The sequence below is a fragment of the Topomyia yanbarensis genome, chromosome 3 (assembly GCF_030247195.1).
Source record: "Topomyia yanbarensis strain Yona2022 chromosome 3, ASM3024719v1, whole genome shotgun sequence".
NCBI classification, from domain to species: domain Eukaryota; kingdom Metazoa; phylum Arthropoda; class Insecta; order Diptera; family Culicidae; genus Topomyia; species Topomyia yanbarensis.
In genome coordinates this window covers 316,552,377-316,696,555 of record NC_080672.1, presented here as the reverse complement: position 1 = coordinate 316,696,555, position 144,179 = coordinate 316,552,377, and the positions used below count along the sequence as shown (strand labels likewise).

At 38.3% G+C, this 144,179-nt stretch overlaps 4 protein-coding genes and 1 long non-coding RNA gene across 6 annotated transcripts; 2 read left to right on the top strand and 3 right to left on the bottom strand.

Annotated features, from left to right (window-relative positions):
* The first annotated feature begins 160 nt into the window (after positions 1 to 160).
* LOC131690667 (HMG box-containing protein 4) lies at positions 161 to 3,052 on the top strand. Its single transcript, XM_058976593.1, has 4 exons — positions 161 to 534; positions 604 to 767; positions 827 to 1,648; positions 1,711 to 3,052. The coding sequence occupies exons 1-4, from the start codon at positions 510 to 512 to the stop codon at positions 1,885 to 1,887; spliced, it is 1,188 nt and encodes a 395-aa protein (XP_058832576.1). The 5' UTR covers positions 161 to 509; the 3' UTR covers positions 1,888 to 3,052.
* Positions 3,004 to 4,634, bottom strand: LOC131690668 (uncharacterized). The gene is made up of 3 exons (XM_058976594.1): positions 4,393 to 4,634; positions 3,480 to 4,224; positions 3,004 to 3,421 (listed from the first exon to the last, which is right to left on the bottom strand). Exons 2-3 carry the CDS (start codon positions 4,214 to 4,216, stop codon positions 3,103 to 3,105), a joined length of 1,056 nt encoding a protein of 351 aa, XP_058832577.1. The 5' UTR covers positions 4,217 to 4,224; positions 4,393 to 4,634; the 3' UTR covers positions 3,004 to 3,102.
* A 6,638-nt stretch (positions 4,635 to 11,272) lies between these two features.
* LOC131690786 (pre-mRNA-processing factor 6) lies at positions 11,273 to 14,434 on the bottom strand. The gene is made up of 4 exons (XM_058976796.1): positions 14,210 to 14,434; positions 14,093 to 14,152; positions 11,623 to 14,035; positions 11,273 to 11,559 (listed from the first exon to the last, which is right to left on the bottom strand). The coding sequence occupies exons 1-4, from the start codon at positions 14,305 to 14,307 to the stop codon at positions 11,335 to 11,337; spliced, it is 2,796 nt and encodes a 931-aa protein (XP_058832779.1). The 5' UTR covers positions 14,308 to 14,434; the 3' UTR covers positions 11,273 to 11,334.
* A 14,317-nt stretch (positions 14,435 to 28,751) lies between these two features.
* Positions 28,752 to 125,449, top strand: LOC131694047 (multidrug resistance protein homolog 49). 2 transcript variants are annotated; one of them, XM_058982402.1, is made up of 11 exons: positions 28,752 to 29,185; positions 101,907 to 102,136; positions 102,207 to 102,400; positions 120,831 to 121,076; positions 121,144 to 121,315; positions 121,374 to 122,033; positions 122,097 to 122,933; positions 122,996 to 123,708; positions 123,769 to 123,931; positions 124,009 to 124,203; positions 124,265 to 125,449. In XM_058982402.1, the coding sequence occupies exons 2-11, from the start codon at positions 101,936 to 101,938 to the stop codon at positions 124,814 to 124,816; spliced, it is 3,933 nt and encodes a 1,310-aa protein (XP_058838385.1). In that variant the 5' UTR covers positions 28,752 to 29,185; positions 101,907 to 101,935; the 3' UTR covers positions 124,817 to 125,449. The 2 variants fall into 2 exon arrangements, with proteins under 2 accessions (XP_058838385.1, XP_058838384.1); XM_058982401.1 differs by lacking the exon at positions 28,752 to 29,185 and adding an exon at positions 85,608 to 86,024.
* Positions 125,450 to 133,778: 8,329 nt separating this feature from the next.
* Positions 133,779 to 139,560, bottom strand: LOC131691276 (uncharacterized). The gene is made up of 7 exons (XR_009305749.1): positions 139,470 to 139,560; positions 139,299 to 139,409; positions 138,934 to 139,222; positions 137,485 to 137,837; positions 136,344 to 137,422; positions 135,849 to 136,199; positions 133,779 to 133,842 (listed from the first exon to the last, which is right to left on the bottom strand). It is a non-coding gene; the product is annotated as an uncharacterized LOC131691276 (long non-coding RNA).
* Positions 139,561 to 144,179: the final 4,619 nt, after the last annotated feature.

Sequence of the window (144,179 nt, the reverse complement as noted above, 5' to 3'; positions counted from 1 at the left end):
GAGTGCTCCGAACTCAAATTTTGGGTAGTTTTGATGAGCGTGTATGCATTCTTGTAACTTATTTTCTTATTTTTTTCAAGTTAAAGACAATCCACGCATTAATCTGATCATTATTTTTGAAATCTGGATCAGACAAACAAACCAAGGGAAAACTACCGATATTTTCTTATTTTTACCGAAAACTATCGATTTTTTTCATTTTGGGCTCAGTCTACACCAACATTCTTTTTTGAGTTGGATTTGGTCTGAAATTTTATGTCAACACTACATTTTTGGGACAAAACACGACCTACCGATAACCAGCGATAAACTGTTAGTGAGTTTTCCGATATAAGGAATTCTATCTGGCTACCCTGATTGTTAGCGGGTTGAGATAAAATCAATAAACAAACATTCTTCAAAAAAATGTATCATTTTCCCGGGAAGTAGTATACTGTAAATTCATACATTAAATTTAAGTTTGGTCTTTCCTTGTATGAAGTCGTCGTTTGCATCCGTAATCATTTGAAATGGAGCACACCCCAAAAGTTCATGGTAAGTCACAAGATTTAACTCAGTATTTTCGTAATTAATTGCGGCTCATCCCACTCTTCGTAAACACAGCCGAATTGGAAGTAACTGGAGTTTCACGTAGCGGACGGGTCTGTAAGAAATCATCTAAGCTTGTGGACTTCCAGTCGCCGGACGACCTAAGCGATGCAAAACAAAAGAAGGCTCAAAAGCTCAAAACACCCAACACATCCGGATCCGGTCTGGAATATTTAGCGGTAATTTATAGCAATCATGTTTGGGTTGATTTTAAACAGGTTTTATAAAACATTTCTAGGATGTCATAAAAGCAGAACACGATTCCGATGCGGCTTTAGATGATAACGAGATGATTTCTGATTCTGAAGATGATGGAAGCGATTCTCCCATGGACTCGGACGATGACGATGTAATGGACATTGAGGATATGGAAGGAACTCAAGAGGAAGACGAAAAAAGTGACAGTGAGTTGCTCGTAGAGTTAGCCCCGAAGCGCAGTTTGTACATGTCAGAAAAGTCGTCAAAATTCAAAAAGATGCTGAAAGATGGAAAGGTTGTCACAGGAAAAACTCAAAGAAAAGATAAAGGCAAACGTCGTTTCACTGCATACATGCTTTGGGCCAAGGAGGCGCGTAAGCAAATGCTCTCCAATCCGGATCTAGATTTTGGTTCCATTTCTAAACGTCTCGGCGAAATGTGGACCAATGTTCCGAGTAACCAGAAGCACAACTGGAAACGTCGTGCGAAGCGGATAGCCAACAAGTTCAAGCAAGGTAACGAGAAAGCGCTTGACGCACCATTCGTGAAACGTTACTTGCACTTAGAGCAATCAGGGTCTAGCCCAACGGTTGGCGTCACCACCTCCGGCACCCCTACTACGATGACTTCTACTCCTAACGCAGCTGTCTCGCGAGGAAAGAAGGCACAACAGAAGGGAACCCCGCTTACGATCGACTCTAAATCAACAGTTGTAACCAGTGCCCATCTATCCCCAGACTCGCCAACAAAAGGTAGCGGTCACATGAAACTTCCCGGCTGCCAACCTACTGATGTGGCAGCTCACTTAAAGCTGCTCGGCGATAGTTTAACCATCATCGGCGAGCGTCTCAAGGAACACGAGGTTGATCATCATCGATTATTGCAAAAGTGGAACGAATCATAATTGCCATATTCTTTTTCTAGGGACAAATAGCTGTTTCTGGAAGCCTTTCTGTCTTGTTGGATAGTTTGCTTTGCTCATTGGGCCCGTTGATGTGTTTAACGGTACACATCCCTGGTTTGCAAGCGGATGCAGAGCATTTGAAAGATGTCTTTCAAAACACTTTGGATAACATAGCTTACGTTATGCCCGGATTGTAAAAAAAAACAAAGCTAACAAATAGATATATTCTAAGAAAAACTGATATGAACAAAACTGCCCATAAAAGCATAAGAGTCCCATATGGATTTTTGTCGAAAATGAGTGATCTGTTGGATTGTATTCTGTATCATCACTGAATCACAATGCACAAATAAGATTATCAGGTTTGTTTAGAAAATATCGAAAAAATTACCAAAACACTGTTGTCCCATCCATAAGGCTCAATGCAAACGTAAATCTTGAACAGCGTTTTTCTCGGCTTGCTGTTTTTCGATATGGGACTCTTATGCTTTTATGGGCAGAAAACCTATAACTAAATTAGTTATAGAATTTGCGTTTCGACTTCGTCTCATCAGAATCCGACTCTAACTTAGTGACAGGACTAAGCTAGCGCCGGATTGACGCTAGATCCAAAAAACGGATATAATTTGTATTTCTGAGCAAACCCCTAGTCAAGCGTGATGTCCCGCAAGAAAAGGAGTCCATTTTAAGATAATGAAATCAAAACATTTGGTTTGGCTTAGCCAGCCAATACAAGATGCACTATGCTATACTGCCATGATACGCATAACTGTCCCATCTGCATAGGAAACCCATAGCAAATGGGACTGTTATGCGGATCACGGTAGTATATTTCTCCTTAGTGGAGAACAATGTTGGTAAAAAACTATATTTCTCCATTAAAGAGATAATTGTTTAAAACCATCTTTGCGCGTGACTATAACTAAATTAGTTATGGAATAAGGGCTCATTTTCTTGCGGAACATGTGCTTGACTAGAGGTTTGCTCAGCAACACAATAATTGTCTCCGTTTTTTGTAACTAGCGTCAATCCGGCACTAGCTTAGTCCTGTCACTAAGTTAGTGTCGGATTCTGATGAGACGAAGTCGAAACGCAAATTCCATAACTAATTTGATTCATGATTACAGTTGTACCAATAAGTTTTTCATTTCTGTCTTGATCAATCTTTATTCAACATTCATAGTAGCGTAGTACAAACTTCATTATCTTTAACATGCAGTCATCAGTCCATATTGCTAATACAGCTTAGCACGAAACGAAAACCAGCTTCCATTGCTCTTTTACCGCAGGTAAGTAAAAAAATAAATGTATATGATTCAGTTGATTTAAAAAAATTGGAATATATAGCTTTTTGAACTTTTTTCCTACTTGTACTTAAGCCCTGGTAGAATGATAAGTATGTAGCTCAATTTTCAAACAGTTGAAACTTTGTCCAACAGACTGCGGATGAGAGCGGTACAGTCGTTGATATCTTCGCAGTCAGAGGTCATTGCTTTCATTTGTTGCTGAAACTTATTCAATCGCTCCTGGCCCAATCCTGTCTGTCCGTGCTTCAGTGCGCTGCTAGCGTGGTATGCTAATATTTTAAAGCAGTGTCTTCGAACGGCGTTGTGAGGTGGATTGTCCCAAATGGGTGTAGCTCGTGCGTAGGTCCAGGCCATCATGACATAATCAAGTAAGGCGTCCCAGTGTTTTGAGGTATGCAGTGTTTGGCTGTGATCGATGAGCATTCTGGAAAATAACAAGAGATTACACTTTGTTCGATCTACCGAATAGTACTAATTAATACTTCTTGAACGAAACAAGATGAGTCGCAGCTCGTGCATACGCTGGACTGTCCGTTTTGCTAACTAAACGTGTTGCTGGCAAACTTTTGGAAATGTTCTTTTTCAGATAGCTCAGTTGTTCCTCCAGCGGTGTAATATCTGGTATCGGCAAATCGCAGCGAATTGCTTCCTCTAGCCGAGGGTTTCCTCGTACCGAACCAGTGATAATTGAAATCAGTTGATCGTGGCTCAAGCCCTTGAGCAGAGTTTCCAACGGAACATCATATTTGTTTCGATTTATCGATCCTTCGTCAAAACGCATCTTTTTAGCGCTGGGAGAGTTTTTAGTCGAAGGACTGCGTTTAGTAGAAGGCGACGCATAACTTTCTACAGCAGACGTCGATGCTTCCGAAAGTTCCTGCATTAGAGATCGTTTCCGAGGTGAACTTCTGAGCGTCATTGCCGTAAGACTCTTCGTTGGTGTTTTGTTTGGCGACAGATGAAAGAATTTTTCCGGACTCCAGATGATGGGGACACGACGTCGGCCTCGCTGTTGAATTACGGCTTCTTCGGGGGACATACGCGGGGATAGATAACTGTCCGGAATGTTAGCCGCAGAATTATCGATCAGTCTTGGGTCCAAAGCGTTTCTCCCGTTTACCATCAACGGAGTATCGACCCGTTGCTGTGGTTGAAAGCCCATTCTCGCCGGGATTTCTGCGAGAATTGGGCGAGTCCGTGGGATGCCTAGGTTAGCCATTCTATGCGCTTGTTGAAATGAGAGTTTAGGTGAGGGTTATTGATTCGAATTTTTTTTGAAAAAGTATTTCACAGGTTACCGTACGAGCAATAAATCACAATATAATTATTTTTGGCCTGTCTCTTGAAGTTGTAATTTATTAGCTTACGATACCCTGTTGGTTACATTTTGTATACCTTGTCAGGTCAAGGAAGACCGTTTCCTATATGACCGACCTTCCTGCCGTGATAATGGTTATTCGTTTTGTTTGAAGCGTTTTAATTTACACAAAATTTCACATCACAAGAACAAAAATAACGTTTATGGAAAATATATTATTTTTCCAGATTCATCAACATTCAACAGAAATTTACGCGTATGCCAACGGTTGCGATGTTTACATATTCGTTTTCCCGCTCGAACTGCTTATTTTTGGTAAATTTGTAAACTTCAAAGAGAATAGTGAAAGAGACGCAGAGTGAAAATCAGTCAAAACGGCAACACTCCCTTTACGATGATTTCAACACTAGAATTTGGCAACCATTTCCAAAGGCAGCACTTTAAATGACGCCTATTATATTTTGAAAACAAACCTTTTGTCGATCGTTGGATTTGTTTATCAAACGATGTGCATTTTGAAACAAAGAGATGAAATAATTCTAAAGCTTGTTTTTACTCATACATAGACTCTAGAATGCACCTTACAATCACGATTGCACTAAATTCTGACGAAAATTCAAATTTCTTTTTTGATAGATTTACAATACTTATCTCCTCCAACTCAGGCATGAGTAATGTTTATTTACATTGCACGATTGGTCTGCTCAATAAGGTATTTTTGGCTTCACACTATTCGTCTCTTTCCCTATTCTCTTTGGTAAACTTATACACGCTCCCAGTCAAATTTATCCGAAATTCTGACAAATTTTGCCGGTTCATATAGAACAACTCATTCCGAATCTGAATCGGTTGTGTCATTCGAGTTGGAATTCAGTCAGAGATTAGTCCAAATTCTGGCTAATTTGATTGGATGCGTCAACATGCACGCTCATTTAAAACTACTCAAAATTTAAATTCCAATTCAAGCATAATTTTTGAAAACAGCGAAACTCCCATTCGACTCAAACCGAGAAAAAGCCCAGTGAGCAAATTTTCTGGCAGAGACCGCTCTGCTAGATTTCTGTAAGTCTTGGTTTGGCAGCCCTGTCAGATTTCTGCGCGTATCCTGTCGGGTTAGTTGAGCTAGGGCGAACTCGGTTTCGCTCGCGTTTTCTGGCAAATTTTGACAGGAACCGAGCAAAACCATGGCATAACTCGGACATAAACTGTGCAAAGATCCTGGCAATTCCTACTTGGTAGAATTTAGCTCGAATTGAGCAAAACATCTGACAAAGATGTGGCAGGAAGCGTGCAGAGATCTTGGCCGTACATTTCTGACTGGATTCCGGATAAAAGTGAGCAGCATCGGTTGGTTTAACCGCTTCTGTCAGAAACGGTTGTTGCATTTGAGCGAATTCGTTGCCAGAATTCTCGCACAAATCGCGCAAAATGCTCGCAGAAACTCTGCCAGCATCAATTTCGCTTTGCTCAACTTTTGCTAACTCTCTGCTTGCCACGCTGACCGGGAGGCGAAGATATTCTCGAAGGGGCCATGCATAAATGACGTAGCATTTTGGGGGGGGGGGAGAGGGGTATACTAAATTTGTAACGAAGTGTGACGAGGGAGAGGGTAGGGTCAGCAGTAGCGCAACGTAGCATTAAGATTTTTTTACGGGAATTAAAACCCATTGATTGAAAAAACAATTTGATGTTCCTCCATTCTCAAGAGAAATAAATTTTAATTTCACACAAGTTACTTTTCATGAAATTTTTAATGTGCTAAGTTTGCGTTTATGCGGATTTAACTTGCTACATTAGTTAGCTAATCTTGCTAACTAGTAGACTTAGTTTGTTAGCTGAATTAAGGTTTCTCTTCGGATTCAACCAAACAAAAATTAGTAATTTTGTTGAATGTATGCTTCTTAGAATCATGGGCAGCTGCAGCATCGTGAACTGAGAGATCTTTCGTTAATGTTCCATGACATATAAAATTCAAAACAAAATTATTACCGCGATATTTGTCATGAAATGGGCTTATTTTGTTCGCACTTTGCTATTAAAATGAAAATGTAGAAGACGCTAGTTAGAGAACCTACAAAGCCTAACTGTTCGTATGTGCTAGTCCGTATAGATTTTGGTTTGCTGAAACGAAACAAAGAAGCAAAATAATTGCGATTAGTATCGTAGTTATAATAAATAAGTAAACGATTTCTCATCTGTTATTTATTCCCTTGTTCGTAGTCCTTCTTCCTGTTCCTGATCTGTTTGGGCCACTGGCTTTCCGTTTCCTTGGCCGTCACGCTCGAGCCGCACATATTGTAGCAAGAGAAACAAATGAAAAGACAAAAAAATGAAAATAAATGGACGTCTGCTATCTGTGCCTAAATTGATGTTGCTTCTCAGTTTTGCACGACCCAGGGGGAACTTGGCCTTGATCTCAATGCTCTGTCGCAGATGTTGCGTGATATTTGTTATGGAATATTCTTTGTTTGGGGGCCATTCATAAACAATGTTGTTCGTTTTTATCCTTGATCCGCTGATACGTCTAAAATTCATTTTAGTTTTTATCTCGTTACGTGACGCTCTTCCCCTATTGTCAATATTCGATATCACCGGGCCGGCGGAACACCTATTTCCCGAGTGGGTAGTAAGATTCGAAATGATTTCTCCTCGTACTGACGAAAGTTCAGATATGGCTTTTTGATAACAGACCACGCAATTGCGCATTGCGGTATTAAACTCATATTACCGCAAAGGTAGTAAACGGTGGAATGACGATGTAGGATAATTCGGTCGATTAGTATTAGTATCGAGTCAAACCAGCCGGAGTTCTGGCGGATTTCTACCCAAATTCAGGCCGGAATCTGCACCAATTTTGGCAGAAATAGGCGGAATTACGGATTTTTTATAGGGTAACTTGGATAGTGAAAGAAAAATTTTGGGCAGTTTTACGATCCGGCCTAGTTTCCGGATCCGACACAGCTCCCGATCTGGGCCAGTTCCCAAATTTGGACATCCCGGATCTGGATCAGTTTCCGGATCTGGACTAGTTCCCGATCCGGACCAGTTTCCGGGTCCGGACAAGTTCCCGAATCTGGACCAATACCCGGTAATGAACCAGCCCCTAGATCTAGCCCATCCCCTTTTCCCCTCACCAGGTTAGGACTTGAACCAGGCCCAGATTTGGTGCTTAGATACAGACAAGAGTCTGGATCCGGACTCTCGGATCGGATACGTGGTTCCAAAATATATGTGTTGCTTTCCGTACATGACGGGAAGGACTGTTAATGTTTTGTGCAGTCGCTACCTTGCTGTTGATGTTCGTAATAAAAAAAAATCAATTTAACTACGACCGAAATACCCCACCACTATTCCGAGTCGGCTTTTTTCTGACTGTGCTTTGAAGCTAGCTGAGTGTGAGTCGATATGGGTATCTCCGGCGACCAACATCCTTTCAAGTTTAGTGGAGATCGATTTGAATATTTCTCCGATGGCAAAAATAATACCAATAAGCCTCATTTTCGATACAAATTATATCTAAAACAACCGGCCCCCGGATGGTCTACTTCCGGACCAAAGACAAGCCATTTAACGTCATCGATAAATCGCGTGATCTAACTAAACAACACTCGACCGTGTACGAAAAAGTATTTTGTCTGCGCACCCGATTGGGAAGTAGAGATTGATGGTGTAGTCTCCGAGATGGGCCTTGATTGCGAAATAGGGGATGGCTCCTTCCAGATCCCTTTGTTTCAGTCAGTGTAAATTCTGATATGCAAACAATTGTGTTCAGTAAAAATCGAGGAGTATTAGAAAACTTATTTTCCGTCAGCCTCATTTCGAGCCTTTCGCCGGATTTGTTCTTCCAAAATTTGTTCTTTTGAACGGGGCTCGTCTACTTGTTCGCCTTTTTGTAACCCGGGGCATGAACTGAAGAACCAATTGTAGAAATAAGGCATGGTGTGGAAAATGCGGAGAGGATCAAGACATTGGCTCCTGGTCTCGGAAAGTCCACATGGGACATCCAAAACATCAAGTGTCTCTATATTTCAGTCATTTTATTTTTCTAGGTTCACTTCCGACGTAGATCTTCCTCAAGTTTAGCATTATTCGCCATGGCCGAAAACAATATTGAGGAGCGTTTTGGGGATCAAAACGTGCTATTATTTAAATCGGATTGGCCTTTGCTTGGTACGAGGTATTGAAGTTGTCGCTTGTTAAATCCGAATCATAGGCAAAGATTTATTGATTTTCTTTCCATATACATCGCACCTCAACTGGTTCGAGAAGATTTCAACTTCCACCGCATGCCATGGGGTTGTCTTCATGCTGATAACCGATCTATCTTACCGCATGATATTCGCGACAATTTCAGTATGACCATCTTGAATACAGTGGAAATGATACGAGTGCCTACCAGCGTGGCCAAGTGCGTTAGATTTATCGTCGAACTCTAGCTCATTAGTGTGCCCATTGATTGAAAGAGCTACGCGTCCACTATATCCGAAACAATCGAATCAAAATGAGAAATTCCTCCTGGGAGCAGTGTGCAACGTTCTGACTGACTTGTTTTTCTACACTTAGATTAAAGGTCAGACGAAACGAATACCTGGCGCGAACAATCGTGGACGGTTTCCCACTTCGTTGTGGGCAGAGAGTGCTCAGAATTGTATGCGAAAAGATCCTATGAGGAATTTTTGAACGTCAGATTGCCCAAATTTTTCCGAATATACGCGACGTTAGAAACGCAAATAAAAAACTTGATGCAAACTGAAAAACGCGGTTATAGGCACCGGTTCGTCAACGGATTAACGAGAGAAACAATATTTCGTCTAGCAGCTGGGCTCTCGTCGTGTACTCAATTCGACCTTTGATCGGAATACACAGAACTAAGAATTCTTTATCTGCGACAACATTACTCCACGTAAATTCACATTCAAATGATAGACGTTTCGCGATGAAATTAAAATAATGTATATAAACGTAATAATTGTTCTTCAAACACACAAATTTATCTGACAGAAAAAATACTCGCGCTAAGCATTTTCCCCACGTAACTTATAGTTTTATATTTACCTACGACCATGTCTACATCGTTACAGTTTCAAGTAGGCGCTTCGATCGATGGAGCATGGAAAGCACTCTTAATTTTCTCGGAGAGAATATGGGAGCCTAGATTATTTATATTGAAATCGTTTCGGATTACCTAATACAAATATTAGTTTGAGTTCATTCACATTGATCTATGCTGGCTAATAAGAAAAGTGACACTTAGATTGGAATGGTAATGAGAAGGCGGACACTTAGGCATTGGAAGGTAATATTTGTGAAACATCGCGCAGCTTTAACGAATTTTTCAGTTAGATTTATAGTTAGAAAACGCTAAAAAATTGGCAAATTTTGTGGGATAATGGAAATTTGGGAATCCCAAAGGCATCAACCAACCTTGGTTAAAAAGATGGATGAACGTCGTGACTTTCTTCGGGTAGCATTTCGGGTCATGTCCAATCATTATACGTTGAATGCGCATCTCCGGCGTATTGGGGTCGTAAAGAGCGTTCTCTGCGCTTGCGATGACGGCTATCGCGACATTAAACATGTTGTCTGGACGTGCGCCTAGTGTTCTACAAACCAAAAAAATAATTTTTTACCGTTGAGGTATTTAGAAACTTACCACAATCTAACAAACCGTAATTGACGAAATGACGAAATATATAACCGTGTTTTGTTTAATTTTACATGAAAGATGAACTTTCCAAGCACTGTGCCATAAAATTACACATTTTAAACAAACGCCATATGTGGAGTAAAATTACGTGACTCGCAAAATTCAACATGTTAAATTAAAATCAAATGTAAAACTATTTCATTTTTGATGCTCGTATAGTCATGGTCAAGCGACTTAAATTTACACGATTTTTTCTAGTTGTGTAGTGCCAGATCTGCGTTAAACGAATCCCTTCGGCCTGGTTCTAGTCCGTAGTCATATGTTGGCTATTCTCCAAATTCATTTATATCTACTCTTTTGGTTGACTTACTAACAGGTACCTGCAAATGTGATCCCAAGAGTTCCAAGCGGATCCAAGGAGGCCAATTGGCCAATCGGTTCAAGATGTCCTGATAGTGATCTTCCGTTTGCCACGAAGCTACAAGTTTCATTTCTTTTTTTCCTTGTCATTTTTCTCTGATTGTTCTCTGAAGCGGTCTCTGCTACTGATGTTGAGATCAACAATCTTTTGCCTTCCTTATACAAAGTCTACTAATTGTCTAGTGATTGTTTCTTCTTGCTTCAATTTTCAATTAAATGATTATTCATGTTAAAAAATTACAAATTGTTTATATTGTCCTTAAAAATATTTCTAGTCTGAATAACATAGTATATTAATATTTTTTGTCTATCGATCTGAACTCATTGTTTTAAGATGTAGATGTGTCAAAATGTATTTTCATGAGTATGAATATAATAAATAATTCCAAATTTCAAACTAATCCTGATTATTCCCAAGAAATTTAAATTGTAAAGCAAAGAAATTTGTACCTGAATAAAAATATGCAATTGTTTTACATCGAGGATTTCCAACGCAAGAAGTTTGTGCGAAAAAATATATACGTTGTTAATCTCAGGTTTTAATTTGTTCCAAACTTTCGAGTGGTTAATTCCCTCCTCGGTAATTTTCGAGTGGGTAATACTACCCATACCACCCACGCATTCCGACGGCCTTGCGATATCATTTATGAAGGGTCCCCTGGTGATATATTTAGAGCAGACAATCCAATGAAAAAAAGGATTGACATGATTTTGGCGCACTCTTGGCGCCTTGTGTCACATCTTCATGTTTGTTATACATACTAAGAATACCAAAGCATGTGATGTGATGACCGCAAGATTAGAGAAGCAATTCCTCCCCTTCCCTCCCAATCCATGGAATTTTGTCTTTAAAATAATGTGGCATTAGACACCCTGTACAAGGCAAACTGTTCCGCCGTTTTAATAATTACTATTTATTGAACAGTAATTTATCAACTTCCCAGAACTAGAACTATATTGGCGTAGGCAGTATTTTCACCACTGCCTTCAGTACTTCGTCTGTTTTGAAGCACCAGTTTGCAATGTTCTTGCTGACACGGCACCATTCCTCTCCATGTTTTGGTTCAGCCGCAACACACCGTTCCAGTAGGTCATTTTGCTGCTGTTCAGTACCGTGCTGTGATTCGAATTTGTAGAAATAGGCCCAAGCGTCTCCAAAATCTGGATCAATTTTAATCTGTCGAAAGACAAAACATGGATTAATTATCTAATTAATACTCCTCGCTCGACTATATCTTACCGTTCTATTGAACCAATCACGACACTTTTGAACTTTCCGTTCGCTCCAGAAAAGTTTGGAAACTGCCAACAGTACATGCGGATCATGCTCACATTTCTTCAGAGCATCCACGGACTTGGACTTCCGTTGTGGTCGAGCTTCTAAGAAAATTGCCTCCGACCACAGCTCGCCGGCATTTGGACAGTCCTGCAATGCTCTAGCCATCAGTGTATTTGCCATATCTTTGAGACCACCACGTATCTCGATTCGTATAGCAGCTAACCAAAGAATTGAGTTCTTGGGATTTTTCAAGCGACCTCGCTCTAGTACAGAACGTGCTTTGGTCAGAAGATTTCTTCGTTCTTCTAAACTCGACAGCAACAACCAAAGCGGAATCGAGTTGGGGCATTTTTTCAAACCTGAGTTGTAAGTTTCAACTGCTTGTTCAAACAGTTTCTTCTGTTCCTCGATCTGCCCCTTCATCATCCATAATTTGGCGTAATCTGGAAAAACTTTCACGGCGTCCTCCAATAAACTAAGAGCCTCTTCCAATTTGTTGAGGGCCCATTCAAGCTTAGCAGACTTCATCATAACTCTTGGAGTAGGAGCCGAAGCTCTCGCTTTTGCCAGAAGTCGGCGCGCTCGTTCATATTCGGCGTTTTCAGATTCCAACTTTACTGCAGCCAACCAAATGTCTTCCGAATTAGGATTCGCTTGAAAAGCAAGGGATAAAATGCCACGAGCTGCTGGCACATCGCCGGCCAACCATTTGGATTTGGCACCCATTAACCAAAGAACCTCCGATTTTGGACAATGGGCAACTGCTTTTTGTAGTATTGCTTCTAAACTCTCACGAGTTCCGTGATTTTTTTCGAAGTAAGCTGCCCGTAACCAAATGCTCTTTTTGGAAGGAAACTCAGAAAGAGCAAAGTTATAGACGGCTCGAGCACATTCGAAGGCCCCTTCCTTTGCGCAGTGATCTGCATCATCAATCCAAGTTTGTTTTCGATCTTCCTCGTCAATGCCAGCTCCAATGACACATTTAATGATAGCCTGGCAACATTTGATGGCACCGGCCTTTTCTGCTTCCATGGCCTCTTGAAGCCACTGATCTCGGTTGATTTCAACGCCGTTAGCACTAAGTGAAGTCATTGCTCGGTCAATGATCTTTTCCACCATATGAATATTTCCGTTTGCTTCCTCCAACTTAGCAGCGGTTGTCCAGATCTGTCGATCCGTTGGAATATTCTCTCGAGCTTTATTCAGCACTTTTCGAGCATTTTCGTAGGTTTCTAATCGGGCTAAAGCAAGCCAAAGTTCAACACTTGTGTTGCAGCATTCTACAGCTCTCGAGAGTAGAATTTTAGCATCTTCTGGATTTTCCATCTCTACAGCAGCCTTCCACAATCGCACAGAATTCGGGATATGCTCCAAGGCTTTACGAAACACACGTCTTTTTGCTTTTGCTTCGGTTTCCAAGTCAGCAGCCTTGATCCATATTCTAACTGAAGTAGGAATATGCCTAGCAGCTTGAGCAATTACTCCTTTTGCCGTATCTGGAGGCTGCAAACGTGCTGCCTCCAACCAAAGATCTTCACTTAGTGGATTGACTTCGCAACCACGCATTATTAAGTTACGAGCCATTTGCACCTTACCAGTGACTTCTTCCAGACGGGCACTAGCAATCCATGCTGGTGGATGATTAGGATTTGTCTCTCGAACACTTTTGAGCAGCAATCTGGCTTTCTTAATGTCATTGATGTCCCCACCGTAGGTTGGGATCATACTCTGAAGATCAGTCAAATAACCCTTTGGATCCACAACCGTCTGACCTGCTACAGAATCTGAAACCTGTGACAGCTTTACGTTCATTAGCGTATTCCTGGCTTGACCAATTTTTCTTAAATCTAAGTCACCGCTGGGAGTAAGCATCCCGGGTGTTGCACTACCAGGAATCATCGATGCCAATCCCGAACGAGCGTCGATCGTACTAGTTGTTTCTCCTCCCAAATTCCTGGACAGAACACTATCCGGCAATGGAGTAAACTTTTCCGCTCGTGGATTCCGTTGCTTTTTGTTACGGCTATCTCCGACCTCCGGTAGATTAGCCCATTCGTCCTCAGACACAGTGATTAAATTACGCTTCAAATCAGAAAACTGCTGCTGTATTTTCGGTCGCTCTTGACGATATCGTTCCAAATCTTCTTTCAACCTCTTTTCACGATACTCTTTACGTTTTTCGTCCATACGTTTATCGATGCTCTCGTAGATGGCATCTGCTTCCGCGTCATCTTTATCGTACGGGTCCTTAGAGAACAACGAACCGCTGTAACCACTAAACTCATCATAGTTGGAGTCATTCAGATCCTCGTCGTCCTCCTCTTCTTCTTCCTTCTTCTTGCGCTTGGCCGCTGGCGGCGCGTGTCGGTCATCACTGAGAAGTTGACCGAAATTAGTGAATGTTTTTGAGTATGATTTAAGAGTTACTTACGACACATCATTAGCATCCCGCGCAGGACCAATATCGGAACGGGTAGTGAAACCTGTGGCACTGTGCAAGAGTGAAAATTAATAATTATAACATGAATACTTCAAAAATAAAACTTACCCTCGACCTACACCGGCGACATAGCCAAGTGGTGCAGGAACACCGAGAAAATGTTTCTTGCTTTTGCTACCTAAGGAAGTTGCCGGTATATGAGCCATTTTATTCTTATCGTTGAATGCGCACTTATTTTCCAGCACAGGAACACTAAAACGTTATAAAACAGACGGAATTATCCCAAAAGTTTCCCGAACAAATCAAAACAACGATAGTGGCATTGATTGATGATGCAAAATTGCAAATAAATTTTTGACAGTAAACCGTATAGAATCCATCTCTTCGAGAGTGCTCAACGGTAACACCCAGTTAAGCTCAGTCGGAAATTAACCGGAATTCTGACTAGTTCCAGCTCGTACTCCGGCTCGTGACACAACCGATTCTTACTAGAATCGGTTGTGTCGCTGGAGCCGGAATACGTACTGGAACCAGCCTTAATTCCGGTTCATTTCCGGCTGAGCTTCACCCCAGTGAGCAAATTTTCTGGCAGAGACCGCTCTGCTAGATTTCTGTAAGACTTGGTTTGGCAGCAGGGTTACCATATTCACAGATTTTTCTGTAATGTCACAGATTTTTTCGATTTTTTCACGATTTTTGATCACAGATTCTTTTTTACAGATGACAGATTTTTGGCATTATGTTGAAAATTGCACAAATTTTCACAGATTTTTGGAAATATTGTTATTTATCACAGATTTTTTGAAAATTAATCACAGATTTTCACAGATTTTTGTCCTGTTTTAGTCATCACCAGCGATGCCAGATTTACAGACATGTCTGTATTTTACAGACTTTTGATGTCTCCTACAGACGTAGCCACCCTCTAAGAACGGTTGGTTTCAAAATTGTCCAACGAAGGACGTTCGTTGGGCCAATTTGGACAACGTCCAAATAACCGTTCAACAAACGTCCATCGCTGGACCCGTGTTGAACGATTTTGAAACAATTTTTTGGACGTCTCAGTGGGCAGAGATCTACAGACTTTTAAAACGGTAATAGTGTTTAGTAAAATTGCACCAGAATAACTGTTTTCGAATACGAGTGATTCCTTCACAATAGAATTCTACTTTCAATCTATTTTTAAAGTAAAATTTTAGTGTAACTAGGATTTACACAACCATCTACAGACTTTTACAGACATTTTAGTTATTCTTCTACAGACATTTCAAAAAAAACATGTGGCATCGCTGGTCATCACAGATGGTAAAAAGATTTTTTTGATCGAAACACAGATTTCAATGTGGCATCCCTGTTTGGCAGCCCTGTCAGATTTCTGCGCCCCATACAAAGTTGTGACAAAATTATAAAAATTGGTTTATGTGGCTAAAAATTGGGTTTTTAACTAATTTTGGGTCTGCTATCAGTTTTGAAATTCCATAAATCTTTTTTTGACTACTTTTATGTAAACCCATTTGAAGGCGTTGGTCGTTAAAGGGTTAATATACACGTTAATAATAATAGACTTTTCTTCGGCTCATGTACGTACACGCCGCATGACACAAATACTACATCACAAGCTGGTGGAAAATAATAAACAAAGACGGCAAAAGTAAATGGGATTGTTTTCACCCAGGAAACTTCATTAGTGTTCGTGAGACCGGTCGCAAAGAACTCAATAGTCAATAACATCGGATAGCAGAAATGGTTGCCAAAACTAGTAAAAATTGCTAATTTTTCAGTAACATGATGTCGAGTAGGCAACCAATTATATTCATGAGCTACAGGGCGTCTCCATATAAGTATTTTCAAAAACAGAATATTTACTTATCATCCGACGTTTCGGCTACATGTATTGCGCCTTTCTCAAGGAATTAAGCTAGTTACCGTGTTATTGACGATAACACGGTAACTAGCTTAATTCCTTGAGAAAGGCGCAATACATGTAGCCGAAACGTCGGATGATAAGTAAATATTCCGTTTGTTAAATAGTTCAAAGACTGGAAGCCGAACATAACCCCTATAAAAAGAATTCCACCAACAGTCGTTAGTTTTCTCACAAATTCAAAAACATAGATATAACAACTTCGGCGCAAAAATGCGCAAGATGAGGCCTATATATCTTGAAACTACACTAAATTTGGAGACAGATTCATGATAACTGACCCATGGGAGACCATCTAAAAATTGGAATAGGTATAAAGATAAACTACTGAAACGACATTAAATTTTTCAATTGTTTTTCCTTAATACAGAACAAAGGTAAATCATTTCTGTACAAAAAGCTCATATCTATAGTATAGTATATTCATTCTTCTTTCCAAAAAACTTAAAACTACTTCAATCGACCATGTAACTCTTGAGATATCGCCATTTGAAGTTTGAAGGTGCGAACAATTCTATGGAAACGAATTGCATAGAAATCATCGATATCACTTGCTTTAACGACATGTGAAAAATTCATTTTTCATCCGATGATCGTAAAATTTTGAGATACTTTTGTTCGAACCAAGAGAAAAATAAAATAAATATTTTAGAAAGAATTACAAGACATTGATTTCGCTCGCGTTTTCTGTCAAATTTTGACAGGAACCGAGCAAAACCATGGCATAAACTGTGCAAAGATCCTGACAATTCCTACCTGGTAAAATTTAGCACGAATCGAGCAAAACATCTGACAAAAATGTGGCAGGAAGCGTGCAGAGATCTTGACCGTACATTTCTGGCTGGATTCTGGATAAAAGTGAGCAGCATCGGTTGATTTAACCGCTTCTGTCAGAAATGGTTTATGCATTTGAGCAAATTCGTTGCCAGAATTCTCACACAAATCGCGCAAAATGCTCGCAGAAACTCTGTCAGCATCAATTTCGCTTTGCTCAACTTTTGCTAACTTTCTGCTTGCCACGCTGACCGCCCTCTAAGAACGGTTGGTTTCAAAATCGTCCAATGAAGGACGTTCGTTGGACCAATTTGGACAACGTCCAAATAACCGTTCAACGAACGTCCATCGTTGGACCCGTGTTGAACGATTTTGAAACAATTTTTTGGACGTCTCAGTGGGCGGGACTGGGCATACAAACTGAGAAACAAAAATGTGCATAGTTAGCAAAGTCCTTATAATATAATTTTACTGTAGGAACTCTAAACAACACATGACTGTTTTGTCGATTATTAGAGAGTTTTCGCAAAATTCTGTAGCTCGTACTCTCAAATGCAAATGTCCGTTTGACAGTACGAGCACAGAGAACAGACATCCATGATCGAACAAAAATATTTAAAAAACGTGTGTAAGCATTTGAATTAATATACGATAAACACTATCGCTGCCACACCAACCTATCCCAACTATCCGTCAAATCCATTCCGGAACCGGATCAAAATCCTGAATGGATTCAGTATGGAATATTGCTCAAAGAAAACAACAGATTCCGGCTCTATCGGTTCATGCATTTGAGCTGGAATTCATACTGGAAGTCCGAACCGGTTCCGGACTAGATTGTTGTCTCTTTCTTCCTCCTTCGTGGCATCCTAAGTGAATTGCGCCGTTGCTTGGCGTCGAGATGATTCGCAGTGCCCCGGTCAGCGTGGCAAGCAGAAAGTTAGCAAAAGTTGAGCAAAGCGAAATTGGGTCATTAAATGAGAAAAAAACTCTTTTTATTACATACATCGATAAAGCTGATTTTTGTAATTGCAACAATTTATTTTTCCAACTCAGGAAACGTGAAAACAAAATATAAATTTAGAATAAAGAAATATGTTGACAGTCCGGATTTGACACTATCAGAAGGATTTGACATTTCGAATTTCACGACAAATGATGCCCTGTCAGAAAATATGAACACATGTTTTCCCGGTTTTCCGCAGGGTTATTTTTATTTGACATAAACACCATACAATGAATATAGTTTTTTTCATTTTGGGTGTTGTCTTGATAGGCCAGATGTAAACAACCGCAGTTTTCCTATATATGGTTGCCAAGTTTATATAAGATTTATTTTAAAAAACAAAAAAATCGTTTTTTACGTATTATGACGAATTTTTTTTAAATAATGTTGTATTATGTATATTGGACCCAAAATTTATCGAATGGTATGGAAAACTGTATATAGCTTAATGACCCAATTGATGCTGGCAGAGTTTCTGCGAGCATTTTGCGCGATTTGTGCGAGAATTCTGGCAACGAATTCGCTCAAATGCAACAACCGTTGCTGGCAGAAGCGGATAAACCAACCAGTGCTGCTCACTTTTATCCAGAATCGAACCAGAAATGTACGGCCAAGATCTCTGCACGCTTCCTGCCACATCTTTATCAGATGTTTTGCTCGATTCGTGCTAAATTCTGTCAGGTAGGAATTGCCAGCATCTTTGCACAGTTTATGTCCAAGTTATGCCAGGGTTTAGCTCGGTTCCTGTCAAAATTTGCCAGAAAACGCGAGCGAAACCGAGTTCGCCCTAGCTCAACTAACCCGACAGGATACGCGCAGAAATCTGACAGGGCTGCCAAACCAAGACTTACAGAAATCTCGCAGAGCGGTCTCTGCCAAAGAGAATAGGGAAAGAGACGAATAGTGTGAAGCCAAAAATACCTTATTGAGCAGACCAATCGTGCAATGTAAATAAACATTACTCATGTCTGAGTTGGAGGAGATAAGTATTGTACATCTATCAAAAAAGAAATTTGATTTTCGTCAGAATTTAGTTCAATCGTGATTGTGTAAGAGTATATGTATGAGTAAAAACAAGCTTTAGAATTATTTCATCTCTTTGTTTCGAAATGCACATCGTTTGATAAACAAATCCAACGATTGACATAACGTTTGTTTTCAGAATATAATAGGAGTCATTTAAAGTGCTGCCTGTGGAAGCGGTTGCCAAAATTCTAGTGTTGAAATCATCATAAAGAGAGTGTTGCCCATTTGACTGATTTTCACTCTTCGTCTCTTTCACTATTCTCTTTGGTCTCTGCCAGAAAATTTGCTCACTGGGGCAGTGTGTCTGGTTGGTTAAAGAACGTTCTGGTCGGAGAATAATCTCGTTCGTGAATCATCTTCAAGAAACTTCTGGAATCTTTTTTGTTTATTATAAAAGAGGCTTAAGCGAAAGCACGACATCAGTTTTGCTTGAAATCATGGCGAATTAACTTAAAAAGCATCGAATAGAAATGTACAGTAATAAAACTATGAATTTCGCTGTGACAGTACAGTAATTTTACAATAATTTACAGTGAATTCTACTGTTATGCTACAATACAAAAACAATAAACTTTGACGTTTCTACAGTAAATTTCAATGTAAAATCGACTTTTACAGTATAAAAGGGGGGTGGTTATGTGTCTTAACACTAAAAAAATCGATTTTTTTCCATACATTTTTCTCACGTAAACAGTAAAATTTAATGTGAATTTACTGTATCGGTTTTTTGTTGAACAATAAAATTGATTGTTACTTGAAATTTTATTGTAAATCTATTGCGAGAACTCTGCGTCAAACAATTGTGAAATAGTAATAACTATAATATTTATTGTTTTATGATTGTTTGTAGGGTAAATACTATTGTAAAATTCTACTCGGGCATAGTTTTAAAGCATATCCAACTTGTCAATTTTTTATATAGTCAATTTTTTTTTCAACCGTATGGTTCATACTGCCACGACACCGCGCTATCACAGAGAACAGACGTCCATCTCCAGCATTCAGCTTGTGTAAAATCTCTAACGGTTTCGAAGGTAGTTGGGAAATCCAAACCAGGTGCGCTACTGTCGTCATGTTTTTTGTGGCTGAGTTCGACAGAATTGACAGCGGTTATTCCTCTACCCAGTCAAACTAGTCCGGAACCGGTTCGGACTTCCACCATAAATTCCAGCTTCAACAAACCCACTGAGACGTCCAAAAAATTGTTTCAAAATCGTTCAACACGGGCCCAACGATGGACATTCGTTGAACGGTTATTTGGACGTTGTCCAAATTGGTCCAACGAACGTCCTTCATTGGTCGATTTTGAAACCAACCGTTCTTAGAGGGAATGCATCAACCGATTGAGACGGAATCGGTTGTTTTCTTTGAGCAAGTTTCCGTACTGAATCCATTCAGGATTTCGAACCGGTTCCGGAATGGATTTGACGGATAGTTGGGATAGGTTGGTGTGGCGGCGCTAGTGTTTATCGTATAATAATTCAAATGTTTACACACGTTTTTCAAATATTTTTGTTCGATCATGGATGTCTGTACTCTGTGGCGCTATTGTAAGTACATATGTAGATTTTAATTCCTTGTTTTGAATGTTGATGTTTTTTTACAATTTTATTTTAGTACAAAGTGATTTATCCTATTTTATTTTACTGTATTTTTTCAGCAGTGTGATCTGAATTTTTCAAATGGCATATTTTGCGACATCGCACACTTCGAGACACAGGACCTCGATTTCATAGGACACAAAACTAAAAATATTAGTGTCTTTCTGAAGGTCAAACAATAGCTTCTGTGAGCCCACTATTCAGTTCAAACGAATCTACTGTAAGAGCCATTAAAAAAACCTATTTTAATCCACCTAGCGGTGCAATTGTGCCTTTCTCAATCATGAATCACGAGAATGTGTGCGTTGTTTATATTCATTAAAAGCTTTTAAATGCATATATTACATTTTATTATTATACATCACATGACAACTATATACAGGAAAATAAATCATTATTCGAGTTCTAAAATTTTGAAAAAGAAAAAACAGCCACGGTAATATTGAACTGAAAAAAGGTGCAAAATCGGCAAAGTCCCAAAAAGTCGATTTTTATAAAAAAAAATTTTCGAGATAACATAAAATCTCGACGTTTCATGCATTTTAAAGATGTTTGGCATCAAAAATACGAATTCGATTTCTGAAATTTCATGGGGTCCCCCCTTTGAGAAAAAATTTGAGTTCCGGCTTATATGGGAATTTCATATGTGACCGGACGATTTAGTCTATATTTCCGGACCCATATAAGCGATCCGTACGAAATTTTATAAACATCTGTGGGGATATTATAGCTATCATTTGTGACCAAGTTTGTGAAAATCGGCCTAACCATTTCCGGGAAACTGATGCGAGTTCGTAAATTTTGAAAGATGGCCGCTTTTCCCGGGTACTTCCGGAACCGTCAATGGTGGTCAATGTAGTCAACGAAAGTTTGGTTGGCCGTCGGTGACCTAGAACAGCAAATTTAAGTTGTTTGAGAGATATTATAGCGAAATTTTTACCTTTTTTGCTTTCATCGGAGTATCGGTTTGAATCACAATTTGCTATGTGATCGCACGCCACAACCTGTAACTCCGGAACCGGAAGTCGGATCGGGATGAAATTAAATATCCATTTACGGGGACGCAATACCTTTCATTTGAGGCCAAGTTTAGTCGAATCGGTCTAGCCATCTCCGAGAAACCGATGTGACTGTTATTCTGAATTTAGATACTTCCGCCGGGGCTTCCGGAACCGAGGATGGTGGCCAATGTGGCCAAATAGACTTTGAATGGATGTTAGTGACCTAATACTACAAATCGAAGCAGTTGTGGTCATATTTTGGAAAATTTTTCACCTTTATACATTCATTGCAGAATTTATTAAAATCGATATTTTCTGCGTGTTCGTACTTATCACCCTGTAATTCCGGAACCGGAAGTCGGATCCATTAGAAATTCAATAGCAGCCTATGGGAACGTTGCACCTTTCATTTGAGACTAAGTTTGTCAAAATCGGTTCAGCCATCTCTGAGAAAAATGAGTGACATTTTTGGTCACATACACACACACATACACACACACATACATACATACATACATACATACACACACAGACATTTGCCGAACTCGACGAACTGAATCGAATGGTATATGTCACTCGGCCCTCCGGGCCTCCGTTAAAATGTCGGTTTTCAGAGCAATTGCAATACCTTTCTATTGAGAAAGGCAAAAACGAGGCGCAGATATCGCAGACAGTTGTTGATGGCGGCGACGTTTCTGCAAAAGTTTCTTCATATGCAAGGGATCCTAGAATGGGTAAGATGGAAATAGGATTGTTGTTGTGGATTGAGGATCATTCTCAGAAGGGGATTCGTCTAGATGGTAAGCTTATTAAAGAAAAAGCATTGCAAATGTATGGCTTTCTGCTACAGGAGGAGCCAAGCATAAGCTCCAGCTCAAAAAGTTTTACCGCGAGCAAAGGGTGGTTTTACCGCTTCATTTAGAAGAACTCTATCCGCAACGTAAAACTAAAAGGAGAGAGTGCTTCAGGCGACATCGAGGCTGCAAACGCTTTCAAATTGAAATTGTTGCGGGTAATTGAGGATGGTGCTTATCACGCCGATCAAATATTTAAAGCAGATGAATCAGGACTTTTTTGGAAGAAGATACCGGGTCGGACTTACATTACTAAGTCTGAGCAGTCCGTGGATTCAAAGTTGCAAAAGATCGCATTACTCTGTTATTCTGCAGTAATGCATCTGGTGATAAATTGCTAAAAACCTCTTCTGATTTATAGATCAGCACAACCACGCGCCTTGAAAAACTTAAATGCAGATGACTTTCCAGTACATTGGACATCCAACAGAAAGGCTTGGATGACGAAGGAGTTGTTTGAACAATGGTTCAAACAACAATTCATAACTGAGGTTAAAGATTATCTTGAAGAGAAAAGACTGCCATTTAACGTTCTTTTACTGATTGATAACGCACCAGGGCATTTAGAATTACATCATGCCAATGTAAAGATTATGTTTTTACCTCCAAATACAACGTCGTTAATCCAACCCCTGGACCAGGGCATTATAGCCACTTTCAAAAAGCATTACATTAAACACACTTTTCCGTTTATACTGGAGCAGCTCGACCAGAAGAAGTCTGAATCTCTTCCAACTGCATGGAAAAAGTTCACAATGAAGGAATACTTGATTTTTATTGGTGCCGCATTGTCTGAAATGAAAAAATCAACGTTAAACGCATGCTGGCGACCACTTTGGCCCGACTGTGTTGCCTCAGATAATACGATCGAAGAAATACTTTTGTGGGCTCATGCACTAGGAGGGGAAGGGTTTGAAGACATGACCAGTAAAGATATCGGCGAGCTACTAACCGACACAATAATAGAGAACAATGAATTACTGGAAAGTCTACAGGAATCAGTTGGTTCTATACCAGAAGACGATTTAGAACTTACTTCCGATCGTATTGTTGAAGGATTAAATATTGCAGATAAACTATCAGAACATTTTTTAAAACACGATCCAAACATTCCAAGGGCCATATCGTTTAAAAACGATCTTGTTATGTCATGGCGTCATTACTAGCCGTGATCATAACTATAGCTTTTTTCGTATCAGAAACACCAATCGTGCAACGTCTGAATGATAGTGTGAATAAGTAAACGTCAGATACGAGGCAACAGTGAAATACCGCGTAGCCAGTTACCAATACGTTTTAGGCAATTGACTTTTATGTATTTTATGTTGGGTAAATTTATAATCCAATCAGTTTGGTACTCGTTAAGTGACCTCCGCCGTGAGCGGTTGGTTCTATAGTCTTACCACAGACTAACAGACATAACACTATGAGGGAATTCCCTTAAAAATATCGATCCGGCAATTTTCCCAGAACACTAGCTCCACCTTTTATTCACGGTGCCAAACACGTATTTGCTGGTGGGTTACCCCTCAGGCTTGGGAACAATTTTTCACTAGTGGTCTATCCCCCATATGCTTGTTCATATGTCAGTGGCGCCATAATTTCAAAAGCGGCCACAGTCACAACTACAAATATATTCAAAATGACCGTTAAAGTGTGCGAAGCATTATTTTCGAGTGTTACGTCTGTTAGTCTGTGGTCTTACTTCGAATTGATTGCTCTAATCTCCTACAATATGTGGATTTCAATATTCAACCTCGTAGTCTTCGATTTCATCCCTTTTTAAGAATACCTTATGCCAGGACCAATTATGGGTATAATGAGCCATTTGCTAGTATGTGTCGTCTATTCAATCGTTGTTCTAATGTCTTTGATTTTCACTTGTCCCGAGATGTTGTAAAGCGATTGTTCCATAATACCCTGTCATATCGATAATAATCTCAGTGTTAGTTTGTAAGCGTAAATATTGTACTCGTAGTATTAGTTATAGTGAATCGTTTATATGTATCATTTGGATGTTTGTAATCTGTTGGTACAAAAGATGAGGAGGTTTTATGCCTGCTGGAGAGCGAGATTGAAAGGATTTCAGCTCCAGCGGGCTTTTCCCTGCTCCCAAATAAAACAAATAAAACAAAACAAATAATAAATAAAAAGAGAATTTTGTTTTCTAATTTGCCAATCAATATCTGTAGTTCGTGGTAATTTCATGCTTTATCACAAAATTGCTTGTTTCCTGGTGAGATCGACAAGCACCTAAAACGAGCGATAGGAAAGCGAACCTTTGGGTCACAATACGATTAAAAGCGAGCTGGGTAATACAATGTAGGGCCACCAGACGAAACAGATCTCAACTATTGTATTTTGCGTTTCAAGAAATTACTCGATGAACAAAAAAATCTGGATGATGACGAAGGCTTTATTAAATTTCCGGCTAAGCGTAAGCGTTCAGCTGTTAGTTACGATAGTGATTAATGTATTTTCGTGAATTTTTAACTTTTTTTTGTTTTTAAGTTGCCATTGAAATAAAAAATACTTGAATTAAATTGAAAAAAAACCTTTTTAATCCACCTAGTGGTGCAATTGTGCCTATCTCATTTGTCCCAAATTCGATTCAATGGCTGGTTATGTTCAATATAATGGTAGAAATGTCTATTACATATTCAGTACGCTTTACACCTATGTACAATCGACAGACACGAACTAGAGTAGCTATGTGTCGACGCTGAAATACTTGAAATCAGCGGCAGATTCAGGAGGAGGGCCCGGAAGGTCCGGACCCGTCGAAAATTTTCGTCTTTGTTAGCAAATTTTAGATTAGTTTCAATTTTAAAGTAATTTCAAACTCAAAATCATTTCAAACCAAATTTATCACTGCTTTTTTAGTAAATGCGATTATTGCGTATGAAGTAATGCATTCATTTCAAAATCAAAATTTCAGACCCACTAAGAAATTTTATTCTTGATCCACCTCTGCTTGGAACAAAAATATATAGTATTTAATTAATTTAATCAGCATTAGCTCAATGTTGTCTTTCGGCTAACTTATTTTGTCATGCGGGAAAAGGGGATGAAAAACCCACAACCGAACCACCCCCAGCCTATTTTGGTATGCCTAGTGGGTGAAGATGATTGGGACGAGAGAGGGGTGGGTCTGAGGAGGGTGGATGAGGTGGTCGTCTGCATGAGATCTGAGGGGGGCTTGATGGGTGGTTTTATGGAAGCGTGATGTGTAATGTGAGGAGAGGGGGTAAATCCCCGACCGCAAACCCCTAGCTAAGCCCCAGTTAAAATAGCATAATTCACGAAAAAATATAAAAGTAATAACAAGGTTTTCTTTATTCTGGAGATTTCAACCTTGAGCTCATTTTTTCGGGTTAAAAACAGCTATGTTTTGCTGCATACAATTGCATACCTTCGTGTAACTTTAATGAGATAAAACACCATGCGAGATGTTTATTCCTTACAAGTGCAGAATTTTTTCCTCCTTTTTCATTTGAGTGAACAGTTTTGATTCAAAAACATTGCAAGCCTATGCAAATTCCCAAATGGGATAATTTTGGACAATACCAAATTTTTTGTGCATAAGGACACAAGACCTTACATAAAGTATGGTTTTTGTTTTAGTGTTTCGGATTCTCCTCGTCAGTAACTAGCACCAACTGGGTGTCTAGTTAGACGATGTATCTAAACTAGTACCCAAATTAGCACTAGTTAGACACTAAAATCCAAAAAGTCACACGTTTTGCGTGAACACTAAACAACTGGCTTATGCCGAGTGATGTCTCGATAGTAAGCACAGAAGTTCTGTTTGCCGACGAGGAATATGAACCGAAACTGTCTTTTGGTTTAGAAACCAAACGCCTGGAACTATGCAAATTCCGAGATGGGATAATTTTGGACAATACCAAATTTTTTGTCAGTTGTTTTGTGTTGTTTAGTGGTCACGCAAGACGTGTGACTTTTTGGATTTTAGTGTCTAAATAGTGCTAATTTGGGTAGTAGTTTAGAAACATCGTCTAACTAGACACCCAGTTGGTGCTAGTTACTGACGAGGAGAATCCGAAACACTAAAACAAAAACCATACTTTATTGCAAGCCTGTTTGATGTATTACCAAAACAATTGCATCCAAATGTTGAAAAATGAAGTAAAATAAGGAACAAACATTAAGTTAAAACAGTATCGGCATTAGGGTACTGATGCTTTGATAATACCGTTTTTGTTTCGGTAACTCGTCACAGTACACGAAAAAACTCTCACTCGTATCAGACAGTTTCCGTAGTGATCTCTTTGATGGCCTCAAGAATATAATCATTGTTCTAAATAGTATGGGAGATAATCAATTTAGAATCACAAATGCATCATTCTTTCTTTCATGAGCCGTTCTTCAAGGCACATATTTTTTAGCCATTTCGGATTTTTTTATCGCCCGAAAATCGGTCCTAAAATCAATCAAAACAAAATCTAAACAAAATCCAGCTATCTATTCTCAATGTGTACGTTTCGAAAGTTCTATACTTTGGAATGCCAATAACGGTACCGGCCACGTCCTCTCAGTCATCAGCGAAGGAAAGAAATGTTAGTGTAACAAACATAGTTATGGAGACCGCGCGCGGGTTTTTTATGTCAATTACTAGAACAAGATTTAAGACAGTAAGAAGCAAAGAAACAAATTTAATGTAAAGCAACTATGTGCCCATAAAAATGAGCAAATGCAAGAAATAAGGACTCCTGGTTTAGTAAACTTTCACGTAAAAAATCGAGCTATGTTTTTATACTCATGACGAAATATGTTTAACATGACTATATTAATAATATAGTATATGTACTACTCCAAAGTATATGAAAGTAATCAATACAATAGAAACAATTATTATTATTGATCGTTGATTTAATGGACTAAAATAAGCCCATGAATATGACAAAAATACATTCGTTCTTCGTGCTGATATAACTGCCGCAAATTCGACTCTTCTCGCGAATTGCCAATTATCAATCCTCATAAATGATTATACAGTTATCATTCGACTCAAACAAGACCATACGTATTCCCTACGCACACTAAGCACCCAGTGGATTGGTTTCATAGTTGGTCAAATAAACACCGTACAAACAAAGAAATTAGTTTGCTCAGTCAAAGGAAATGTCAGCTCGATTGGCATCAACCGACGGATACGTGTTTCTTTACAATACCATCAAATCAAAGATCATTTAAAATTACATACGATAAAATATATGCGATTCTGAATATAGTCAAATGAAGATTGTTTAGTTGTTTGCAATAAAATAAGATCGGCAAAAATTAGTTGCATAACTAAAGGTGTTCAATACAAATAGCTGACTACCGCCAATCAATCAAGGTCTAAGCAAAATGGTGCTAAATTTGAGCGAAATTGGAACTTTTGCTCATGAAAAAATACTTTTTACCTTTTTTGTGTATTTTATATATGCAAATTTTTATTTTTGGAAATGGTAGAGTTCAAGCACAAGCGCGAAGGATTCAAGCACACTTTTTGATTTTTAGAAATGCACGATTTTTTATTAAAAAAAACCTTTTTTTTATTAAATTTTTATTTGAATCATTGTTGTGCTCAAACTATGCTAAGTTTCGAGTTTTAACGTTTTCTACATACTAAAACATATACATATGTATTTTTCATATAAAACTTCAATAGATTTGGTGTAAGTGTTAATATGGCCCAATGTTGCTTAAATCTTGCACAAAATATTTTTTGATATTTTGATTGAGTTTAGCGCTGCTGAATTTGGTATTTTCGTACAAGTAATTGCCACCCTAATAGAGACGAACACATTCTGTGAAGTAACATATTTTATTTTGATCTTGTATTACAGGTTACTCTGTTGGAGATACAAACCATTTTATCTCGCACTGTTATACTTATCATCGCAGGCCAAACTCTATAAAAATCATTGTACCGAACGAATAGAAATGAGTGGCGTGCTGTCGCTTATTACTGATAACAGTGATACCTTACTCACAAACTTTTAGTTGAATTTCACAACGTGTTGCTATTGAACATGAGTAGCTGGATCCACATCCAAACATTACGCACATTACGATGATGTGATTGAAGCTTGTTTTGCTTTCTTCGGATTGCATTTTAATGGTTTACTACAGAAACAACGGTGAAATAAAGAATGCCCTCAAGCTAAATCCTTACCGACCGCGTGGTGCCTTCTATGCAGAGTAAACAATGCTCTCCCAGCCACCTTTGCCTCATGTTGTGAAGGGACGGTGCCAGTCGCGCGGCAGTTGAAGAGCATAGCACAAAATTTTTCTCCCATAGAATGCATGCGGAAAACATGCTTCTTCGTAAGTGATGCATTACTGCACGGGAGCGGAGCGAGAAAAGATCTCCCAGCCCACCAGAATAACCTTACACTTGAAATGCATAAAACTGCTAGAATTGCTCCGCCAGAGATTCAGTGTAATGCGGCATTTCGCTAGATCAACAGCTGATTCAGTGCCCTTCCTTCCTGTTCGCCCTTTGCTTTCGTTACTGCGTGACCCGCCGTATTGGCTATAGTGGCAGTGATTTTCTCGACTTTATTGCTGTTATTAGCGAATGCTTGAGGGCTATTCTTTTCCATACCATGCATACTTTTAGATGAAAACAAACTTGTAAAATAACTAATCCACCGATTGCTCAGTAAAGTGTGTCCTGCCGGATAGACTTGTGGTGCCTACGTTTTCAAGTGCAACGAAAACAAAGATTTTTTAGTTTGCTGAAGATTATTTACAATTTGAATGTGATAGATAAAATCGTAATGGTTATGAGCTTATGATTTTACAGTGTGTCAACAAAACTCAGAATATGATGCATATCAATTGATATTTTGAATTACACTAATATCAGAATCATACAAATATAATAGAGGTGAGTGCCTTATTTTGTGTATTCAGACATTGGAAACTGAATTCGAATTAATATTACTGATTCTGCTTAGGTGATTAAAAGTACATATTGTAGAGAACAGATACATGCTAGTATTGAGCTTATGGTAAAAACAGCCTCACATCCTTTATAGGCATGATTATGAAAAAAGGGAAGGAGACATGCCACGCTGGTATTGCACAATATCGTCTGCTACGCTATGGCAGATAGCCAGCTATTTTTGCTAAAAATGAAAACCAAACTTTGACAGCTGGTAGCGTAAGCATTTTTTAATATTGAGGGTGTGAGTAGGTCGCAATGTTTATTATTATCAATATTAAAATGTTATGAAATGGTTAGCAAAACATAATCTAAAAAAAATATGATCCCAATTTTTATATAAAGCATTATTTTAATTTTTTTTCCCTTTTTTATTTCGACTATGTTAGTCACATTTTCTTTTTTACGTTTTAACGACATTCAATTAGCTAGAGATTACTGGGTAGGGAAAGTTATGAAACTTAGAGCCATAGTACTCAAGTGAGAGCAAGAATGTGAAGTAAACAGATCGGAAAACTAGAAGTGGCAGGTCATTGCCGGTTGTCACGGTAAAGATAGATACGTCTACCTTTATCAAGGACACATGATAGTGAACTCGAGTGATTCGTAGTTATTCTGCCTAAGCTCGACCCTCATTATCAGAAGGCAAAAATTAAGCCCGCACGATATTAAGCCTGTTCTAATGACCCTGCCACTTCTAGTTTTCCGATCTGTTTACTTCACATCCTTGCTCTCACTTGAGTACTATGGCTCTAAGTTTCATAACTTTCCCTACCCAGTAATTTCTAGCTAATTGAATGTCGTTAAAACGTAAAAAAGCATTATTTTAATCTATGAAATAGACGATTACACGGTGATACTGTGATTTTGAACTTTTCAAGAGACCTAGTATAAGTTGTAGGTCTCTTCAGATGCAATACAAAGAATTATTTGAAAGATGCTTTATTCCCCTAAAATTTTGATTTATAGCAAAAAACCTTTTTTGGTACCTCCGGCACTAAAAATTAGCTATCCTGTCATTTTTCAATCGATTTGAAATTTTTTGACTTTTCCGGAGGAAATAAAAATAGACCATTTCAATACCGTGTTTTATAAGAAATATTGTGCGTTTTTAAGATAATTATAATAGCCATTTTTGTCTAATTAACGCCAATTTGGTGCTGGTTTCGACTTATCTAACTAGAATTAAGTTGGTGTTAGTTACTGACGAGGAGCATCCGAAACACTAAAAAAACCATACTTACCATAAACACTAAAAAAACATAAACCATAATAGCCGACAACGAATGCGGTACCAGGACGTTACTTTTAACGGGTCATTTTACTTTCATAAATTCGCAAACAAAATAAGTAAAATGAAAATCCCGTTATGCACATGTTATACAATTAATCTGGTTCTACGAATCGTTATAAAACTGTGTTTATAGCAGCATATATGATGATATGTGAAATGTTTACCCAGTTTGCCCCGAGTATCAAACCATCAGCAGAAACTTAAACGTCAATAAACCAACATAATCTCTGTCACTTCACACAACGCTACTGGTCACTGCACAGTGACGTCATGCATTAAATGTGACAGGTGGTGGTCCTGTTGATTATATTTTGAACTTAGAGATTATTCGTATTCTCAAAATGATATATTGGGAAACTTTTGAAATATATTGGGAATCATGTTTTTGGAAGTATAGATGCACTCTAGAACGCCTTACAATTAAATTGTGCTATTCCCTATTGTGTGGAAATGTATATGAAAGATCCTATAAATGAACTAATTATTTGTTTATCAATTACTTCTAGTGTTCTTTGAATCGGTAAGTAGTTCTGCGGTAAAATTTCTTGGGAATTGACTATTAGCACTAAGCTTATGTTAATGGAATTTAAATTTGTTAAGTCCAAACTGTAAACAAAAGGACAATCACTTGTCAAATACGTGAGGTTAAGGCATTTCACACAATGGTCAACAACCAGTACTACTTAGGGATGTATTTTTTACTCGATTAGCGCAAATAATCGATTAATTTCTGCAATAATCGAAAAATCAGTATTCGATTAGAAGCTTTCGGTATAATCGAGTAAATCGATTAGCTGATATCAATTAATCAACAACATAGTTCATGAATGGTATGTGCTAACGCTAAATATGAAAACCACAGAACAAAAAATGCAAGCGACTCAAAATATCAAAATTGACCCCGAGACATTTTTTTTGGTTGACAAACTAAGATTTACAACTTAATCGATTTAATTCGATTAGCTTGGTCGATTACTCGAATCAATTAATCAAGCTCTCGAAAATTGCTCGATTACCGGATAATCGATTATTTGCAAAAATCAGACACCACTAAGTACTAATCAAATCGTCAATCGCACCCACACTACCGCTTGCCAGAAGTAAACTAACCAAATAGCATTTCTATGTACACTCCAGTTACTGGTCTTTCAATTATGAGGTTTGTTCCAGTACACGGAAGTCACTCCGGAGTAAACAGGAGCAAAAAATCTTTGCTTCTTTTTACTCCGGTTTGCTACCTGAAGAAGGAAAAGGAGAAGAAGAGAGTACAGGAACGATTTTCTCCGGAGTACTTCCAGTTTCTCCTGGTACTGGAACAGACCTATGGGTTGCCTTCTCAAATAAATTCACCGCGGCGCGCTCCAGCCCGGTCAGCGTGGCGGCAAGCAGAAAGTTAGCAAAAGTTCAGCAAAGCGAAATTGATGCTGGCAGAGTTTCTGCGAGCATTTTGCGTGATTTGTGCGAGAATTCTGGCAACGAATTCGCTCAAATGCAACAACCTTTTCTGACAGAAGCGGTTAAACCAACCGATGCTGCTCACTTTTATCCAGAATCCAGTCAGAAATATACGGCCAACATCTCTGCATGTTTCCTGCCACATCTTTGTCAGATGTTTAACTCGATTCGTGCTAAATTCTATCAGGTAGGAATTGCCAGGATCTTTGCACAGTTTATGTCCGAGTTATGCCAGGGTTTTGCTCAGTTACTGTCAAAATTTGCCAGAAAACGCGAGCGAAACCGAGTTCGCCCTAGCTCAACTACACTCTTTTCTTCTGCTGTGATTCTTATGCATTTTCATCCATATACTTCTAGTAAGCATTCAATGAGTGGATAGACCGAATATGAATAGTATGCTATCGATGCACAAATAAAATTCTGCGTGTAACCCGACAGGATACGCGCAGAAATCTGACAGGGCTGCCAAACCAAGACTTACAGAAATCTAGCAGAGCGCTCTCGGCCAGAAAATTTGCTCAGTGGGCCAGAGTGCACTGCAGTGGGTGTATTGTATATGCTGGAGTCCAGTGTATACACCCACCGCAGTGCACTCTCCCAGTGAGCAAATTTTCTGGCAGAGACCGCTCTGCGAGATTTCTGTAAGTCTTGGTTTGGCAGCCCTGTCAGATTTCTGCGCGTATCCTGTTGGGTTAGTTGAGCTAGGGTGAACTCGGTTTCGCTCGCGTTTTCTGGCAAATTTTGACAGGAACCGAGCTAAACCCTGGCATAACTCGGACATAAACTGTGCAAAGATCCTGGCAATTCCTACCTGGTCAAATTTTGCACGAATCGAGCAAAACATCTGACAAAGATGTGGCAGGAAGCGTGCAGAGATCTTGGTCGTACATTTCTGGCTCGATTCTGGATAAAAGTGAGCAGCATCGGTTGGTTTAACCGCTTCTGTCAGAAACGGTTGTTGCATTTGAGCAAATTCGTTGCCAGAATTCTCGCATGAATCGCGCAAAATGCTCGCAGAAGCTCTGCCAGCATCAATTTCGCTTTGCTAAACTTTTGCTAACTTTCTGCTTGCCACGCTGACCGGGAGCTGGAGCGCGCTGTGGTGAATTTATTTGAGAGCGCCACACATTAAATTGAAAGAGCAAGAGAGCGGGGTCTTTTTCACCCAACTACCCCACCGCCAGCGAACACTTGAAACATTTCTCGAGTACTTATTCAAATGGACGTAAGTAACAATGAGAGATTCTCTTTCAGGTCTTTCTCTTCTGTTCATTACTCGGCCATTTCAACATTTACTACTCTACTCTTTGCATAATATTGTAGTAAAAACCGTCGGCTTTCGATATGTACTGGAAAATTAGTACAAAGTGTTGTAATGACGTCGTAATAAACGAAAGAGAAAGTAAACAAAGAGAGGCTCTCAATGTTACTTACGTCCATTTGAAAAAGTACTCGAGATTTGTTTATTTCTAGACCAACATGTGAAAAGGGCGGAAGTCCAAATGAGAGTCTCTCTGTGTTTACCTTCTCTTTCGATTATTATGGCGTCAACATAAAACTTTCCAACATTGTTTCAATAAATATTGAAAGACTCTGATGCCGTCTAGCATATTATGCAAAGAGTTAAGGAGCAAACGCAGAAGCGACCGAGTTATTGACGGAAGAGAGAGTAAACAAAGAGAGTCTCTCATTTGGACTTCCGCCCTTTTCTCATGTTGGTCTAGATTTAGTTCCGAAAGAGAGAGCGTTCTGTTTTTTTTTGTATGCAACTGGCGCACCTGTACATCATTGAAATGATGCCTGACAGCAGTCATGGAATATATTGCCTCGAGCTGACGAAACGTAGCAACTACTACGAGGTCAGAAAGCAAACTGACGATTTTTTTCTTATGTGCCGCTTTTATAGTGCGTTTCGGTTCATTGGGTGATAAAGCAGGTATATCAGGTATAATTTTCAAATGTCCTCACATTTCATAAAAAAATGTCTTCTTGTCTTCAACGGCTAGGATTGAGCCTCTGCCAGAAATCAGTCAGACATCCAAAAAAGTTTGTCTTTAAAATGAAAAACACGCCTTGACAACATTTCAAATGTCTTCGAAATGAAGACAAATCTTCAAATCTGGCATCTCTGTGGTAAAGGGGCAGTACTAGCAACGCTCTCTACTTGGGTGAATTGTACCACTTTCACAAAATGCATTATTATCGTTATTTATAGTAAAAGTACATTTTGCAGAATCAAATACAATATTCGCACATATTTCCTATCAGATAGTGCAAAAATATATCGATTTCGAACAGTACAACGGAAGTTTTTTGCATTTGAAAACTGGAAAAATATCTCAGCAGAAATTTTGAAACGGGACCCTTACGTTAGAAAAATTCTACTTCAAAAAACTCCAAGCCCGTCTACATATTCAGAAACGGACAATCGGCCAAAAAGCAAATTATCTTTGTTGGAGTGCTGAGAACTTAAAAGATTTTTGAAACATTAAATTTTACTTACGGAAAAAGGCCTTTACTTCCGGATCTGTTTCTGCGAGCACGTCTAACACGTTTTTCATTATCCTTGTAAAAATTTTATATTACTAGGCTGCTTATAATTTTCATATATTTAAACACCAGCGGATTTTTCTATACATTTCTATTAAATGCAAAATGGCGATATTTGACAAGCGTGTTTCCTAATAAAGCGTTCAGTAAAGGTCAGGGCAGGAAATATTCGAACCGAACCTATGTTCGAATACTTTCGAAGCGCGAAGCTTTGCGTTACTGGTTCGTATTCACAAGCTTCGCATCACAATCGCTTACCATCGTAATTGCGGACATTTGGGCGATACTTTAGCATGCTCTTCGGCGAGGACAAATGAAGCTTCTTGTTCATTTCATTGATGTTCGGAAAGATATGTAAAAGCTTTTGCGTAGTTTTCGACGAACACGAGCTAAGCTCTTGGTTCGTGTGATCGATATTTTTGAAACAGTTACACGGAGCTTCGAAGCGATGTTCGCGAACACAGAAAAAAGATTATCTCGAAGTATTTCAGAATCGCGAACACCGAAGGATTATATCAATTTAGCATCGCGAGGGCCATCGCTAACATGTTCGCCGGACGATATTAGTTTTCTTTATTCAAATACCTACCTACTAGTTATGCAAAAAAAGGATATTCTAGACAGAGGCCTTGTATTAAGGGTGGAATAGGTGAAAAATAATTGTGACAATGTGTAGCTTATGGATGCTGGGGTTAACTGAAAAACGACGTAACAAGTTTATTTAAGATACCCTACTGATATATTACCAGTAGGGATAAAATCAAGATTTCGTGACAGGGCGGGGATAAATTTTCAAAAGAAATAAATTAGGGCTAGAAAATGAAGTTAAACATAATGTACACAACGTATTGAGTGGCTCGCTTATCTTAGTCATGTTCCTATGTCAGTTTCTTGAGGATCCAGTTATGTCAGTTTCTTGAGGATAAAGATATCGGTATCCATTCAAAGGAAAAAATCGATTATCAGTTAAATAAATAACGTCATGATGTGTATGATGAATCCTAGAAATAAATAGGGAATGTCAATAAACTCGAATCTTGTTTTCGACTAACAGTAAAACCATTTTGATTCAGAAGTATGTTTTAGAAGGGCGCATGTTTTTTCGTGCACTTATTTAAAAATACGCTTTGAATCCATCTACCAGTGTGATGTGACATTTTTATAACTGTTTTCGAATATTATATCGGTTGAGAACTTTTAGAACATGATATTTCGAGAAATTTTGAAAGTGAAATTAAATCAGTTGTAAAGTTATAGAAAATAGCCTTTTAAAATGAACGGACAATCGAATTATTACTAATACTTTATGAATACATTATCTAAGTTCTTCATTCAATGCAATATGTATACAAAAAGTTAAAAACTGGATTTCCCTTGAGAACTGGGCAAAAAAATCGAAAAAAATGTGTTGGCGATCCGAGAACTAGAACAGAAATTGTAACCCTTGGACCTCTGAAGTGCATGCGTACAAAATGCTATAGTCTAATGTTTGTTTTCATTAATTTCATTTAATAATTTTCAGTTGAGCAATTCTGTCGCAAACTGCATTGTGGAGCGAGGGTCATAACTTCCTAAATTTAAGTGTTCCTATTAATTTAGTACACTCTCTTTAACATAAACTACTCTAACGAATGAACGAATGGGAGTAGGTTCGATAAATTTTGAAAGAGCCGTTAAATCAACCACTTAAGGGGTTACACCACCGCAAAATTAAAAAAAAAATCGAAATTGATCTTGATTGATTTTATTATTCCATATCAACATTTGAATAGGGCTAATAAGATTTGTGAACAAACTTTTGTTTTGCGGATTTCTCTTAATTTGTTATCATTTCAACACAGAAAACATTTGAAAACGATTCTACCAAGGGCAAAGATGTTGATTCATGTGTATTTTTCATAAAATTCAACTCTGTAGCGGAAAAATGAGCGAAATAAGTTTGTTTACAAAAGTCTCATTAGCCCTTTTGAAGAATTACTATTGTATTGATCTTAAATATGGGTCTTCAAAATAATATATCAAAATATGGAATGCGACAAAAAGCGAATAATAATGGAAAGACAGTATTCGAAAAAGCTCGAGTTTAGAACGACTTTCATTCTACTTGGAGTTATTTATTTCGCTTCTCATTTTCCGAGATTTCCCTTACATAAAGCATTTCGGCTATAACTGATTAAAAAAAAATACAGGGGGCCCTAAAGATTTCTTTCTTTTATTTTTTATTATTAAAAGTCAAATAAGGGAAGATTACATCATGGAGAAGATAAACCAAATTTTGTCCTTTTCAGAATTGTTTTTGGATTTCCAACAAAAAAAAATCACTAGAACATTGTTTGTAAGTTCTCTGCGTTTCTCCATCAGTAATTAGTTAACAAATACAATACAAACAAGTTGGAATATCCTTCTCATTATTTATCACAAAACACATGTACAGGAGTCAGGAAATAAATTTCATAAAAGTGGAACATGTAATAAGTTTGACACTTCATTTATTAAGTGAACAGATTCTGTCGACAATGTTTGAAAATAAATATTTTGCTCTTGTCATTAGGTAATCAACCAATAAACTTATAAAACAATATTATAAAAATCATTTGGAAGCTTTCCTCTTGGTTTGGTACAGATGCCAAGAAATTATAATTCAATTAATGACAATAATAATGGATTCAAGTATGTAGGTATTTGTTAATAAATTCATTTGGTAAAATTAAAAATAACGTTTAACACACAAATCATCGCATATTATTGAGTGAATATAACTAGCCGATTTAGGAATGTTGCGCAAGAACGTTAGAAACAAAGGCCAACGGACTACGCCTAACTACCCCTCAGTGGATGCAAATAACTGAAGTTCGCCGTCTAACTGAACTCAGACGTCAGCAGTGAGATTCCATCCGAAAATTGTTCTTTTTAGGAAGAATTTGTTTTAGATAGGGAGATTATTAAGAGAGGGGTGATGGTTTTAGCGTTAAAAAACACTATTTGCGATTTTTTTAGAAATTTGGGCGAAGCGAATTGATCAAAATTTTTGTACATTATAATGTATCATTTCATCCAAAAAAGTAATTTCACCAAAAAACATTTTTTCACGCTGAAACCCTTACCCCCTTAAACATACTTTATACATCTTCACCTAAACTCTTTGGCAGGGAAAATATATTTCGATTGAAGAAAAGACGAGTTTGCAATCAAAGTAGCTAGTAAACATAATTGTATTCCGAAAAAAAGAATTTGAATTTCACTACCACTACGCTCATTCAAACTCGTGGCTCATAAATTGGTAAGGTATGCGACGCACCCAATCCCTAAATCCTAAATTATAATCTTAAAATAATCCATTTTATTTATACTCAAAATAAGATTTACAGTTTATGATTTTAAGACAGATAGTCACGTAGCGAACATGTTCGCGGTGGCCTCATGATGCTGATGCTTGAAGCGATATAAAACTTCGATGTTCGCGATTCTCTAATAAACGAGGCATTCGCTTTATATGTGTTCACCGAATATCGCTTCGAAACTCTGTGGAAATGTTCCAAAAACGCAAAAACAACGAGCCAAGAGCTTACCTCGTGTTCGACGATGTGTGCTTCTAAGGTTAATGTGAACTTTTTCGAACATTGTAAAGAGCGAACTAGATGCGAAGCACGCTTCGTCCGAGCAGAGATAAGTTTTACCCCTAAATGTTCGCAGCGATTGTGTCAAACTCATCGATTGCATGTGTTATGCTTGAGAAGGTGCTTCGTGAAGCTTCGAACAGCAATCAATTCATTTTTCGAAATTTTCCTGCCCTGGTAAAGGTTGCTGGACACCAGTGATCTTTATATTTTGTTTTCAGTATTTATTATTAACTACTGAAAATCGGTGAAAATTTTACTGAACAGTTAAGATACAATGACATTTCATTGTTTACGAAACCCATCGGTGAAAAAAACAAATGTCCAGCAATATTCTCATTCAAATTACCGAACACTTGGTAATGATTTGACAGATAATTGTCAATTACAACTTTTTTGCTGACCATTCAGTAGAAACCAAATTTTACAGAAATTTTTTTTTAAACCGTAAGAAAAATTACCGAACGTCCAAACTAGAATTTGGTGTGTACGTCATGTTCCAGCATACTCTCTTGCTCCCATATTTTACAATTTTCTATACACTCTCCCTCTTAAAACATAATTTATTGATGGCCCTTAAATTGTAACAAAATTCTAAAGCCAATCGGCCGACCGCAAAAATGACCATCTCCGATTCGAACGAAACATTGCAGTTGTGTTCGGTTTATGATTCTTCATGATTCTCTCTGGCAATTGCAATATTTTGATACAAGAACAATTTTTCAAAAGGACGTAGTCGTTTCTTCAGGCATTATTTTCAGGAAATGCTTCTTCGATTACTGCATTTTAAATAGCAAAACAGGGAATGAATATTGTATGAAAATTTAAAATTTAAAATATAAATTTGGTTGGTGGTTTGGAATAGTATAAGGTCTAGGATTCGCTTCAAACGATGCGATTTGTAAAGCATGGTTTATTAGGTAGTAGTTTAGTTGGTTTTCGAGTACACGATCACTCGAAAAAGGAAAGATCTTTTTTAGTTTTTGGTTCTTTTTAAAATCTGGGTAGCCACCGCCTACCGAGAGTAACCTATGCTTTCTAAACAAAAGCAATTTGAACTCCACACAGCCAACCGTGAGAGTATTGCCCACAAAAGCTAATCTTAATAGACCGGATCACTATTTATTGCGACAGTATTCAGACAAATTTCGCTATTCCTTCTCTAGCATATATTTATTGGGTTAAAAACCACCGAGTGATAACACGTTGTACAGACAAAGAGTTATGATAGCTCGAGTTGTTATAAATCAAGGAAAGTATTTCTTATTTTCCATATCGGATTGTTTGTGAAATACGCTTATACGAACGATTAGGGTTGGGAAAACCAAGGAATTTAATTTTTTAAACCGGTATTTTCGGTATTGGAAATAAAAACCGATAAAACCGGTAACTAGAAAGAAAATAACAATAACAAGTGGTATTTAAAATTCAGTAATTTTCACCTTGGCTTGCTGCCAATTTATTGTTCACTGACGAAATAATTGTTCAACACACGTCACTTCAGTGGCCCTGATGTATTTCGGTATCTTGTTTTGCTACCCTTTCCAATTTATTTTTAAAGTGGCCTGTGGCAATATCGATAGAAATCTTTTGGGAAAAATCTGTGTAGCGCCTTTTGTTTATTTAAACTGTAGAATCTACTATCAGAGTTCTATGATAGTATCGAGCTTGATACGTTTCCATAGTAGGAGACAAACATTTGTTTTGGGTTGTTATATTGAGCTCTATTCCATCGTACTTTTCAGTACGTAGTGACCCTTGATCATCGATACTAGTCAGATTAAAGTCTTACTGGGGCTGATTTCTTTAGAACTATTAATTGAGAAAAATATTAATCGAGGGTTGTATACAAATCGAACCTCCAAAAGAAAACCAAGAAATAATTTTGAGCTGCCTAAAATAACCATCAACCGTACCGAAAGATTTACTCTACAAGAGACGGATACACTAGCAGTTTCGCGCGTGCGTCGTTTGTCCCCCTTCCCTGTCAGCATTCGACCACAGATCATAGTCGATCTTCACCAATGCCACCCCCGCTCGAAACGAAACGGAGACATTCTCCAATCCGTCAGCCTACCGAAGTGAATGAACTGACAGCGGTAGGGGATAGAACCCGACCCAGTTCCGAGTTTAAGCAAAAACGGCAAAAGGTTGCCTGTACCCAGATTGGCACCGCGGGGAGGTAAGGGATAGGAGTTCTGTGTCAGAGGTTAATGGCGAAATAGATGGGCCTCATGTTGCACGATAATACAGTTTTGCCAACCTACCGATCGAATATCTTATTCAGTGTTTAAAAACACTTGCTGTTTGGAGCGTCGTGGCTCTCCAAAATCCCAATTACGGACAAACGTCACATCACCTTTGGCCGACATTGTATTGTAAATGTTGCAGGGGAAAATCACTACGATAGCAAGAATTAAAATACAATCAGATCGGTTGTTGATCAGAATTAAATATAATCTTTCAAATTAGATTAACTAATGAGACACTGCATGAGAAACTGATAGTTAATTGGAAGTGTGGCGCATAGTACAGAATCGTTACTTATGCAGTCGTGTTTGATATCAAAGCATCTCCCATTCATTTGTTCACATGAAATGACGGCGTGTGATAGAAAGTATCACCGGGCTCCGTCTTTATGGGTACTCTTGTTGTACTGCTCAATTCTGTTCTTTTCAATTTATCCCACCAGCAATAAGGAAGTCAAATGTAAAGCTGTAAAGGTTGTGCTCATAGATACAATACAGCAAAGTTTATAGTACGATCCGTCGATCGTCATAATTTAGATACATCTGAAAATTTAGCATTGTCATTAGTAAAACATTGTTCAAATTTGATCAAACCATAAACAACAGTTCTGAGTGAATTATGCATACTTCGATGTAGCGAGAAATTCGATGTCGCATGTTTTGCAGTACTCATATAAATAAAGACTACGTCATCGTCGTCAGAAACTTCCGTAAGTGGTAAATGTCAAAAGAAGATATTTCGAGACATTGATGTAAAAATTCAATACATTGGAATGCAACTGTATTCCTCAAAAATATAATGTTGTTTCAAATACAAAGAATAAAGTTATGACTAAAGGCATTAATCACGGGTAACTTTTCCCCACGCTGTACACAGTTTATTATAAACATATAATAAGATTTTACCGATAACAATCGCGTACATCTATTGTTCCAGTTTCTAAGCCTCAACTACCAGTTTACGAAGCGTAGTTACTAACGAGTGAAGAGTGAAAAATGGACTAATTTAATATCTCATAATTAATTTTTGATATTATTATAATTACGATGATAAATTGTGGGTTAGAAACGTGTTTTTTACAATGACATTCACATCATTTGCTTTTGTTGCTAAAGAACCCGTACTTTGTGAAACAAACTGCTTTGCTTATACTCCCGCGAAGAAATAATTTTGTTTAAAAACATGGCGAGCAATATGGTCAGTACAAGAAAAATAATTATCTTCATAGTTAATTTTACAGTAAGCCGCGTTCAGTTCAAAAGCACTGGGAAATTATTTCATCAATACCGTGCTCATGGTAAAACTGATAAAAATCGGTAGAGCTATAGCTAAATCAAAAGTACATCAGTTGATCGTGTAAACGGTGTAAACAGACGTGCTAGTATTGTTTATTGCTTTGAAAGTTGGATTTTTGACGCACTTCGCTATCACACTTTTTTCGCGGTTGCCAAATGAAATGATAAGAAATCGACAAAATTAACTTTTTTGATCAAATATATTATAAAAACCGGGCTACTGGCCGCCATGTTAACCTACCAACTACTTAAAGAAAGAAGTTTGTTTTTGACACTTTTCAATGTCAATAATCGGTCAAAGCAAAGACGCTGAATCCCCCTGGATAAAGACTCGCCATCTCTATCTTATTCTTGTTATTCATCTGTAAGTGTCATTCCAATCGAGCGAGAGACCTGTCAAAAGCATTAAATCCGAAGAAAATCGCTTGGAATCCTTCTGGAACGAGGGCCGTTGACAGGTCTCGTGCTCGATTGGAATGACACTGACAGATAAATAGTAAACAAACGATAGACGTGTCGAGTCTTTATCCAGAGGGATTCAGCGTAGTTAGGCCAATGGACTTGCACTTTTGATCACAGTTTTGATTCATCACACTTTCATGCTGTGCAGTTCGATTTGGTGGAACTGTGCAATACTGTTTTGATTTTTCGGTGTGTTGTTTGTGTGAATAACTGGAATAACTGATTAAATTACCGTTGAAGTCGGCTTCCCACACGTCAAAAAGGCGAATTGAAAGAGCAATGAATGCTGCTTGTAAAACATGTGACTCCTGTTAATGGAATAGAGAAAATTTCATGTCGTGGCAATTGTGGATCTTTTTGTGGTTTTTCACCACACTTGCATTCCTTGTATGCAGCGATCTGCTCTGGACTTATTGTATGGATGTAATAAAAGCTTGTACTGACTGTCCAACAATTATACTTGCAGTTTCAGCAAATGGGTTGAGCAGACCTATTTCGCTGCCGTCCACCGTGGACACTAAAATTGTGTGGGGCAGTAGATAACCTGAACGCAGTCGTGTCTAATCTTTCTAACCATATTGAGACACATTTTTCGTATTGAGACACATTGCTGACCCAAGAATGCCTGGGAATAAGCGATACGTCCAAAACAATCTTATTGGTCAAGAAGGATGCTGATCTCACGAAACCTAATTTTGTTTCCTTCCGAGTCAACTGAAGAACGTGGCACTCAGAACGTCTACTTGGCCAACTGGAGTGCTGGTTCGCGAATTTAACTTCGACCAGCAGATACAGGATAAATTTCGTCAATAGGTTACATCAGCCTGCGGGATGCACCGCCACGTGTACTATGGAAGCCCTCGATCCCCCTGCCACAGTTTAGCTACTGTAGCCTGCGTTCACCAGTCACCCCGGTCCTGTATGCGGGAGTGAAAAAGGGTCTTCCAAACTTCCTTCTGCAGCAAGTATCCATTTATTTCGAAACCTTCTAGCACCGAAATATTTTGCGATTCCAGCTCACCGTCAATTGCGCAAAGTTCCTATCGATACTAGACGCCTCCCTTTATGCCATCGACCCGCAGTCGTTCACGAGTGGTACCTAGTCCAACTACATTGACTACAACCCCCGATTTCCAGTTTTTCCGGTCACCAGGACGCACACTTACCATCAGTCCTGGGAAAGCTCTTAGTCCCCCCATCACAGTCGAGCCCTTCCAGAGAGCGACCACCGTTCCGGTCCTGTGGTGGACTTGGGACGAGGGGTCTACCACAAACCTACAGCAAGTAATTATGCAGCATCTGTGAGCTTCCCCTTGCCTCAAAACTCTTCGATTTCCAGCCTTGGGCAACGTCGGGACAAGCTGTTGCTATACTACCAAAACGTTGCTATATTACTATACTACCAAAACGTTGTAGTCTCCGATAATCTACTGAAGGTGGTGTATTCGTAGCAGTTAATCGCAGCTTGAAGGCATGAGTTGTTGAGAAGTCTTGCAGGAATTGCAAGACAGGTTTGTACGATGATCGAACTTGGTGACCGCAAGTTGTACTTATGTGCGTTGTACGTCCCACCCGAACGATTCGGTGACATCGAATATGTTGACGCACATTGCAGCTCAGTTTGTACCATCCTCGAAGACGCTAAATCGATTGATGAGATCATCGTACTAGGAGATTTCAATCTCCCCAGCATTCCGTAGAAATCTTCCCGCAATTTCTTGATAGCTACAGCCCAGCTACGTTACTACAATCATATTGTCAACAAGAACAACCGCCACCTTCACCTTTGTTTTGTCAGCGATCGGGTTTCTGCTACATCAGTAGTGATGGCTGCCTCTCCTCTACTTAAACCAGTAGCACAACACCCACCATTGATCGCCACGATCGATCGCAGCCTGGTGCTTGATTACAATGTTCCTCCGGTCTTCGTCTCATACGACTTCTACAAAGCTGATCATCGCAGTATCGCAGATCCCTTCTCCACTCTAGATTGGCTAAATATTTTGGACCCCGAAGATGTTGATACCACAGTTCAAACATTCTCCAACGTTTTGGGTTATGTTATTGACAGGCACGTCCCAAAGAAAGTTCATCATCAACGAACGGGCACTCCTTGGCAAAAGCACGATGTCTTTTAACCTTCCGGAAGTCGCGCTAGTGCACAGAATGCACGATGCTCTGAAAATCTAGCGAAATCGTCTTTGTGCACCAGCGGCTGCTCGCTCTGTGGGCCAGTTGTGCGAGGGTTGAGAAAGCTGCGCTGCGAAGGTTTACACAATCCCACTTGGAAACTATTACGTCAGTCTCAATCATGCTTATAAACTAGAGCTAGTCAAGATTGTTACTTTCGATTTCAGCAAAACATTCAGCGTAATCTCAAGTCGCACCCTAAACGTTTCTGGAAATATGTGAATGAGCAGCACGAGGAATCCGGACTGCCATCATCTATGACTTTGAACGGCCGCGCAGCTACCACATCACAAGATATAGGCAGTATGTTTGCGGAGAAATTCGTGAATATGTTCACAGATGACGCCTTAAAAGTTGATCAAATTGATCTCGCTGTTAGTCAAGTTCCGGTCGTACTACGATGACTACCAGAGCTTGTTCTCGGCTAGAATCGTCTTTCAATCCGGGACCCGACGGCTTCCCTTTAATATTTTTGAAAAGGAACATCGACGTTTTAGCGTCTGCACTTTTTGGCATCTTTAGAGCATTGCCATTTTTCCATCCTGCTGCAAGTCCGTGAACATGTTCTCAGTTCATAAAAAGGGTAATAGGCGAGACGTCAATGATTACCGTGGAATTACTTCACTGAGTGCTATCTCGAAGCTGTTCGAACTGGTGATTACAGAACCTCTTCAGGTTCACTGCAAGCAGTATCTAAGTGACGTTCAACATGGCTTCATGTCTGGGCGTTCGAGAGCGACTAACCTGCTATGCCTAACATCCTACATAACAGAGAGTATGGAACGTCGCGCTCAAACCGATGTTATCTACACAGACCTATTTGCCGCTTTGATAAAGTGTACCATGACATAACAATCGCTAAACTGGAGAGATTTGGAATTAACGATAGTTTGTTGCAGTTGTTTCAATCCTACCTTAAAAATATAGAAATAGTGGTTGTCGTTGAACATTGTGAGGCACCCACATTTACTTCTACGCCAGGAATACCCCATGGAAGACACTTAGGATCGCTGATGTTTCTGCTTTACTTCAACGACGTCCATCTAATTCTGAAAACTCCACGCCTGTCTTTCGCAGACGATCTCAAAATGTTTCTTGTCATCCGCTCTACTGAAGATTGTAGATTACTCCAACGACAGTTTGAAACCTTCGCTGACTGGTGTAACACGAACCGTATGTGTGTTAATCCAAAGAAGTGCTCAGTGATATCGTTCTCACGAAAAAAGGCCCGGTTTGTTTTAACTATCGTCTACTGCAAACTGAAATTTAACGCGTTAGTCAGGTGAAGGATCTAGGAGTAAGACTAAAACAGCACGTCTCCTCTACAGTTAGCAAAGCATCTCGAATGATGGGATGCATCTTCAGGATAGCCAAAAATTTTACGAATATTTATTGTCTCAAATCGCTGTGCTGCTCTTTTTCGCGGTTAATCCTGGAGTACTGCTGCGAAGTTTGGAGCCCAAACTACAAGAACGGTGTTGAGAGAATTGAGTCTGTGCAACGACGCTTTTTACGTTTTGTGCTTCGAAGGTTGCCGTGGAGAGATCCGGTCCGTCTGCCAAGTTACGAAAGCCTGTGTCAGCTGATTAGTTTGGAACCCCTGCTTGTTCGAAGGAATACAGCAAGGGCTTTGTTCGTTGCTGATACTTCGCGAGATCATCTGGATTGCCCAGCCATCTTGGAACAAATTAACATAAATGTCGCACCTCGAACAACGCGTAACAACCTTATGCGCCGATTGCCATTTCGGGGTACTAATTATACCATGCACGGAGCCATTACTGGACTACAAAGGATTTTCAACCGGGTCGCATCAGTTTTCGACTTTAATTTGTCTCGCCCCAATCTGCGTCTACGACTTTTCAGAACCTTCAACAGACCCGTTAATTTTGGTTTATTCCTTCATTATCTGTTGTTTTTTTCACTGTATTGTTATTATTTTTACCAAACATTTGTAACGATTTTACTGTTAGCAATAAGTTTAGCATTAAGACTTCATTGGGGCTTTGAATTGCCTGTTGGTGTGTATATGACAAATATAAATACAAATATAAGTATAGTAGGATTGAAAAAAATGGCAGATAATTTAACAACATAATAGATATTAAGTCAAAGACACAAAATAGTAAAAATCGGCATAAGTGTTTCTTCGATCCGCATGGTAGTAAGCATTTTATAGTAGTTTAAAAATTATTAATGATAAATTTTTCTTCTTATTGAAAATAGTTTTGTCTACCATTATTATGTAGTTAGAAGTGCCACGTCGTTCTTTTTAGTGTATATTGAAACAAAATTTCTTTCGATTTGTCCGCGGTACGAACGGCGTCTTATCTGTTGCACCACCATCATGATAGACCAAATTCAAAATCATAGTCACCTGTTCCGGCGATTCATGAAGCCCATTGAATTAGCAGCATAAATCGGCGTTGGATTCTCGGATTTTCAAAAAAGAATTGTACAGTAAACCTGTATTCTGAAAGCAGCCTTTGAAAACTTACACTTCAAATTGTATGACGAGGCTAATGAAGTCTGAATTATAGTCACCTCCAATATTCCCCAAGAAACTTCCTGAAACGACTACTATCAAATTTTAAAACGCTATACTAGATAACAACTATACTACTCCATCCTAATACCGAAAAACTAAATGAAAAAAAAATACTTATCATAAACACGAAGTGCAACGCAATTGATGCAAATTGGCCCGATAAACACTGGCGCGCGTCGGACCAATAAATATCGCATAAAGATTGATCGTATCAGTTCATCATGATTATAAATATTCTAGAGACTCTCAACGGACCTCATACTAAACAAACGAACTTGTTCCCATAGGAAGTTTCCTTTCGTTATGCTAGGCATGTTCACAGTTGATTTGGTTGTTATTGTGTAAGCTCGGTTGAACATCTATGTACCAGTAGAAACAATACGTCAACAACAATCCGTGTACCGACTGTTCCTTTCGTAGTAGCAAGCGGCGCAACGCGATGAACACGATGATATTCATCCCATAGTCCGATTCGGAACAATAATGTGAAAATAATCGAGAATCATAGTTGCCCCTGATAATTATGCAAATCAGGGCAATGCTCGCCAGTTTGGTCAACATCGAGAACAAGGGCAATGTTTTGTTCAGATTCGATTGACAAGATACACACAGCGGAAATGTTTCTGGTTAAATAATTCCATATCAACTTTTGAATAGGGCTAATAAGATTTGTAAACAAACTTTTGTTTTGCTGATTTCTCTTAATTTGCTAAAATTTCAACGCAGTGAACATTTGAAATTAATCCTACGAAGGATAAAGATGTGGGTTAATGTGTACTTCTCTTAAAATTTCACTCGGCTGCAGAATAATGAGCGAAACAAGTTTGTTTACAAAAATCTCTTTAGCCTTTTTGATGAATTAATATTGAATTTGGAAATTGTGTGACCCAACTATATACCTCAACTATATGCAACTATAATGTAACTTATATTCTTGATAGTCGGCGATACCGTCGTTCTGGGGCAGAATGGGCCAAAAACGGAGACAACTATTATTTGTACAATCTCAGTAAATATCGTTGCGTTGCGAAGCACGGTTCTATTCGTAGATTGCATACTAACGATTCACGTTACCTATAGGTAGTTTAACTTATCTTGCTTGTGAGATAAATTATCGGGAATGAGCTTTATCTCTTTTGAGTTTAGTAAACCAGCACTTGCTAACAACCGTACCAATCGTTTCAATTTGATGAAGATTTGATAAATCATTGGGAGTGACTTGGCTAACAGGGTTAATGTCACTCCTTTGGTCCTAGGTTCCTGGGATGGGATGGGACAGAAGTATTTAGCCCTATCATGGCCAATGAGCCTAGGTTTTAGCGCCTTTACTCGCTCTACATCTTGTCCTGGCTCGCTCTCTGCAAAGAAACGTAAAACATAATGTCTAACGCATCTAGAGATCTGAAGACGAAATTTTAATTTTTGATTCAAAAGCTTACCAGAAAAGTGTAAACCTCTTTTGTAAGGAGCTAGGTATTAATTTAAGTTAGAAATCCCGAAAATATCGGTAATTCTGGCCACCACAAGAGTGTGAAAATGAAATAAAAACTTTGTTATATTTATACCAGACAACGTGTAATACGTGTGAGTCCCGATTCCAAGCAACCGTTTCCGTACGCGTTATCGATGTTTGCACGCCAACCACTGATTATGGTAAGTAACGAGATGTACTTGAGACAGGCAAGAGCACAATACTACTGTTTTATTAAAGTTATAGTCTTCTATACTACAGTCCTAATGAAGATACAGACTATAGTATTATTAGTAGAAGAAAATTCAATAGAACTTTAGGGAATGTCAACAACTGAAAAATGTGCATACTGATAAAAATTTACTACTGAATTTTCAGATATAGTGCACTATTCGTAAATATTGAATTTTCGAACCACCCTAATTAAAATTCGGGCCACTTTTGGAGTTTGTCCAATTTTTGTATGGTATGGATCACAGTGCGTCGGTATTTCTTCGCTCCCCCGCTGAGTGAAGGCGTGCTGGAACAGTCTACTGTAGTTCGCTCAGTCCTGCTCGTCTGAATAAGCAAGTATTAACAAAATTTCCGTAAACAGAATGGTCGTAGTGTGCGATGATAGAAATTTTTTCTCTGCATTTGTTTAAAGGCAATCAACAAAATTGTTTCCAAGCCAGCGGAAAACTTTTTTGGTAACTATGACACCATCAGTTTTTACAAGTTCTTCTAACTTGTCTTATAAGGACTTCCGAGTTGGAATAAATGTCGAGGCCAACAATTCGTAATCTTCAAACAATCAAAACCGGAGGGTTTGAGTTTTTTTAAATCAAAATCAGTTTGGTTTTTGGGTAGAAAATTTGAAAATCCGGCTATATTTAATATATGTGCAAAACTTACCGCTCTATTGTGGGGCCGCACCGGCGTACGAGCTTCGGGAACCTTGGTCCTGCTGACCTATATAAAACTTGCCGATCTAGTCTGTGGCGGTACTGGCGTACCAGCTACCAAAACCGGTGTTGGATAATACGGTGAACTATGGGCGCCGCATACGATCTTGAACATGCTGAAGGCAGCACTCATGCCTCGAATACTACTGGCTCGAGCGATCTGTGGGGCGTTAGAGAAATTCGGCGTGCTCTTCCCAAATGTCATTTTCCCTTCCCACGAGCACGTAAAAGCTACCTTTCTTAGCAAGCAGCACGCTAAAATTGTTCCGATGACTCTGGACCAGCCATCCACCGTATTGCACTTAGTATTTCACTACCAGGAATGTGTCGGAAACGGTCCAACCACCAAAGCTTCGAAAAGTACAGCAAAATGTTGCGGAGAAAAAACTGGCAGGAGAAAAAAAACGACCTGTCACGAATGAGACCTTGCCTACTATCTGACTCCTTTCACATGTCACTATCTGACAAAAAAGGTGCTGTACTCATCCTCCACAGTAACATGTGTTCCTCAGCCGCACACCGTTTTCCGATAAACTTCCGCTACCTCATCCCTAACGAACAAGAACCCAAGCTATTTTCGAGCACTGTCCGCGGGAATTCAATCCACTGTCCATAACGAGTAACGGAACATAAACTGCCAAATTATCCCAGTTCTGCTATTCAACTCATGTCCAGTGGGAGGAGGCACAATTTCCAGAACACAAAATTTTCTTCATCAAATCTTCCTCACTCACGAAACTTAAGGGGTTATATACAAAGTTGTGGCGAAAAAGTGAGTTAAGTTCGTGATTTTTTTAAAGTGTTTTATGCAATTTTTTTTTTTTGAAAAAGCGAAAGACAGCTCGTTAGTAGTACTATCGAAGTTCGAAAAAAAACATTGAATTAAAAAAATATTCAAGGTTGGTGAAGTTATGGCCTATCCCACGAAACGTGTTTTTTTGGCAGAGGTTGCGGTGAACGCTCTCCAAGCCGATCCGCTCAACAGAAATCAAAAAAGTAAAAAGATTATTGAAGAAAAATAGATTGTGGTGTACTTGAATGGATCGGTTTCTCAATAAAAAAAATTTCCGATAAAAAACATGTTGTTTTTGGTCAAGTGAGTTTTTGGTGTTTAAAATTTTAAACAAAAAATCATTGCGAAGAATCGAAAATTACTGGATAAAAAAGGAATAGTTCAAGTACACGAGAATATTAATACAAGCAATTCAAAAAAAAATATGAATAGCGGATTAATAATTTTTGAGATATCACGTTCACAGCAACGGTACTTTTCAAAAACATAGTTCCGAGATAATTGCGTTTAAAGTTTTGTGTTAACTTCACTCGTGGAAGAACCTGCGCGCTGCGAACGGCTGTCGTTTGAAATCTGATGCTCCGAACTGGATAAAATTTCGCACAGATATTTTCAAATGTATGTACGTTCAGAACATCTAATAATTTTTTTTCGGTTTTTTGAATTGCAACTTTGTATACAACCCCTTAATTCAATCTCAGTAAATATCGTGAGTATCGACGAAAAATGTCGAAGGTTTGATACCTCCCAAGGCAGATTTACAACAACGTTATTTCTTGGATGACAAGATACCTTCAGGTCTTGCCTTGATGAATCATAAATGTTTTTCAGCATTGAAATGATTTTTTCCACAATGGTTAACAGATACATAAAACTTTTTATATGCAAAACAATATTTATACATCATCATGTCCCAGGGATAGCGTAAGGTTTAGTGCATGGGGCCGGAGTCACGAAGGTTGCGGGTTCAAATTAGAGCTTCCATTTCCCGACGGTTTTCAGCTTCCCGGGATTCGGGAAATAAATAATAATTTTCCCAGGAAATCCCGGGATCCCGGGAATACAGAAGAAAAATAAAAAGGTGAATGATTTTCTTGAAAACAAAAGAATAAATTGAAAAGTTTTCAAACCCGTTTTATTGCATGTATATCTGTTCTAAAGCAGTTGCCAGAAGATGGCGATTTGGTGGCCTACACATCATTCAATCTATTGAACTCGTCAATAAGTTTACGCAACATTAACTTTTTCTTGGCTATATGTATAACCTAAATTTTGGTAATTACGATTACGATTGGGACGATATACTAAACGCAGCTGCTGGAGTTACTGTCCAAAATTGGAATTCCTTGTTCTGATACGATTGCATGTGATCAATCTAATTCAATGCATCTTCTTTAGCAATTTTGAATGAAAAGATTGAGCTGCTTCAGGGTAGTCTGCAGCTACTTACGATCAAATGAGAAATTGTTATATATGGAATTCATTTCCGTCACAGTAGGATCAGCATCATTTCGAATTAAATGTGAATCAAAATCAAGCAGATAATGGACGAACTGTGCAGCGATGGATGAAGCCTACCATCGATTTCCTGTTACGGGCAAGTATCTGTATTGCTTGATCGTATCCCTTCAAAAATCCTGCCTACATCCTTGAAAGCGACATTCAAAGAGTTTGGATGCGCATGATATTGGACAGATACAACGTTTTGTATTTATTTTCATACATTCAAAAATTCACAGATATTACAGTTACGGTATTCGGTATAACAAATAAGACGAAATATGCATTCGATGAACCGACCAAATATTTCTGCTGACGTTCTAGGAACATTCCTTAATTTAAAAAGAGCGTTAAGCGTGATATCACTGCAAACCTTCCCAAACCAACCAAGTTTTGAAACAAACACACATCGATTTTTTAAAAAAGTGACGCAATTTCCATTACTAATTAATTTAATTAATTTGATTGCAAGCCCTTTCATTCAAGATCTAACTGTTAAAAAATCTGATCATTCGGCTCATCGGTTGCAGATATCGTGCGCATCCCTAACGCTACTGTAAGGAAATGCTTCGGTACAACGACCGGCATATTAATCAACATTCTTTAGCAGTGTTTTTAGTATGGCTTGGACTATATACCTAAAAATGACGAAAACATATAAGTGAGCCTAAAAATATATTGTCCACTTATCTGCAAATCAGTTGGAAAAGCACAATCTGCACTCACTACTCACTCCAACCCTAGTAGCAATTGTGGTTTTATAGTAATTTTGTAGCCTTTCATAAAACTTAGATTGCACTTGTAGCGAGTTTTAAAACTTCAATTGTTACTTGGGAAATGTTTGCCGGTAAAGATATTTCCTACAGAATTTCATTCGCAGAACCTAAGTCTTTTGAAATAAATTAAAATTCTTTTTTCCCGGGATTCCCGAATTTCCCGGGAATCGGGAAATCCAAAAATCCCGGGATTCCCGGGAAATAAATTCCCGGGATGGAAGCTCTAATCTTAGTCGCGATTTTTTGTTTTTTATGATGATTTAAAATTTTCGTAGTTAAACTCCTATTAAGTTCTTTTCGTCGACTGGTTAGTTCGACTGGTCTGTCTATGAAAGTACTATAACTATCACTTGAAATACATGTGTTTTGACAGCTCGCAGTTCTCAGTAGCAGTTTGATCACTCGCACTTTGACAGTACGGAGATCAGGTTATTGGGAAGTGCGCAATATACCAAATTTTGTCAAGTAGTTCACGTGACAATTTCGTGACCATATGTAGAGCTGCTTAAAATTAAATATAATTAGGGATATCTTCTAAATATTACAAGCACGCAAGATAGATAGGAATCATAAACCAGTTCACTAGTCCACGATTAATATTTTATGATTTTGTTCGTCAGATCACGAATACATGAATATTTTATGATTTTGTGAACTATTTCACGAGCACGAACGGTGAGACGTGATTAAAACGCTGAGAATGATAAATCAGATCACGTATCCATGAATAATATTTTAATGTTCCTAATAGTATGATTAAAATCATGAGTCAACTATTGGTTTTATTAGTAATATTTAAAAGTTTTGAACTAGTTCAAGTACAGAAAACAATGGCAATGACATGCCGGAAACCGTGACTGGAGTTCATAAAACAAAAACAAACATTTCCACTAATAGAAGCGTTATGCGGGCGATACTGAACAGAAATCGAACATAATTATGAAACACATGATTTTTGTGTATGATCTTGTTTTCGTAACTTAAAAACGTTGTTCACGATTTTGGGAACAATTTTTTCCGTGTATCAATATCATAAAAAACCTAAAATATTTTGAAGCGCCTTGTCGCAGCAACACGCATACCGAAACCTTGATATATAAAAAGTAGAGATAATTTCCCATTTATATGTATAATATTCAATCGTCCTGAACTGTTTCGCCTGATTGTATATCACTACACTCTGAATACAACAAAATACAGAATAAATTAGTGAAAAAATATGTTTTATCAGTCCAGATATATTTGAATCAAAAAGTCATAGTTCAAAGCCCGTACTATTAGGTTCTTTACTGACACAGCTAACCTCACTTTTCATGACAGTTCGCTTGTACTGTTTACATGGACTTAGAAAAATTTGTGGACGACTAGATTCGCTCGAAGGAAATCGTAAAGAATTTTTCTAAGTCCATGTAAACAGCACAAGCGAACTGTCAAAAATGAACACTCAGTTCATTTGTGACGTCAGCGTAAAGTATTCAATATTGCCATGACAGTTGCGAGATAGTTGTGAATGAACAAATGCTTGGATATTTAAATTATCTAGCCACCATTGTGAACCAATACCTTGGCGAATACTAGCCACTATGATTTAAGAGGATTGGACAACTTGATATGTTGTCTAAGCTTAGATAAATCTGGCCAAGTTAGAATAACCAACATTTACAGTATATTCATCTTGATCAGACGAAACTTCCGTGGCAAAACGGTGTGATCTAAAAGGTGTAATGGCGAAAACAAAACCTTGCGTAATTAGTGATCAACTCTTCGAACACTTTCCTTATGCGAAAAATGCCAATTTACGTTTGTACACATATTATTTTTACGATTGTTCTTACCGGAGAAGCGTGCCGACAAACTAGTAGTTCTAATGAATCGCAATGGAAAGTAAGTTCAACGTATTCTCAACCCATCCACAAATCGGAAGTGTTAAAACGCGAAAGTTAAATTTGCCGGTTACGGCGCGTGTCTGAGTCTGAGTGATGTGATAACGACTATGATTTGCTGCTGATAGTGCGGCTAGCGGTGCTGGCAATTCAATAAACATTCAGCAGCCCAGGCGGCAAACGATTAGAATATTTGCCTGCGGGGAGATAAAGACATGTTCAGGTTTGGTAGTTCCGCTCTGGAACAAGACGCTGCTAATGCGGTAACAAGTTTTGTTACACGCTGAATTTAATATCTGTCTATTTCCCTGTACTCTCTTAGCAGACAACCTCGAAATTATGTAACGATGACTGACTGTTGTATTCATTGTGCTCGGAACGCAAAGGAAGAGCAGGTCAGGATTGCGAGCCGATGAACTCATTGACTAATCCGAAAACTCGTTTCTAAGGCTGATCAAACAAATCATTATTCACATCTAGCAGTCTTCCAGCGGGGTTTTGTACCGTTCTCAATCTTCGTTTTATTCAGTAGAATTCTGTAGGCTTTTAGCATTTTCAACTGAATTCTATATGCTATATGGTCATTTCAGGCAGGGCAATAATTAAGAAGGCCCTCGATGACTATGTGAAATATTATCATATCAATACCAATCATGGTGGATTCCAAAGTAGAGCTGATAATCTATAGGGAATTAAGCCCGTTTCATCATATTTCTACTGTACCTCATCCTTTTTAAAATCAGTGGCTAGAGTAGCATCTTATATCGTTGTTCAAATCGATGGCTCCAATGGCTCGTGCTCGATTCGAACTTTCGTTCGCCTCATGACGAATATTTCACATTGTTTGCGCCTCTTTCGTTATATTGTAGCCGTTGCACGGTGGGACGAGTCCGGACAGTTCAAATGTGAAGGTTGTGCAATATGCTCGCTAGTCTTTTTCTCGTGTTAGCTGAGCTATCAGAGGCATTTCCGCGTAATTTTAGGTAAATTTTTAACAGCTTATTGAAAGACGTAACTCCAATTTTATTACATGGGTGCGTTTCGACTTCGTCTCATCAGAAGCCGACACTAACTTTTTGTCGGAATAGATTAGCGCCGGCTTGACGCTAAATCCCTAAAACTAAAACATACTTTGTGTTTCAATCGAATGACTAGTCAAACGCGATGTCCTGTCCGAGCAGAAGTTCTGTTTATGCCGATAAGACCCAGTGAAGCCGAAACTTGTCTTGGCTTAGCAGGCCTATGCGAAAGTATTTTGCTATTTCTCCCTAAGGAGCAAAATTGGATAATCACCAAATTACAAAAAAAATTTCTCCCTATTATGAAATTTTGGTGATTATCCAATTTTTCTCCTTAGGGGGAAATATAGCATAATCTCTAGTTGGTTTGATTAATGTTTAGATACTTGTTGGGCATGATATTTTGTTTAATACAAATTTCTAATGCCCGCGATCTCACTATACTCGTTCGAAAGCTTTTAATTTTCTTTTTAAAATAAGCCCATGCTAGTTTTGCGAAAACTTGCGAAAAGAATTCAAAATTACAAATTCATTTAAGGCGCTTGTTTATGACTGATACTAATTTTGAACAATCATTTTATTGATAGAATATTGAAAAGAATACATGAACACATTTCATATAACAGTGATATGTTCTACATGGATCTAACTAGTGAACGAAAGAAAGGAACGAGTGGAAAGATTGGTTTCTTATGGCGTTTTCGCTTGAACCCGAAACTGAGTCAGGTTCTAACCCAAACCGCTGTCAGTTCATACATTTTGACAGCAGCTGGTGTTAGAAACTGACTCAGTTTCGCTTCAATCAAAAACGATATTAGATGCTAAAAGTATTCAGATTGTTAAAAATTCAGTGAATGTATCATACATTTTGTATGAACCCAAATAAATACGTTATTAAATGATTCTGAAACTATGCCATGGTAACTTGCACAGTAGCTGGCAGATTTAGTGAACACAGCTGCGTTTGCGCTAACTTCATTCTAGTTATGAGGTTCCACGACAAAAAAATCTCTTTGATCCATCCTAATAACTAACAAAGGCTTTTTCTAAGAAGTTTTAATATCAAAAACTATTCAGCTCGAAAATTACTAAAGTTCTAAGAAAAATTGAAAAAAAATTAATATTTTTGTGCAACCCTAATGAATAAAAGGCCGTTCATAAACCACGTAGACTCATAAGGGGGACGGGAGGGTCTGGCAAAAGTCTACGTTTGTCTACGAGGGGGGAGGAGGGGTCTTTGAAAAAGTCTACGTAGACTTTTATTTTTTTGTTATTCTCGTATTACTAATTATAAATGGGATTTGAAGAGAGTTGTATTCAAAATATTGGTCTATTCAGTATTTATGCAGACACTTCAAAGCTAGTACACTATTGAATTAATTACTCGTTACGCGACCACTCAACCCAGAACCCACGATTTTTTTGGACAACCTCACACAGTGTTGTTTCTTGCGTATATTTTGATATAGTTTTGATCTAGGAATAATACAAAATGACAGTTCCAATGACGCTCGCCCAAAATTCCTCTCGACGGAAGATTTTGACTGTGAAATCATCTGAGACACCACTAGTTAGCAGACATGCATGGACCATTAAATGCATGAACCATAAAAACGTAAAAAATGGTCAAAGTTAAGCATTGTAACAACAAAACACCCGATTTTTAACAAAAAGTGGATTAATTTTATTTTTTATTTATTGATTTCGGTGGTTAAAGCAGTAGTGTAGTTAAACTTCTACAACAAAGTGTTTACTCGAGTTAATCAGTTTCTCTTGCAATCATCTACACTGATTTCAAAATCTTTAAACACCCGTTAAATTTTGCGTCTATTCACTGAAATTTGTTCACGAAAAGTGAAATTTGTGTGCATGTTTGGTTTATTATTTTAGTCTAGATGATAGTACACATCGACAGTATTATTTCGTAAATGTTTCTTATAATTTAATAATTTTGAATGCACCAGTAAGGCTCAAAAAGTTTAGCAATTCTGCATTGTTTGCACACTTCGGCCAAAATTTACGCTAGTTATAGCAATATATCTTTTTACATATATTTGAGTGACTAACCTTGAAAAGAAGTATTCCGAACGTTGAACGAAAGAAGTACACAAACGTTGGAAAGCACCTTGAATTGGTACTAATTAATTTGATCAATCATAGACAAAAAACCAATGTGAAACACCTTTCTTTAATATTTAAAAAGCTTGAAATAAATCTGAACGCTAATTTTTAATTGAACATTATAATGTGCTTCTTGCTAATTACACATTTCCCGCGAATAAAAAAAAATTAAAAGCCTACGTAGACTTTTGGTGGAGGAGGGGGGGGAGTTTGGTAAAAGTCTACTAAGGTTTTCTAGGGGGGAAATTCTCAAATTTCGGTCTACGTGGTTTATGAACGGTCCCTAATGAATGTTTATTTTTGATATGTTTTAATATCAAAAACGAATCCGACCCACTGGGCATTTAGCAGTGTGCGCATTTCAGCGATTGTAGGCCGCGTAAATAATAAAATAGTGCAGCATTCTCTGTTTAAGTTCTTCAGCAAAATAATTTATTATGATTATTTCTAAATTTTATTCGAATATAATCTATAAAAAGTTAATTTTTATAGTTCGACATAATATGCCAAATCTACTTTTAATTGTTCGCAAAATGTGAGGCATATTCATACAAACAATTCCTTCAAAGATATCCTGTGAATACATTCGATGGTTTGGCCTCTAGTGAATTAAGTTCACGTTTTTGGTGTTTCCGACCACTGTTCGTTGGCATTCATGGCGATATATTCAGCCTACTTGACAATGGAAATTTGAGTCGTGTTTGAATTATGTGATTATTGTAACTAATTTACGATTTGACCTAACGATGAAAGGATATTCCTGCCAAACGTTGACCATTTGATGCAATATAGGGTGATGAGCCTATTTTGGCACCATTATGGAGAGGGTCGCACTATTTTTTGAACAACTTAAAAAGAAGCCATATTACCTATAACCTTTTTCAGAATAAAGTATCAATGTACTGTTTCTTAAACATCTGTATAATGCTTATTTGGCAGAATTGTCTCAATTTTCAGCATAAATGAAAATAAATGTTCTATTCTGTGCATCTATTCCCACCTGAACGTTCCAATTATCGCCTCATGGGTGTGCCGATTTCCACCTCATCGAAAAACAATCTAGTTGAAACGCAATGCCTCATATTTCATTTGCGTCGATTCTAACTAGGTATCCAGATCATGGACGCCAACGCGTGATTTGTAAAACGAATTATTCTGCTTTTTTCAGCCGATCAAAACAAACGTAAACATTACGCACACGAAAGAAACTCATCAGCTGTTAGTAGAAGAGCGCCCAGAACTGCGCATGCAGGAAATAACCATGCGAAAGTTAACAACTGGAATATAAAGTTCACATCACACATTACTTCCTCCCGATCCAAATTGTATGTGCAGATGAAAATAAAATATCTGCGATCAACAATTAGTTGAATAACTTGAAATAATTGATTACTTATACCTGAAATTGCATAACATTATGTTTTCAAGTTCATGTTTTGGTTTGGCCGCACTGGTGATTATTTTCTGTATGATGGATGCAAAAAGTTGGTTTTGATTGTGGTAGTGTATCAGCAAAACATGCCAATAATAGGAACCCCCGTATTTAGTTTTATCCTATTATAACACTAGGCCTATTCTAGTGTTTGACGAGTGCTTTTAAAGTGAAATAATCGTAAAAAGGTTCTCCAGCTAAAATAAAGGTATGTATCAGTGCAATATTTAATATATTTGTGCCGGAATAACGAGATATGAGGCGGTAAATGCTGGCTCGAAAGTGTTTATTTTGCTAAGCGCCGTTGCGTCCTGTTTCGGTTCACTACGCGAGTGAGGCGGATCAGCAAATATTTCAATAAGGTGATTTTGTTTTAATTAAAAGTTGGATTTAGTGGATAGTTCTGAATACGTATGTGCACAACAAATAAAGAAATTAACTTGAGCTTTTTTTGCACACCTGTTTTAGCCAAATCGATATTGTCATTATCTCATATGCTTGGTTCGAAACCAAGGGGTACGAAATAGGGTCACAATAGGCTCTACTGCCATAATAGGCACATCACCCTACATGTTTTTGCCAGAAATCCGCGTCCGAAAAACCATCGGTGAATTCTAAAACGAAGTGTTTGCTCCAGTTTCCTAATGATAAGTAATATGCGATCGTATAATTAAGTTTTTAAATTAAATTAATATTATCAACGCCAAAGAAAGGAAATAAATACGAGAATTTGCAAAAGAATGGAATGAAAACACTGCACAGTGGCGGATTTTCCCGAAAACCTGGCCAAAAGTCGAAAATGGTTCTCATTGATTCGAAAAGATGCATACCACTGTTTTGTGGTACGCAAATGACGGGTTTTATACAGGGTGTTTGGTTCATGGTTAAGAATCTCTCGGGGGGTGATAGACTGCCATATTTGGAGAAAAAAATTGTTCTACACATACCATCAAATCTCAACCGTTACAGAGTTATTGAGCTTTTTGTGTAAAAAACTTATTTGTCTTAAAATACCTCTAACTTTAAAAGTATACTTTGTATTTTAAATGTTTTAGTTCCATTCGAAAGGTGAGAAAATTTTCTATTGAATGGTGTTCTCATATCTTTTAAGTAATTAGTTTTAATTACCTTTTAACTGTAAAGTAGTTAAAAGTTAGTGTTTTTGTGGAGGTTTTTGCTAATTTTCTCGAAATAATGAAGTATGATTATAGCAATATCCAGTATCCAAAAGTTGAGTTTTAGGACGATTCATAATTTGTTCTTGGACGTCATATTTCTATCTCTTCTCATTTCTTTGTAATTTAATTACTATACTTTTCCCGTAACCGACTTGCAAGTGCTTAAAAGACTCTAATCTAAAAAATATGCTTTATATCATTATTTACAAGATTTCATTGGAAAGCTGAGAAAATTTCCTATCAATGTATGTACAAATGTCTTTTAGTTAAGTGTACTAAATGATTTTTTACTAACGAAATATCTCAAAATTTGTGTTTTTTGGAGAGTTTTTTAATTATTCTAATTATTAATCAACAAAATTTATCGTTACTATTGTTCATTTGATGCCCCTTAATGTTCTCTATAACTTTTAATTTGACACTTTATCTACATCTCTTTTCATTTTGCTGCTATTTAATAGTTAACACAGCATGAGCTCGCCACAAATGTAGTGGGTTCGAAATCGTTATTTTTGCATATGAAACGATGTGATAAAAACGATTTTGCGTCGAAACCAAAAGAGATAATTGAATGGAGTCAAAGAAAGAACTGTAGAGCTTGCTGAGATGCATTATTTCCATAATAGTAATGGTGATGTTTATAATTTACTATTTTAAGAAAATTAACGAAAATGCTAATAATAGCACTAACTTTAAACTAATTTACTTTTAAAAGAATACTAAATTCACTTAACTGAAAGGTATTAATACATTTTTCACTGTAAAATTTTCCTGGCTTTCGAATAAAAAGAAAAAAAGTACAATAAGTGCCGTAATTTTTCAATTAGAGCTGGTACTAGTGAAAATAACATAAAAATATCCAAGTTGAATAACCCAAAATCATGAAAATAAGAAAAGGTAAGTGTATCATGTCAAAGAACAAATTAAGCAGCTCATCAAGACTAACAATCTGAATTATTAAAAAGATGAGGTTAACTATTATGATTTTCAAGAAATGAACGAAAAATCGTCTGAAATTGTTTAATTTTCAATAAATTACTTTGAAAAGGCTATTTAAACTCATTAGCTGAAACATGTGAGGGCATCACTCAATGCGAAATTTTCTCACCTTTCGAATGGAACTAAAACATTTAAAATACAAAGTATACTTTTAAAGTTAGAGTTATTTTAAGACAAATAAGTTTTTTACACTAAATGTTCAATAACTCTGTAACGGTTGAGATTTGATGGTATGTGTAGAACAATTTTTTTCTCCAAATATGGCAGTCTATCACCCTCCGAGAGATTCTCAACCATGAACCAAACACCCTGTATAAAAACTTTTAAAATTAAAAAAAAGCGGATGCAAAATGGCCGACATTTACAATTTAAGTGAGTTAATTTTAACGATATAACGGATCCAGTGGATACTTACAACGATCGTAATGAGTCGAATTTTAAATAGCGTGAGCTATACCATAGTTTTATTGATTTTCAGGCATACGGATGTTTAGATGTCTAGATGATGTAGCTTTCATGAGAATAAATGTTAGTAGTCAATTCCAATAAACGCATTTTGAAACAATGTAAAATTGTCCGCAAAATATTATTACAAAACTTGTAGGATTATTGTTCAATTACTGTCCTATATACATGGAGACCCAAGAGTGAAAAATCACTCTTTCTAAGTTATAGAATATAGGCCAATTATGCGACGAATTAAAGAGTGAAAATTGGCTACAAGCTTGCTTGTGAATTTTGGTAGCTAAACAAAGGATGCGAAAAAAATACGAAAACAGGTCAAATTTATAGTTTTATTTAAATTTGTGGACCTAGGGCTTGTTCAAGGCCCATTATTACATAAGTTTCATTGTTCATTAAAATACATACGTTATACATACTTGGTCAAAACATATTAGTACAGCTTCCTGGTATAGTTTTGAGCAAGCAGGTTTTGTTACAGCTCACAAAGGCGTAACAACTTCCAAATCCTGACATAAACAGGCCTTGTTTTTTTTTTGCGTATAGTTTTCGATCAAATTATTTTTCAAACCTTACTCTAATAAATGACATCAGAAAAACAAGGTTTTCCGATTGATAATTTTTGTATGTAAGTTTTTGTGTATACTGATTTTTCAGCATATTTTAACTTTGAAGTACATTATTCCACAATTTGCAACCATGCAACTCATGGTTCATTCGCCTGCGCCACGTTCCGTCTGCCATATGCACGCCACCATAGATGGTACGCCACACCTTTCATTCGAAAACTCCAAGGGCGTGTTGGTCCTTCACGAGCATATTCCAGGTCTCGTGGCCGTAGAGGACCACCGGTCCAATCAGCCTCTTGTAGATAATATACTTCGTGCGGCGGCAAATTTTGTTCGACCGGAGCGTCCTCCGGAGTCCAAAGTAGGCACGATTTCCCACAAAGATCCGTGTCTGAATTTCTCTGCTGGAATCACTGTCGGCGGTTACTAGTGAGCCCAAATACACGAATTCATCGAACATCTCGATTTCGTCACCGTCAATCCGAACTCGGGATGGGAGGTTCGCATTGTCGTCTCTAGAACCTCTTCCTCTCATGTATTTTGTCTTCGAAACGTTGATGGCAAGTCCAATCCTGCTGGCTTCAGCCTTCAGCCAGATGTACGTTTCCGACATCGCCTCAAAGTTCCGTGCCATTATGGTAATGTAGTCGGCGAAGCCAAGAAGCTGGACGGACTTCCTGAAGATCGTGCCACTCGTGTCTATCCCCGCTCTCCTTATTACACTTTCTAACGCAACGTTGAACAGCAGGCACAATAAACACTCACCTTTCCGTAAACCTCTTCGAGATTCAAAGGGACTCCAGCGTGTCCCTGATACTCGAACAACGCATATTACCTGATCCATCGTCGCTTTGACTAATCGTGCTAGCTTATTCGAAAAACCGTACTCGTACATTATTTGCCATAGCTGATCTCGATCGATTGTGTCATATACCGATTTGAAATCGATGAACAAATGATGTGTAGACACGTTGTATTCGCGGCAATTCTGCAGAACCTGCAAAATCGCGAATATTTGGTCCGTGGTGACAACGGCAACCCATGAATTCCGCTTGGAAGTGCCCCACGAACTCCCTTGCAAATAGTGACAATCGACGGCAAAGAATTTGGGAGAGGACCTTGTAGGCTGCGTTACGTAGTGTGATCGCGCGGTAGTTGCAGCAATCCATCTTGTCACCCTTTTTGTAGATTGGGCAAACGACACCCTCCATCCACTCCTCCGGAAGAATTTCCTCCTCCCAAATTTTGGCGATTACCCACTGCAGCGATCTAGCCAGTGTTTCACCACCGTATTTTAATAGCTCGCTGGGTAGTTGATCTACACCGGTAGCTTCGTTGTTTTTCAGCCGACTGATCTCCTCCTTGACTTCTTGGAGATCAGGGGCCGGCAGCCTATCGTCTTCTGCGAGTGCTCCAAGATCCGTTGCCATACCGCCTTCGTCCTCTGCTGTTTCACCGTTGAGGTGCTCGTCATAGTACTGCTTCCACCTCTCACCTCACACTCGTTCGAAAGAAGGTTGCCGTCTAAGTCCCTGCACATATCGGCTTGCGGAACGTAGTCTTTGTGCGAACTGTTCAGCTTCTCGTAGAACTTCCGTGTGTCGTTTACGCGGTACAGATTTGCCTGTTTCGTGCTTGTTTGTATCGCTCCACTTTCTATCTCGCCCGTGCTGCATTTTTCTCCTCTATTAACTGCTTACATCCGTCATCGAACGACGAGTGTTGTATACCGTCGAGAGTTTTGAGCGCATGTATACTGTAACTAGGTAATGGTCCGAATCTATATGCGTACTGCGGTAGGTACGAACGTTGGTGATATCAGAGAAGAATCGGCGATCGATTAGAACGTGATCGACTTGGTTTTCGTTGCGTTGGTCAGGTTAATATACAGGTGGCTTTGTGGATATCTTTGCGGGGGAAGAAGGTACTTCGGACTACCATGCCACGGTCTAATCTAAGTTCACGCATCGTTGGCCGTTGTCATTCGATACGGTGTGCCAGCTGTTTGGCCCGGTTACCGGTCTGCACATTACCTCCCGCCCTACCTGAGCGTTAATATCACCGATGACGATTTTCACGTCCCGTTGCGAACAGCCGTCGTATATCTCCCCCAGCTTCGCAAAGGACGCTTCCTTCTCGTCGTCGGGTCTCCCATCGTGTGGGCAGTGTACGTTGATGATGCTGTAGTTGAAGAAACTGTATTTGATACTCAACTTACACATCCTTGCGTTGATCGGAGTCCATCCAATCACGCATTGACGCATCCTACACGCTTACCAGCCGTTACCTAATTTTGGGTAGAATCCTACCCAACATGGACTAAAGTGCATCTCCTCACTTTTGGGTAACAAGCTTTGAACTTAAATTTTCGGTAGTGTGAGGACTACCCAAAGTTTAAGTTACGGATAACCCAAGCGTTGGGTACAGAGCGGGTAACCCAAAGTTTGTGTAACAATGAAATAACCCAAAATTTGAGTAACTAGCGGATAACCCAACATTTGAGTACTGAGCGGATAACCCAAAATTTGAGTAAAGAGCGGATAACCCAAAATTTGAGTACTGAGCGCATAACCCAAAATTTATAACGAGCGGATAACCCAAAATTTCTGTAACGTTCGGATAACCCAAAATTTAGGCTTTCAGTATATATTATATGGATGCTTGGCATTCGCACTAAGAACAACCATCAATATGGGTATTATTTGAAAAGTAGCCATTCGTAGATGCTGAAAATTGATGATTGGCGCCATTTTGAAATACAAGATGGCGGCTTCCGGTTACCACAAAACACTTGAAACTACCATAAATATGGGTGTCATTTGAAAGGTATTGATTAGTTGAAGGCGAAAATTGATGATTGGTGCCATTTTGAAATCCAAGATGGCGGCTTCCGGTTACCACAAAACACTTAAAACCACCATCAATATGGGTGTCGTTTGAAAGGTAGTAATTAGTAGAAGGCAAAAATTGACGATTGACGCCATTTTGAAATCCAAGATGGCGGCTTCCGGTTACCACAAAACACTTGAAACTACCATAAATATGGGTGTCATTCGAAGGGTACTGATTAGTTGAAGGCGAAAATTGATGATTGGTGCCATTTTGAAATCCAAGATGGCGGCTTCCGGTTACCACAAAACACTTAAAACCACCATCAATATGGGTGTCGTTTGAAAGGTAGTAATTAGTAGAAGGCAATAATTGATGATTGACGCCATTTTGAAATCCAAGATGGCGGCTTCCGGTTACCACAAAACACTTGAAACTACCATAAATATTTATTTATTTATTTTATTTATTTATTTATTTAATTTATTCAATGAACTTAAGACCTGTGCCTTTTATGTTCTAGTTATAAATGATAGGAAGAAGCGTTTCTAAAAATATTATTAATAACCAAAAATTTAAATTAAATGAAAAACTAACATTTACACACAATTTAGATGCTCCATATATTCCCTTTTGAACCCTACTAAAGAATTTTTATTCTGTAATGCACTAGGTAACAAATTCCAAAACGCAATACCTCTCACAAGTAATGAATTAGAATAGTAATAAGTTCTGCAACGGGGAATGTGATACTTTTTTCCTCTTTGACTTCTTAAAGGTACAAAGTTTTGTAGAAGATAGGCCGGACACTTTGTTGTAACGATGTTGTGTACTAATATTACAGTGCGACACTTTGCAAAATTGGCAAACGAACATCCAATCAAAGCAGGTTGAAAACGTGTTATACTTGAATATCTATTAATATTGAAAATAAATCTACAACAGCAGTTGAGAGCTACTTTTAATCTACTTAAACTAATAGCTGTTGCTTGAGTGAGAATAAAATCACAATAGAGAAAATGTGGGTAGATTAGGCTTTTGAATAAAAACAATTTTGTTGATGAATTGAGTAACCAAGCTTTAAATCGAAGGGTTCTCAAGGATGCATATATTTTACCGCATTGTTTAGCAATGAAAGAATCCCACTCAAATTTTTTTTTGAATTGTTACACCCAAACTGCAAACGGTATCTGAAAATTGAATCTGATTGCCATCGATGAAAATATCAAGGTTTTAAAGCATCACGTCTCGAACGAGAGATAAATATTGCTTGCGTCTTACTACTATTCAGTATAAGAGAATTATCACCGGCCCATTGAAAAATTCTATTTAGATTCCTGTTTATAAGATCTGAAACTTGATCCCGGCTCATGTTAGAACAATCAAAATAAATTTGAACATCGTCGGCGAACATATGAACACCACACCCGTATAATTTGGATGGCAAATCGTTAATATATAACGAAAATAGTAAAGGGCCAAGAACAGATCCTTGTGGTACACCTGATACAATTGGCAGCAATTCGGAAAAACTACTATCGATAAAAACTGTCTGCTGACGTCTTGTTAAATATGAACGAATTAGTTCAACAGCATTACGGTTAAATCCAAAATTATTTTTCAATTTCTGACACAAATTATTATGCGATATTGTATCAAATGCTTTAGAAAAATCGAGCAGAATAAGAACGACTGATGATTTCTTATCTAGAATCACACCAATGTCATCACATACCTTAATCATAGCTGTTTTGGTACTATGACCCGAGCGATATCCCGATTGGAATTGATGTAATAAACTATTACTAGCAATGAAAAGTACCATTTGTTTTTTCAAAATTTTTTCAAACGCCTTTGATAAAGTACACAGGATACTAACTGGTCGCATGTTATCAAGATTATTAATCGCTGTTTTCTTCTTAATTGGTATAATTTTCGACATTTTCCATGAATTTGGATATATATTGGTACATATAATTTGATTGAAAATATATTTGATTGGTTTTAGTATTAGTGGTAAAATTGATTTAAGAAATTTGATTGGAAGCTCATCGAGGCCTACTGCATTAGATTTAATAGGTGTTTGAAACAAGACGACCTAAAATGCACGGAATAAATTCTTCAATGCCGCACGCATTATTCTTTTGATTCGGAGTCACAGAACCGAATTAATTTTTCAACACTGGGGGTATTGATGACAGTGCTTTAAATACACGATTCGATTAATAGAATTAAATTACAGGACTAGATTAAAAATAATAAATGTCTTTACATATCCAACTGCTCTGGACAACGATGCGAGGATACCAAAATTTGGTTATATTTCTTTAACCGTATCCAGGCCTGTGTTGATGATTTTTGTTTCCTCAGTTTTCTCAAAACACTCGAAAAAAATATCAAACTGGGACGTCATCAAGCGGTAAGTGCGGTCAAATCTGAAGGGACCTGAGCCACTCATTATGAAAGTGTAAAATGTGCCACTATTTGCTATAACTTGTTCGTACGATTTACGTTTTGCCTTTCTCAATACAAAACTGCTCTGAAAACCGTCTTTTAAAAGGAGGCCCAGAGGTCTAAGTGACATATACCATTCGATTCAGTCCGTCGAGTCTGTGTGTGTGTGTATGTATGTGCGTCTGTGTGTGTGTTTGTGACCACAATCTCACTCACTTTTCTCAGAGATGGCTGAACCGATTTTCATAAAATTAATCAAATGAAAGGTACAACATTCCCATAGGCTGCTGTTGAATTTCCAATGGATCCGACTTCCGGTTCCAGAAATACAGAGTGAAGAGTATGATCACGCAGAAAATGTCGATTTTAAAATTTCTGTAATGAATGTATAAAGGTGAAAACTTTTCCAAAATGGTGCCACATCTACTTAGATTTGTAGTACTAGGTCACTAACAGCCATTAAAAGTCTCTTTGGTCACATTAGCCACCATCATCGGTTCCGGAAGCCCCAGCGGAAGTATCCAAATTCAGAATTACAGTCACATTGGTTTCTCGGTGATTCGACCAAACTTGGTCTTAAATGAAAGGTGTTTTATCCCCGTAAATGGCTATTAAATTTCATCTCGATCCAATTTCCGATTCCAGAGTTATGGGTTGTGGGGTGCCGTCACTAAGCAAAATCTGTTTCAAATCGAATATTCTAGGGGAATTGTATTGACCATTAGAAGGTAGAAATTGAGCAGTTTCTAGCGCTGCGAGGGAAGATTCTATCTTTATGAATAAGACTTCGTGTTTCTTAACCTCACTCAAGGAAAGGAAAAATAGTTTTGAAACCCTACATGCACTAGAAAAACTATTGGATTTCATTCAGTTCTGACTTTTGGTTCCGGAGTTACAGGTTGGTTATAGCGGTCTTAAAGGAATTTCTCATATAAACCGGTACAATCGTAATACCTTATAGGTTTAAAAATTATTAAAATGAACATCAAATTACTTCGATTCGCAGGCCTAGATTACTGATAATGAATAAAAATCTAAAGATCTAAAGCCACTTCGGTGACGACTGAACCAAATTTCACTAACCAAGTCTCCAATGGAAGGTATAATATAAAGTTCGGTGTTGAACCCTCCCTCTACTCCTCCACCTCTTACCTCTGAACTCGCCTCCTCCCCTCTGTCTCACCCCCCCCCCCATCCTCTCAGACCAACCTCCTACATGCATCTCCTTCATCCACCCCCTATACTAAAATAAGTTAGATGATTCTCGACACATCCTCCCCCACCTACTAATTATATTTCGTCCCTTCTCCACCATGAAGTTAACATGAAGACAACAATGAACTCATGCTGATTTAGCTATATAAATATTATATATTTGTTTGTTTCAAGTGTGTCAGTATCGACATGTTGCTTATCAGGTTCGTGACAGTCGAGCAGTTATATATGCTCATCAAGTGTAATAAGAATGAAATAGACATTTCCACAATGTTATATTGAACATAACCAGCCATTAAACCATAGTTTGAATAAATGAGAAAGGCACAATTGCACCACTAGGTGGATTAAAACAGGTTTTTCAATTCAATATTACCGTGGCTGTTTTTTCTTTTGCAAAATTTTAGAACTCGAGTAATGATTTCTTTTCTTGTATATAGTTGTCATGTCATGTAGAATAATATCCCCACAGATGTCTATAAAATTTCGTACGGATCCCTTATATGGTTCCGGAAATATAGACTAAACCGTCCGGTCACATATAATTTTAGAAATCGAATTCGTATTTTTGATGCCAAACATCTTTAAAATGCATGAAACGTCGAGATTTTATGTTATCACGAATTTTTTTTTATAATGATCGACTTTTTGAGACTTTGCCTTTCTCATATAAAGAAAGGCTATGCAATCACTGTAAAAATCGACTTTTCAACCGAGGGCCGAGTGTTATATACCATTCGATTCAGTTCGTCGAGATCGGCAAATGTCTGTGTGTGTCAAATAGTGTCACTCATTTATCTCAGAGATGACTGAACCGATTTAAACAAAATTCAGTTTCAAATAAGACGCTATTAAATTTTTAGTTGATCGGACTTTCGGTTCCGGAGTTACGGATTGAAGAGTGCGGTCACACAGCAAATTCCCATATAAACTGGTAACCCTATGATGTCCGAATGATGTAATACATATTCAAATACGTTCAACATTACTTGGATTTGCGGGTCTAGACCACTAATGACCAATCAAAGTAGTTTTGACCACATTGGTCACCTATGACGGATCTTGATGCCCCCGGAGAACTCGCCAAGTTCCCGAGCTAATGTCACACCTATTTTCCAGCGAACTCTTAACCGATTTTGACAAACTTCATTTCAAATGAAAGATATAATACCCCCAATGAGTGCTACTGAATCTCATTCAGTTCTGACTGTTGGTTCCGGAGTTAAAGGTTGGTTATTGCGGTCACATAGTAATTTCTCATATGAACCGGTACAATCGTAATACCTCATAGGTTTAAAATCTTTTGAAATGAACATAAAATTACTTCGATTCGCAGGCCTAGATCACTGATGGCGAATCATAGATTATTGGAATATATTGTCCACTATCGATAATTCCGGAAGTCCCGGGTTCCGGGCATATTGCAGATCTAAAGCGACTTCGGTGATGACTGAACCAATTTTCACTAAACTAATCATAGTTTGGATAAATGAGAAAGGCACAATTGCACCGCTAGGTGGATTAAAACAGGTTTTTTAGTTCAATATTACCGTGGCTGTTTTTTCTTTTGCAAAATTTTAGAAGTCGAATGATTTTTTTTCTTGTGTATTTATCATATCATGTATAATAATAAAATATAATATATGCATTTGAAGGCATTTAATGAATATAAACAACGCAAACATTCTCGTGTTTATGATTGAGAAAGGCACAATTGCACCGCTAGGTGGATTAAAACAGGTTTTTAGGTGAGAATATAGTCACCTCGAATATAGATCGCTTTTTTCGCTCTCACCTCACCTAACTAGGCGAGGAGACGCGTCATAACGGTGAGAATACATTATTCTTTTTTTAAACTTTAAACTTTTGTTTCATTAAACCTTTAGTAACATTGGAACCTTTGTTATTGTCAATCATTTGCTATATTCGACCTTGTATCATTGTACATTTCGTCGCATCTTTTAGAATTACCCCGTTTACTAAATTCACACCACTTGAGATTTTTGCCTGCTTTTGATCAATAAAATCGAAACAATAGAGTAGAATTGTTGCAGCCTGGAACATTTGGTATATAATTGCCAAACTGTATCATTTTGTAGCTGCTATTGTCACTCATTACTTTAACCTGCGTGTGTCAGGGGCAACAAATGTCAATCTAATGGGCCCATCATATGTAAGAGCTAGAAAATATTTAATCACCGCTAGCTGCTGCAATTGCCCTCTAGTGGTTATATTCTATTTTAACCTTAGCGATATGCATTTCAGACATTTCCAAAAAATATGAATCATCAACGTCCTATCATGAGTCCAATGTGTTTTTCGAGGTCCGATCGGGCTTCGGAATGATGCGGTGGCCTCTATTTAAATGATATGAGCAACTCAACATGAACCCGCAATCAAAAAATAAACAAAATTTCAGTACTCACCGACTCATGTTTTAGATCCAGCGCTAATTGCTTTATTCTAAGCTTGTAGGCTGAAATAAATTAATCATTAATTTTAATTGAAATTATTGCATTATGCATTATAATTACCATTCTTTTCCAGAACCACTTCATGCAATTTCATTCACAACAATAACAATGGCTGTCAAAAACATTACCTACTATTTTGTTTGAAAGGGGCTACCCAAAATATAAGTACGAAGCGATTAACTTGAATTTGGGTGGACGTCATTATTCAATTCCTACCCAACACGAAATTCACAGCGACCAACTCAACTTATGGGTAATCGCCATGTTCAAATTTCTACCTAATTTTGGGTTACCCATGTATAAACTTCGCAGTGAGCAAATTTAACCCAAAAAATAGGTAACTTTGTTTTTCAGTGTACCCAGCCGGTTCCCAGCTCGTTGGTGGTGCCACAGCTCTGGTAGAAAGTAGCCGCCCGATGCCCGCTTTTCGATACCTTTTGTCCTGTTAAGAAAAGTTCCTGCAGTGTTACGACTTCAAAGTGGAGTTAGTTGTAGATTATCCTGTCGAGAGCTGGGAAGCGAAGTGACCTGCAGTTCCATGTTCCGAGTTTCCAATCGTAGTCCTTATTTCGTCGCGTAGGTCTTTGCCGTTTGTTCCGATTCGTATTTTCTTCTGCATTGTTCGTAACGGTTAGTTTTCCAGGGCGGCTTGTTGGGCCTTCCCCAACCCCCTGTCTTGCCGGAGGACCATCGTGTCAGCTCTGTTTAGAGTCCCACGCTGACATGAGCACGATACATCAGCCGCCTCTAACATGGAGAACAGACGCTGTTTTGAGCCGCCCCAAACATGGGAAACAGACGCTCGGATGGACTCACCCTCCAAAAAGAGGAGCCCCCCTTCCCTGTCAGCATACTTGTACCCCAGCTGGCACCGCGGGTAGGTAGGGATAGGAGTTACTGGACAAGGATCACTATGGCGAACCATAGGGTCTATATTACGCATTGCCCAGTCATTTACCAACCATATATGACCAAGGGAGAACTATTTTAATTTTTTCTCATTTGATGTAGTGAACTTTCTGACCAAGTCACGGTCGGATAATCCAGTATGATCGAACTAACGGAGGTCCAACTAAAAAGCGGTTCAGTTAAATTGTGCTCAGCTTGCGAATCACAACTGTGTACTGAAACAACGTTAAAAGGTTTTTTGATGACGCCGTCAGGGATGTAATGCACCTCAGAGCAAATAAAGAGAAGAATAAAAAACGCTCTTTGAACTTTTCATGTGAACCACAGCTCTTCTCTTTCACACTAAACCTCTTCACTTTGATGTGTGTTGCTCCCATACTTGCATTCTACTCCATGGCTGCAAACCTCAAAGAGTAGAAATAAAGGGGCTCTTTAGTTTGAATCTTGGTCCCACGCGCACGGAAGCAGAGAAGGCAACCAAAAAACACTTTAACAACGTTCTTCCAATCAAACTTTATCTGAATTGTAGTTTGATTCGCCTTCCTACCTGCTTGCCAGTGAGGGGAGGCACAAAAAAGCGGCTCTTCTAGGTGACTCTTCGAACGAAATTGTGCAGCTCTTGGTGCACAGATCTTTCTCTTTTTCGTTGTCAAGTTTCTCTTTGTGCGGTCGTTCTACACATCGCAGTGTTTTTGTGCTGCTCTATTTTTATCGGTGTATTTCGCACTTTGTGGCACATTGTGTGAGCAAATAACAAGCCTGGACGCCGCTTAAAAAAAACTAAAGTAAACAAAGAGAGGCTCTCATTTACATTTTGTTCCATTTGACGTGTTTATTTAGAATTTCATATTTCTGTTATTTTATTCATTTTATTTGTTTTAATCATTTCATTTACTCAATACATTTTACTCATTTTATTAATATATTCATAAATTCATTTGGTTTGTTTTACTGATTAAATTTCTTCTGTTATTAATCATTATTTTTTAATCGTTTTTTGTATATTTTATTTGCAATATTTGTTTTATTTTTGTTATTCCACTACTTACTTTTATTTTTTTTCATATCATTCATTTGTTTTTCTCCTCATTTTTTATTTTTATGTCCATTTGGTTCATTTTTTTCATTTTAGTTACTATATTAGTTTTATTTGTTCATTTTGTTCATATTGTTTATAATTTATTTATTTTATTCATTTTATTCTCTCTATTCATTTCATTATTTTATTCGACACATTCGTTTTATTTTTCATTTTGTTCGTTTCATTCATTTCAAAATGATTTTTTTTTGTTATTTTATTTATTTTACTTATTCATTTAATTTTTATTCGACTCATCTTGGAAAAATTTGTTAGAGAATTGTATCTCTGCTCTATCTGTGTGCTCCCTCAACAAACCATTTTGTTCTTTGGACATAGGAACTCCTTGTATGGTAGATAGTCTGCCACGTTCAACGAAATATTTGCTGATTTCGATTTCAGCGTGTCATCTACTAGTTTCAAGAATCGGATACTAAGGAGTTTTTAAATTGATATTATTACAATTTTGTTTATTTTGTTGGTTTGGTTTGTTATAGTTTTATTTTTTGTTTATAGTTGAGTTTTATATTATACATTTAATTAAAAAAATATGGGTTTTTATACCAATTTGAGAATATTTTGTGTCCCCATCATAGCTAGGTCAAGTGATAAAGAAATAAATAAAATATTGGTTCGATATCGGTCAGATTTGGTTCAAAATCGACCCTACATTTAGCTTTAGGAAAATTTCGTTAGAAAAATCTCTATCCCTATGTGCGGGTTTGGGAATCGAACCCAGGTGAGCTGCGTATAAGGCAATCGATTTACTATCTACGCTATGTCCGCCGTCTGTAAGAGTGCTTCTTACAAGAGGGTTTCTTACATTTGTTTCATATTACTAGAATACTTGTATTTTTTCCAGGTATTCTTGAATGAATGTGATACTTATTGGTTTTGTTTTAGGTGTACCCGCCCCTAAATTATTCATATGGTATATGGATAATCACTTATGGACTTATCATCTGTTTGTGGATTTTTAGTGTCAGTGCAGTATTGTGCAGTTGAAAAGTATAAAAATATGCCTGTTCATGTTAAAACATGTCTTTCCGACAAAACAGATTGGGCTTATCGATATATGTCGTAAGATGGGTCAAAATCAAGATTCGAAATAGTCTAGGATGTATCCGATTCGATTGTAACGTTAGATGGATTGGAGTCAGAGCGATGCACTTTCTCATTTGTTCACGGAATTCACAAATTCTGTTCAAAATCGAACAAAAAAAAGTTAAATGTACTATGTACTAGATAATTAACAAAGGACGTCGCCTTAAGTCCAAAACATACTTTTGAAAAAAAAATTATAACTCCTTTGACAGATTGTAGAATCTGTAATCAATACAAATATGATTCAAAATTAATTTAAGAGATACGACACTCGATACAATATTGCGAATCTTTTCTTAAATCCACATTGCGACTTTGGGATCATCCATAAGTGACGTAGCATTATATGGGGGAGTTTTGTATTTTGTGATGATGTGTAACGACAGGGGGCAGGGGGTCATGTCATGCTACGTAGCTTTTTTAAAGAATAGCATAGATTTTTTAAAAAAAATGGCGGTGACAAGAGGGGCAGGGTTACCGTCAAGCTACGTAATTACCAGGGGGTATTTAGAGGTTTGTGACGAAATGCGACGATGGAAGAGGGGGTGTTAAAAATCACTCAAAAAATGCCACGTCATTTATGGATGGTCCCTTTTTCAGCCATGCGCCACCGGGACGTGCGTTGAGATACGCGCTCATCTAGTTTGCATCAGTGCGAGTGAGAAAAAGTTTTGACGTTTGTTTTTGTTTCGATCGCACTCGTGTGTATCCCATATAGCAAGAACTCGACGAAATGCTAGATTATCTCGAGATAGACAATAACGACTGACACAAAGTATCCATGTAAAGCAATCGAACAACAAATGGTTGTTAACAGCGTGCGTTTGACTACATTATTTTTCACCGCACACAATTTGCATCAATATTAACGCAACGAAACAAATCATTTGTACCTAGTCGTCTTCCTAAGGACATGTAAATTAATCTCTATAGTCGCAATAAACTTACAATGCAACACATGGTCCTGATAATCGACTAATATGTCATTATAACTTTATTGTGTGAATTTGTTTGCCTTCCTATGTACAGAAACCAATTAAATTTTCAAATAAACCAATCAAATATCGTTTTATATATAAGTTCACATAATCATATTATCGCATGTAGTCTTCACCAGCTAAGCGAAATAAGTAAAAAAATAGAAAAATGACTCTCCTAAAGCTTACATCTAGATAATCAATTCTTGTGTTCTAAAACAACGCATTTGTCGTCACATTTCGTTAGAGTAACACAATGCGAGGAGTGTTTTTCTATTGAGCTATTATTATTATTATTAAAATACCCTTCAATATAGTGTTTGTAAAATAGTCATCACACAATTCAGAGGATGATCCCATCACATCGAGAAAGATCGACAATCGCGGCACCACGGTTCACTACACAAGATAGGAATCCTTATCAGATTGAAGCTGCACTGTCTGGAAATGACCGACTGTACGTACTGTCGATGTTCGATTCATTGCGCTCACCGATTGATGAAGGGAACGAGTCGAAACGGTTCTGATTAGTCTACCGATGCAGTGCGATCATCAACTAGCTTTGCATTGTTTACACCTAGCTGATCTTATAGTTCTATATAAGGCAAAAAATATTAAGTAACTATTTCCCATCATTGTGCGGTAAAACTGCCGGTCCGATGGTGTGATGTTAAATATACACTAAATCCATTAGTCTCATTTATCTGCAGCCCCTCGCACTGTGCATGAGCAAGGGATGTTTGAAATTACCTGGTTGCTTCCACCCAGGTTTCACCATTAGTTTAATTGAAATAATTGACCGAATGCACAATAATTAGAACACTGTACGGGCTGTGCGAGAAATACAATCTGGGCGCAATAAGTTTCGGAGTAGCTGCCAGATTTGCGCGCCAAAATTAAAATGAAGAACTCAACAAAGAGAAGTGATACATAGTTCACGTGCTTTAAATGTGTCTGTCGGCATAATATCAGCGTGTCATCGCACAGCTATAAATTAATATCAATTAATGTGCGACAGTAAAATTCCCATTGGCGCGGAAATTTTGTAAAGTGAACGAATAATTGGAAGTAGCAGCGGCAACCGACTCCGCGCATGCTATCGTTTCCAGAGTGGTAAATCGCAAGCAGTAGGTACCTAACTACAGTTTCTGAGTGAACGTTCAGTTTCTGAGTGAACGTTCAGTCTCAGTCGGTGGGTACGTGTGGTGTTCAGAAACGACCCCTAGCGTGTCAGTGACAGGGAATTGATGTGGTTTTACCAAATGGTGGAAAAATTTGCCGACACGTACCATTTGAAGTACTTTGTAACGTAAACCGGGTTGGCTTTGATCACCGAGGTGACTTTGATCACTCGAAACTTTTGTTGTTGATTAGTCTGCCTTACCATTTACATGCTGTACTTTTTGAGAAAATTCTTCGTTTCTTATAAAAAACGTTATATTTATTTTCTTAATTTTCTGGAGGGTGCCATAAAATCCAAGCCAGTTCAAACTTCAAATGGAAATCAATTTTAGAAAAATAGTAACAAGAGACGAATTTTAGGACTAACCGTCAAATTTTGTCCTTCGCAGACCAGTACATGGTTTAAAAATAATAAACATGGACAAAATACGTTGTGTCAAAGATATGCATGAATACTTCGCAAAATCATCAAAGTTACTTAGGTTTACTGTATGTATTACATTCTACGCTTCGTCAGTCAGTTAAATGAATAGTTAATCCTATTGAATATTATAATGTTTGAAGTTCCATACATTTTAACGTTTATGATATCGAATAAAAATTTCCCGTCGACCAGAATGTGGTAGATTTGAAATTTTATTCATCGAGCAAGTGAACCCCAGACGACCTTGTAGATATATTTGCGGGTAAAAAGGTGACCCGGACTATCATTCCTCGGAAGGAAGCGATTTTCACGTATCGTTGACCGTTGTCATTCGTCATGGTGTTCAGGCTTTCTGACCCGAACAACGTTTGTAAATTGTCTCCTGGCCTACCCCAGCGTTGTTTCGCCGATGAAGAGTTCATCATCCCGATGTGGGCAGCTGTCGTAGATACGCTCCAGCGCGTAAAAAATCGGCTTCTAGCTGAATGTAAGCGTGCATTGCTTATAATGGAATTTTGTTTGAAGAAACGGCCTTTCGTCCCAACTATAAAATTCAAGTCGTTAATCGCCTGTAGGGACGTTTCGATATTAAAATACATCGATACTTAGAATCGATACTGGTATCGAATGTAAGTACTGATACTTTCGATATAATCGTGGTCGTAGTATCGATACTTGAAAGTATCGCCATTCGATTCCGCACTTCTACAGTGGCTTAATTCCGTGAATTAGGTAATCTACAATCTACAGTTAACGTTTTGCTCTGCTCCTGTGAACAGAAAAACCCGTTCGACAAATATCTTTTGTTAGTTTTATTCGTTTGATGTTGGATCCAGTCGACGATTCTGTTAGACGTCGAATGTCAGAAAAGATAAACAATAAATAATTGGCTGATCAGAAAGTCTCATGGACTGTCAAATAATAGGTAATGTTCGGAATCGATTTTTTCATCAAATGCGATTGGTGCTCCAGTTATTGTAGCAACTCAAATGCAACAACCGATTCCGCAATGGTTTAGCCTGAATAGGTAATCACATTTCACTCGGAAATAATTCTAAAATCATTCAGAATTCCGAATCGAATACTTCCAACTACTGGTTCTTTCGATTCTTTTCGATATTGTAAAGATTGTATCGATATCAGTAAAGTATCGTGCTTGAAGTATCGATACCAAAAAATCGAGTATCGGAAACAGAAGTATCGATTGCGTACTAGTATCGAAAATATCGCAACGTCCCTAATCGCCTGTCATTTGATCGTGCATTGGCCCATATTGCTCAACACTATGAAGCCAGTTCCCGACTTATTCCTTGTTCCACCGTTCTGATAGAAGGTAGCCGATATCGTCGCTGTTGTGCTACCTTATGACAAGCGCCATTTAGCACATTTCGATAAAAACGATTTTTAATGTTTGAGATTGAATATCTTGTAACTTATAAATGGTAGAACTAATTCAGAGAAGACAATTGATGCTTCTATCTATTCTGTATTAATCTCTCAAATATTACGAAGATCGGTGAGTTACATACAGTTTTTACTAAAAATGAAAACAAAAGTTACACTCACACGTGTCATAGGTGTGTATTGATGACAAAATTTGTATGGCGTGTCATAATCGTTCATGGAAAATTTTCCATAGAAAAAAAGCATCAAGAATAAACTTTTATTCATATCTTTGGTTTCTATATACAATCGGTTAGATGCATTTTGAAGGAAATGAATCAGAAAATCTATAAAAAAAAGTAACTTTTGGTTACAGTGTTGCCAAATATGCTATATTTCCAGTTTAAAACTCAAACTGTGTTTTTCTCGCAACTCGTGTATTTTCTTTCGAAAAATTTTATGCCATTGTGTTCCTCAGACATTTTTACATATAAAAACATCTAAAATTTCAATATAACTTGAGCAAATCCCAAGATACAGTGATTTGAAGTAAAACTCATAATTTCTCATCATGTTTCTCGCAATATCTTAGTAACCAAGTAGAAATTCTGAAAACGCCACTTTGTAGAGATTTTTCAGACAATAAATGTGGCATATCTAACTCAGTTTGTCCCAAAATGGCGTTTGTCATAATATAGCACAACAGCGACGATATATTCCCGCTATCTCACCCATTCTTTCTCACAATGCGTTCCATGCAATTCCATGTTTCGAGATTCGTAGAGTTAGTTTTTTTATCGTGAGCGTGTTTTCGGATTATTCTGATCTAAGGTAATGAGCCTATTATCGCCATATTTCCATTATCACCCAACCCATTTGAAGCCGTTGGTTAGAGGAACGTATGCTATCCTTGTTCAACGCGTTGGGTCAAATGGTAAACACGCTTAAACACGAGCATTGCATCATTTTCAGGTTCTTGGTTCTTAACAACAATGCAAAGTTGTAGATGCCAATTTATACGAATTCTTTCGATTGTAGGCCGAGTACTTATTGTATTAGTGAGATACTCTCCTTCATAGGATGAAAATAGACACTTTACCCTATATTTTATATATGTAATTCCTAAAACATGATAAAAAATTAAAGCATTTGAATGCCTTAGGTTCAGGAAGGAAACAATTTTAATATATAATTTTGATAACTCATAGTCAAAGGTTTTTCAGTGCGTGTTAAATAACATTTTGGTGTAAATTAGGCAGCTTCATTTCGATAGAAATCAAGTGATATATCTTAATTTTGATCGACGCCGTCATAGCCTGCATAGTTTTTGGTGACACCAATTCGATATATTATAGTCATATATTTCGTTGAACAATTTGAGGCTCAGCACGATCGATAGACTTCTCTTTGAAAAACGTGTCTCTTAAACTAATAAAAATACTTTTAGCCTTTTACACATTCATTACTTGACAGATTTATTTAAAATAAGCAAAGCTTTAATTAAAATAGACAAGTTTATTAAATATTTGGTTGGCAACATTTCGCGTCATTTCTCCATTTGAAAAAAAAAAAAGTATTTTTGTCAGGAATCAGTAGTGACTGGCTCAAATGGCAAGCTGTATGTATGTGATTTATGGACTCCCAAACGGTTTAACCGATTGCCGTAAAAATTTATACATAGTGAGAGCGTGTTTGTGTTCTGTTGTTGGGGATTATTTGCCCGTCAGATGGCGTTTCGGAACAAATTATGTTTTCCTCCTATTTCGTTGAAAGTCGCAGTAACGCGCGATGGCTATTAGCTAGTAGACAATACAAAGGTATTTTCCACTCCCACTTCTCGATGAGCGGATACTCCCGAGGCGATATTGAGATAACGGAACAACAACGCCCCCGAAGAGATATTGTCACACAAATTGGACTTAAACCGATGTAGGTTTATATCAGGGGGTGTCACTCCTGTCATCCGCTATGGAGATATACAGACTTTGACAGTAGTCAACATATGATGGGCTCAGCCGCATCTAGGCCCATGTCGCCAGTGCATTAGCATTGGGTTGTTTTGATTTTAATAAAGGGAGATGTTGACTAGGACAAAATGGCTGCCTAGCAGCGGACTGGTTTATATACTTTCGCCGTCATTTTTGGAAGCCATAGTTCAGTTTGTAAGCTGGTTGCACTAGAAATTCCAGAGAACCGCCGAAAGGCATACAAACAAAAAAAAATATAACTCGCGCCGCTGAGCTCTAGCGTATTCGTGTAACTCGTAGGCACACCACAGCCCCGTTAACTCCAACTCGTGGGTAATGAGTGAATCACAAAATAAATTTTGCCCAGTGCGGGAGACAGCAGTGCCAGATTTACAGACATGCCTGTATTTTACAGACTTTTGATAGTCTCTTACAGACGTAACCAGAAATCTACAGACTTTTAAAACAGTAGTAGTGTTTAGTAAAGATATACCATAATAACTGTATTCGAATGGGAGTGATTGCTTCACAATAGTATTCTATTTTTAATCTACTATTAAAGTAATATTCTAGTAGTACTAGTATTTACCCAACCATCTACAAACTTTTACAGATATTTTAAATATTCTTCTACAGACATTTCACGAAAATATGTGGCGTCGCTAGCGGGAGAACACAATCGCGACTGAATTTACAAAGAACAGTTGATTAAGGTGAAAATGGAACTTGTTCTTACAGAAATGTCACACATACAGCTACGTCATATGAGGCATGTACTGCCCATAAAAGCATAAGAGTCCCATATTGAAAAACAGCAATCCGAGAAAAAGCTTTACATTTTCATTTTCGACAAAAATCCATATGGGACTTTTATGCTTTTATGGGCAGTGTGGTACATAAAACGTTCAACTCCTTATTCGAGACAGAAAGCTTTGTAGCGAAGAACAACATGCAACACGGTGTCAAATCGTCGCTGTTGTGTTAACAAACGCCTTTTTGGGGTAAACCGAGTTAGATATGCTGTCTGAAAAGTCTCGACAAAGTGGCGTTTTCAGAATTTTGATATTCTGCTTGTCAATTTTGACATTTTGCTTGTGCGGGGGATCCTAGAGAGACCCCTCCCGAATTTTTTTAACTTGTTGAGAAATTTTAAAATAGTTTCCATTTGAATGTTTTCTAAATTCAAATTCATTTCAAATCAAATTCGACCACCAAAAATAGTTTTATTTAAATGAGGAACTTAACAAAGATCTTTACACGTTTACACGTTTCACCGGCATGGAAGACTAAACATTTTTCACAATCAGTAAGATTATTTTGACTCAAGAGCAAATTTTTAAAAGGGCTTAGACATTTCTACGTGCCATAATTTCAAAAAAGTTTTGTTCAGTTGCTGCATTTTATACAGTAATACTTTCTGAGAGTGATTTACAGGGAATGAAGATTTCTGTACGAAAAAAATATTCTCTGAAAAAATTTTTGTCATTTTTCATAAAAACAAAAACTTGTGTTCAAATTGCAAAAAAACCCATTTTGTATAATTTTTTATATTTTGTCAACAAAAATCTAAAGAGGAAAAAAAAACTTATCGGTAAAAAAGTTTTTCTAACAATACCCAACTATAAAATATGTTTTTAAATTTCATTCTAATTGATATACAAAACTGTAATTTTATTACAGAATACAATTCTAAGTATCGTTTTAAATTAAAATGCATTTAACAAAAAGTTTCCAAAATGCGATAGTTTTCGAGATATTTGGAATTTTGTTCCGACAAAAACAGTTAATTTGACTAATTATTCCCTTTTTAAAAGTTATTCGCGTTACCCCATCATAAAATGTAAAAAATCTAATGTTTATCGTTTTAAAGACGTAAAAGAAACTTTCTCGGTGTATTTGGATCGTGGAGAAGCTTTCAATAAAAAGTTTAGCAACAACTTTTGACATATTCCTACTATTGGCAGTCAAAAATACAATTTTCTTTTTGAATATGATTCTAAACGCCCTTTTAAATCAAAATGCTCATAATAAAAAATTTCTGAAATGTAGCAGTTCTCGAGATATGTTAAATTTTGCTCTAACAACACAATTATTTTATTTTATTTTATTACGACCTTTTCATTCGCGTTTCTCAATCTACAACAATAGGGTTTTCAAAAGGCCCATAACATTTCCTGTAACTTCTCCTTTGACATCAAGGCGATATTGTAACCCATTTGAACGATTTTATTGGTCGTTTCTCACGGTAAAGTGGGACAAGCCTGTCTTTGCCAGGAGACATGCTGTGGACTTGAGTGATTCGTAGTTATTCTGCCTAAGCTCGACCCGCATCAGTAGAAGACATAAGTTAAGCCCGTAAGGTATTAAACCTGTTCTAATAACCCTACCACTTCTAGTTTTCCGATATGTATACTTAGCATTTCTGCTCTCACTTGAGTACTATGGCTCTAAATTTTCATAACTTTCCCTACCCAGTAATCTCTAGCTAATTGAATTCTTTAAAATGTAAAAAAGAAAATGTGATTATGTACATAGTTGAAATAAAAAAGGAAAAAAGTTGTAGACAATTAAATTAACTTTGTAATTTTTACTTACAGTGATAATACGATGCATACAATGTCATCTAGCGGTGAAAGTACTAGCTAGTGGGATTCTCCATTTAAATTGTCGAAAAATGCCATACAAACTTCAGGCGCGTTGGTCCGGTAGCTAGACTTGTCCGATTTGCTTCAAATTTTCAGCAAGTACTTCTGGTGGAACTCGGAATCGATTCAGGGGTGGGCCGATAGAGGTCACTTTTTCTTGTCATTATAATGTTGAATCTACAAAAAAAACTACAGAGAATGCTTCCTGAAGAAGGGAGATAGAAGTTCTTTTGAGAAATAACACAACAAACGACAAATGTAAAGCAATAGTTGCATTTTTTAGTTTAGGTATAATAATATACGTCGCATTGTTTATTCTTTTTATGTTTATAGCTGATTAGCTTTGGAATATGCATCTGTTTTTCAGTTTCACAAATAACCCTTCTCTGCAAAATTCAAAAGAATTGTTCCAGTAGATTTTAATCGACTCGTTTAATTTTCGATACTTTGCAATAAAAATTTAGAAGAAATATTGTTCAAATGTTGTATTGTTATATGGAAATTGACTGCATAGGTAAACACTGTCTGTATTGAAAAAAAAAATAAGAAATGATTTTTTTATCACCGGATAAGGTTTAATCTATTCCTTCGTTTAAGAGATTTATCGTAAATAACACTACATTTCTTGGAACCGTTACTATGCACAGATTTGGCGTCATTATCAGAGTCCATCATAATAGTATTGTCTATAACTTTACTGAACAAAGCTAATTTCTAGCAAAGTTAGTTGAAAAAAAAAATTGATGCTACATATATCACTTTTAGGGTAATTTTGTATCCAGCTCACTAAATCAGAAGATACATCTTTTGATTTAGATAGTTTTTGAACAAGTCTAATCTTCTTGGTTTATGGTTTTAGAGTTATAGAATTTTAATCGTGAAAATTGAGTTTTGAAACACTGTGCATTATGTCACGTGAAAATTTGGTAAAATGATCGAATTTATGAGGTGAGAAATTATGACAGATTGTTGAAGAGAATGCTAAATTTGCTATGTAGAGAACAGTGTGAAGGTGTCATCTACGTCAATATCCGTTGTGCGGCGAATGGTTATGATTACCCTCACAATCGGTGTGAGTTGAATGATTTATCTAGAATTAATATGTAATTTGTTGACACATGACAGAACCATTAAAAAAGCGAACAAGTTGAAATCGCAGGCAAAATTTTTCCTTGGAAAGAACGTAACCAGATAAGTTTCAAATACTCCGCTAACAATTGGAGTCCTTGAAGACATTTCCCATCTTGTGAAGATACTTGATCGGAAATTGAACTTAATATCCTCCACGCTCTCGTACACTCTCAGGAACGAACAACATAGAGGTGGCGATGTAATTGTATTTATACTCCGGCATATATCTGGTTTCGGCATTGATGTATATCGCATCATCCATCATAATGCAGAACGGTTGTGTATACTACTTCCGAGTTTTGACCTCTGTGTTATATATACACGTGTAGTTTAAAAAATTATGAACCTCATAGTTTTTTGCTCATAACAAATTGAACTATTCGCCGCTGCAACCATTCGACATCTAGCCTGGGGTCGTTCTTTAATGTTCCACACTGTACCATCCACTACATTAATTTCCCCGTATGGTACCTAACACATCAGTGGTTGTTATACTGTCTGTCTCATGGGGCTACTGCTAAACTGTATTCGGAATTCATCCACTTGGCCGGCGCAAAAGAATTTCGCTCGAGCGCCCAAATTGATACACTGGAGACGGTATTTGTAAAACTTTTATTTTAACAATTCTTTGAACAAGATGCTACATTCATGACTATGTATTTCTTCTTTAAATGAATAGAATAAAAGACTCCTAATCAGTAAGCGGTGTTAGCAAGACGTTCGATAAGCATACTTGCGAGGAGCGACTAAAGCCCCAACGCTTAGCATGAAATGCTTGTACCTAATTAAAATGAACCGAACATAAAACTGTGATTTTGTTTGAGCTCTTGCTCATGCTAGAGATATATACCCCTTTGTATACCATTCCTACGCACCTTATGCCAACTGATATCTGTCATAGATAAGAACAGAGCTTTTAAGCTCCATTCAGTTATTTGGTTTTTCAATTTAGCAATAAAGATTAAGAGAAGCCTTTATTTAGCTAGTAGCCGTTGGTAACGATATGATACTTATTTAGGTGAATAAACCCCATATTAAAACCACTATAACAGGAACAAAAAAAGACATGATGACTTTCATTTAAGTTGAATGTGATGTTCTGCTTGAAATTCAGCGACTTAATCTCACGGCTACGAATCTTTTTGTCATTCTCAATTACACAATATCAGTTGTAAAATTTCAACTTGATTCAAATATCAAACTGCACTAATTTTCAATAGGTAACTGTAAGATTATTAACTATCAATTATTGTCAATAGACAACGCCAACGACCTAACGATCCGCGAAAGTGCAAGCAAAGTGTGATTGCGTTACCTGCAGCAATGGCGTGAATCACCTGCCAACATAGTCCATTTCCATAAAACACAACGCCCAAGGGTGAGTCCCGCTTCCTCAGAATCCCAGCCGGTATCGGTAGTTTTCAGGCTATTGATTTGGAATTGTTAAGTATCTTGTCTTCCTCTACCGCGATTCCCCCACGCGAAAGCGTGTGCGGGGAATTCCACTGCAGCGATCGCCGTCAACGGCAGCGGCGTTGGCGACGGTGGCGAGGGTTGGTTGCCTTCGAGGAAATCACGCACGGGAAGCGAAAAATGCGTCTGTTCGGAGAGAAACTCGATCGTTTGCAGCGCGGCGTGTTTGCACTTGTTCCCGCCTAGTTCTGTGAGCGTTGTTCTCCGTTAGCTTAGTATCATTCCTCGCGTGTTGCTGAATGATGTTACTGTTGCTGATGATGATACTGGGGGAGGGAACTGCCGGGCCCAATCGACGCTATAGGGTGCGAAAATTCTTGATCGAAGCGTTAGTTTGGCGGAGATCGTCGCGAGAATCGGACGCGAAAGAAGTGGCGCTGCTGTGAACTGATGAATTGTTCAAAGATGACCGGTAATAGAGTGTTATAAAGATTAAACGACTACTCGCGAGATAAGATCCAGTGTAGCATCAACTGATATTGTGTGGAAACCAGAGGAAAATGTGCTTGCAAAAGTGAATCTTACGAAGAACTCATCAGTTGGAATATGTTATAGGGGTGTAAAATTTCAATTATCTTTTAATTGATCAACTGAAATTGACACTTAGTGATATAGAAACCGTGTTACTAATAAAGTGAGAGTATTATCTCGGTGGTGATAAATCGGATAGATTCTGAAGTATATGCAACTCAAATAAGGATAGTTATATCAGTGGATTCTGAATTCGAGGTATTTACAATGTTATTTTATAAATTCAACCATGTTGAGAAAGACTTTTGAGTATTACATACAGAGAGGTGGATTTGATTTCACATAATCATATTCTCTATTTTATTTCACAATCTTAATGTGGTATGGCTAATAGTCAATGGAAAAAAGATGGGTGGGTAATGTCTGCGACATAACCGGAGAGATGTAGAATACATAAGGAACACGTTCTTCAAATATGTTGATATTCATTGGAATTTTCGGACAAAAGGTGATTTGGGCGAGGAATATTTCAAATTATTCTTTACAAAAATGATGGTAGTCCTGAAAAGGACCGTTTTTGTTGGCGTTGTTGGCCTTGGTGGGGGAGATGCGCTGGCTTCGATTCTCGTTGGATGCTTCTAACTTCTTACTATTTCCGGGCTTAGCTGTTGTCCAGGAGGCGATTCTGACATGATTGGTGTAGGTGTAGGTCGTCAACCGGTTATAATTTTTCAAGCGTTGTTTACATTTGAAATTAAACCACTGGATCAATTAAAGAAAGTATTGGTCTGTGATATGAAAAGTACGAAATATATCGTCGGGTTTCTGCATTGCCGTTTTTGACAAATACAAGATCAATGCATGTGCCTGCAAGTGTAGTTGCTTGTGATGGATCAGAGATCAAACGAAGCTTGAGACATTCATTCATAAAATGCACAAATTTCAAATTCTCTTGTTTTGAAACATCTATGTTGAAGTCGCCTGAAACGACCATTGGAACATTCTGATTTCTAGATTAAATATTCTACATTAAAAGATGGGTGGGTAATGTCTGCGACATAACCGGAGTGTCGTAACTACACTTGTGACGTTAATCCAAATCTAATGATATGCAACGAAATTACGTTTGCATGTGACATTTTCAAATGATTCGTTATAATTATGGTTAAAAATTCTAATTGGGAATTCTTTTCCATCACCAACTATTTTTCTTTTTTTCGAATCTACAGCATTCTTTGAAAATATTGTTGAAATGTTATTGATGAAAAACTGAAAATGCGTTTGGCAACACTGCTCACTAAATGGATGGTGGGAAGACGCACATTCGTTTTGATTATGCTAGTATTAGTAGCAGAAAAGAATGAAAAGACAAATGGCCCGAAAACGAGCAAGCGAGAGAGCGATAGTAGTCGAATACGAACTACTATCGCTCTTCTAAACTAAAAAAAAAGATGGGTGGGTAATGTCTGTGACATAACCGGAGCATCGTGACTTCACTTCGAGATGTTAATTTAAATCTAATGATTTATGCAGTTAATCAAAGGAGGCTGCCAAAAAGTTCGAATAAAAGCAAGCGACTAGTGTACTTTGCACGTTCTATATTTTATCAACACTAGAGAGAATCGATAAAATAATTCAAAGTGTAATAGCAACATGCAATTGTGGCAACACTGGCCATAGGATGGTGGGTGAACACGCACATTCGTTTTAGTTATGATGTATTAGCAGCAGAAAGGAATGGAAAAGCAGTGCGCGAAAACGAGCGAGAGGATAATTTAAATTCTCTTTCTATCCACATATCGTATTTCTAACCTACTTGCTGAAAATTGTTATACACCATAAAATGTAAATTTCAGTTTAACTCTTATTAGAACACAATTAATTGGTCCTGTAAAGAACCGTTTATTGTTTTATTGCGGGAGCATAATTCAGACGCACTCCCCGCGGACACGGTGAGCTAGAAAGCACTATTTTGCATTCTCGAACAAACCGACCAAGTAGGCATCGTTGTCTTCTCGGGGCATCATTACGACTGAGCTTTGTAAGCGTAGCTCAACTTTGCAGTCCTGCACAATCTCACGACCCAGACGCTGGAACGATAGCCTACTCTGTTGCCCTTTAGTTGGGGCGAAATTCTTGCAGGGCGACAGTTCCGATGAGTCACCAGTAGCTGGGGCACTTTTTCCGTCCGTCGCTATTGCCAACTGCTTTCCTTCGCTGGACTGGCTGCTTGCTAGTGCTTGAACGAATACGAATGATGAGAAAAACCGAACGACCAATATTCATATATGAACACACGAGAAAGCACTACCATCGCTCGTTTTTGTGCCATTCCTGCGCCTTTCCTTTCCGTTCGGCTACCAATACTAGCATAACCAAAACGAATATTCTGTCTTTCCATCGCCTTCAATCTAGTGGCCAGTGCTAGCAAACTTGCATGTTCAGTTTTTCAATAACAACATTCAAACAATATTTTCAAAGAATGTTGCAGATTTGAAAAGAAGGAAGGAAAAGATTTTCACAAATTTAAATTCTTTCGTGTTATTTGTTAGCGCTGATAAAGGCTATTTAGTTTGCTACTAGCAAGGAGCTGCACAAACAAATCGATTTATGCAGTTAATCAACGGAGGCTGCCAAGTTCGAATAAAAGCATGCGACTAGTGTACTTTGCACGTTCTACATTTTATCAATACTAGAGAGGATCAATAAAATAATTCAAATTGTAATAGCGACATGCAATTGTGGCAACACTGGTCATGAGATGGTGGGTGAACACGCACATTCGTTTTAGTTATGATGGTAGTAGCAGCAGAAAGGAATGGAAAAGCAGTGCACGAAAACGAGCGAGAGAGGATAATTTAAATTCTCTTTCTTTCTTTCCACACATCGTATTTCTAACCTACTTGCTGAAAATTGTTATACACCATAAAATGTAAATTTCAGTTTAACTCTTATTAGAACACAATTAATTGGTCCTGTAAAGAACCGTTTATTGTTTTATTGCGGGAGCATAATTCAGACGCACTCCCCGCGGACACGGTGAGCTAGAAAGCACTATTTTGCATTCTCGAACAAACCGACCAAGTAGGCATCGTTGTCTTCTCGGGGCATCATTACGACTGAGCTTTGTAAGCGTAGCTCGACTTTGCAGTCCTGCACAATCTCACGACCCAGACGCTGGAACGATAGCCTACTCTGTTGCCCTTTAGTTGGGGCGAAATTCTTGCAGGGCGACAGTTCCGATGAGTCACCAGTAGCTGGGGCACTTTTTCCGTCCGTCGCTATTGCCAACTGCTTTCCTTCGCTGGACTGGCTGCTTGCTAGTGCTTGAACGAATACGAATGATGAGAAAAACCGAACGACCAATATTCATATATGAACACACGAGAAAGCACTACTATCGCTCGTTTTTGTGCCATTCCTGCGCCTTTCCTTTCCGTTCGGCTACCAATACTAGCATAACCAAAACGAATATTCTGTCTTTCCATCGCCTTCAATCTAGTGGCCAGTGCTAGCAAACTTGCATGTTCAGTTTTTCAATAGCAACATTCAAACAATATTTTCAAAGAATGTTGCAGATTTGAAAAGAAGGAAGGAAAAGATTTTCACAAATTTAAATTCTTTCGTGTTATTTGTTAGCGCTGATAAAGGCTATTTAGTTTGCTACTAGCAAGGAGCTGCACAAACAAATCGATTTATGCAGTTAATCAACGGAGGCTGCCAAAAAGTTCGAATAAAAGCATGCGACTAGTGTACTTTGCACGTTCTATATTTTATCAACACTAGAGAGAATCGATAAAATAATTCAAAGTGTAATAGCAACATGCAATTGTGGCAACACTGGCCATAGGATGGTGGGTGAACACGCACATTCGTTTTAGTTATGATGGTAGTAGCAGCAGAAAGGAATAGAAAAGCAGTGCACGAAAACGAGCGAGAGAGGATAATTTAAATTCTCTTTCTTTCTTTCCACACATCGTATTGCTTATATTGCTTTCTGAAAATTATTTGTTATGCACCATAAAATGTAAATTTCAGTTTAACTCTTATTAGAACACAATTAATTGGTCCTGTAAAGAACCGTTTATTGTTTTATTGCGGGAGCATAATTCAGACGCACTCCCCGCGGACACGGTGAGCTAGAAAGCACTATTTTGCATTCTCGAACAAACCGACCAAGCAGGCATCGTTGTCTTCTCGGGGCATCATTACGACTGAGCTTTGTAAGCGTAGCTCGACTTTGCAGTCCTGCACAATCTCACGACCCAGACGCTGGAACGATAGCCTACTCTGTTGCCCTTTAGTTGGGGCGAAATTCTTGCAGGGCGACAGTTCCAATGAGTCACCAGTAGCTGGGGCACTTTTTCCGTCCGTCGCTATTGCCAACTGCTTTCCTTCGCTGGACTGGCTGCTTGCTAGTGCTTGAACGAATATGAATGATGAGAAAAACCGACCGACAGAATCGCGCTAATATGCACTACTATCGCTTTCTCGCTCGTTCTCGTGCCGTGCATGAGCCTTTCCTTTCCGTCCGGCTTCTAATGGCCTAACCAAAGGAATATGCCGTCTTTCCCCCACCAAGTGCTCTCGTCAAGCAACCCAATGCGAATAACCATACGAACAAACATGTAGTGGACCTATATATAAACTTTTCATTATTTTATTGTTCGGTTGGTCTACCATAACGACGGCTCTGTGCGGGATGGGCTGAAAATTTTCACTTTTCCGAGTCGTTTTCGAAAGATTTTTCAAAACACATTTTTTTTGTTATTAGTACATGTTATACATACTTCAAATTTTAATACAGCATAGAGGAACATATTTGCAACAAATTGGCCTAAAAATCAAATCATTCTGTTAAGTATGATAAAAGTTATTAACGTTCAAAATCTGACGCGGCACCGCAGCCGATATTTTGAAACGGGACCCCTATATTGAAACCTTAAATGTATTCTACATTAAAAATATTTGAAATTTACATTAAATATTCGTTTATCATTCTCGGAAGAACTAGTTGTCAACTTATTTGCTAGAGAAATTTCAACCAAATGAGTCGCTAAAGTTACGATATTCCTGTTTTTCCTGATGGTGAATAAGATTTGAGTTTGATTATTTTGAGTACTTGTTAGTTCTATATCTAAACGCTATAAAATTAAAATTAAATATCAACGCTCACAATTCTCATCTTTTGAGCTGCAATGGTTTCGTGTCGCCCATCATGATTCGGTAAAATCGACTTACATTGTTTATTTGAAGAACACTTGAAGGGCTCAAGTGTGGCCTTTAGAGTTGCTGAAGAAACTTGAACAATGAACTCGTTATCTTTTCACTCAGTCTATCTAAAATCCAAATATAATATAACCTGTTTCCTTAATTCTTTTACAACACTGTATGTGGAGGGTACACATTTCGCGCCGAACGTCTTTGAGATGTAAATTAGATACATAGAAGAGTCTTTAAAGTTTTGATGAATAAATATTAGCTTATGTGATGGATAGCTAGAGCGTGTTGTCTTAATTTATTTGTAGCTAAAACTTTTGTGTATCATGCACCCCAATTTAAAACACCCCGAATTTGAAAATAACGCTTTTCAGATATTTCATTTGCGCAACTAGTCCCTATACCTAGGAAAGTCTGTAGTCCTTATTTTGTTCCTGACTTCAGAAATGCTTAAAGGGCTTAGTTACCTTCTTCTTTAAAAAAAATCACAAAAAAGAATTGAAAATAAGAAGAAATGAGAATATTTGCTCAAATTTTCATGGAGCTCCGAGAAGTAGATCGAAAGTGACAGCGCTTCGAAGCGCGCTTCGTCTAACAAGAGCAACGGTATCTTAAAATTTCAAGCTTGAATACGGTGGAGACCCTTTTTTAGCAGCACCCGATTTTATCAGCCCCGATTTTATCTACCCCCGATTTTATCAGTTTTTGACCCGATTTTATCAGCTTCATATGAAAATTGATAGTTGGTAGTTTGATGGGCTGTAGCAAAGGAACCAAGTTGAATTCGAGTAAATCCTTTCTTGGGTATATAATACTTATCTTAGAGATCCTAAAAATTCAACAATAAAAATATCATATTTTTTTTAAATTTTGCACTGTCAGACTCCCTTAAGGGGAACTTAAAGTATATAATCAGAAAATGTTGCGAGGCTATATCAAAGAACCAAAGAAAAATATTTTAAGAGCTTCGGTTTATTAAAAAGACAGAAAAATATATGTCCCGATTTTATCAATGAACCTATTTTATCAGCTTAAAATTCGCCAAGGGGCTGATAAAAACGGATTTTCGCTGTATCTCGAAATGCTGTTTTTTCAAAAAGGAGTTTTCAGTGATCACGTTTGCCAAAAAAAAAACTACTCAACCGATCTTCTTAATTTTTTTCTTTCGAATTGTTTGTAATTAATTTTTCTCATACTGTAACTATTCCTTTTCCATGTATGCTGAAAATATAAATTCGTAAATATAATGAAATTGATCGTGCAATTCATGAGTTCATTCGTCGTTTTCTGCAAAGAAGTATCGTCGTGCATTATAATTAGCAGGTTTCGTTCATTTCATGAACTGAAGAATGGCCGCTTGGTGAACGAAAGTTTTCGTAAATTTTACTTATTCAGTGCATATTGCACGACTGTTACCGTTGATAATAAAATTATTTTTCATGAATGAAACGAAATATTTTGTTTATTTTAATAAATGTTTGTGTATATTACAAAAGATTTCATTAGTCGCACGAATTAATATTCGTTCATCTTTGAAAAGTTTTCGTAATTATTAACATATTATTGTGGCATTATTCCGGCAGAATATGGATTGCGGTCGGTTTCTGGTTAATTATCCCGAAAGAGTGGAAAACTCCAACTTATTCATACAAACCAACACTGTAACCAAAACTTACTATTTTTTCTACATTCCCTGATTCATTTCTTTCAAAATACATATAATCGATTGTTAATAGACCAATTTAAACCAATTATCTTTTATAAGTTACAAGATATTCAATCTCAAACTTTAAAAATCCTTTTTCTCGAAATGTGCTAAATAGCGCTTGTCATAAGACAGCACAAGAGCGACGATATAGCAGCGAAGAATTCGTTTGTATAATTAAGGGGTTATATATGTTAGGATGCGTGCGAAAAAGGGAAAAGTTTGAATTTTTGTAAATATCAAATATTTGTTATACGTCTAGCGTAGTACAATGTCCAATTTGCAAAATCCACTTGAGAACATGAAAAAAACATGAAAAATTGCCGAAGTTATAACAATTTCCGCAAAACGCGTTTTTTTTCAGAGGTTTGCCGTGCTTACGATTCCAGTCCAACAGCTCAAGTGAAAGCATAAAACAAAAAAAATTAATTAGTATTGATACATGTGGTGTCCTTGAAAGATTCGTTGAAAAGAATTCTTTTTGTTGGAAACGGGAACGAATTTTCCAAAAAATCCACTATTTTTACCTGAAAAAAATATTAAAAAAATCGTAAAATTGATATTAAAATTTTGACGAAAAAATGGAATCGTTCAAGAATACGGCAGTTAAATTAAGAACAATTTAAAAAAAAGTTTTGCGATCGGTTGAAAACTTTTTCGGCAATCGTAGTCACCGCAAAGACGTTTTTGGAAAACATGATTTCGAGATAATCGCGTTTAAAGTTTCAAGTATATGCTACGCCTCCGTAAGGGAACAAAATGAAAAACGCTATAACTTTGCGTCTAGTGCTCCGATCTCTATAAAAATTTGGGATAACATTCTTAAGAACCTAAACATTAAGATAGAGGAATAATTTTTTTTTCGATTTTTTTACTGACTTCAACATATGAAACCCCTTAAGACGATTCGTATTAGCCAACGAAAGTCGTTTCGTGTTTTTTACGAAAAACTCGTAATAAAAAATAAATGTGTTTCAGTAGTAATACGATTGATTCATCATATGTACGACAAATTCGTATATTCTATGAAAATTCGCATTGATTTACGAATATATTCTATCATTGTATTAATTTTTATTTTGCGGATCAGAATTTTTTAATGCAATTTGTAGAGCACAAAACATCATTTTTTGGGAAAACATTCCCAGATACAGGATTTCTTTTATTCAATTCGTTTATTTGATAAGGCACGTTTGTGTCAGCTGAAAGGTGGCATTTTTTATATTTTAAATTTCTTAAATTTCTTTAAACTAGACGATTATATGTTAAATTCCTTTTGTAATGAAACTAAGGAGAATCTTATACATATACGGGGGTCATATAATTTTCGTAAGATTACGGTTTTTTTTCTTTTTTTAGTAATACGGTTCGATATTATTAGCAGGGAGATTATTGGAGCAAATAATTATTAACTAAAGGGGAGAATTTTACAACCCTCTTAAAACTAGGAATAACTAGAGGGCGCGATTGATTTGGGAAGGTTTTACCTTTCATTTGAAACTAAGTTTGTGCAAATCGGTCCAGCCACCTCTGACAAATAATGGGTGACATTGTTTGACACACACATGCATACATACACACATACACGTGCAGACATTTTCCGATCTCGACGAACTGAGTCGAATGGTATAAGAGACTCAGCCCTGCGGGCCTCGGTTAAACAGTCGAAATTCCAACCGATTGCATAACCTTTCTACACGAGAAAGGCAAAAAGGTTGTTCAGGCACCAAGAAATCTTTGTGAGCTTCTAGAAGATAGGGTGATGAGCCCATTTGCGCCATGTTTCTATTATCACTCTACCCATTTGAAGCCGTTGGTTAGAGCAGGGTCTGCCATCTTTGTTCAACGCATTGAGTCAAATGGTAGCGCAACAATAGGGGCACGCGATTCGAGCTTTCGTTGCGCTCAAACACGAGAATTTCACTATTTTCAGTGCATTTGTGTTATTACATTGATTATTAACAACGAAGCAAAGCTGTTGATGTCAATTTTTACGTATTCCATTGATTTTAGGGCGAGAAATTAATGAATTAGTGAGGCACCTTGCTTAGTATGGTGAAAATAAGCACTTCACCCTATGTGATGAACACTTACGAGTGAAGATTTGACGCTACTCCTAAAATTTCAAGCTTCATCGTTCATTTACAGCTTGCCCATCTAATGATATACTGTGAAGTGTTTTGATTTTTTGCTCGGTGCGTTAATCATAGTTAATGGAATACTTTACGCTGACGTCAAAAATGAACTGGAGTGTTCATTTTTGACAGTTCGGTTGTACTGTTTACGTTGATTTAGAAAAATTCTTTGCGATTTATTTCGAGCGAAATTTTACACAAAAATTTTCTAAGTTCATGTTAAAAGTACCAATGAACTCTCAAGAAAAGTGAGGTTAACTGTGTTAGTAAAGCACCTAATTAGCGAGTACAGTGCGAGTACAACAGTCGTGTTAGTGAACGAGTTTTCTCAATAACCTTTTTGTTTTTGAGATAACCATCACTTAATTTTTAAAGAAGAGAAATAAAAAATGTACATGTTCAAATGAATTATTGAGAATTGTCTGTTCTACAACTTTATAGAAGACTTCTAGTTTCTGTATCTGACTGTTAAAAATTTACTGTTAACGCTCTCTTTGCGGTGGAATATTGAACTAAAAAATTTTAGCCAAGGGATGAACCATATGTACTAAAATTCTTTCAAATATTCTGTTCAACTAAACCCAACCGGTAGTTATCGAAATAATACGGTTCGTGGGAATATACTACTAATTCAGCACCATGCCCCATGCAAAACTGACTCAAACATCACTACGTTAAAAGTTTAATGACTTATCCTACCAAAACTGGATTCATTAGCAGTCTTCAACAAATCGTATCGAATCGTGTTTTAGATCGATTTGCCTTAGATGAGTAGAAAACTAGTTGTGATGCATTGCACAGTATGCTGGGCCCGTGATGGGTGCATAGCGTGGTTTGTGTAATTCTACACCCGTGTTGACGTAGGACTATGTCTTTTTTGAATTGTATTATATCTGTCGATCGACATCTTCAGCACACTGGCCATTCATTTCACCTAAATAGCAGCTAGGGTGGTTCTAATTTAAGCAGGATCTAACATTGACCTTTTAAACGGTTCAAGTTAGAGCTTGACTGTCATTAATGAATTAGTAGAACAATACATCCTAGAAATAATTGTTAAAGGCTTGCAAGCTCTATCTTTCATACTTTCCCATTTCACAAGAAATCCCAAAGTAAGCTTCAGGGCATTCCTTAATACAGTTTTGTGCATATAGATTTTCTAATTTATACTATACACTTTTGGACAACTTCAAGATCGATTTAGGGCGCATAATAGTTTGTTCCAATACACAACAACGCCTAACCTGTTTTCATTTCGAAGATATTTGAAAAGTCACCTATTTACTAGGTTCTTAATTAGGGTAAGGTGGGGTAAATCCGACCTAGTAAATGGTTTTGGCTGTAAAATGCTTATTTTACATCGGATCAAGTCGTTTTATATACCAAATTAAAGGTTAGACTCCTGGGCAACTTTCTATATATAGCATTTTATTCAGATCTTGGGAATATTTTGAGATACAAGCCTTTAACGAAAAATTTCATTTTTGTAGTTTTCAAAAATGGTGGGGTAAACCCGACCCCCTATGCTTTTGGTTGATTTTATGCAGATATTACCCAAATTTTATGGTTTTTCAATGATAAATCAATGAATGTTGTGTTATTGAATTGTAACATGAAGAAAATGGAGTTCAATGTCAATCTTGGAATGCTAAAATCACGAGCAGTAGCACGTAATGATATTCCCATTTGCATGGGAGCAATTGCTTGACGAATACTATAATCATCACGTTTTTGTGTTTTTCGTTTGTAATTGTGAATTGTTTTTCATAAAAATAATATAAAATAACAATAAAAATATATTTCAATTTGATAAATAAACATTTTCTTAGCAAAAAAGCGGTCGGATTTATCCCACTATTTATAGGTCGAATTTGCCCCACCGCGTCATTTTTCATTACGATGCAATTAAAAAAAGTTATGAAAAAGGTTGAACCAAATTCATCTACGCACTTTGTAGGACTTTATTCAAAGAATTTAAATCCACTTACATTTTTTATGCAATCACTTTGACAATCAGAAATATCCTGTAGGCAACCCGATCAGAATGAAATAACAAGATTATAACAGAACACAATTTTTGTAACATATTGTGTTATAAATTTGGTCTCGTTAGTAGTTAAACTAACAGAAATTTATAACAAATAACAACGTGAGATAAATTTTTGAAATATTTCTGTTATGTATTTCCGATCGGGAATAATACACAAAAGTCATATCAAAAGTTGTAAAAACACACTTTTTGTCGTTTGAGCATCTCAATGTAGATTAATAAAATGCTGTCATGCCACCATTATGATTATTTTCGATGCTCTACACGACACCAGTGATATTAGTTCGCGTAGTGCTTCTGGTTTTCGGTAACAGAGGGGGGTCGGGTTTACCCAACGGTCGGATTTGCCCCACCTTACCCTATATCTGCTTTCCATACATCTATAATCGCACTTTTAAGCTCATCCACGGTAGAGTAACGTTTGTTGTTAGCAATGATTCGATGTACGAGGATTTCTCATTGGTTTTTTTGGCTTGGGTTCAGGAGAACATCATTTTTTGTCTTTAAACCGTTTGATGGTTTCAGTGCTTTTGTTCGTTGATCTTGTTGGAAAGTGAACTTTGTGCGTAAATACCGCCGTTTGAAGAAAAGCAAACAGAAGGCCATTTCTATAATCTTTGCTGTTTATTTTGCTGAAAGTAAACGCTAAGTTCAGCGCCCCATACCCGCAAACCATGGAACTTCTTCCTCCGAAATCAAGTGTGGAAAAATGTACTTCCTTTCGTATATCACGCCCATACGAATACAATCCGTCATGACAATCAATGTTAAACTTTGCTAAAGATAACCTATCGCAAGAAAGATATTACTTTCAATAGCAGATATATACGGTATTGCAAGTATGTGCAGTCGCGGTTCATGTTACCCAAGTAGCAATTTTTGTTGCGGTAAATACTTCAAAACCAGTTGGCAACAAAAAACCCATACGTTTTCTGTTGCAAACTGGTTTTTGGTACTAAAATTGCTGCTGGGGTAGCTCTTGCAAGTTTTGTACTCTTTGCTCAGGAAAAGTGCCATTTTTCACAAATATTTGTTGAATAGTTTTTCGAGCTCGTTTAAATCCAGTTCAGTCTTAATTTGACTTAGCGATTTTGTCAAATTAAATGCCGTGTTGTCTCCTTCTTGTCACGGCTTGTTAGTTTGCTTTTGATAGTTTTTGGGTTCTTTTTGCTATAATTTATCGGATCCTCCAGAGCATTTCTAAATATACACCGCGATCTACCAACCCCCTTCGTAATCTGCTTGATACTCATATTAATTCGCTTGTAGGGGACAAAGGGTAACGGTGGAACATCAGGAACTATGAAACATTCGCAATATAATCATAATGCATGAACAGAATCGTTTCATAATTCATTACACGTGTTGCTATATTCTATCTATCTTTCAGGATTGCAGATTCGGATATTTGTTATTGCTTAAATAATATAATTTACAAGTGTAATATTCAACTATAGACGACGTCGTGTTTCATAATCCCTACTCACGAGGCATTCTGGTAATTTTTCGCACCGACTGTTTATTATCCAAAACAGTTATTACGTCGAATTACGTAGCAGCCTAAACCGGTTCGAGCATAGTGAAAGAGCCTTAATCTGGCAGTAGCAGGCCCTCGTGGGACCTTAAAAAAGTAAAACATGCTTTGCATATTTTCCTGTTGACGGTCCCGGGTGTGATGGTATGGTTGGGTGTCATTTTGCCAAATCCGCAAATCGCTTGCCCGACAAAGATTTGTTGGTCAATTTCGACCGGTTTAATACCATCATGACCTTGCTGTGTCACGTTTTTCGCCGCCACTATCATTCCACTAGGTTCTCCGATGCTCTTCAAATGTGTAAATCACATAAGATACGAAACAATGTGCGATTTCTAGCTGTACTCCTGCCAATCCATCGATAAGAGACGTTTAGGTATTGATATAACTTGGCGAATATAAACAACTCCACATTTTGAAAAAGTTTTGAAATATACATGGGTCAGCTCAAATTTTTGTTCTAGGTGTGAATTCAAGAACTTTCGCCAAAAATGGCTTAATTTGGACATGATTTAGAGGTGTCTCCAATCAAAAATCGTGTTTTTGCTATGTTTCCATAGGAAGATCACTTACACTCTGATATGATAGACCCAATTAAACAAGCACTACTTTCAATTTATATGTCTTCCATTTCTGCAAAGATCTTTAAAATGTATGAAACGTTAAGATTTGATGTAATCTCCAATTTTGATGAGAGATGATGATTTTTTTAACTGAGTTGATTTCTCATATAGGGTCAAGTGTCTGTATTAGCCCTATTACAGAGAGCGCCTCACTAATTTATTAATTACTCGGCCTATAATCGATGGAATTCGTACAAATTGGCATCAACAGCTTTGCTTCGCCTTTAAGAACTAAAAAAAATAATCCAAATGCCCTAAGAACGGTGAAATTCTCGTGTTTGAGCGCAACAAATACTCAAATCGGATACCCCTACTGTTGCCCTAGCATTTGACTCAATGAGTTGAATAAAGATGGCAGACGCTGCTCTAATCAAATGGGTAGCGTGATAATAGAAACATGGCGTAAGTAGGCTCATTACCCTATAAAGGATACAAAATTACTCTGAAAATCAACAACCTTAATTCGTTCCGGATTTTAACACGGGAGCTTCTAGCGATGAGCGGCTAGAAGTACTCCGCCATCTATCGGACCACTTCCTCTCCCCTTAGCCATTTCACCAAACTCCCCTAAGACCTACAACCCACTGTCCCCATTTTTCAAGCTAAAGCAATCCAAAAGGCTGATAAAAACGGGTCTTCACTGTAGTTCTTCTGAGGATTCTGAAGGGTGTTGTAAAGAGATATATCTAGACCTCACGGTCTTTCAATTGCCATTCTCTTGCATAGACCGTTTCCAGCATTAAATTATGATTTAGTCAATCAAGGTCTTGTCCAACAGTAAATGACGTGTAAAACCAAGATGATACCAGATGAGGAATTTTGCATATGTAAACAGAGAGATTTGGCATTATGTTTGGTAGAATCAACGTGACCTCAATAGTGTATCGCATTCTTCGAGGGACATTCTGTTCCTCCCTTTGAGGCAGAGTCTGGCTTTCCACACGCGACGATATTTGCAGCAGATCTGAGCAGATCATTTAAATATACCGCGTTGGTTAGACAGCAAGCAAAAAACAGTAGCTATGCAGACAAACACAAATGATTAAAAAAGAACAAGAGCACAAACCCGTCTGAAGTATTACCTAATGGCGGTCCCGGAAGAATGAGAATTGTAAGAAACAAGAAGTTTAGGTTTAGTCGGTATGCTTACTGCAAAGCACAACAGTAAGAAACCGACACTACTACAAGCCACCAGACAATGGTGTCTGTTGAAGGTTCGCTCTCGATGTTGTCCCAAATTGTTAAGCTGAGTCGATTGATACACAAGCCTCGAACCTCCAACTCTCGGAAAAATTGTTCAAAATTTGAGGGTGTTTATATTTTTTTATAAGAAACGTATAAATATCATAGCCCCATGACTGTTTTTCCACATGGGCTTGGTCATAGGTAAAATTTGATTTATTATACGAACGAAAATGCAGTGTTATGTTTAGCTTGATATGTTTGCCTATTGTAGTTTTCAAACGGTTTACTTTAGTATCCATTGTCAATAGTAGTGCCCTTGAATTCTCACGAAACGTAAGATTATTGTTAATTGAAAGATAGTAACTAATGATGTCACACACACCGCAAATTACGCAAAACCCCAACATGTATTCCTATCAGGATACTGGAACTTAGAGACCACATTTGTAATAATTGAAATTGATAATTGTTCAGGTGGAACAATGTATGTGGTAAAAAAATCGCTTCCAGCTTTGGTAGGCTATACCATATTCACCCGCAAACCACGTGTCTCCAGGACACTGATTAAAAATTTCCCATTAGCTGGAAAACAACTGCCACAGCTCCGATCTAGTGGAATTCCCGTAACTCTAAGCACCGGTTACTTTATTCCCTAGTAGTTCTCATTGAAAAGGCAAATTAGTATTTCTCCTCATTTCCAATAAATTCGTCACAGGCTCTATTGCGCGCCGATGAAGTCTATGTAATTTATATTTCGTGCAACAGGTTGACCCGCCTATAACTAGTTACGGCTCACGAGCAGGTAAACCACAGGCCGCTAACCGAACCCGCTATCAACAACAACAATGATGGAGATGAGTGTTATTGATTTATTCATTGCTTGTTCGTACGCGTGCATTAATTTACAATCATAATCGGTATTCACATTTGGTGGTCGTGTTGTTTGATCATTAGCTAAGTTGTACTGAACGAACCGCTGATGTGTGAAAGTAATTTAAATTTTTAGATTGAGAGTAATTCTAAAAATATAGAGCTGGTATAAATTTTGGGCACATTGTGATTGTAAACCGGTTTTTGAAAAGCATCTTTGAAGCTAGTTCTAATCATGTAGTGCTTTAGTTTGGTTCGAGTTTTTATGATCAGCCGTGTGGAAAGTTGAGAAGATTTCACATATAACAGCGCTAGTTGTATAAGCACTGTTACCTAATATCAATTAGAACACAGAGAACAGACTTCTATGTACTAACGTTAAAATACTAGCGATAATAGGCATTTAAGTTATTACACAAATTATGAAAAAACTGTGTAAATTTCTGACCGATATACGTTGAACATCAGCGACTCACTCTACCATCCATTGAACTGTTAGTTAAACGTAGTTTTAAAACTATATTCTGATTGCATTACTTCGATCACAGCGCTATCTACAATCATTTGCTAAACATGCTTCAATCGCTATATTTATTCGGCAACTGTAGAGACATGATTTTAATATTTTCCTAAACATCTGTTATCTGTGGTAGAACTAGGTCGGATATTTTGATGTCTCTATGCCATCAGCTGTGGATTCCCCTCTTATCTTTAAATTGACCGTTAGTTTTTACACAACTCAATCGCTCGAGATGGATATCTATTTTCTTTGCGTCTATCATATAATCTAACATTTCTTGCATTTATTCTCATTTCAGTCCATATCAATAGCTGGCAGCACACTAAAATGTCAAATAAAAATAATCCTCAAAGTAACGGATCGCAGCAACAGCAGTCGGTGAATCTCAAACATGGCATCAGCAACGACGCGATGTCCGTATCCAGCTACAAGGGTTCAAAGGATGTTCTAAACGCGAAATTCAACAAAGCACCGGACAAAGCATTCAGCTCCGTCAGCAGTAATAAACCGGTTTCATACTTCAAATTGGTAAGATTGCAGCTCGCGATAGAATAAACTATCGAGCATGGCAATAATCATTATCCTTTCTGATTCACAGTTCCGTTTCGCCACATGGGGAGAAATAAGTGCTACCATTCTGGGGGTGTTACTGGCCTCGTTTGCGTCGTTGGGACTGCCCTACGGTGTCATACTGTACGGCGAGTTCACGACGCTGCTGGTAGATCGAACTATCGGAATAGGAAAGTCGACCGACACAGCAATCCTGTCGATGTTCGGCGGTGGACACATATTGTAAGTTGAAATAGTTAGCTTGGGTTTTTTGATCTGATCTATCCTGTATCTATCTGGTTCGGTCTACATATTGTACATTATCGCACTATTATTTTACCATAAATTTTTGATCTACTGCCGGTGTGACTTCCGGCGAGGCGATATATCTGATTTTCTTCTGCTCATAAGAAGAATTTGGTACATTTGCTGGATTGAACACATAGAGTGGCGCTGTGAGGCTCTCAGCAAATTAAAAAGTAAGATTATGAGTCTATTTGGGTCTACTTTGAAACATGCCGCCCTATTTTGTTAGCTACTAGATCTGCAATCGATGGAATGCGTATAAATTGGTATCATTATCTTTGATTTGTTCCTAAGAACCAATATAATAAGAAATATTGCTCGGTAAAATACTCGCATTTGAGCATAACGAAAACTCGAATCGACTGTCCCAATATGAGCCAATGCATTGAACAAAGATGGCAGACACTATTCTAAACACCGGATTCCTATGGGTAACGTCATAATGGGAATAAGTAGAAAATAGACTGACTGCCCTATGTAAAATGGACACATTTTGCTTTTTTTTGTATTCAGTATAGATCAGAATGCGATGGCCAATAACCTCGAGTTGTTTAGTAAAAGCTAACACTTTGTGTACTGCGATTAAACTGTACAAGATGTACCACAGACAAACAGATACACTTGACATCATTTTTATCATATTTACTAGTTCTAACGACATTCAATTTGCAAAGAACTGGTTTATTTTAGAGTCATGATACACTCAAAGTACGGCAATGGTATGAAGATGAAATTATAGGAAAAGGTAAAATATTAGCAAGCATAAAGTTTCGAAGTCAAAGGAAACCTTCACATCAAGCCCTTTGCTACGTTAAAACTCTTGAATGCCTGAGTGTTTTATTTAATCAACTAGTGTGTCAACCTGTGTGTCAACAGCGTATAGCCGCAAGTACAAAGTCAATACCGTGTCTCAGCTTTGTACTCTTAGGTTGGCTGATGAAATGCCATCATTTTATTCTTGTTTTTATTGATTGTGACTCAGCTTTTTTCTGTTTTCGTGGAATGAAATATATGAAAGATTTTTAGACCCTTATACTCAAGATAGAAAACTTCTTTTCCCACATTTTTTTCTTCTATCCCTTGATTTACTTTGAGTAAGCAAAGTAAATTTTTCTTACTGATTTAGAATATCAGTAATGGTTCATATCTAATAATATAGGGTAATAAGTATATTTTCATCATGATCCTATTATTGTCTCGTCTATTTTAGGCCATTGATTAGAGCTGCGTTAGCATAAAAACACATTTAATCCACCTAACCAATGGTCCAATCGTCAATTACGTAAACTGAAAAGACTGCGAGCAGCTGCACTTCGGCACTACACCAGCCGACGAAACCCCCTCACAAAACGAGAGTTTATTGAAGCCAGTAACAATTACAAGGCATATAATAGCTTTCTCTATTCAAGACACGTCGCACAAACCCAATCGAACCTGAAACAAAATCCAAAGCAGTTTTGGTCTTTCGTTAACGGGAAACGTAAAGAAAATGGGCTTCCTTCCAGTATGTTCCTTGCAAATGAAACATCAAGTACCCCAAGCGGCATCTGTGACCTATTTGCGCAGCATTTCTCAAGTGTGTTTAAAAAAGTCTCGGCCAACTCCACTCAGATGGAATATAGTCTTCAGGATGTCCCTCATGATGTAATTAATTTAGGCATTATTCAATTTACTGACGAAGATATTCTAACTGCTATGAGAAAGCTAAAGTCTTCAACATCGGCAGGACCAGATGGTATTCCTTCCATTATAATCAAAAGATGCGCAAGCGCATTATGTACGCCTTTAAGACTAATTTTTAACCAATCGCTGTCGCAATCAACGTTCCCCGTCTGTTGGAAAAAATCAGTTATGTTTCCGGTTTTTAAAAAAGGTGATAAGCAAAATGTTGCGAACTATCGTGGCATAACTTCACTCTGCGCTGGCTCAAAGTTATTTGAAATATTAGTAGGAAATGTGCTGTTTCGCGAGACCAGAGCATATATATCGAAGGACCAACATGGCTTTTTTCCTGGTAGATCGACAACTACTAATCTAGCCCAATTCACTTCGCTCTGTATTAAAAATATTGAACTTGGATCTCAGGTCGATACTGTATACACGGATCTCAAGGCTGCATTCGATCGTGTAGATCACACTCTTCTACTGGCAAAGATGAAGCGGCTGGGCGCTTCGGATTATTTTATAGGGTGGCTTAAATCATATCTCGTAAATCGTTCTCTGTGTGTAAAATTAGGAAATAACGAGTCATACAGTTTCATCAACTTGTCGGGAGTGCCTCAAGGGAGCAATCTAGGACCGTTGCTTTTCTCGTTGTTTTTCAATGACGTTTGTTTTGTTATACCTCCTGGGTGTAGACTTATATATGCCGATGATCTCAAACTATTTCTTATTGTGCGGTCAATAGAAGATTGCAAAGAACTACAGAAACACTTAGATGCTTTTTGTTGTTGGTGTAATCGCAACTTGCTGGCTCTCAGCGTGTCCAAATGCTCCATAATATCTTTTACACGTAGAAAAAATCCAATACTGTGGAACTACACCATTTCCGGGGAATCGCTAGAGAGAATGACAGTTGTCAGAGACCTCGGTGTACTTCTGGACTCACAACTGACATTCAGAAATCATTACTCTCATGTTACAGCACAGGCAAATAGAAATCTCGGTTTCATTATAAGAATCGCCAAAGAGTTCACTGATCCATATTGTTTGCGGGCACTCTATTTTTCACTTGTGCGATCTATCTTGGAAGCTTCAGCACCCATTTGGTGTCCTTACACAAGCATTTGGATCAACCGAATAGAAGCAGTGCAGGCAAGATTCCTCCGTTTTGCTCTTAGAACTCTGCCGTGGCGTAACCCAACAGAGCTACCACCGTACATCGATCGCTGTCGTCTGCTCGATATGGAAACCCTAGCCAAAAGGCGGAACACATTTAGAGCAGTATTTGTTGGGAAGATATTAACTGGCCAAATAGATGCTGCAGATATTCTCTCACAAATAAATGTCAATGTGCCCCCGAGAAGTCTCAGATCGCATAACTTTTTAAGACTCGAGTTTCAACGCACCGAGTACGGTCAAAACGAACCCATTAGGGCGATGTGTAATGTTTTTAATAGTGTTTATGGCCATTTTGACTTTTCTGTTTCTTGTGATGTTTTCAAAAATAGACTAAGAAGGTTGACTTAGATTTTAAGATTCATTTTTTGTAATATTTGTATTTTTTATTTATGTAATGCTGTGTACTATGTTATTATATTTTATTGTAGTGTGAATCCATTGTAATCAGGTGTGAATATATGAAAAGATAATGGGTTTTTACGCCCATTTGAGGATTGCTTCTGAAGTATATCCTGAAATGGGCTTTTCCCATTCAACTACATTTCATGTAGACCAACATAGGTCAGATGAAAAACAAGAATAAATAAATAAATAAATAAATAAATAAATAAACAGTGAGATGAGACATTTCTTACACATATCACTTTGGATCATTCATTAGTTTGCAGAACTCACGCGTAGTTGGCACCCAATTATAGGTGAGATGAACACAAAAATTATTAATGCAAAAAAATAAAAAAAAAGTATCAGATTCATGACAATGAAAGAATTTTTAATATAAAAAAATCTATTTAATAAAATAAATAAATATTAATACAATAAATTAAATTGTTTCAAACCAATAAAACGAATGACTGAAGAGAGTCAATATAATTAATAAAATGAAGAAACTGAATAAAATATATGAACAGAAAGAAACAATAAAATATTAAAATCAGTAAAATAAATGAAATGAATATGAATGACAGCAATAACACAAAAAAATAAATTGAAATAATAAAATTAATGCAACAAACAAATTGAAATGAACTGATATGAAATTAACACTTGCATGCCGAACATTTTACTGGGCATACAAGATTCCAATACTGTTTTTTTTCTCTCAAAACTGTTGGAGTAAAGAAACATGAAAAACCGAAAATTTGTTGAAAACAGATGCTTCTCTAGCATCCTCAATACACATCTTCTGCCAAGTTTTTAATAGTTCATTTGGGCGGTAAGGTAGTCGAAGACAGTCTAAACTGATAAGATTTATCAGTTTTCAAAAATATTTTAAGACAACGAAGATATATCAAAATCAACCGATAACTGAAAATGTTTCTGGCAGAACTGCCCCTGTGTAATTCAAACAGAACAAAAGCTATACCCTCAGTTCAACGGATGACTCTTGTAGCTGTTACCGCTCAAATAAAAGGTAATAGTCACAGTTGTTAGCTTTACCCCAAAGTTATAGCTGTTTGGAAACGTTGTTGTTTTTAAACAACATGGGCATGCAGGGGTTAATAAAATCAATAAATCGAATAGAACTAATAAAACAAACAAAATTAAAAAAATGAATCGAATAAAAATAAAGAATAAACAGAATAGAATGACTAAAATTAAAAATTCAAAAATATTTAAAAATATATATAAAAAATAGATTAAAATTTAATTGTGTCTAATTAGTATTCTGGATGAAATGCATTATTCATTTAACGAAAATAAGTCAGATTATGAAATGTGTCAACCGAAAAATTATCTCGAAAAGTCAACGTAGGGGTTAGGTATTTTTAACATAGAATGTGTATGCAAAATTTGAAATAAATCGGTTAAGTACGAGACGATCTATAAAAAGCTTCATCGCCGAGTCGCTTGTCGATATTTTTGCATGAAAAAATAACATTGTTATTGAAATGATGCATTGTAATACACAAAAGTTTTGGTCAATTCGCTTCAACCAAAGTTCTAAAAAAAATCGCCAAAAAAGTGATTTTTTTCTTTTGCTGAAACCCAGACCAGAATTTTAACGCGTAATTAGAATATGTAGTAATCTGAGATAAGGTCACATGTATTTTCAAACCCCTTAAACAGAGCTCGACAGAGAGAATACGATTCATGTATAGTAATACCTGTAAATAGTATTCATTTGCATTGAAGTAGATAGAAAGGAGTGTGAAGTTGTTAGGCTATGTGGGCGATTATATTATTGTAGATAGCACAAAAGCCATGAATTCAGTCAATTACAACGCAGTTTCTTTTCAGTCATTCTTATAGCTTGCGAATAGTTTCATTCGGAATTCTCGTTCGGGAGATATGGATCAATGAGTCGTATACAAACCAGTAACATGTAAAGGAAAAAACCTGTTTTAATCCACCTAGCGGTGCAATTGTGCCTTTCTCATTTGTCTACGATTCCATGGCTGGTTATGTTCAATACAACGGTGGAAATGTATATTACATATTCAGTACGATTTGCACATACATACAATGGATCGACAGCCACGATCTTGAGATGCTATGTGTCGACACTGAAACATCGCTTAAAACCAGCGGCGGATCAAGGATCCGGGGGGTCCGGACCCTGCCGAAAATTTTCAACTTGTTAAGAATTTTTAAACTAGTTTCAATTTTAAAATAGCAACCCCTCACTGGATACTCCTACCTACGCCTAAAAAAGTAAAAAAAAATCGCGGTTATCCGGACCAGGATTAGGTTAACGGTTTTTAGAGTGATTGCATAACCTTTCTATATGGGAAAGGCAAAACGGTAGTAGCTGACTGAAGGGTTGTACCTTTCATTTCAGACTAAGTTTGTTCAGCCATCTCTAAGAAACAGTGGTGACATTTTTTGCCACATAAACGCAAACATACATACATAAATACACACAGACATTTTCCGATCTCATCGAACTGATTCGAATGGTATATGAGATTCGGCTCTCCGGGTTTTGGTTAAAAGGTCGATGTTTAGAGCGATTGCATAACCTTTCTATATGAGAATGCAGAAAAGTGCAAAAAGTTAAGTCCTTCCGGGATCCTAGTAACATTTTTTTTCGATGGTACATCAAAACTCAACGTTTCATGCTTTTTAAAGACATTTGACATAAAAAATATGACATCGATTTCTGATATTTCATGTGGTCCTACGTTTAGAACAAAAAATGTTCCGGCTTATTTGGGAATTTCATGCGTGACCGAACGGTTCAGTCTATATTTCTGAAACCATAAATCCGATTCCTACGAAATTTCATGGCAATCTATGGGGATAATATCCCTTTCATTTGAGACTAATTTCGTAAAAATCGGTCCGACCATTTCCGAGAAACTAATGTGAGTTTGGTAATTTTGAACGATGGACATTTTTTATCGATACTGCCGGAACATTTTACGGTGGGCAATGTGGCCAACAAGACTTAAAATGAATGGTGGGGGGAGGGTTTATCGGAGGTGTAACCAACCGCATTGTATACCTTCCATTTGATTCTTGGTTTGTGAAAATCGGTTCAGTCATCACCGAATAAACGATATGATTTTAATTCTGGAATATACCCGAGACCCGGGACTTCCGGAATTGTCGATAGTGGACAATAACTTCAAAGAATCTTTAATTGGGCATCAGTGATCTAGATCTGCAAATCAGAGTTATTTTTTGTTCATTTCTGTAGATTTTGAACCTCTGAGATATTCCAATCGTAACGGTTTATATGGGAAATTCCTATGTGACCGCATTAATCAACCTATAGCTCCGGAACCTATAGTCAGATCGGAATAAAATTCAATAGCAGATAATGGCAGTGTTATTTCTTTCATTTGAAATCAAGTTTGTTCAAATCGATCAAGAATTCATTGAGAAATAGACAGGATATTAACTTAGGAATTTGGCAAGTTCCCCGAGGGCATCAAGAACCGTCATAGGTGGCAAATGTGGTCAAAACTACTTCAATTGGCCATTATTAATCTAGACCCGCAAATACAAGTAATGTTGCATACATTTTAATATGTGTTGCATCATTTGGATATCATGGTGGTACCAGTTTAAATGGGAATTTGCTGTGTGACCGCACTCTTCAACCCGAAACTCCGGAACCGGAATTCCGATCAAAAAAAAATCCAATAGCAGCCGATGGGAACGTTACACCTTTCATTTGGGACTAAGTTTGTGAAACTCGGTTCAGCTATCTCTGAGAAAAGTGAGTGAGATTGTGTTCGCGTACATACACACAGACGCACATACACACAAACAGACATTTGCCGAACTCGTCGAGCTGAATCGAATGGTATAAGTCACTCGGCCCTCCGGGCCTCCGTTAAAAGTCGGTTTTCAGAGCAATTGCAATACCTTTCTATTGAGAAAGGCAAAAATAATTTAATTCTTTCATTTTTTTGTGTTTTTAGAGAAACATAGCTGCACACAGTATTCAGATATCAAACCCGAAATATGGATGTGGTTAAGGGTCAAAAAATGGCAACCACAGGCGAATTTATTTTCTTTATAAATTTTTGCGTTTTGTTTTTTTCCTTTGTAAATATCCTCTAATATTAAACAATAACGAAAACTTACCTTTGCTCATTTTTGCCTTTCTCCTATAGAAAGGTTATGCAATCACTCTGAACATCGTCAACTTAATCCCGGTCCGGAGGGCCGTCTGTCATATACCATTCGACTCAGTTCGTCGAATTCGGCAAATGTCTATGCGTACGTGTGTGTGTATGCGACCAAAAATAAGCACATCGGTTACTCAGGAATGGCTGAACCGATTTTTTCAAACTTACGTTCCCATAGCCTGCTATTGAATTTCATTAAATTCCGAGTTCCGGTTCCGGAGTTACGGGTTTAAGAGTACGGACACACAGCAAATTCACATTATTGCCTTTCACCTTGTCAACGCAGAAACCGTCGAGCTGGCAACACTGCCTAGCAAATGCAACGCGTCCGCTTCAAAAGCAACACAACAGTAAAGCGCCGCGTCAGTGGGTGACAGACGTCATTTGATGACAGTGGAGATACGTCACCGAACTGTCAACGGCAAGACCGCGTGTTCTCGTAATCGGTCTATTCCACATTAGCCGTGAACGAGAACAGGACTGAACTGGCAAAGTGCTGAAAATTAAACAAATTGAAAATTTAAGTATTAAAGTGAAGAAAAGTAAAGATAGTAAAGAGTGAAAGCGAGGTTAGGAGTAAAGTATAGAATTAGATAGAAGTGAGTTAACTGTGCTAGAAGGAAAGTAAGTTAGCAGCTAAGAAAGAAGAAATATTTTTAATTATTGAAATCTAATTTAACCCCTTTAGCTCGCGGACGAAGCTAACCGCTATCTAGGGCGGAGAAAAGGAATAGCCCACCAAATTGTAAGGTACATTTACAATATAAATACGCTCACTAATTCCGAATTATAATTACAGTTGAAGCTAATTAAAATCATTACGCTGTCAAAACGGCCTTTTTCCTTCGCCCTACAACCTCGACAATCTTCAAAAATTTGAGGTAAGATGGCCGAACAGACGCCAATTGGAGATACAACGGAGTTGGAACAAGAGGAATCCAATTGTGTGGCCTGCCAACGTCCGGATAGTGCGGACAATATGGTCCAGTGTGACCAATGCGACGGATGGCGGCACTATACATGCGCCGGGGTGGATGCGAGTGTGATGAACCGGTCATGGGTGTGCGGTGATTGCACCTCCATGCAAGAGGATGCCATTTCATTGAAGAGCGGTTCCAGTCGTGCCAGTGCAGCGTCGGCGCTTTCCGTCTGTATGAGCCAGCTGGTGGAAAGGCAGCAGCTAGAACGAAAACGTGCGGAAATAGAGCTGCAACGCCGCCATCTTGATGAGCAACAAAAACTCATCGACAAAGTGCTGGAAGGAGAAGAAAATAGCAGCCATCGCAGTGGTGTTTCAGCGCGCAGTGCTACCAATGAAGCGGCTTCACCTACTTCAAGTAAGCGTCTTTCTACTCCACTTCCCCCCGGTGCCCCACTAGCATCATCTGTTCGTCGTTCGGTACCGGCGCCGGGTACACCCAGATCGGTAGCGCCACCGATGGTAACCATTCCCCTAGCAGTGTTGAAGCCGTCTGCGTCTCAGTTACCGCAGGGAACGAAATCTGAGGATGCATTGTTGGAACTCAGGAACCGAGTGGAGCAATGCGAAAGGCGAGCAAAACCGACACACGAACAGCTATCAGCACTACAAGCACAGTTGGAACTGTGCCGCAACATACTTGAGGGATTTCAATCCAGTGCGGAAATGTGCGAACGAGTCGGACAACCGGAAGCAAGCAGTACAGTGACGGAGCAGTTACCAAAGCCAGCGGCAAGCCAGCCGCGCATGGAGAAGCAGACCGGCGCCATTCCCAAGGCGGGCCGAACGTTAGCAACTGTCCCGGAGGACGAACGAATTCGGTCTAAAAATGGTTCCGAAGCTGACGCAGTAGGTGGAATCGACCCAATGAATCGTCGCTGGCCTGTGAGGGAACCGGTAAGCCATACTAGTTTGGCAGCGGTAAGTCAAACAATCGCAGCAACGGAAAGCAATCCAAGCTATATGGAACCCCCAGGTAAGCGTCAAGCCTTGAGTAATTATTCAATAAATGCAAACGAATACACTTCTCAATATTGCCCCACGACCAATATGTATGAAATTTCCCGTGAACAGTCGCGAAATTTCGCGCATCCGGGAAATAGTAAAATTCCTCCTGAAGTTCCCCGCGAGCAGCAGCAAGTTTTTCACGCGCGCCCGGGTGTAACACAAATACTAACTCTGCCCAAGAGTCAATATAAGAATAAAACCGATGAACGAATGCGTGATTCCCCCACATACCCGGTTGAATTCAATAAATTTCCCCTGCCCCCTCGTCTGTCAGAAAATGTGTATCAAGACCAAGTGATTCCCCCTCGAGCTCCAGGAGGTCCAACGCAGCAGCAGCTAGCAGCACGGCAGTCCCTGGCTAAGGAACTTCCCCGATTCTCTGTAGACCCAGCGGATTGGCCGATCTTTATTTCAAGCTATCGATACACAACAGAAGCCTGCGGCTTTTCGGATGGTGAGAACATGCTTCGCCTGCAACGATGTTTGTCTGGTTCTGCGCTTGAAACAGTACGTAGTCGGCTGGTGTTACCAGCAGCGGTGCCCCAAGTGATCGAGACACTTCGTATGCGATTTGGACGTCCTGAGTTGCTGATCAACGCTCTGCTACGCAAGGTGCGAGACATCCCAGCACCACGGTCCGACAGATTGGAAGGTCTCATCGATTTCGGGATGGCGGTGCAAGCGTTATGCGACCACATCGAAGCGGCGAACGAACGCGCTCATTTATCGAATCCTTCACTACTACAGGAACTCGTTGCGAAGCTTCCCGCAGATCAAAGGATGATGTGGGCAGGATATAAGCGTAGTTTTCAAGTCGTCGATTTAAAAACCTTCGGCGATTACATGACGTCGGTGGTGCAGGACGCGTCGAGCGTAGTAACCTTCGAACCTGAGTCCAGAAGGAACAACCCACGCGATCGTCCAAAGAACAAAGCGTTCGTGAACACTCACGCGATGGAAGGAGCAGTCAGTTCTGTACGATCAATAAATGTGCCAACCGGCGCAGCGAAACAGTTTGACTGCGCACACTGCAGCAAAAGTGGTCATCGAGTGCGCGAGTGTATTGCATTTAAAGCGTTGCACGTCGACGACCGCTGGAGAAGAGTCCGAGCTTTAGGTCTTTGTCAGAATTGTCTATTCAGCCATGGACGCAGGGCGTGTCGGATTCGTAGTAGTTGTGACATCGAGGGTTGTCAGTTCCGCCATCATCCACTGCTTCACTCTCTACGTGGGCCTCCAAAGGCTCCAGCATCGAATGCATTAGTGGCGGAGAATCACACCCACCGTCTTCTGACTTCGTCGACGCTGTTTCGGATAATTCCCGTGATCCTACATGGAAGCGACGTCTCGATTGATACCTTTGCATTCTTGGACGAGGGATCAGATCTGACACTAATGGAACATGATCTGGCTGTATCGTTGGGTCTGAAAGGTAGCCCTCAGCCTTTGTGTCTACGCTGGACGGGAAACACTTCCCGCATGGAAAAGGAATCGCAACGCATCACTTTCGAGATCGCAGGTGAAGGACAGCACAAACGGCACAAGATAGTGAACGCAAGAACGGTTCAATGTCTCAATCTGCCGAGTCAGAGTTTCCAGGTGGAAGAAGCAGCGACAAAACACGCGCACCTTAGGGGGATTCCGGTTAGCAGCTACCATAACGCAAAGCCTAAGATCCTCATAGGAATCGACAACCTACGACTTGCGCTACCACTTAAAGTAAGAGAGGGCGATGGTACCGGTCCTATAGCTGCGAGAACCAGATTGGGCTGGTGTGTCTACGGCCCGCGAGAAAGCGGTGACACCGAAGCTTATAATTTCCACGTAAGCAGATGCGATTGCGACGAAGAACTTCACGATACGGTGAAGCAGTTTTTTGCCATCGAAGAAGCAGGCGTGCGCCCGTCAAACATTCCAATGTCTAAGGAAGAACAACGAGCGCTAACTATCCTGGAAACTACAACCCGACGAGTAGAGAACCGTTTCGAAACGGGTTTGTTGTGGAAAGAAGACAATGTAGAATTCCCGAACAGCTACACGATGGCGGTACGTCGTCTAGAATGTCTCGAACGCAGAATGGATCGCGATCCGCTGCTAAAAGAGAACCTCCATCGACAGATGTGCGAATACGAGGCAAAGGGTTACGCGCACAGGGCTACGAAAGCGGAGATAGATGCAGCGGACCCAAGAAGGGTATGGTACCTCCCGGTGGGAGCGGTAATAAACCCTAAGAAACCAGGAAAGGTCCGAGTTATTTGGGATGCAGCCGCCAAAGTCGATGGAGTCTCACTTAACAGCGCTCTTCTCAAAGGTCCGGATCAACTCTCGTCACTTCCAGCCGTGCTATTCCGTTTTCGACAGTATGGGGTGGCGGTCAGCTCGGATATTCAGGAAATGTTCCACCAAATTCGTATCCGAGAGGAAGATAAGAATTCCCAGCGCTTCTTGTGGCGCGCTTGTCCATCGGAGAAACCTACGATCTACTTGATGGATGTCGCTACCTTCGGGAGCACCTGTTCACCAGCTTCGGCACAATTCGTCAAAAATCGGAACGCAGTACAGCACGCTGAACTGTTTCCTGAGGCATCGAAAGCGATCGTCCACGATCACTACGTTGACGATTACCTGTCGAGTTTCGGATCCGTAGAAGAGGCGACAAAGGTAGCAAACGACGTGCGATGCATTCACGGCCAAGGAGGCTTCAAATTGCACAACTGGCGATCAAATAGCGGCACGGTCCTCGAGCAACTGGGCGAAGTACCAGATGGAACTGAGAAGCAACTGAACCTGATCGACGGGTCGACAACCGAGAGAGTGCTCGGTATGCTTTGGAGCCCATCATCCGATGAACTGAGTTTCTCTACTCAAATGAGCGACGAGGTACAAACACTGATTCGCATGGCAACCCGACCGACGAAGAGGCAGATTCTACGTTGCGTCATGACGTTGTTTGATCCACTGGGGTTACTCTCGCCGTTTATCATCCACGGAAAGGTCTTGATCCAGGACCTGTGGCGCGAAGGCACGGATTGGGACGAACAAGTAGGCGATTTAGTCTATGCGAAGTGGCAGAGGTGGATCGAGATGATCAACCATATCGCAGAGATCCGAATTCCCAGATGTTACTTCCCCAACGCCACGAGAAGGACCTACCTCAGGGCTGAAATGCATGTGTTTGTCGACGCAAGCGAAGTAGCTTATTCGTGCGCTATCTACTTACGCACCTTCAACGAACACGGTAAACCACAGTGCAGCTTAGTAGCGGCAAAATCAAAGGTCGCCCCCCTGAAACCGTGGTCTATTCCCAGGCTGGAACTGCAGGCATGTGTACTGGGCGTACGGTGGTCAAAATTTGTGAAGGAAAACCTCGACGTCCCAGTTTCCAAGACGGTTTTCTGGACCGATTCCAGAACGGCGCTATCCTGGATTAATGCCGACCCTCGAAACTATCGACAGTTCGTGTCCTGTAGAGTAGGTGAGATACTTGAGCATACTTCGGTAAGCGACTGGAGATGGGTGCCTTCCAAATCAAATCCAGCGGACGAAGCAACGAAATGGGGTAGTGGACCGTACTTCAACCACGACAGCAAGTGGTTCCAAGGACCGCATTTCCTGAATCTCCTGGAAGCAGATTGGACCTGTCGCAAAGAACCGGTGATGGTTACCGTGGAAGAAATGCGTGTATCGACACTACATCACAGTTCGTTTGAACCAACGATCGATTTCGACCGATTCTCTTCCTGGGACAGGTTGCAACGTGCGACCGCATACGTTCTCCGTTTTCTGCACAATGCATCGAAGAAACAGCCACGATATAGTGGACAGCTACAACAGTCGGAACTGAAGGCTGCTGAAGAAGTCATCTTCAAGTTGGTGCAACGTGAACAATACCCGGACGAAGTTGCAGCGCTGTCAAACAAAGCGCCCAATGAGACCGGTCAAGAAGTCATCGGGAAAAACAGTTGCATCTACCAAATGATGCCGAAGCTGGACGAGAAGGGTTTGCTACGTGAACAGGGTCGAATCGCGGCAGTTAAGAACGTCGCCTACAACGTGCGCCATCCCGTGATTCTACCGAGAAGGCATCGCGTCACGGAACTTCTGGTGCATCGATTCCACCGCAACTTTCGCCATGGCAATGCTGAAACGGTCGTTAACGAAGTTCGACAATTGTACGCTATCCCGAGGCTTCGATTGGTGGTCAAGAAAGTGGGCAGAGAATGCCCGTCCTGCAAAATACGGCGAACCAGACCAATGATCCCTCCAATGGCACCACTGCCATCTGCCCGCTTAGCCCATCACGAGCGAGCTTTCACCTACACAGGGGTGGATTATTTCGGACCATTGCTGGTGAAGTTGGGGCGATCCAATGTAAAGCGATGGGTCGCACTGTTCACCTGCCTAACGATTCGTGCCGTACACCTAGAAATCGCCTACACACTATCAACGGAGTCCTGTATATCGTGCGTCCGCCGATTCGTTGGACGGCGCGGGCCACCTGCCGAGTTTTTCAGCGACAACGGAACGAATTTCCAAGGAGCCGATCGAGTACTGCAGCACCAGATAAGCCAGGGACTGTCCGCAACGTTTACCAGTGCAAACACGAAATGGAACTTCATACCACCAGGAGCGCCACACATGGGCGGAGCGTGGGAACGCCTAGTACAGTCCGTTAAAGCTGCAATGAAAGAAGCGTATTCCGAGGGGAAGCTTGACGACGAGGGGTTGCAGACGTTGGTCGTGGAGGCTGAAAGTGTCGTAAACTCAAGGCCTCTGACGTATCTGCCATTGGAGAGCGAGGAGACCGAGGCCCTCACCCCGAACCACTTCCTGTTGTTAAGTTCGAATGGGATGAATCAAATGAACGACGAAGATGAAGGACCGAGACAGTTCAGCGAATCAGTTCGGTGTCGAATCCTGGGGGATTCCTGGGAGCAGATCCAGCATCAGCTAAATGTATTCTGGGGGCGCTGGTTGGTGGAATATCTGCCGGTGATCCGCCGGCAACCGAAATGGTTCAGCGAGACACCATCATTGAAACCAGGCGACCTGGTAATGGTCGCGGAGCCGACGAGACGGAGTGGCTGGGAGCGAGGGCGAATAGTTTGCCTGAAGCAGCATGCGGACGGCAGACATCGACGAGCGGTCGTGAAGATAGGCGACAAGACCTGTGTTCGACCAGTGTCGCGGTTGGCTTTGCTCGACGTGAGGAAGAGTGGAGCTCCGGCGGACTCCGGACTACACCAGGGGGAGACTGTCAACGCAGAAACCGTCGAGCTGGCAACACTGCCTAGCAAATGCAACGCGTCCGCTTCAAAAGCAACACAACAGTAAAGCGCCGCGTCAGTGGGTGACAGACGTCATTTGATGACAGTGGAGATACGTCACCGAACTGTCAACGGCAAGACCGCGTGTTCTCGTAATCGGTCTATTCCACATTAGCCGTGAACGAGAACAGGACTGAACTGGCAAAGTGCTGAAAATTAAACAAATTGAAAATTTAAGTATTAAAGTGAAGAAAAGTAAAGATAGTAAAGAGTGAAAGCGAGGTTAGGAGTAAAGTATAGAATTAGATAGAAGTGAGTTAACTGTGCTAGAAGGAAAGTAAGTTAGCAGCTAAGAAAGAAGAAATATTTTTAATTATTGAAATCTAATTTAACCCCTTTAGCTCGCGGACGAAGCTAACCGCTATCTAGGGCGGAGAAAAGGAATAGCCCACCAAATTGTAAGGTACATTTACAATATAAATACGCTCACTAATTCCGAATTATAATTACAGTTGAAGCTAATTAAAATCATTACGCTGTCAAAACGGCCTTTTTCCTTCGCCCTACAACCTCGACACACCTATAGAAAGGTTATGCAATCACTCTGAACATCGCCAACTTACACCCTTCCCTAAACCGCTCTTCCCTCATCAAGTACCCCTCTACGCGAATAAAATTTTTTAATTCCTCTAGAATAAATTTTCCTAGTGGGTCTGAAAAACCAGTGCAAAATTTGGTTTGAAATGATTTTGAATTGCAAAACTAATTTTAAATTTCTTAACAAGTTGAAATTTTTTGGCGGGGTCCAAATCCCCGAACCCTCCTCCTGGATCCGCCGCTGGTTTCAAGTGTTTCAGCGTCGACATATAGCGACTCAAGTTCGTAGCTGTCGATTCTTTGTACGAATGTGTAAATCGCACTGAATATTTAATAGACATTTCCACCATTATATTAAACATAACTACGGATGAGAATTACCCTTAGGGTTAAATCCTCCATAATAAATAACATCTAACATCTATATTAAACATAACCAGCCATAGAATCGTAGTTTGGATAAATGAGAAAGGCACAATTTCACCACTAGGTGGATTAAAACGGGTTTTTTAGTGTGTTTACCGTAAATACTCAACCACTTATCTTGCGCCGATGCACAGTGGGACGGAATCGAAAAAAGCCGAACATTGATATTTGCGATGAACCTATTGGTTATGACACTTTGATGTCTTCGGAAAGGTTTCTTTATTTTTTAAGTAGTTTAATATAATGTTGGAAAAATTTTATTTAAGAGGGTACATACGCAGATAAAAAAAATAACTTTGCCAATTGTTGCCAAAATTGATAGTCATGTATGGAAAGTTTGTAGACAAAATGATTTTATGAAACTTTGTTGAAGTAGCGAAATGGCTATCTGTTAAGCGAAAAAAGTTATTGGGTGAAATTGGAGTACATGTCAGAATACCCCCTTAAAAAGTGTTTTTTCATTGTAACTTTTTTATTTGATTTTTTACAGTTTCTCGATGTTCTAGAAAGTTGTAGATGCTTTCAAAACACACCTTTTTGCGGAATAGGCCAGCTCGGTATCTCATCGTTTTTAGGGTGCATGTCTGTTTTTTTTGGTTTTTTCGTCGCAAATATCAATGTCCGGCTTTTTTTTGATTCCGTTCCACTGTGCGATGGCGTGTATTGGAGAATTCGTGGGCACGATATAAATAAAACAAATGCGTTACTATTGAATCCCTAACGGTATTGTTTCGCTAGTAATGGGCACTGTTTCAAATCTTCTCGATTTCCCCTATAGTAACATTATTCTTGGCGTCATGAGTGAAATTGACGTGAAAGTGATACTCCAGCTTCCAGCTAATTTCTGCTAGAATTTCCATGTCAGTCTTAAGACCACTCAGAGGCTCTGGGCACTATTCAACTAAGCGGCCCCTATAATGAAACTGCTATAAACTGTAGAATAGGGTGATCTAAAAGCATCACAAAGTTATTTCACCCCATGTTACTTCGAAATTCGACTTCAAAATTGAGTCAAATCAGTCAATTATGTTGAAATTAATATGGGAATTGAGATATATGGAGAAAATGCACTAATTCAGATTACCAACACTAGGTGTCGTTGTAAATATTCAGCTATCGTCGAAAAACGCAAAATGATCTCAGCTCATTTAAAAAGTTATTATTTTATTGAGATGATATCTGACCAACAGTTACAAGGTACAACGCAATCGACCTTTCAATTACTCTATGCCTTTCTCAGACCTTGTAATGCGACTGACCTTGATAGTTGTAAGTCGTTGTTTGAGCATAAAGAGTGCCAGGTTCACGAAGAAAGAATGATGGGGGATGGGAGTGCGTTAAACTTTCACTATTTGAACATTATTCAGACTAGCAAAACGTGTTCCTGATATGATGAAACTGGATAAACGAACTTTCAAATCGGAGAAACCCACATTTTATGTTTCGCTGACTTCGTTTAATCACCCTAAGATGCTTTCATAATATTGTTTCTTTTCACGTGAATTGTTGGTGCAGTAGATTTTTGTTATATCTTCTGCCAGACGTTTTGTCCATTGTGCATGTATTGTGACCAGTTCGAAAAGATGTACAAAGATTTCTGGTACATTTTAAATAATACAACCAGTCACCTAATTCAATAAATCTGCATTTCAGAGAAGGTAGTGAGGGTTGAGTGACAAGCCTGGCTGTTTCTCAGCTAAGTAAGCAGAAGTCGTTGGGATTTTCTGAGGTTAAAATCACTGTGCGCGTCTTTTTAGCGAGTGGTAAAACCGACATTGCCAATCCATTCATTTCAACCATTCGAAAGAAGAAGTGTTCTATACCTTAATTGTGACGTAAAGTTTGTTTAAAATTGCTTTCAAAGCGAAATATTAAAATTACTCGAGCGCATCAATACGAGTGTTTTAATTCATTTCAGTGCCAGTGCAAAACAAAAATGAACAGAAAACGCGTCAAGTGCACGTCACCATGGCGCATAATATGCTATGAATGGAGAGTGGTGAAGAATTTGGCAAATCATACATAGAAATTATTTAAAATGTTCCTCAAAAGAAATACTAAGGACTATTCGTACGGGGCTGCCAGTACACAAGAAAACTGAAAATTCTAAATTATTTTAGGCTATTTATTTAAAATATCGGAAACTATTGATAGCTACTTGTTGTACAAATTGTACAACGAACGTATGGTAGAGATGACAATATGAATCCGTTCTAGTTCGATATCCCCATATAAAACAATGACGAAAAACCTATACAAATTTTATCAATCAAAAACCCAGCATGTAATCAACAATAGGTCCCTCTCGGTGGCGCGAAAACTGTCATTTATCCTATATCGGTTTGTTCAACCTTGCATGTGCCATTAATAACAATCTAAATTTAACAGCCTTCCAACATGATGAGTGTATGCGGCAAAGTAATTTATATCATTGCGAGAGAGAGAGAGAGAGAGAGAGAGAGAGAGAGAGAGAGAAAGAGCTGCTATTAGTAACACAAACGCCACCATACCCATCGATCATGCTTAATTTTTGCGCGTCATACAAGTTGGCACCAAACGATTCAATTAAGTAGACGGCGTGTGGCCGAATCAGAACATCATTTAAGCTAGCCTAATGACTAATTACTATCCACTGACTATTAACAACCCTCATTTTTTTCACACAGGATCAACGCCAGCGTCGAAGAGAACCGCGACGCCATCCTAGTTGATGCTAAAGCCTTCGGGTTGGGCGTCATATTCGTGTCGGTAATACAGTTCCTAGCCGCAGCCCTGAGCATAGATGTGATCAATCGATCGGCCAATCGGCAGATCAGTCGAATACGGCAACTGTTCCTACAGGCGGTCCTCCGGCAGGATATGACCTGGTTCGATCTGAATAGCGATGACAATTTCGCGGTGCGAATCACTGAGTACGTTTTCCGTGAGAAATGTTTTGAGGCGTGCTGAGTATACTAATTAGTATGTTTCGTTTTACAGTGATTTGGATAAGCTGAAGGAAGGCATTGGAGAAAAACTTTCCATTTTCACGTATCTGGTAATGTCTTTCACCATATCTGTGATATTTTCGTTTTTCTACGGATGGAAGTTAACGCTTGTGATATTGAGCTGTGCGCCGATTATTATATTGGCAACTGCTATAGTGGCTAAGGTACGATTTTGAAATTGAAACGATTTCTAGGACAACAACTAATAAATTCATTTTACAGATGCAAAGTTCGTTAACGGAGAAGGAATTAAAGGCCTATTCATCTGCAGGAGCAGTTGCTGAAGAAGTTCTTGGCAGTATACGAACCGTTGTGGCGTTTGGTGGTGAGCGGAAAGAACTGGACCGGTACAAAGGGCGTTTAGGTGCTGCAGAAGAGAATGGCAGAAAGAAGGGTCTTTTCTCGGGAATAGGAGGCGGAATTATGTGGTTTATCATCTACTGTTGCTATGCTTTAGCTTTCTGGTATGGGATCAGTCTTATCCTCGAAGATCGCGGCAAAGATGTGAAAGACTACACTCCCGCTGTGCTGATTATTGTGTTGTTTGGAGTGTTGGCTGGAGCTCAAAATCTTGGTCTTTCGTCTCCTCATTTAGAAGCTTTTTCTACCGCAAAGGGATCAGCTGCATCTATATTCAATGTCATCGATAGAATACCGACTATTGACTCGCTTGGCGATAACGGTTTGCGACCACTTTCCTTTGGAGGAAACATCAAATTTACAGATGTTCGGTTCCGGTATCCTGCGCGTAGTGATGTCCAGGTATTGCAAGGCTTGGATTTGACTATAGAGGCAGGAAAGACTGTAGCGTTGGTAGGGCCATCGGGCTGCGGAAAGTCAACTTGCCTTCAGCTTATCCAGCGACTGTATGATCCTCTACACGTAAGTGTGTCAATCGTTTTAGTACAACATGCAGAATTTTTGATTGTTTTTGTGTTTCAACAGGGTAACGTGACCATCGATGGAATAAAAATTAACGAATTGAACATAAGCTGGTTACGTTCTTACATTGGTGTAGTTGGTCAGGAACCGGTTTTGTTTGCTACCAGCATAGCGGAAAACATTCGCTATGGTAACCCAGATGCGAGTCAGAGTGATATAGAGAAAGCTGCCAAAATTGCTAATTGCCATAGCTTCGTAACAAAGTTGCCGAATGGATACCACACGATGATTGGGGAACGTGGTGCTCAGCTTTCCGGTGGTCAAAAGCAACGAATTGCTATTGCACGAGCGTTGGTTCGTAATCCAAAAATCCTCCTGCTAGATGAAGCAACCTCGGCACTGGATCCAAACTCCGAACGACGTGTTCAGGATGCTCTCGAGAAGGCCAGTCGTGGTCGTACCACTTTGGTGGTATCTCATCGATTATCGACAATAACCAATGCGGATAAGATTGTATATATAGATAAAGGAGTGGTTGCTGAACAAGGAACACACGAGGCTCTGATGGCTAAAAAGGGGATGTATTATAATTTAGTGATCGCTAGTGGTGCGCTTAAGCAGGATGATGATGAGGTCAAACCAATTAGGGACGACCAAAATCAAGTGGGACCGAAGAGTGATTCTGCAGATGATGACGCTTATTCTGACGATGAGTCGGATGGAAGCAAATCTGGAGAAGTTGTCGAGGACGACGTAGAAGATGCTTATCCGGTATCTGTGTTGCGACTAATGAAACTTAATGCACCAGAATGGCCATACATATTGTTTGGCTGTGGTGCGGCAATGGTTGTTGGAGCGTCGTTCCCATTATTTGCAGTACTTTTTGGTGAAATGTATGGCGTAAGTATTGATAAAACTATTTCCACAATATCGTAACAATATATGTACTGTTACTTCCCCAGATTCTCTCGGTAGCTGATCCGGAGTATGTGAAAGAGGAATCCAACTTCTATTCGTTACTCTTCTTACTACTAGGTGTTATAACAGGTATCGGGACATTCTTCCAAACTTTTCTATTCAACGTGGCCGGTGTTCGCCTAACGGCGCGACTTCGACAGAAAACCTTTAAAGCCATCATAAGCCAGGAGATGGCTTGGTTTGACGAATCCAATAATGCCGTTGGAGCACTATGTGCTCGTCTTTCCGGAGACTGTGCAAGTGTACAAGGTGCAACGGGAACACGCATCGGATCTCTTCTGCAAGCCGCCTCTACTATTTGCATTGGAGTAGGAATAGCTTTATATTACTCGTGGAACTTAACACTGGTATCGGTGGTTGCTATTCCGATAGTGTTGGGATCGATTATACTAGAATCTCGGTACATGGAATCAAGTGCCCTAAAAGAGAAACAGGCTCTTGAAAGTGCCATTAAATTAGCGGTTGAAGCCATTTCCAATATTCGTACAGTTGCCAGTTTAGGTCAGGAGCCATACGTTCTCGATCGATACAACAAAGAAACTGTGAAGGCGGACACAGCCTGCAAAAAGAAAACTAGACTGAGAGGCGTTGTGTTTGCCTTGGGACAGATTATGCCGTTTATGGGATACGGTTTGGCACTATTCTACGGTGGAAAACTGGTTTCAGAAGCGCAGTTGGAGTATAAAGACGTGATCAAGTAGGACTAATCTTATTAACCATTCAAAAATCGATGCTCTATGAATATGTATGATTTTAGAGTTTCCGAAGCACTCATCTTTGGCGCTTGGATGCTGGGACAAGCTTTGGCTTACGCGCCGAACGTGAACTCTGCCATGCTATCAGCTGGACGCCTCATGAAGTTACTCGATCGTACCCCGAAAATGCACAATCCGTCAAGCACATATCGTCCAATTTCTCAGGTGGGTGACGATTGCCATGATTACCATACTCTCATATTTTGGTTTTGTGTTAATATTAACTATTTATATCGTCACAGAAACACGAAGGCAACATAAAATACACTGATGTGGAGTTCCGCTACCCCACGCGACCTACCGTTCCCATACTGCAAGGCTTGAATTTGGAGATTCAGAAAGGAACCACAGTTGCTTTGGTTGGACCTTCTGGGTGTGGAAAATCTACCTGTATTCAAATGCTCCTTCGCTATTATGATCCCGACAACGGCAAAGTAGTAAGCTAATTTGCTCCAATTAGTGGAATAACCTGTATTGAATGAAATTTTTCCCTTGCAGGACATTGATGGCATCACCACGACAGACTTCCAGCTTAGTCGGATCCGCGCCCAAATGGGTCTTGTTTCCCAGGAACCGGTGCTGTTCGATCGAACCATTGCGGAAAACATTGCCTACGGAGACAACACACGTGACATCCCGATGCCGGAGATTATTGAGGCTGCCAAAATGGCCAACATCCACGAGTTCATCGTAAACCTCCCGAAGGGGTACGAGACCAGCCTGGGTACTAAGGGCGCACAGCTGTCCGGCGGTCAGAAGCAACGTATCGCAATCGCACGTGCGTTAGTTCGCAATCCTCGGATATTGTTGCTAGACGAGGCAACGTCAGCTCTGGACAATCAAAGTGAAAAAATTGTTCAGAATGCACTTGATCACGCTCGAAAGGGTAGAACCTGCATAATTATTGCCCATCGGCTGACGACCATTCAGAATGCGGATGTGATCTGTGTCATCCAGAACGGTGTTGTAGTCGAGTGCGGCACTCATGACGAGCTAATAGCGCTTAACAGAATCTACTCGAAACTGTATACCATGCAACAAGTGGCTTAAAGTGCACTTAAATGTTCACGTGCTCATTATTCAATATTTTTTTTATTGATTGATTGATGAAATCAGAAGACTTAATGTGCCGTAATGGATGTATGTTTCAGTACATTCGTAAAACCCGTATCGCACATCGATTCTAGGACAGTCTCAGCGATGGAGGCAACGAAAGGAATTTATGCGTAGCGTTAATGTAGAAGTGATATTTAAACACCTCTTTATAGCTTAATTGACTTTTAACTTATTCATTATGAAACCAGTACATCATATAACCGAATCAAAACGTTGAAATCCTACTGTTACTGTTAATAAATTAATGAATTTTCTATCACTTTGAATGTCGACAGGCACTGTGCACTTTATCATGGATATTCTTTGGATAAGGAAATTCATACTTCAGTGTTCAATAATGCCGCCATAAAGTATTGTAAGCATTTCGCGTATAGTAAACTATTTTCCTGCACACTTCCTTTACATAACAATTGTTAAAATCCTTCTTCGAATTAGAAAACATCACTGAAGCTTTATCAGCTTTGAATGTTTAAGGTTAACAAAACAAGAATCAAAGTTGAAACTATTGTTGATATGTTGAAGTTTTTTATGAGATGAAAATCTACTAAAACGATTTTATTTATAAAATACTATCCTTAATTTTTGAAAGAAATATTCCTTGGTGTGCGCCGGATTAAAGCTAGTTCCAAAAAACGAAGACACAGTTTGTGTTCCTGAGCAAACACCTAGACAGGCGTGTTATCCCGCAAGAAAAGGAACTCAACATGCATTATGCTATATTGCTCCTAAGTGGAGAACAATGTTGTGCTCTTCACGTGCAAAATTGATTTTTTTTGTTCCACTAAGAATATCCTGTAAAACATTTCATTGGTGACACAAATATACATAAATAATGAAGGAGGAAATAATGAAGGAGGAAATAATGAAGAGCTTCCAACCAACCACCAACGACAACGGTCCAAGGTTGATAAATCCCGCAGATGCCAATAACAGCATGAAAGAAGCTCACGGAAGCTCGCAAATCGTCCATGTTTTGATAAACGTTCGACAATTCTCCGATGTCATTGATATCAAAATCTACCGAGGACCGAACGTGTGCTCTGACAAATATTCGACGAGAACATTTCAAATGGGCCGATAAACAAAACGTAAACAATTCCGGTTAATACTTACTTCAAATAGACACTAACAAAGCTTTAAACACACCTTAAATAAGCCGGTTCTGAAGCCTGGCTGTTGGCGAAATAATAGATTATCGAAAAGGCACATAAGCAAAATAACTTGTTTTGATTATGTTCCCTTTCACTTCCCCTCAAAAATTAACGGTTCATATACACCAAACAACAAAACGGGAAAATTTGCTTATGGGCCCTTTTCTTAATGAAAAAGACTATACTTGAAAATGGAACAAAAACATCGCAACACCAAGAAAGGGATCAAAATAAACGTCACATAATCATTTGCTGTAAACAAAAGGGCTCACCCGCACGCACTATAAGCTATCGTCTCGCCGAAAAGGGATTATAAGAGAGGGCACAAAACCAGTACGATATTTCAAAAGGGACCAAAAAATTTATCTGCAAAAATCGTTCAAAATACAATTTTTTAATAAAATCTGGTGTACTATTCGGAAAAAATGGTTAATTTAACATGGCATTGAGTTGTTTGGTCCTTAAATCAAGCTCCTGTTCATAAATGGGAATATAAAGTACGAGGTAATTTTTCAGACGCCATTTTCTCAACATGAGCATATTGTATATAATGCCTTATGAAATGTTGACGTCGATATCTGGTGGTGTGTAAGGCTCGAGCAAGACTGTCCAGCATTTTCGGTTTCAAGCGTTAGAGAACCATACTACTGAACATACAGCGACAGCCAGCGGAGGGCCCAAGTAGCACGCTTTGTTACTGTATAGTATTTGTAACTCTCTTGGTAACAACTATGTTATGGAAAAAGCGCACTTTGTATGTTGTGCAACATGTTCCTAATTGCAACAAAATAATGAAAACAATAGCAGCGCCATTTGTCGAGTACTGGGTAGTTGGACAGCTCTGTTTTAGGGTGGAATGGCAAACAAAGAAGCATTTGCAACTTGTTAGACTGTTTGTGCAAGTTAGCAAAGTTTCTGATTAGTTTCACAATTGGCCAGCTCTATAGTTACATAGTTGCACAATCAGTTTAAAAACCCGTGGAAATTATTTTCAAATATATCCAACAATAAAAAATATTGTGTAGCAGTTGTGCAACATTTAAAACTTTCAACAAGTTGCAATTGCTACTTGGGGGTGTTTAAAAGGAAAATGGCCGACAACTCAAGGGACGAATTGCAGATCGTCAAACAAGTATAGTCAGTACGGCAGCCACAGCAGTAATGGTAACAATACGTGAAACCCAGCCAAATGGATGGTTCGATGCTGAGTTCCAAAGAACGGAGAACCAACCATAGTTGCCAGAGCGCTGTTACCGGACTCCAACGAATTTTTAACAGTGTGGCGACGGCCTCTGACTTCAACAGGACGCGGAATGCGATAAAAGTGAAAATGTTGTCAATTTTAAAATGTAATTAGTTTAAGCAACCACCGTTGGGGCCAAGGGGCCTGTTGGTGAAGGTAATAAACATAAACATAAACGACGGACGAAACAAACCGGACCAGAAACCGAATGCATGCAGCGGCTACACGTCAGAACAGGTAAGTTGAACTTGTGATGCAACTTACTTCAGTAGGGACCCTTTAACTGGCTGAATACCTGCTTGAAAATATCTTCAATAAACTCATTTTTTACAGTTACAAACTTTCTCAAAATCTGTTGACATACTCGAAGAATATAAAAGACGTTTAAAACATACATTTATTTAAAAATATTCATTTATTTTTTGTTTCCATGTAAAGTACATTTCGTTGCTGATACAATGCCAATCCTAATACTAACACAGAACCCACTCACCAGAACTCGTTCGACGAATACCGCTCCAGGACGTGTAGAATGAGTTTGCGATTCTCTTCAAAGCTGGGACCTTTTGGCTCATCTTTCACGAAGAAAGCTGAGCTCCAAAAGTATTTTTCTTTCTCGCTTTTGAACTGCTGCCCGAAATTTGTTTTTGCTCGTAGACATCAGAATAATTTTGAGCTGTACTCATGTCGCCTGCAAACAATCCAATGATATATTTAACGGCCAAATGTGGCGGTTATATACATTCTGACCACATACGTAATATTACCGTTTGCTGTTCGTGGGAATTAATAGGTAGACAAATAGATGAAAACTATGAAAAACAAACATTTTTACAGGTATTATTTTTATATGTTTACCAACGTTTTCTGATTGACTACCTCCCTATTCGGCAATGTAGCCTTAGGGTGACAAGAAATCGGTGTAGGGTGATGAGCCTATTTTGGCACCATTAGGGAGAGGGTCGCACTATTCTTTGAACAACTTTAAAAGATGCCATATTATCTATAACCTTTCTCAGAATAAAGTATCAGTGTACTGTTTCTTAAACATCTATATAATGCTTATTTAGCAGAATTGCTTCAATTTTCAGCATAAATGAAAATAAATGTTCCATTCTGTGCATCTATTCCCACCTCAACGATCCAATTATCGCCTCATGGGTGTGCCAATTTCCACCTTATCGAAAAACAATCTAGTTGAAACGCAATCCCTCAGATTCCATTTGCGTCGATTCTAACTAGGTATCCAGATCATGGACGCCAACGTGTGATTTGTAAAACGAATCATTCTGCTTTTTTCAGCCGATCAAAACAAACGTATACATCACGCACATCAATGAAACTCATCAGCTGTTAGTAGAAGAGCGCCCAGAATTGCGCACGCAGAACAAAAAACCATTCGAAGGTTAGCAACTGGAATGACAAGTTTCACATCACACATTGCTTTCTCTCGATCCGAATTGTATGTGCAGATGAAAATAAAATATCTGCAATCAACAATTAGTCGAATAACTTGAAATAATTAATCACTTATACCTGATATTGCGTTACAATATATTTTCAAGTTCATGTTTTGATTTGGCCACACTAGTGATTCTTTTTTGTATTGACCATTTGACGGGTGCTGGTCCTTTTGTTTACAGTTTGGACTTAATAAATGTGGAATCCATTAAAATAAGCTTAGTGCTAATAATTAATTCCCAAGAAATTTAACCGCAAAACTACTTACCGATTCAGAGAACACTAGAAGTAATTGATAAACAAATAATTAGTTCACTTATTTGATCTTGCATATACATTTTCTTACAGTAGGGAATAGGACAATTTAATTGTATGACGTTCTATAGAACATTTATACTTCCAAAAACATGATTCCCAATATATTTCAAGTGCTTCCCAATATATCATTTTGAAAATATGAATAATCTCTAAGTTCAAAATGTAATCAACAGGACCACCACCTGTCACATTTAGCACATGACGTCACTGTGCAATGACCAATGATGGATGCAAACATTTTGTTTTGATTGTGGTAGTGTATCGGACAAAACATGGCGAAAATGTGAACTCCTATGTTTAATATTATCCTATTATAACACTTGGCCTATCCTAGTGTTTGACGAGTGCTTTTAAAATGAAATAATCGTTAAAAGGTTCTCCAGCTAAAATAAATGTATGTATCAGTGCAATGTTTAATATATTTGGGACGGAATGACAAGATATGAAGCGGTAAATGCTGGCTCGTGATTAATTTGCTAAGCGCCGTTGCGTCCTGATTCGGTTCACAACATGAGTGAGGCGGATTAGCAGATATTTCAATAAGGTGATTTTGTTTTAATTAAAAGTTGGATTTAGAGGATAGTTCTAAATATATATGTTCACAACAAATCTCGACAAGGATATGATTACGGCTTAAAAGCCAACTGTCAAAATTCTCTTTGAAAGTAAATTTCGGACAAACCATTACTGGCTAAACACAGCTCATAGCAGTTAATGAAAGAGAAAACTTTTCTCTTTTGTTTACTACCAACATCTGTGATTGGCGAGTAACGCTTTGTCCGAAATTTCCTTTCAAAGAGAATTTTGACAGTTGGCTTTTAAGCCGTAATCATATGTTTGTCGAGAAATAAAGAATATAACTTGAACTTATTTTCGCACACCTGTTTTAGCCAAATCGATATTGTCATTATCTCATATACTTGGCTCGAAACCAAGTGGTGCGAAATAGGGTCACAATAGGCTCTACTGCCAGGCACATCACCCTAATATTTCTCCACCACGTTAGAAGATCTCCGCGTGCAACTCGCGCATACGGGATCGGTCAGGTTCTCACTATTTATTGTTTCAGCCGAATGAATTAAATGAAATAAAAACATTAAATACTACAATGTCGTCTTTTAAAGCAGCGGCATCGGAAATATTCATTTTTCATTAAAATAAGATTAATCCGCACCAAGTAAGGCGCTCAGCTTCCAACGCGATCATTTCGGCTTCAACTTTTTCGTAAAATGACCAATACATTTTGTAAACCATTGGAGCAACCGATCTGAAATTCTATTGTTTAGGAAAAGTGTCAACATTCCTGATTTTCTTTGCGAAACCAACCATTCAATCAATGAAGGTGATTTTACAAATCCCACTAATTTCAGTTGAGCGATTCGTGAAATATCTAGCTCATCGTAAGTGATGAAAAAACAGCGTTTTGGTACGAATTTCATATCTCCACTGATTGTAATTATTTTAAAGAAAAGTACTTTACTGCCGTTATACTCATAATCGTCCCATGTATAGGGGAAATTTAAAAAATAATAAAGTGTGGTGTACAGGAGACGACCACGGTGACATTGAAAATGCAACTTTTTCATGAGTGTAAAAGTACAGTACAGTATAGGTACAGTCTTCAGAAAAAACAAACTACGATACATTCTAGCTTACTCCCCGATCAGGGACGTTGCGATAATAAAATACATCGACACTTAGAATCGATACTGAAATCGAATGCAAGTACCGATACCTTCGATATAATCGTAGTCGTAGTATCGATACTTGAAGGTATCGCGTTTCAATTCCACACCTTTACAGTAGCTTAACCCTATAGTGCCCATTTTTTGTTTTGGCTTGAAAAAACTTTTGTAGATAATCTTCGTGATGAGAAAGAAGAAAATAATGTTGATAATTCTTGTACATAATGGATTTTTCATTTAAGCTTCAAAATAAGTAGAGGCGGTGTTGGACACCTCAGCGAATAAAAAACAAAAACTGTTTTTTTCTTCTAGTCACTTCAACATTAGCGAATATAGATGCTTGCTTATATTTTAGACTGCATCAGAACGTAAATTTCCTAAACTGTTCGGAATATTTCTCTAGTGCTTTGGTTGTTTAATTCTAGACTTCTAATTTATAGTAGGAGAGTCCAGGGCCTGCTGGCGATGGTTTCACTTATTATTTTTTTAAAAGCGAATTCTTAAGGTGAAATTCCGAGGTATACAAGCAAAAAAAAATTATTTGTGGTTACGTATATTACATAAAAAGTTTAAATTTAAAAACTTCACCTAGAGCAATGAGCCTATTTTCGCCCTACCTGAAGTGGTTGGTTAGAGTGGCGTCAGCCATCTTTGTTCAACGCATTGGCTCAAATGACGGAGATTTTTGTTATCATGTTGATTCATAAGAAGAAAGCAAAGATGTTGGTACCAATTCATACGCATTCTATCAATTGTAGTCCGAGTAATTAATGAAATAGTGAGGCACGTAAACACATTGGAGACTATATTACACAGTACTTGAAGTACAGAACTAGAGACAACACCATATGTCTAGTACAAAAGGAGAAAAAAGATTCCGCCAATTAGCCTCAGACTCCCCTAAATATTATTAAATGATAAGAACATCTTGCAGCATTCGTGCAAAGGTTGTAAAACATACTTATTTTTTTATAATAGAAGTTTCAACCGTAGGGTTATTCGCCTCCATAAAACATACTTCTTTTCAGCTAAAATGACACGTAATGCTAGTTTTGGTGCGAAAAGTAATCGATATAAGACTGAATATTTTTTCGCTTAGCTGCCCAACACCGCCTTTAGGCAGGAAAAGTATTTTACCAAAAAAGCTAAACCACCGATTAATTCCACTAAACCAATTCACATCTACAATAAAATTAACATTAACAGGCTACTCAAATTTTTATTTTTCAATTTCCAAGAATTGTTAAAATTTATTTAATGAACATTACCACTAAACACGAAATAAATTTTTCCGTGTTCCGTGTTCCTCGAATTTTCAATTTTGAACTTCAATTGCCTTTGACTGAAAGCTACGAATATTCAATCAATTTGTGTGTATCAAAGCTGTGAGCGATGGTAGTTTTATTTAGAGTTTTATTGAGTGTTGGGAACTAGAGGGTTAATTTCTTAAATTGGGCAATCTACAAACCATTTGTTCGACAATTAAGCAGTGGGTTTTGTCAGTTCAGAGATAATGTATAGATATGCACGAAGATTGATGCCAAAAGTTCTAATCGAACCCAAAACAACGGTTCCAAACGAGAAATGTTAACAAATATGGCGGATTTAGGAAGTAACTTGTGGGAAGTATTGAGATTGAAAGAAATGCATGGAATTATGTTTACATACGAAGAGTGTAAACTTTATATCCATACATACTAAACAACTTTCATGATACAAATAAAGTACGAGTTAATTTAAACACATTTTAAACATTACAAAGCCATTGATCGATTGTCTAGTCCCTCATTTTGTATAACTGGTAAATGCAAAGTCAGAACATTATAAACATTATTAAGTTCGTGGGAATCGAGTACTGATACACAACCATGCACTGCTTGGCCCCGAAAATGCGAACTAGTGACCTTTCTCCGCATAAATCGAAAAATCCCATACACACTTCAGACACGTTGGTCCGGTAGCTAAACTTGTCCGATTTGTTTCAAATTTGAAGCAAGTATTCCTGGTGGGATTATGAATCGACTAAGGGGTGGGCCGAAGTTCATTTTTTCTTGTCACTCTAGTGTCTAGTTTTTCCAGTGTGCACCTACTAGTTGCTTCGATTATCTCTGCTATGCTTTTAAACTAATCGATTATTTTAATTAATGAATTATCTCTTGGTAATAATCGATTACAATTAGCAACAATGTGAAAAATATTTGATACATTCAGGGCTCTATTGCAAGAAAGCCCACGTTCTCTAATGGAAATATTTGCTTTTCCAACTGAATTTTCAACATTTCAATTATGTACTAATGAAATTAGGTAATCAATCGTCATGTTCAGTATTTCCTACACTCAAAATAATCCACACGTTAATGCTATGTGAAAACATATGTGATTTTTTTCCATCGCACTTTTCACTTAACACTTACGTGGACCATAGATAACACAGAATGAACTCATGAACACTCACCCGTATTTCACGTAATACTTAAGTGACTTTTGACGTATTTTTTATTAAGTAACTCAATAGAACCTATATGATGCGTTGGTACCTTTTATGAAAAAAAAAATGAATTATCGTTCCACCGGATTTTCACGTAATACTTACGTGATTTCTCCCGTATCTTTTATAAAGTTTTTTAATAGTAGTTACGTGGTGTACTTTTGAATTGCATTAAACATATGTAAAAATCATGTGATTTAGCATTGAATTCCACCTTTTGTGTGATATGAAAGATTGTTGAATATTGTATTAAGCAGATCATAGATGAGGTAACAGGACACACCCCACATTGTGTCCCCAAATAACCACTATGGATTTTCGAACCAAGCTCATGGTGATTATTTGAGGACACGCAATATAGCGTGTGTCCTGTTGTCTCGTCTGTGGTCTGTTATAAAAAACTGCATTATGTGTTAATTAGTTTATTAATTGTAAAATATTGGAAAATAATTTTTGAAATACACGTAAATAAAGAGAAAAAGTCATGAATATATTATACCAAACTTTATTACAACAATTAGTAAATATTAAAATTTCATACATATTTTGATAGGAATTATAACATATGTATAGTCCACCTGCACGATAACACCATTTTTTATAATTCTGAGTACCTGAAAAGAAAATAAACTCAGATTACAATAATAATAACAAAATAGAAATAGGTATCGTCGTACCGAAAATTTGTATTGCAAGAGCTTCAAGTGGTAGAAATATTGATAATGAACGAAATATTGATCAATATATGGAATATGTAAAGCGGACCCTACACGAGACAAGAATATTGTCAATAAAAATATTTACGGACTTCAATACATCAATTTCATTTAAATTCTATGGCATCAATATTTTCAACATCGCCTCACACCATCAGTATATTGATCAATAATTGGTTTATCGTCAATATCTCTGCTCGTGTAGGGTCCGCTTTAAAGCGGACCCTACACGAGCAAAATTATTGGCATTGAAACAATCAATATATTGATGGTGTAAGGTCATTTTGAAAATATTGATTCTGTAGAATTCAAATGGGTTTGACATATTGAAGTTGTCTTGTCAATATTTTTATAGACAATATCCTTGTCTCGTGTAGAGTCCGCTTAAGAGATAAGAATATTGCCAATAAAAATATTGACAGACTACTTCAATACATCAATTTCATTTAAATTCTATGGCATCAATATTTTCAAGATTCCCTCACACCATCAATATATTGATCAATAATTGGTTTATTGTCAATATATCTGCTCGTGAAATATTGACAATAAATCTATATTGATCAATATATTGATGGTGTAAGGTCATCTTGAAAATATTGATTCTGTAGAATTTAAATGGGATTGATGGATTGAAGCAGTCTTGTCAAAATATTTATTGACAAAATTGCTGTCTCGTGTAGAGTCCGTGTTTGAAAATAATAAACAAATAGGGTAAAATCAAATGTGATTGTTTCCAACCAACAAACTGTACTGCATTAAGCGGACCCTACGCGAGCAGAAATATTGTCAATAAATCGATCATTGATCATTATATTGATGGTGTAAAGCAGACCCTACACGTGTAGAAATATTGTCAATAAATCGATTATTGATCAATATATTGATCGTGTAAGGGTATCTTGGAAATATTGATCATGTAGAAATCAAATGGGATTGACGTATTGAAGCAGTCTTGACAATATTTTATTGACAAAATTCTGTCACGTGTAGGGTCCGCTTATTGAAGCAGTTTTGTCAATATTTTTATTGACAATATCCTTGTCTCGTATAAGGTCCCCTTTAGAATTCGTGCGACCGGGTGACAAGAGCTCAATGGAACCAACATTTGCAAGATGCCTCAATATGTTGATCAATAATTGGTTTATTGTGTTTTCTTTCTAAAGCAAGAACTGCCAGTTTTTCGGCTTTTGTGTCCGCCAAACTATGAATATAGCAACTATACGTTAATCGGGTGGACGGGACGACCAACAACCCAGGGTGGCCAGACCTACCGATTTATCGGTAGTCCTACCGATTTTGGTCTTCCCTACCGATTCCCAGATGACCAAGGCAAAACTACCGATATTTTGTTATTCCTACCGAAAACTACCGATTTTTATTGAGTTTGGACACATCCTACTCAACATTCATTTTTTGGGGTGGATTTGGTCAGAGATCTGTGTTGTTAGTATTTTACAATTCTATGTCAATACTACGTTTTTGGGACAACAACCCGGCCTACCGATAACTACCGATAAACTTTTAGTGACCCTACCGATATTAAGGAATTCTATCTGGCCACCCTGCAACAACCATCGTCAGTTCAATACAACATCAAACGAATCCGACCAACGAAGATGTTCGTCGGCGGACGGGATTTTCATTTCGCATGCACAAACCCAGTTGAACCTATTCTCAAACCGGTTCGGAATTCTGCATGGAATCAGTATGGATGTCAGCTTAAATGCAACAACTCCATTCAGGAATCAGAATCAAATTCCGAATGGTTTGACTGGGAACTTCTTGACAAAACCTACCGCTGAATTGTCAAAACTCTTGTGATGGATTGCCCAAAATAAAAACAAAATGTTTACGAGGAGCAAATTAAACTTAGGTCTTAGGCTAGGGAAAGTGATTCTTACCTGTGGATCGGTTGTTGCTGCTGTCGCTTGTGGTGTGGTGTGGTGTGGTCGTCGATGGAATCGGATTATAGGTATGGTTTCATGTCCGCTCGTGACAGAGCCATGTAAAGCTGTTCCGACTGATAGGATGTATTTTACCACAATTTTATTGGTAAACAAGTGAGTGAGATCAGCTAAATGAATATTGTTGAGTAGACGTGGTTCTCCCTTCAATTTTGACGACGGTTTTTTGTCGTTGTACGTAGCCACCTCCGCTTGAATGGTAAATTGCTTTGATTATGTAGATGCACAAGAGAGAGCGAAACAAGTACGCTGCTATTCGAGCGGGATATTGGGCTGTTTACTGAAGCACTATGGAAGCATAAAAAAGTAATGAAAATAATTTAATGTTGAGATAAGAATTTAATATTCATTTTAGCACCTTTTACTTTTAGTTTAAAAGGAAGTAGTGACAGAAATATTGTTTTACATTAGTAAACATCAAACCCAACTCACCTGCCATAGCGACCGGCTTCCTCTAGCATCTGAATACTAAAGCGTTCGGGTCGTTGTGTGTTGATGTTGATGTCGGCATGGCATGCGGTCCCGTTGTGCTCATGTTTGCCACGGTATTGATGAACGATTGGTTGAAATTTTCTAATGTCCGCTCGGTTTTCCCATTCACAAGATCACCGATGGTTTTAACCGTACTCATCGAGGGTTATATCGGATGGGTCAGCTTTTTCTGCAATAGATGATGCCTCAAAGCTACCTTTGCTGGGCAGGTATAATTGGGTTGTGAAGATGAACCCGGGCGTGATATGTTACCACCCATTTGTTCATTCTGCTATTGTTGAAAAAGTTGTAGTTGACTCGAAGGAACATTGACGTATCGTATGTTTCCACCTGAGGATGGATAATCCCCATCACGGGAGGTTGTTGATGAACTTCGTGAATGAATACTTTGCAGCATAGAATCATCTACAGGATTTCGAGCATCGTATCTACATTGTTTCCGATGATGACATATATGAGACTGATTGAAGAGCATAACTGTATGATTTTATCGAAGTCTACGTGTCACACGCTCTCGTTCTTACTGGTGCAGAATCGGTTGACGCGTACTGTTCTCCACCTGTGAATGATGATAAATTGGCATACTCTTCTAGTAGTATATGAAGTTCGGTGAGATTTTCGTATTTTGGCTAGTACCGTGTCCTTAATACGACTAAAAGGGAGAGGTCGTTATGGTTGTGGAATTCAGATGCTGAGTCGCCGTCGTCGATACGTTTAACATTGATGAGTACTGACCGCATGATACACTAGCAGTGTAGATCTTCACCGCTGTCAATGCAGCCGTTTGCAATACCACTATACCAACGCCAGAATCAACACTCAAATCATCTCCAGTGATTTTAGACTGATCGATCATCTGACATATGATCGAATAAAGTTTCACCTCCAGAGAAAATGATTCATACTGGTTCAATTTTTTCCGGTCAACATCGATCTGATTATTTACTTGCTGTATTATGTGCCGCAAGACCACGAGAAAGGTATGTAAATCGTCGACTTAAAAGAGACGTTTCCTTTTCCTGCAAATTATATACAAAATCAAAAATAGTCTATTCTACACCGAAATGTAGATTAAACTTACCAATGCAGCAACACTATTGATTGCCTTGTTGAATCGATCACAAATGTGATTCATTACATAGAAATCTCCGGTATCGGGGTCGTTGAGATATTTTCTGGATGGTCGATTTGATGTCCGGCATATCGCAAACCCATCACACATTCTCGATCAGTTTGATTCCGTGGTCATGTCGGCCATCGATGGTGAAAGGCTCGATCCGGAGATTGTATTTAAAGCTCTCTGTAGTTTGGGGTTGTCATCCTGCAATACTGTCTACACTTACCACTACCGAGATATTCACTTTATTCTTTTCTCTATCTTAAAGGCTACATTTTGCCAGATGTTTATAACAATTGTAAATTTTGCCAGATGTTCTGCAATTGTGAAGAAAGAAAACAACTTTGATTAAATCGTTAATTTTTGTGCTTTAGAATTCGTAGCTTTACAGCACAGTGACGGTCGACAATCTTGTTGTTGTAGTTTGTGTTGTCTGGGTCCGAGGAACTGAGTCGCCAGTGGCAAGGTCGACAACCTTGATTTGCTTTAATGAATTGTAAATACGAGTATTGAGACGAGTTGCGAATTTGGGTGTCGTTAAAACCTGGGACGGGACCTACGGATAGATGTTTTCTTTTTTTCTATTCATTTTATCTCTCGTCTCGCATAGCCTCTCTTTCTGCCTCACATATTTTAAATGGACTGGCTGCATTTGACGTTAGGTTTTTTCGTATCCGCACGTCCTGTCCCAAGTCAAAATAAGAACAATTATGAATGACAACAGCAAGAGAAATTATGGAATCAACATTTTTTGAATACAACAGCGACATATTTTTTTATTTATCAACGTTATTACATTAAACAGTTTAGTTCTGGTATTCTAATTATTTTGGATGCCCGGTATATAAACACTGTTGAAATAGGATTTAATATTCTGAAGCGAGTTTCCAGTTTTTCTCGATTCGATGCGCTTTGATCGGTTCACGATTGACTTCTTGATTGTTTATTTTCTTTCTTTACATACGCCTTCAATGATAAGGGGTTTGCTATATCTTGTTAATTATTTTTTTGGCATATTCTCACAGTCACGTCTCCTAATGACTAGAAGAAAATTTCCTTCTAGTCACTAGGTGACGTGGCTGTGAGAATAGGGCCCTTTGAATTGACTGTATTAGCTTTTTTAAACTCTTGTAAAGGTACAATTGGGATTGGATTATTAAATCTATCCCAATAATGAGCCCAATAATTTCGATGACAGTGTAGTGTTAAACCGGTTTGGTAAGAATTGTTTCCAAAAAAGTATCAAATATTTGTTAAACATTGAAAGCATAATTACACTAATAGGTGTGTTAAGAAACGTTTTATAACTTCTTTGTATCTAAAAGCCCTCTATACAAATGCAGATCTTGAGCTATGTTTAGTCATATGTATGCCACTAGGATTTATATTGATATAGACGTATTGTGTACTTACGCTTCGCGTTCGATTTCGTTGTCATCCACAGGCCTGAAGGTAGCTTCTAGTAAGGATTCATCGAGCGCATCCATATCCCTGTCCAAGAGTGGCGATGAGATTTCGATTGCAGCAGCTGCTGGCTCATTCACACGACATAGCAACAATATCACAACATATTCCGAACTGTTGCCGCCCGTTGAAATTAAACAGTGTTGTTCTCTGGAACGCTTACGTTTGCCTCCTCATTACATGGAATCGGAAGAGAAATATTGGCTTCACCAGTGATTCGGTAGCAATTTTTTAACTTCTGCGGAAAAATGAAACCGTTAACGAATTATTTATTTCCAATCGCAAAATTTAGGTTAACTCTTGAATTTACTTACGTTTCGTGTTCGCCAAGAGGAAAAATTTCAAGGAATTTTTGCTCGTTCAAAATACTTGGCGAAATGTTTTCGACGCAATGGCGAGCACATCAATCAAATCCGCTCTACATTCTATTTTAAAGAAAAAATACATATTTATAAGAAGCATAAGTTAATTTGAAATCGTTTTACCATCTAATATTCCTAATATATGTTGTGTAATACTCAAATCTATCAGCAGCGTTTGAAATTTATTTTAAACAAACGCCATCTTGCCTTTCATACATCACAGAATGAACGCGAAATATGGCTGTCAAAATGAATTCAAATGAGTACGTGATTTTCACGTAAGTGAGATGGGACAATTGCAATGAAAGTGACATGCGCTTCATTTCATATTCATTGATAGTCCGATGATTAATATCTTTGTCAGGTAAACTAAAAAGAAAAAGCATTTTTTGGAACTTATCTGATTTTTCACATAACATTAACATGTGAATTATTTTGAGTGTAATCTTTCGTCACTCGCGCTAGTGCACTGGGTGCACACCGTTCTGAAAATCTACCGAAATCGTCTTGAAGTACCAGCGGCTGCTCGTTCAGTGAGCCATTTGCGCGACTTCGGGAGGATAAATGGTAAAACAAATAAAACTAATTAATAGATTACAATGTTTTACTGCGCAAATCTGAATTTTTTCCAACATAGAACCGGAACTGAAACAATAACATCCTCAGCATAGCGTTTCGTTTCGAATAGTTTTGTTTAGTTAGTTTTGTACAATCGTTATATTTGTTGCTTAATTTAAATCACGTTCACAACTTTGTTTTGAGTGCATAGAGTGTATTCAACACAAAGATAGACTGATGAAAACTCATGTTGAGTTCAGTGACGCTGAATACATAACCTGACATTTTAACCCTAAACACCCGCAAAACCTGCGAATGAAGAGAGTAAATCCTAGTTTGGAAATTCATCGTTTTATGTTACAGAACTGTCACAATTATGAATCTAGAACAGAAGTAATCGATTGCAATTAGCAACTTAGCAAAAATATGCACAGGTACTTAGACAGATAAACAGGGGAATATATTCAAAGAATCTAAGATGCGTTTAAAATGTATTGACACTTGAGTAGTCAAAGAAATCAAAACACAGGGTCATACTTTTATTTAAATACATTTATTTATTTTATTTTGTTTTCAAATAACTGATAAAGCATGTTTCGTTGCTGTTACAATATCAAACCTAATACTAGCACAGAATCTTTTCACCACAACTTGTTCACTTGTTGTTGAATACCAGCCAAGAATACGTTTCCAGGACGTGTAAAATGAGTTTGTGATTCGCTTCAAAGCTGGACTTGTGCCTCATTTTTCATGAATAATTCCAAAATCTGTAGACATCAGAATACTATTATCCTTCGGATTTCGTCTACGCGACCTTCTTTTGCGCTTGCAGATCTTCTTTCGGGGCTTGGCAGAAACTATCTGCTCGCCTACTGCATCATGGGGGGCATTTTCATTTCCCTTGTCGTCATGGCGTTCACAATTAGATATGCTGCCTTGCTTACTGGTCACCTGCCTATCGTTATTGGTATTGATTTCCTCGCCAATGGTGCTAGCAGTTGACTTTGGAATATTGGCTTCCACTTTTGCAGCTGTCATTATGGCCTGAATAGCTGGCACAAATTTGGCAACCGATTGTGATTCAGGTGTTAATATCGAAGACTGTGTGTCGGGTTGGTGTGCCGAGGATGAGGGAGCAATCGGTTGTGATGCATTCTCCTTAGTATTTTCCGCGCAAGGTGATGGTCCATGGTGTGTCGTCTGGATACAGTGATTGCACGTAGGAATTTGCCCTTCATAGGTGCATAACGTGGTTTGTTTAATGTAGGTTTCGTGATATTTGAACTGTATAGTCAGGCGGGAGGGAATAGGTCTGTCGACCCGCATTCTCACCACAAGAACACCGTTAGGAATACCCGGGAAAAAGTTCCGCCAATTATCAGATCTAATGTATTTTACTTCGCCGAACTGCGACATATATTTTGCAATTGGTCTACGGGGAGTGCGCGGTGACAAGTCATGTAGCCTTACATCTATGTAGTCATTTTCTATGTATACAGGAATTTTGATTTCACCGCTATCACTTTCAACCGCGTGTTTTAAATTGTTCTGTAAAACGAATCTCTCTGCTTGATCTAACATGTTGAATGATATCAGTACTGCACTGCGCAGGTTATGATACTGAAGATAGACAACCTCCTTGAGCCTAAGCCCCATTTTCACCTTCAGCAAGTCTTCCACCTCACGAAGACTCGGTCGTATGGGACAAAACTTCAAGTCGACGACCGCGGTATTGGGTCGAAGCAGCGCTCTTTCGTCAAATTCACTCATTACGACAGTAAAGTTTGCTTTATTTTAGACACAACGCACACTAGGATCTATTAGTTGTTACTTTGCACGTTTGTTGCTCTGACTTGGCAGGAAAAAAAACAAAGTAAACTCCTTTGTTCTTCAGACAATGCACACTAGATAAATGTAACTGTTTTTTCTCTCGTTTTGCGCTGGATCCGGAAGCACTGAATTTTGAACTGTTCTTAACTCGACTGCAAACAATCCAATAGTATATTTAACGACCAAATGTTGCGGTTTTATACACTCAGAATACATACGTAAAATAGCCGTTTGCTTTTCATGGGAATTGATAGGTAGATAAATATTAGATGACAACTATGAAAACAGTAGAGGTATACATTTAGTATGTTTACCAACGTTTTACAATTTGCTACCAACCTCTTTTGCAACGAACGTAACAATGAAGGGTAAGAAGATTCAGGCCACACTATTACTTGATGGTTATTTCTTGTATTTTTCTTTTGTTCCATGCGTCTGTTTTCGGTTTTGTTGTCGAATGTTTTTCAGAATCCAGCTTATAAATTTTTTCAAAGGAATCAATTTAAAAAAATATTACAAAATCAAAGCAGGCTTGGAAATAATTTTATTTCGCAATAATTTTTTTTTTATTTTTGGACAAGAGCATAATAGGCAAAATGATAAAAAAAAAAGTCTATAGAACCTCTTAAACCATCATTGGGCATTGGGCAACATCGGTAAAATTCAGTCAACGTTATGGTAAAGGGTGCCTTAGTGAAACAATACTCCTGATTTTTGTGCGTAAGGAGACAAAATCAAGAAAAACGTATACACACGCTGAGAAATAAGACATACTCGAATAAAATATTTTGCGGTTTTGATTCTAATTCAAAGATTTTGTTGAAACAGAAATAAAATGTCTGTTTTTCAAATACCAAATATTGTTGGTACAAAAAATATTGGCATTAGTGATAAAATAGCCTGCATTTTGATTCTAAAGTCCCTGCAAAAAAAGAAGGAATATTCGTATGAAATATATTGAAAATTTTAATTCTAATTCAAGCATTTAGTTGAACCAAAAACAAAAATTGTTGTATAGTAGTATTATTTGAAACAAAAACACTGCTTTTAGATTTTGAAATATTGCTTGAAAATGGTTAGACTGTTTGGTTCGATCTCCGCCATTTTGTTGCATCACACAAATAAAAAAAATGGACACATCGGAGGTCGATAGTAAAGAATTAGAGTTTAAGACGCTAGGTTTAGACGATTTAGGCGATATAAAAATATACAATTTGATTTGTGCAATGTGGTCGTGAGTGCTCGCCCGAACAATGTTGAAAGTTATATATCCGAGGATGACGTCAACGGCAAAATCAATACAGCCAATCAGAGCCATCACGAGCGCTTGGCCGCTGGATGCCTAGATCTGTCGTTGTCCCCACCCCCGGCGATAGCAGTGATCAAATGCAGCACTCATCGCAGCGCATTGCCAACATGCCTGATTGCTATTGCTGTTCTTCACGGCCCGACGTTCGACGGGAGAAGGAAGTCGCTCGAGGAATGATATTCTTTAAATAGTCGAGCATGACGTCATTCAGAGAAGCGTGGTGTGGGATGCCACATTGAAATCTGTGTTTCGGCCAAAAAAATCTTTTTTTCCATCTGTGATGACTAAAACAGGAAAAATCTGTGAAAATCTGTGATAAATTTCCAAAAAAATCTGTGAAAAACAATATTTCCAAAAATTTGTGAAAATCTGTGAAATTTTATCAAAATGCCAAAAATCTGTCATCCGCTACTATGTTTTAATTGCCGCAAGGTTCTACTGTATCGATTTTGTTGGCTATTTTCGGCAAATTCGAGACTAAGAGAAACGAAAGCAATGAAATTGATAGACGGATAGGTATTCTAGAGCGAATCAGTTATAAACTTAGAACGGAAAACTAGAACTAGGCAGGCTCATATGGGCATGATCGAAAGGAAATGTGAAGAATTCTTTGCCTTCTGCAGAGTAGGAGTTGGGCGTTGCACCCAAGTCTACCGCATGATCAATGGTAGAACATAACTCATCATCATGTTTTACCGCCGACGCCGGCAAAAAATTCTTCACAAATCCTCGCCTAGAACGACCATGCGATCATTCTTCTCCCTTTCTGCTAGCATCAAGCCGTGACGTATGCATTCAATCGACACCAAGCTATCGGTGTCGATTGAATGCGGTGTTTTGGGCCGGTCATGCCCATATGAGCCTGCTTAGTTCTAGTTTTCCGTTCTAAGTTTATAACTGATTCGCTCTAGAATACCTATCCGTCTTTCAGTTTAATTGCTTTCGTTTCTCTTAGTCTCAAATTTGCCGAAAATAGCCAACAAAATCGATACAGTAAATCTGTCATCTGTGAAAAAGAATCTGTGATCAAAAACTGTGAAAAAAAATCTGTGACGTTACAGAAAAATCTATGAATATGGTAACCCCAACGACACGACTAGACACTCGCATTCCGAAAGTGTATCACAAATCTAACT

What these genes read in the sequence shown, in the direction of transcription:
- LOC131690667 (XM_058976593.1), top strand. Translation starts at nt 510, where the DNA reads ATGGAGCACACCCCAAAAGTTCATG. An exon ending in GCACACCCCAAAAGTTCATG is followed by an intron (nt 535 to 603) that starts GTAAGTCACAAG and finishes TCGTAAACACAG; the next exon opens with CCGAATTGGAAGTAACTGGA. An exon ending in CCGGTCTGGAATATTTAGCG is followed by an intron (nt 768 to 826) that starts GTAATTTATAGC and finishes AAACATTTCTAG; the next exon opens with GATGTCATAAAAGCAGAACA.
- LOC131690668 (XM_058976594.1), bottom strand. Translation starts at nt 4,216, where the DNA reads ATGGCTAACCTAGGCATCCCACGGACTCGCCCAATTCTCGCAGAAATC. An exon ending in CATCTTGTTTCGTTCAAGAA is followed by an intron (nt 3,422 to 3,479) that starts GTATTAATTAGT and finishes GTTATTTTCCAG; the next exon opens with AATGCTCATCGATCACAGCC.
- LOC131690786 (XM_058976796.1), bottom strand. Translation starts at nt 14,307, where the DNA reads ATGGCTCATATACCGGCAACTTCCTTAGGTAGCAAAAGCAAGAAACAT. An exon ending in CGGGATGCTAATGATGTGTC is followed by an intron (nt 14,036 to 14,092) that starts GTAAGTAACTCT and finishes TCAACTTCTCAG; the next exon opens with TGATGACCGACACGCGCCGC. An exon ending in GTGATTGGTTCAATAGAACG is followed by an intron (nt 11,560 to 11,622) that starts GTAAGATATAGT and finishes GTCTTTCGACAG; the next exon opens with ATTAAAATTGATCCAGATTT.
- LOC131694047 (XM_058982402.1), top strand. Translation starts at nt 101,936, where the DNA reads ATGTCAAATAAAAATAATCCTCAAAGTAACGGATCGCAGCAACAGCAG. An exon ending in TTTTTGGTGAAATGTATGGC is followed by an intron (nt 122,934 to 122,995) that starts GTAAGTATTGAT and finishes TTACTTCCCCAG; the next exon opens with ATTCTCTCGGTAGCTGATCC. An exon ending in GAGTATAAAGACGTGATCAA is followed by an intron (nt 123,709 to 123,768) that starts GTAGGACTAATC and finishes GTATGATTTTAG; the next exon opens with AGTTTCCGAAGCACTCATCT.